This window comes from Ascaphus truei, chromosome 1 (genome assembly GCF_040206685.1).
Source record: "Ascaphus truei isolate aAscTru1 chromosome 1, aAscTru1.hap1, whole genome shotgun sequence".
NCBI classification, from domain to species: domain Eukaryota; kingdom Metazoa; phylum Chordata; class Amphibia; order Anura; family Ascaphidae; genus Ascaphus; species Ascaphus truei.
The window spans coordinates 417,873,682-417,975,982 of NC_134483.1; the positions used below are offsets into that span (position 1 = coordinate 417,873,682).

A 102,301-nucleotide genomic window follows, 5' to 3' on the forward strand; every position below is an offset into this window, starting at 1 on the left:
AGCTTAGGGTCTGTAACACCAGTGCCAGAATCCAAGATGGCGACGGCAGAGTTCAAGGTATGCACTGGGCGGCGGCATGGGTAGCGACGGGGAGCAGGGGCAGCAGCCGCTGCAGTACTGGTAGTGGGTAAGGAGGGGTCACGCTGCAAGGGACGTGGCCCCCGATTCCTTACAGAGAGGGAGGGAGAGGGAGGGAGAGGGAGAGAGAGGGAGAGAGAGGGAGAGAGAGGAAGAGAGAGGAAGAAAGAGAGAGAGAGAGAGAGGAAAAGAGGGAGGGAGAGAGAGGAAGAGAGAGAGAGAGGAAGAGAGAGAGAGAAGAAACAGAGAGAGGAGAGAGAGAGAGAAGAAACAGAGAGAGGAGAGAGAAAAAAGAGACAGAGGAGGGAGAGAGAAAAAGAGACAGAGGAGGGAGGGGAGACCAGAGAGAGGGGAGACCAGAGAGAGGGGAGACGGGGGTGACAAGAGAGAGGGGGGAGACCAGAGAGAGGGGGGAGACCAGAGAGAGGGGGGAGACCGGGGAGAGGGGGGAGACCAGAGAGAGGGGAGACGGGGGGAGACCAGAGAGAGGGGGGCAGGGGTGACTGACTGACCGGGGCAGGGGTGACTGACTGACCAGGGCAGGGGTGACTGACTGGGGGGGGGGGTACCTCTGGTGTCACACACATACTCCCATACACACATACACATTCTCCCATATATACACACACACACACACTCCCACATATATACACACACACTCCCACATATATACACACACACTCCCACATATATATACACACACTCCCACATATATATATACACTGGCGACACACTTTATTCGAGCTCGGCTAGTCCCACGAATTCGGGTATACCCGGGTGTATTGAGGTTTGTGACTGTTTTCTGCCCGAGTGCATTGAGGTATTTTCCAAGCATGGATTGAAGCATTTTATTCCCGCTGGCTGCAATACTGCACAGTATATATATACATACTGCATTACAATTCATGAATTTATGCCATCTGGTAGACACGCGAAGCATTTCAGCCTATTAAATCCTAATCATTATCATTTAACAGATCAGCCGCCCGTCAGCCAGGCATGAACCCAGGCTGGGAAGGCAAACGCAACGGGGCTTGTCAGAGGTGAGGAGTGGCGCATTCCAGGTATCTGCCAGGTACATACTGGGTATTTGCTCGAATAAAGTGTGTCGGTGCAGTATACACACACTCCCACATATATATACACACACTCCCACATATATATATATACACACACTCCCACATATATATACACACACTCCCACATATATATACACACACTCCCACATATATATACACACTCCCACATATATACACACACACTCCCACATATATACACACACTCCCACATATATACACACACTCCCACATATATATACATACACTCCCACATATATACACACACTCCCACATATATACACACACTCCCACATATATACACACACACATGAATACACACACACACACACACACGACAGGGGGAAGAGGAAAGGCAGCGGGACCGAGCACCACCACGGCCCCGCTCGACACCCCCCCCTCCCCCCGTGACCATCTCCAGCCCGGAGATGCCGGGACAGGGTGAGAAGGGGGAAACACACCAACTACAATCTCCTGCCCCGCGCGGGAAGCCGGGACAGGGCGAGAAGGGGGGACACCCCCACTGCAATCTGCAGCCCTGCGCGGGACGCCGGGACAGGCCGAGAAGGGGGGGACACCCCCACTGCAATCTGCAGCCCCGCGCGGGACGCCATGACAGGCCGAGAAGGGGGGGGACACCCCCACTGCAACCTGCACCCCGCGCGGGATGCCGTGACAGGCCGAGAAGGGGGGGGACACCCCCACTGCAATCTGCAGCCCCGCACGGGACGCCGGGACAGGCCGAGAAGGGGGGGACACCCTCACTGCAATCTGCAGCCCCGCGCGGGACGCCGTGACAGGCCGAGAAGGGGGGGACACCCCCACTGCAATCTCCTAGCCAAGTTAAGTGGGGACAGGGAGAGAAGGGGGAGTAAGGGGGCTTGCAGGGAAGGAGTAAGGGGGCTTGCAGGGAAGGGGAGTAAGAGAAGAGGGCTTGCAGGGAAGGAGAGTAAGGGGGCTTGCAGGGAAGGAGTAAGGGGGCTTGCAGGGAAGCAGCAGCGGGGCTGCAAGACGGAGGATTGGAGAATACTTACTTACTCTCCAAGAGCTCCGGCCGGAAAGAATGGCTGCTCGTTGGGGGAGGGCTCATATAGAGCCTGGCCGCGCGCCCACAAAGCTTGGGAGCGCGCGCCAATCAGTTGTCAGGTAGGGAGGTTTTCTTTTCAGCGCGAGCAGGGGAAATTTTCAGCGCGAACGGGGGAAATTTAAAAATAAAACACGTGTGCTGCTTGGGCCAATGTTTACTCGCCTGGGAGTTAAATCCACCCGCCCTGGGCGTGTAAATGTATACAATTGTCGAACACTGTATATATATATATATATATATATAGTGCATGCATCTGGGTGTATATGATTCTGATGTGGGTTTTAGGGATTCTGAAGGTTTAGGGTCTATCACCGTGTATGTATTTGATGTGTGTGTATATGTATATTGCATGCATTTGATATGCTTGAGTGTGTGAATATTGTATATGTATATGTACAGTATATGTATGCATCTGGTGTGTATGTGTGTAGTGCATGTATGTGTATACAAAAAAAAGTGTAAATAGCACACCCAATTTACCACTTTAAGTGCATATAATATAGCTACTATAAATGTGAAATAAAGTGCACAATAGTGCGATATCTATGCAAAAGTTGACAAACAGTGTGAAATAAAAATACTTGGCAGTGTATGTATAGTTAGTGATCACTTTTCATAAACAAAAAAGGTGATATTGCAGGCTTAGCAGTGTAAGTGAAACAATAATAATAAAATATAAGAATAATTACAGCTCTTAAACCCTATCAAGGACTGTTCCAGGTGTTGTTCCAAGTGTGACAATATTCAAAGTTTGGGGGTTCAAAACCGGAAAGAGACAAAAGATACAATATAGTGCAATAATTCTCTAAATAGGTAAGCCGTGTGGAGAGGGATACGTGTACATTCACGTTCCCAAAAGGCAAATAGCTACATCAAATCGTGGCACATCTTTGGTAAAAGCCATGGTATCTGGTTATAAGATGTAGATAATTCTCCTTCCAGGAGTCTTTGTAACACATCTATCCTATCTATCTATCTGACGTTGCTGTTTAGCCGGGACAGTCATGGTTTCTAAGGAACTATCTCGGTGTCCAGACAATTTTTAAAATGTCCCGGTTTTGCTTACAGTATGCGGGGTGGAGTATGCCGGCGGAGGTCGGAGGATGCCGGAGGCAGGGCAGGAAAAGGATGCCAGCGGCAGGTAGGAGGAGGATGCCGGCAGAAGTCAGGGGGAGGTCAGAGGAGGATGCCGGCGGAGGTCGGAGGAGGATGCCGGCAGCAGGGCAGGAATAGGATGCAGGCGGCAGGGTAGGCGGAGGATGCCGGAAGAGGATGCTGGCGGCAGGGTAGAAGGAAGATGCCGGTGGCAAAGTAGGAAGATGCCAGCGGCAGAGTAGAATGAGGATGCAGTAGAGATCAGAGGAGGATGCCAGCGGATGAGTACTTGGCCCATTTCACTGACTCCCCTGCCACTTGCCCCTTTTGTGGCAAGTCAGTGTATCATACCTACTTTACCTGTGCCAGACTGCAGCCCCTCTTATCCACCTTACGGGGCCTTCTCCCACAGTTCTGGCTGAATTTTGCCCCACACCTTTTTATTCTCGGACGCCCAGTGTCGCAGGAGCCTAGAAACCTCCTTGCCAACCTGCTCCTGGCATTGGCAAAGCCTGCCATATAGAAGACCAGAAAGCAGTGTTTGGAAGAATGAACATGGTGGCATTGTGTTCGCCGCCTTCGATGGGACGGTCTCAGAGTTTGACTCCCAGTGGGCGTCCTCTACTCAGTGTCCCCCATCATAGATTATTTTACCTTCACCTGATTTAGGGCACTTTATTTTACAGTCCTGCTTCAAGAACATTTTTAATGGAAATGTTTAAAAGGCTTCGATTTTTCAACAACTCCCAGGCAGTATATATAAACTTAAGCATCTAGGGTTGGACCTGTACTCACAAATAAACATACTGTATGTAAATCAATATAAATGAAAAAACAGCATATATTCAAAAACTGCTTGCGCATTGTCTTGGTTTAATATTATTCACCAGTGGTACAGGAGAAAAAACTCATTTGGTTGAGTTTCCACATTCAGAGGAATATAGAGGCAGACACTTTGCTATACACAGAAAAATGTTTGCTATACACAGAAAATGCTTTGCTATACACAGAAAAATGTTTCAAGGCTCCTGGCCTGTTTGTCGAGCATATTAAACTGAGGCAATTCGTAAGCAGCACATCTGAGTTAGTTCCCCTTACTTTATTTATCACTTTTTTCTGTTTTTGAATATATGGTGTTTTTTTTTTTAAATTATACTAATTTACATGTGTCATTGTGAATGCAGGTCCAACCCTGTTTTTTTTGGGGGGGGGGGGATTACACTATTTTACCAGTGTAATGTTGGTACTGGACCTTTGTACATATGACTTATGAAATACCTGTAGGTGAGTGCAAGTTCTACAACCTTTTTGACAGTATATATAAACTATACATAAATTCTGCATTTGATAGGGACTAGTTAAGTAATTGTACCCAAGTCAGGTATGTTTCCTGTCGAGATTCCATCTTAAATATAAGACATTTCTTAGGAAAGTATTGCAATCTGCTCTAATCAGCCTAAAAAAACCATCTTTCTTTTTTACTACTGCAGTCATATTTCTGCTGTTTTTAGCACATCCACACTTTTAAATTCTGTAGTTGAATTTTGGAGGTTGCTGAAATGTTGCCTCTGTAAAATGGCCGCTGCTACTCACTAATTAAGACAACTGAGGTTGTCATGGCAACAGCTGATAACGGTGAATGAGAAAATATATGAACCCTCAGCTGAACTTTATATTTTTTTAAATTAGAAATAGCTTGACACAATATGAACTATCCTTTTTGTTCGTGTGGGGGGTTGCTGCTTTAAGAGAAAAAAATATATACTGTATATATATATATACAGTATGTAACCCTGCTTCCCCCCCTCCCTATCTCATATAGGGCTCCTTTGGGGATAACTGCTCTGGTTACTACTCTTTGGTTACTACTCTTTGTGTGGTGCTATGTCAGCTCCCATCACTGCACAATATAATCCTCCTGCCCAGTAACCGACACCCAGGCAGAGGTCTGATGAATAAGCAGCTTTGTTGTCACTCTCTCTCCACACTTCTCCTCTTAGTCTCCCGCAGTGCAGAACTTCTGGATGGCACAGGCTCCATCTCTTGGGGCACTCTGTCTGGATATTGTCTAAAAAAATAGATGTTCCAGGGCACTATGGATTTGTCAAAAAAAAAGAGAATTTATTCAATCGTTAAACACAACGTCTCAACCAACTGTGTGGTCTTTTTCAAGTGAATGGAGCCATTAGCAGAATCAATAGGGAATCATCCAGATATTACAGGAGTTAAAATAGGTGCGAAAGAACATAAGATCACATTATACGCAGATGATAGTCTTCTGATAATAACTAACCCACTGGTCTCATTACCAAATACAGGCATACCCCGCTTTAAGGACACTCACTTTAAGTACACTCGTGAGTAAGTACATATCGCCCAATAGGCAAACGGCAGCTCGCGCATGCGCCTGTCAGCACGTCCTGAACAGCAATACCGGCTCCCTACTGGCACCGAAGCTGTGCGCAAGCGGGGAGACTATAGAGCCTGTTACACATGCGTTATTTACATCAGTTATGCACGTATATGATGATTGCAGAACAGTACATTCATCGGTAAATGGAGAAAAGGTAGTGCTTCACTTTAAGTACATTTTCACTTTACATACATGCTCCGGTCCCATTGCGTACGTTAATGCGGGGTATGCCTGTATAATGAGTGTTCTGGGTAGATATAGTTAAGCATCTAATTTTAAAATCAATCTAACAATAACAGAGGCTCTCAATATAAATCTGTCAGCAGAGTTGGCTGCCCAAGTAAAATAACATTTCCCTTTCGAATGGAAGTATAAAATATTTGGGTACAAATATGTCAAGAGTAGAGGACCTGTTCCAGGCCAATTACACCCCATTAGGAAAAGTAATAGAAAATGATTTAAAAAGATGGAATAAGAATATTTTCTCGTGGATAGGTAGAGTTAACTGTATTAAAATGAATATCTTGCCAAGACTTATGTATCTGTTCCAGACTATTCCCGTGAAAGTCCCTAAGCAGTATATTGCTATGCTCCAAAGTAAAATTAATACATTTATTTGGGAATTTAAAAAGCCATGGACTAATATTAAAACACTGCAAAGGCATAAATCGCAAGGTGGACTTGGTCTGCCGTATATCAACAAGTATTATCTTGCTACACAGGTGAATGCTCTTTTTGAATGGTATCATTGTACTAAAAATAAACTTTGGGTGGAAATTGAAAACAATTACTGCAAAAACATAGACACAAATAAGGTTCAATGGCTCAGGAAGATACTATAGATCGACCTAAAGATCTTTATGAACACCCTACTATTGGTGCAGCTCTATGCGCATGGGATGAAATATCCAAAGATGAGAGAGTTTGTACGTTCCCATCCCCTCTCACTCCAATATGTGTGAACTCCGACTTTCCCCCAGGGTTGGACTCTAGAATATTTAAAAAGTGGAGCAGAGTGGGTCTAATTAAACTAGGAGATTTGATGGACATGGGAGAAGTTAGAAGTTTTAAATATTTTCAGGACCAGTTTGATTTTAAAGAAGGAGAAAGATGGTAATATATGCAAATTTTTCAGTATATGAACACCAATTTTTTTTTTTTTAAAAACACGTTGAGGAGGTTGAATTCTTTTGAAACAATGCTGGTATTGTTGGGTGCAAGGGGACACAATATATCGTATATCTACAGAGCAATTTTAGAAATCAAAGCTGAATCTAAGCCAGGGTTTGTATTAGCTTGGGAAAAGGAATTGGGTAAGGAATACTTTGCACTCGAATGGACACAAATGTGGAGTAATGCCAGCTCTTCCTCGATGTCGACGAATATATTGGAAAATGCATATAAGATAATGTACAGGTGGTACTATACACCACAAAAATTGAACGAATGCTATCCATGAACGTCTGATAAGTGCTGGAGAGGGTGTGGGGAGGTGGGTTCAATGCTTCATATCTGGTGGAAGTGTAAGAAAATAAAGTGTTTTTGGGATGGGATAGTGGAGCAGATTTTTAACATTAGCAAGATTAGAATCCCAAATGATCCGAGTATTTTATTGCTAAACAGAGAAGGGGGTCAAAGGACACAGAATTAGGAAATCTCTATTAATACATATGCTGAATGCAGCAAGATGTGCTATCGCTGCCAACTGGAAAAGACTGGACGCTCCCACTATGGGACAGTGGGAATCGAGAGTATGGGAGGTTCTGGGGATGGAACAACTCTCATATATAACCACTGATGCAAGGTTAACATTTGAGCTTCTCTGGCGGCCATGGTCAGAGTTCACTGGTAATAGAATATTAGGAAAAGATGTGAGAGAGGAATCATCTGCCAAAATGGGAATAACAGGGATAAATGGGTTTATTAAACACGGGTTGACTTGTTTTCAGATTTCATTTTAATCGAATTTTGTTTTTTTGTCTCGCGATTGTTTGTCTTTATCATTTAATAATCTATATATGTATAATATAATTGTTATGTTGTATTGTATTGTACTGTAATGCACGGTTGTATAGTGTATTATATTGTGTTATATGTTCACTGTTATAAAAATGTGGATAATAAATGAAGAATTAAAAAAAAAAAAAGAATCATATTTTGAATACGCAAGTGAGACTACTGGCTGCACAGGCTGTGAAAGAACGGGCTGTGAGAGAACGGGCTGTGAGAGAACCTGCAGTCCAACTTCCACAGTGTCCTGGACTTTTTGGGGCCTATGCAGAGAGCAGCGCTAGAATAAATTGGAGAGTTTAAGAAAAAGTAGCTTTAATGGAGAGTTTTTTTCTCCATATGCAGAAATGGGCGAAATCTGCTATTTTTAGCATTACTGCATGTGGAGAATTGTAAATGAGGAGATGCGCGCAGCTGATAGGGAGAAAAAAAAAATCGCGCATTTTTTTTTTGTTTCCCTATAGCCGGCGAGCTCCTGCTTCTTGCCAACTTTAGTTGGCGGAGAAAATTGGAGAAAATCGCGCCAAAAACAGCCGCTAGATGGCGAGCGCGCCTTTCTGAATTCGGATATTTTTCAGACTGGCGAGATGTAGTTTCTCTCCAGCCGCGCGGCGAGATTTTCAAATAGAAAAAAAAAAATGGTGCTTTTTTCCCTAACTCGCCATTTTCAGCTGTTTTTAGCGCGATTTTCTCCGGAAAATGGCGAGATTGCAAATAGCGCTGCTCTCTGCATGAGGCCCTTTGTCTCTGCTAAAGTGTTCATTATACTTTAGAACCAGCAAACCATATGACAATTATTAATGTTTTACTGAGATGCCGGCTATGTGTTTTCTCATACCTTCCTAACATTTCAATGTTATCTAGCTGTAGTATGGATTCTGGCAGTAAACAGTGGTGTTAAAGCAGTAGTCCGCATTCATGGCTATTTTTTTTTTTTAAATATTCAATATTTGATCAATAATATTCTTGCCCTTTCCAACGCAGATTTTATATATCTTTTTTTTAATCTGATGCTTTGTTCAGGAGATAAGCGTTTGAAATATTATGTCTCTGGGAATCCCTCAAAGCCAAGTTGAGTCCAAAAGTTTCCATTCTAACCGCAGAAGCTAGAGATTAAACAAAAATCATGATTTAAAAGCTGCAAAACAAGCGATATCCTACATGTGTTTTTTTCTTTAATAAATCAGTTATGTACTATGAGAAAATACTTGTAGAATTTTTTTTAAACAACTGTGAATGGCATTTTTAATGTATTATAATGTAACAAGCATTTTTTTTTCTATAGCAACCATTTACAAGGTCACATCCTCTTCCTCTTCTGAAACAGGCTCTGTCACACCCCTTTTTGGGCCCTGCCCTCTTTCTAGCAGTGCACCAATTGTATCTAGTGACTGCCTGGTCACACAATCTTCCCATCCGAACTTTGTATCTTTGGTCCTCTTCTACTGCACTGACAGCCATTTAGTGAACCACCGAGCTGAATCTTCGCCGATCGATCACAGGAGAACGGATCGATCAGCAAATTAGCTAGTTAAAAAATAATAATTAAAAAAAAAAAAAACAGCAGCTTGGACTGCTGCTTTAAACACAAAAAAGGTTAAAAATAGAAGAAAGAGCAGAACATGAGGGCAGTATCAGAGGGCAAGATACTAACATTATATGAGTTGGACTTGTATAGATTTCCAGAGGGGGACGGGGGGTTGTTGCTTTAAAAACCTCCCCCAAAAATAACACTTAAATGTGGAGTCATTCCAACAGGGAGAGAGATCTCAGATGCGCTATTAGAGGGTTGGGGTTCATTACTATGCATGCGATCTCAGACGCGCTATTAGACAGGGTTGGGGTTCCTTACAATACATCTGATCACATACTCGCTATTAGAGAGAGTTGGGGTTCCCTATAATGCATCTGATCTCAGACACACTATTAGAGAGGTTTCGGGTTTTGTAGAATTAACATGATGAAATGCACTGACATTATTTCACGGGTGAACGGGCTTATGATGATGAAATTAACAAAAGCCTATCTATCTGTTTGCATCTAAATCCTTCAGCAGCAGAGTGAGAGAGGGCCAGAGAAAAAGAGCGAAAGACAGATACATACATACAGTGTGCGTCTCCTCCTCCTTTACAACCATCCCCCACCCAGAAACCCACTGAGGAGGAGGAGGATGATGAAGAGGATTAGACAAGCAGCAGCTCACACAGCAGCACACAGGAGGAGAGCAGGCTGCATTTCTCTTGCCAAACAGCATCTTGTGATTATTACTGGAAGCTTGAGCATCTCTGCATCCGACCACAGACCCCATCCTCCTGCTTCCTTCCTGCAGTGAGTACACAGACAGCACCTGCCATGACCCTTCCATCCTGCTCCGACCACTTACCCTCCTCCTTCTCTCCAGTTTCTAATCCTTCTTTTCTTCATAAGCTGCTCCTTCCTTCTTTCTCTCCTTACGCTGTTCTTATGCTGCTGCTTTCTTCTCTCCCTGTATTAGACAGTCACACCCATTTCAGAATTTGAAGGGGGTCCTTCACTAAAGAGCGATAGCCATTCACTCAAATGGCTCATGAGAAACGATTATGACAATTGTGCGTCAAGAGCCCCTATATGTGTTCTATAGTCTCCCCACACTACCCATATTTATTTGTCTGTCCTATGCTTCCTTACGTATGTACGTACCATGATCTTTCTATTCTCTAACTTTGCTTTCTCTACCAGTGTTACCTTTCCTTAGTCTCCTGTCTCGTTCCCTTTTATCAGTAATCCCTGCAACTACTGTATACTGTATTCCATTTATCCTTTTGGGCTCCCTCCCCTTAGACTGGTAGCCTAAAGGTGATATTTCAGCCTGTATAAAATATGGTATTATTACCCCAGTACTGTTACTCTGTGCATTGACCCTATTACTACACTTCAGCTCTTTGTATTCAAATATACCCTCTTTGCATGTGTAAAGAGACAGGTAGTCTTTAGGGTATGTGAAGGCCGCAACTTGTATCCCTTTATTTGTTTAACACACCCAACCGCTGCTTTTTTGCTGACAAACCCCCAAGGTGGGATAAGGCTGCTGAGCAACATCGGATACATACCCTGGTGGAGGGTTGCATGGTTATATGTTTCTCTGACTGCCTTGTTCACTAGAACTGCTTCCCTGATACAGAAACAAACATGGCAAATGCTTTACAATATAGCATCACAATATTAACATAACTGCCCGGGGACAGAGAAGCGTCTCCTTACTGCTGTGGCTCTCAACCTTTTATGAACGGTGAAACCCTTTCAAAATGCATTATGACTCCATGGATAAAAGGTTAAAACCGGTATTTCATGTACACAGGGTCTTAAAACAACCTGGGAAATGAGTTTACAGCACCACACGAAGCCTGTGCTGCCAGATTCCTGTGAAGAATTGCAAAGGAAAACTATTTGTTTCATACCCCTCTGGTAGCAAAGGTGATAACGAGGATGTGTACTTCTAACCCCACACAGCTCTTTCTTGCTAAAGAAAATATAAAGTTAACATATTCAGAATAATCCAATGCATTAAATGTTGATTTGTATTAAACCGGCTCCTGCCAGTCCCCAATTCACAGTAATTAGTAACAGATTCGTTGATCAAAGTAGAGGTTTTTCTGTTGCCATTTGGAAGAGATTACTTAGGTACAGGAGTTGGAAGGGGAGGTTGACATCTGTAATATTGAGTGTTTCGGGGGGGTGGGGGGTGTTTTCTAAAACACATACGTTTTTAAACGTCCATGTTTGTAATCTGTTCGCAAAGCAGCATGTTGCAGGTTCCTGTGGCAGAAAAAGATAATAGTATAGCCAGATAGGCTTACCACAGTAAAAATGGTTAATTGGTCCTACTGTCGATATGCAATGGGAGCCAATAACGCCAGCCATGTGCTTGTGCTCTCATAAAAAGCCATGTACAAATAATGTGGATCTGGATTACAGGCCCTGCTAGTGATCCGTGGGGAGAGTTCATAGTGATGCAACGATTCCTGTGTTTATGTGGCTCAGCCTCACTTCCCTTTTGCTTCCATCACAAGTGCTAAAAGCTGCTCTCTTACAGGGCACATACTGCCAGTCATTCTTCCACTGGCCAGCATTGATATAGGACTTATCAGGTGTGCAGCTAGATTCATTTACCTACAAATACATATTGCACAGGATATTGCTCTTTTTTACAGTCCTCTCCCTGCATACACAAGGTTGTGATGTCAGAGCACTGTAACGTGCCAATGAAAAACAGGCATTATTCTATAAACATATGTGCATAAAGCTTACAAGGGATAACTCTTATTTGATAATAAACGTGCCCAAGTAACAATAGAAAGATACAGTGGCTTCCAAACTTTTTCTGGTTAAGGAACCCTAAGTGAAATTCTGCAGAACCCCCAACCCTCTCTAATAGTGTGTCTGAGATCAGATGCATTGTAATGAACCCCAACCCTCTCTAATAGCGCATCTGAGATTAGATGCATTAACCCTCTCTAATAGCGCGTCTGAGATCAGATGCATTGTAAGGAACCCCACCCTCTCTAATAGTGTGTCTGAGAGATGCATTGTGAGGAACCCCAACCCTCTCTAATAGCGCGTCTGAGATCAGATGCATTGTAAATTCTTCTGTATTTGGTACATTTTCAAATGAACAGAATATTGCAGGGAACCCTTTAGGGATGCCCGGGGAACCCAAGGGTTCCGAGAAACCCCGGTTGAAAAACACTGAGATAGAAACATAGAATTTGACGGTAGATAAGAACCACCGTTTCTGCCCATTTTCCTATCTGCTGTGCAACCTCAGTATTTGATCCTTGGCTTTCTTTTTGTATTTAGGATAGTCTTAAATGTATCTTAATACAAACTTGTCTGCCCAGGAACCTGGCTCCAGAACACATACAAAGGTCCAGTCATGCTTTTTTTCCACTGAAATGGAAGATATCATCCACTTCAGGCCTTTAAAAGTCCAGAGATAAAAATCTGGACAAGATGGCCACATTTGGGCAATCTAGTAAGAAAATATTCTAGCGACAGAACGCATTAATCAAATTAATTTATCATAGAAAGGGGGTGTCTCACATTTCACATGTGCTACTGGATTTATTTGCACTGTGCTCTCATACAAAGTGCTCTGTCCACTACATACAGTAAGCACTGCGGATCAAAAGTAGCAGGTACCACTGCTGTGTACACATAGAAAACAATCAGTTGGTAAATAGTTACAAGAATCCAGTGTCTTCTATCTGTATAAAATGATACATCAACCCCTTGGGTGCCAGTAGCCAGCAACACGTTGTTTTTCAGGGCTTTGGGTGGTGGATCATTAAAAAAAAAAAAAACACACACCAAAAATGCAAAAGTGACATTTGAGCGTCATTCTAATGCCCCTTCACTATCTGGGAGGCCTGCATAGGCCATCTGCTAGCAAAGGTGTGAAACTAATGTACAGACCTGATTTTGACTACCATAGACTGTAATGGAATCTCACTGATTTGTTAGGATTTTTCCATGAAAATGCTATTTTGTGGTCCAGAACCCGCAAGTCTCACTTTCAGTCCTTGCAAGTTGACATCTCAAGTTGACAGCAGAAGCAAAAACAGTTACCGTACACTACATTATCTCCTCTGCTAGGCGGATGCTCCCTGCAATCTTAGTCAGGACCAAGTGGAGGTACTGCACCGACACACTTTATTCGAGCAAATACCCGGTATGTACCTGGCAGATACCTGGAATGCACCGCTCCTCACCTCTGACAAGCCCCGTTGCATTTGCCTTCCCAGCCTGGGTTCATGCCTGGCTGATGGGCGGCTGATCTGTTAAATGAGGATGATTAGGATTTAATAGGCTGCAATGCTTCGCGTGTCTACCAGATGGCATAAATTCATGAATTGTAATGCAGTGTATATATATATACTGTGCAGTATTGCAGCCAGCGGGAATAAAATGCTTCAATCCCTGCCTGAAAAATAACTCAATGTACTCGGGCAGAAAACAGTCACAAACCTCAATACACCCGGGTATACCCGAATTCGTGGGACTAGCCAAGCTCGAATAAAGTGTGTCGCCAGTGTAATGCATTGTGCCTCCTCAGGCGCATAATATCTTTCTCTTATTCAAGGCAATTCTTTTAACCTTTACACGCCAGGCCCCAGATGGTAGAGACGGGAGTGGGTTCCACTTCCCTTCAGCCCCATCCCCCCCTGGAAAACAAGCAAGTGCCTAGATGTACCATGTACACCATAAAAAGGCACTGTAAAGGTTAAAGCACCAGAAGCCGGAGTTAAACTCATATAATGTTAGTATCTTGCCCTCTGAGCATGTACTGCGCGTTAGAAATCATGATTTTTCGCTAGCTACTTATGTTACTCAGGTAACATTTAACCCGCACTAGGCTCATAGAGCTCCATTTTAACGTCCCAGGCACTTTTTTCAAATGCTTAAACCTCCTGAACGGAAACTCATATTTTTCAAATAAAACGTTGAAAAGCACAAGAGGAGATCTCTTAATCTATACCAGTGCTTTTTTTCTTAAAGCAAATATAGGTGCCGGTACACGGGGAAAGCACGGGGCCTCTTACCTTCTCCTGTTCATCATCTCTTCCAGCTACCTTGCGTTGTCGTGACATTGCGGCGTCGGATTGCCATGGCAATGTGGCACTGTGTGACATTGCAGGGCCACATTGTCATGACACTGCGACGTTGTAATGGCAACGCGGAATCACAAGGAGAAGATAGCAGAGACGAGGAGCAGGAAGAGAAGGTGAAAGGCACTCAGAAAAAAAAGTACCGGCACATACCGTCACAAAAAAGCCCTGATCTGTACAGTGCATGTACGGCATGGGCTCCTGCTAAATTGTTAGGGGCTGATTGAGCTGGCTCCCTGCACTTCCGTTTCTGGTATCCAGGGCCTGTTCGCACCATCTGATCACCCCAGGAGCGATCACTTGATGCAGAAGTGACAAAGTTCCAGTAACACTCCTACCACTGGTCCCCTGGCATTGTAATTCTTCAAATAATACGATCAGCGCGGACTGGCGCTTCTCTATTTGCAAATGTGTTTCGCTGCACTAATGCAAAGACAAGCTAAGTAAATATTAGCTTTAATTTCTCATTGTGTTTAGAAAATATTTTTACTGCCATTCCGTCACTTGTGTTAATTAATACAGTATTGAAACTAACTTTATATATTGCATTTTAACCATTTTCAAATTACTTTTAATCTTTGATATGCCAACTTCTAATCATCAGATCACAGTGAATTTATGATATTGTATGTTAAACGCAACTGATGCAGATATAACCAAAAAGTCCAAGTGCGTACTTAATTTCCGCCTGTGTACGATTATTACATAGTATAATCAATGTAATCTCTGATTTTTGGATGTTAAACTTCAGCCCTGTGAACTCTTCCGTGGACATCAATTGCCAGGTTATGCCCTGTTCCTCTGGAATTCTCTGGCAGGCACAGGGATTAGGTTCATGTATAAAAGCCCTAATAATTTGGTGTAGACAAAGCAGAAGGTGTCAATGTAAAAGTGACAGATTGTCATCATACTATCCAATATGATATTTGTGTGTAACGCTGTTTCCCCCATCCTCTTGGAGATTCTTCCATTACATGGTGTTTAGTGCTGACTACCTGTTGGCTCACAGGATGCTGAGTGGTCCACTGGTGGTATTGGGGACATCTGGACAGCCTTCTGGGGTACATTACTGGTCTTTATCTCTGTTGGTACAGAGCCTCCATCTGCTTTAGGCTCCAGTAGTATGAAGGCAATCTCCTGCAGAAGAATTACTCCCCGCCCCCCACACCCCCAGACAAATTGCATACTAGGCAGGAGTATGTTAACTGGAACTTCTTTATTCTTCTGTTTCAGCACAGTATAACACAACTGTATCTGCTCAATACAGTTCACACAGGTCTTCAACCTCTGGATGGTCCCTGGACCTCCACCCCAGGCCAAGGGCACCTGAGGTAGTCCTTACTCTTCCCTGACTCTCTAATAGAGCCAGGGAAAAAGGTATCACCCCACTCCCCAAGGGGAATGGACAGTGGGTGCCAATGCCAGATACACCCCTGCGTGAGTACCTGTCTTATTCAGGGGAAGAGACACTGATTAAATTTAGATGTGCAACCTCTTAAGTACAGAGGGGGAAGGTACAAGGTCTGAGCCCAGGACTGGGCAGAACACAGGCCTTGTCCCACCTCCTCCCCGTCACTCAAGGGAGCTGCTTACTGTGGGGAAAACCCTGGATTGGTCCTGACACTTCCTGTACTGTTATCAGGGCTTACATGACTGGTAGCCAAAACCAGGCATGGCTACATGTGTAAGGCTGCGCTTATAGTGCAGGCGCCGGCGCGGCAAAACAAATGCATTGACAAAGCGACGGAGCGACAGTGCTACCAAAAATTTGGTAGTCACTGTTATTTGATTTTTTCGGCGACGGTCTCCCCTTGCGGCCAATCGGGAGCTTCTCCGTGCCTCTGCCCGCCCCTTTTATGACGTCGCTGGCGACTTCGCCCAAAACGAAAGTGCAACTCTAGCGATTGGCGACGGGTGACGTCATCGGTCGCGTCGCTGTCACCAGCACTATAAGCGCGGCCTAAGAAAAATTCAATACAAAACTGCAGATTTGGCTATATTCCATGTAATTGCAGGGGCGGATAGTAAAAATATATATAAATTTTAAACAAATTATAGCGGAGTCTCATGAATATGTTGTTGAGTATGGTTGTGGTTGCAGAATTGAATCAAAGTGGGCACATGCTCTACACACTGGAAAATTGCATGGGATTTTGGACACTTTTGAAAACATTAAATTGATGTGAGGGGGAGAGAGGGAGGAAGAGAGTGTTGAACTACCCCCTAGGCTGCGGCCACGCTAGCGCTGAGCGTGCTGCGCTTGCCGAGTTTAGTTTCGGCAATTCAAATTGTCCCGTCCCCGCTCACACGGTGCACGCACGCTCACCCAAGCTTGGCGCTTGAGTAAACAAAAAAATGTGACTTTCAAGCACGCTCAACTTGCCCGCAACGTCCCCCTGCGCGCGCCTGCAAAATAGCCAGGACACTCGGCGCTCATACTAGAGACAGCTGGTCTCTAGAAAAATCAAATTGAGATGACTTCCATCGATTGCAACCAAGCCGTCGCTCCGTCGCGTCGCGCTTATTATAAGCGCACGCTACGGCGGCAATGCATTTGTTGTGACGCGACGTGGCCGGCACTCTAAGCGCAGCCTTAACTAACAGGCCTTGTAACTCATTGGCAATGTAGGGGTTAAATAATTGGCATGGCACAAAGTTCCCAGCTATGTGATGGGGTGTGATGTAGTCCTCACGCATACATATCCCATCCCTGTGCCATAGAGCTCAGATCTGGAACAATGCTCCTCCCTCCATCAACCCACGAGGGGCGTCCGCGCGCCGTAGCCACGCCCACTCGTAGTTTCTACCCAATCCCCGCATCCCCCTTCTTGCGCGTGCTGCAGTCGCTCCCCCCGCTGGTTGTGTCAGTCATTACTTACCACACCTCACCAGTTTTACTTCCAAACGGCCTGCACCTCGCGCAGGGGAAACACCCGAGCGTTCTAACGACGTCACACACCTAGCCGCGAGCCAGGTAAAAACCGCGCTGCTCCACCTGCCTCATTTCCATTCGATGCGCGCTCCCCTCCTATTCCCGCATTCCTTTCAGCGCACGCGCTGAGGGGGACGCTCGGCGCGAGAGCTTCAGCCTCTCTCCCCCTTCCCATATTAGCTAGATAGTGACGTTATAAATGACAAGTGCGATGTATATGCAGCATCAGCAGCCTCACAGACTGCATAATCTCTTTGCTAACAAAATGTGTAGCTTTCCATTAAAGTGCTTTTTTTTTTAAAAAGAATGAAAAACCTCATATCTGGTTTGGGGTCTGCTCCCCTTTTCCCTACAGAAGCACCTTTGCATATACATAATATATGTATATAATGTGTGTGTTATATAAATGGAGCCACCAAACATCCAAATTAGTGAGATTGTCAGGGTTCTGAACCAAAAAGAAACGTAATTGTAGTGGGAAAGGACAGATTTTCATTGATTAAGTTTAAATCAACACTGATAAAATCATTAAGTTGACATGTTTGTCGGCGTGAGAATATATATCGAGATTTACGTGGCGATGATGATGTCACTCATCGGGTGTCTGTATACACAATCATATAAAGTCGTGCTTTCCACTATGAAACATTTAAGAGACACCGGGTTATTCGTTAAGCTGCGGTAGTGCCGATCGTTCTCTAGAAATAAAGATAGTGCCCCATTGGAGGTTGTCTTGTCTTTTAGGTGTGGTGCTTTCTTGAGGAGGTCATATAAGGGAGGCTGTGAGTCCGGGGCGTACTAGTACAAAGGACTGCATTAAAACTTTGTGCCCCAAGATGTTGCTACCGCGTCATGGGGTTTGGCACTCAAGAGGCCCCATGACGTAAATAAACAATGCCCGTTTTGGTAAGGGAGATCACGTCATGCGCAGGACATGGTCTACACTGATGAGTAACAGAAGGGAGATGACTCCTCTCCTTCCGTCATCAGTGATTAGCTTTACCACCCCTTCGGGTTTTAAGCATGCAATCTCCGGGTTTCATTATGATTTCTCCGGGCAGGGCTGCCGACAGAGGGTATTGAACCGGACTCACCGATATTTGGCCACACCTGGGTTCTCCCCCAATCCCCCTCCGGGTCTGCGCCACAAGCTGGGCCCGCCTTGAAATCGCGGGCCCAGGTAAGGCTGCGCTTATAATGCCTTGCAACGGCGACGCGGCCCCAAAACAAATGCATTGTCGCCGTAGTAAGCGCAACGCGACGGGAGCAACCGCGCAACCAAAAACTTGGTAGCTGGTCAAATTTGATTTTTTTTTTTAGAGGCTGTCGCCACATGTGACAGCCTCTGAACCAATCAATCACCTTGTTGCCAGCGCCGTCGCAGAAAGTTGAATTATAACTTTCGCGGGTGGCGACGGCGACCGGTGACGTCATCCGTCGCCGTCGTGGACACTATACGCGCGGCCTAAGGGTGTGTGGTGTGTGGGGGGATAGCACAAAGAAGCCAAAGCCAAACCAAGTGTAAGCAGCTATCCGAGTTGAAGCACTTATTTGGTTATGAACAGCTCTGTTTTCCCTGTTTGCTTTAGGGGATACCTACTTCGTATTAGTCTTGCTTGGATGAGCTATGCAATGAAGTAATTCTTCTGTGTAGCAGGGGGTTGCCAGTTGCAGGGCAATCATGTATTTAAACAGGGATGTGAAGATGGTAGAGAAACCCCCTGCATAATAGAGGAAAGCAAGCTACCCTGTAGGTAGCCCCCTCATTCTGTATATTTTAACCCTTGGCAATTGGTCAGGGAAAACCAAAATAATGGCAAGTCCACATAGTAACATGAACATATAATTGATTATTAGCTTGGTGTTGTGTTCTTTTGTGCTTGGATAAAATTGAAAATCTTATAGCATTGATGGTTCTGTGATACCCAATTATCCTGGACAAGCTATTTCAATAGCACACCCTCAAACTATATTGCCGTTAAATGATGCAACATATTATTACATTGATAATCCAAACATAAAACACAAATGATTAAAAAGTAAAGAAATAGAAGTGGTGTAAACTGTATATTTGGATTGAGAATATTTGCTTTGACAACACAATCATGGGAAATACAAACACACCTGAACAACTTGAACTTTTAAAAAGTGCATCCTCCAATCAGAAATATTCCTGTAAACAACATTAGTAGTTATGTTAAACTTTTAAAGCTATTTATTCTTAAAAACCTTCCAGTAGTGCAGCTAACCATCTGAAATGTAGTAATTTTTCACCTGACAAATTAGGTCTCACAAATGTATTTTAATCTCAAAATAGCCTTACCATCACGTATTTTGCTTCATTAAAGAAAAATATTTCCCAGGGGAGCAGAGCCCCCTGCCTGCTGGGGCCTGGTGCACACCTAGGGTTGTCCCCCTACCGAGGGAAGTAACATCGGGCCCCGATCTGATCTTCAGATCAAACACTTTTTAAAATAAAGTTCGCAACTCTTACAGTATCAGTGATGGAGCGATTACAATGCAGTCACGTGCTTGCTAGGGTCCTAGAAAATGCTGTGACTGCCGGGACTCAAAGGGTTAAGTAAAAGCAGCAATCCTGCATGCCTATTTTAATGTAATTTTTTTCACTATTGATTCTTGTACAGAATTTGGACACAGGGGCCCTCCAGACTGAATTTTAGCTCAGAGGTACCCCTCCCCCCCGGTAACTGGGTTACCTACCAGTTTAGTTGCCTGTTATTCTTCCCCGATAGGGAAATCAAAATAGCTGGCGTGTTCTGCTAGCCAATAGGAAGTCGCAACATCATCAGGGAGATGACTTTGTGGCTTCCTGTTGGGTGAACGTTCACAGGTCCTGGAAGTAACTATGACAACTAAATCAGTACGCATCTTGGGTATCTGTGGGACCAGGGTCGGATTTCCCATAAGGCTGAGTAGTCTAGAGCGGCAATTTTTTGGGAGGCGTCAATTTTTGGGGGAGGAAATGTGTGTGTGAGTCTTACCTTTTTTCCGGAGCGAGCCCCCTTCTGTACTGTCGCGTCATCATGGTGATCCAACGTTAAATGATGTCACTACGCTAGGGAGGAGGGCCGCCCCGAGCCTACGGGCGGCAAAAACGTAAGCCCGCCACTGTGTGGAGGGTCACTGAAGCTAAAAATAGCTGGTGTTAGCCCCAGAAGGCCCCCCGATTCGAATTATGTAAAATAATCAATATTGATATTCAGCGGGATGGCTGCTTCTAAAGTAACTCAGAACCCGCTGCGGAATATGTTGGCGCTTTACAAAGTAACGATAATAATAATACTCTGGACTACTCATTTTATACTGAGATGTACTCGTATTATTTTGATGGACTTGTTTTTATTATACCTGATTCGCTGATTTTTTGAAGTGAAACTTCTTTAGTGGCACCTCTGATGGGATAAAACTGGATAGATGGGGGGAGAAATGTGAAACGGAAGTGACGTCAAGTAGTGGGCGCCGCTCCGCTCACACCGCCGCTCCTAATCGCCGCCGCACCCCTCACCCTCCCACACACCCCACACCCAGTTGCTCACATATGCGGCGGCAATAGCCGCCGCTCCTAACTGCCGCTGTTCCGCCTCCCGCTGCCATGCCGCGCATGCGCAGTTGTGATGGCACCGCTGACGGACGCCACACATGCGCAGAAGCGGCTGGCAGCGGCGTCGTTCCCCCCACACGCTCCTAACTGACATGGGCGTTCGCGGGCCTCCTGCGCCCGCAGGAAGCGGGGGCACACGGCGCAACCCGCGCGGCACAGGGGCTCGGCGCCGGCTCCTGCTGCTGGAAGAAAGGGTGGGCCGGGCAGCGGACGGGTAATCTCGCCCGCGGCCGGTCACTCATGCCCGTGCCGGGCGCATGTACCCCGCGCGGGGGGGGGTTGCGCAGAATTTGCAGAAGGGGAGGGGGAGAAGTGGTGCGCAATTTTACACCCCGCCCCTGGCTGCAGCAGGACACACACACACTGACCCCCACACAGACCCACACACACATTGACTGACCCAACAGACCTTGACTGACACCCACACACCCCCCCCCACACACACACACCCCCACACACACACTGACTGACCCCCACACTGACTGACCCCCACACAGACCCACACACACACACACACACTGACTGACCCACACACAGACCCCCACACACACACTGACCCCCACACACACTGACTGACCCCCACATAGACCCCCACACACACACTGACTGACTCCCACACAGACCCCACACACACACTGACTGACCCCCCCACACACACACTGACCCCCACACAGACCCCCCACACACACACTGACTGACTCCCACACAGACCCCCACACACACACACTGACCCCCCCACACTGACTGACCCCCACACACACACTGACAGACCCAAACACAGACTCACATACACACACAGACTGACCCCCACACAGACTCACATACACACACAGACTGACCCCCACACACACACTGACTGCCCCCCACACACACACTGACTGCCCCCCACACAGACCCCCACACACACACTGACTGACCAACACACAGACCCCCACACAAACTCACATACACACACTGACTCACATACACACACTGACTCACATACACACACTGACTGACACACATACACACTGACTGACACACATACACACACACACTGACTGACACACATACACACACACACTGACTGACACACATACACACACACTGACTGACACACATACACACACACTGACTGACACACATACACACACACACACACACACACACACACACTGACTGACTGACACAGATACACACACACACACACTGACTGACTGACTGACACACATACACACACACACACTGACTGACACACTTACACAGACTGACACAAACACACACACTGACTGACTGACTTACACATACACTGACTGACAAACATACACACACACACTTACTGACACACATACACACACACACACTGACACACATAGTCACACTTAGTGCAAATAGCTAATACAGGGGATGTGTGCCGAGCACGCGCATTATAAGTCAAATGTATTTGCGTTTTGTCAATGAAATTGTATTTTGATTTTTAATTAAAACATCACCAATACAAATACAATTTCTGTGACAAAAGTCAAAGAAGTTTCACTTACTATGCGTGTGCACAGCACACACAGCTTTTTTTAAGTGGACTAAGTGAGTACACTATTTAACGTAGACTATTTCATATTAATAGGAATCTGTAAAAAAAAAATGAAAAAAAGCTTGATTGTTGCCTAATATAGTAATATAATACTTTTCAGCCTAAAGGAGTAGTGCAGTGTTTAATCTCACAGCATTTGAAGCGGCGGTGGTCCTGGTTCAATGTTAATTTGCCTCTGGCACCAAAATGAGATTGTAAGCTCTACGAGTCAGTTTTCATTAGGTCGCGTCCATGGCGTGTGGCACTGTGCATGTGACTTCACGCGTGCTTGCAGCTGGAGCGATGTGTGCGCGCTAGGTGGACGCGATGAGGAGGCGGGGCGTAAAGTCACGGAGCTGGTTCGCCCTCATCGGGTTGAACTGCTCACGTGACCCGGCCTTCGCGCGACAGAAACAAATGTATTTGTTTCCTCGTGCATCGCGCGCGCTCTAAGGACAGCCTCATAGAGCATTTTGATTGCGCCGCATTTTGATTGCCCCGCGCGTGTGGTTGCTCGCAGAGCTGCAGCGCAATCCGGTGATGTCGCCGGGCGATTTGTGCACAATCGTAGCGGTACTGCAGAGAGACATGGCCAGATGTGATTGGCTAAGAATTTGGGGCCTGTGATTGGTTTGATAGGGATGCGCTGTGATTGGCCTTTCAAATCACATGACACGGCCGTCGCTTGGGAAAAACTATTTCTCATGTCTCCTGAGTAGATTGCACCGTTGCAGTACGTAGCTGTGCAGCTGTCGCAATTGGTATGTGTGTTTACATTTGGCTTGATGTATTTGTTTTTCGGGCTTGCAGCGTCGCGCTACACGTAGCAGCAGGTGATTCTGGCTATAATCACGGCCTACGTCTGAGATTATACCAAGTACTGCAAGGCGACAGCGCTATTCTGTGATGTCACACATCGCTGCCGCCGAGCAGCATCTGGATTATACCGAGGAGTGAGAGCAGAGGAGGCTTGGAGGTGTGGCGGCGGCGTGGCTGTGAGTGGTTTGCCCTCATTGGCTGACCCGCTCACGTGACTCGGCCGTTGCCAGAAACATTTTTTTTCTCAGTCTTTTCCCCAGCCGTCCGCTTTGCAGTACGGTGCGCTGCGACCACCGCTTACGCTATAAGCACCTGCATTAGATTGAAGCTATTTGTTTTGGAGCGGCTACACGCGTTTTGGGATATAATCACATCTTAAGGCTTCACAGAGCTTCTTCACTGATAAAGGCTCAGGAAAGAAGTTGCTAATTTGACTCCTTCGCTGCCAGAGATGTCAGGAATGCAACATGTTGTGATATGTTGACTCACGCACTTGTGGTAGCCGGGGCTGAAGAGGAACTATATTGCACGTGAAGTCCAGAAAATATTATGGGCGCAATTCATTCTGCCCTGGGAACTTTTCCTTTATCAAAATGTTGGTGTTTTGAGCTTTTTGATGCTGCATTCTTGGCAACAAACTATACACATTTCTAGCTGAGCTGTCCTGGTTGTGCATTGGTGCCCTGTGTAATTTAAACAATAATAATAATAATACTTTGTGGAAACGTACTGCTGGAAGTCCTGCGGTGTGTAAATTCTTCTACCTTTTAAGCCTTTGTTCCACGATATGAAACAGTTTATCTCAATATGCAGTTAGATAGGGCAGTCCTTCATGGAAGCGAGAGATAGGAAGTAATGTAGTGCTGTACTCCAACACCAGGCATGATATAATCCCACGAGTCACCCCATGACCCCTAGAGGCAAAGATCATTTAAGATCAACAGCTGGTAGCTGTGTATAAACTGTGATGCTGAGGGTAGCAGTGCTTTGTCATTATAGCAACAGTAATAATAACCACAGGCACCTCATTATGCAGCAGATTTGGAAAGCGTGGCATTGTCCCAATGGGAATAGACACTTTATCATCTATGTGCTTGTAGTTGAGGACACCTCACGTAACATGGCTGGCTTGACAGCTGCAGTTTTTTTTATAATATGAATAGGAGGAAAAGCATGCTTATTTATTTATTTTTGTATTTATAAAATGTTTTACCAGGAAGTAATACATTGAGAGTTACCTCTCGTTTTCAAGTATTTCCTGGGCATAGTTAATATGACAAATAACACATGGTTACAATTACAGTTACATAAGTGAACAGGGTATATACATTATATACAAGACATTGCATGCACAGTTAGAGATAATATATATTATAGGCTTATGTAACAGTTACAGACCAGAATAAAATGTGAGACCGCTTTAGCTTTGAATGAACTTAAATTTAAGCTTAGCACTCTGTGGTGGGTCTGGGCTATTGTGATCTTTAACTCCAAACGGTCCTTGTGCTGGTTCCATCAGGCTGTGAGTTAATAGGGATGCACAAATGTTGCTGCAAAGTGAACAGTGACATAAAGGAACATAGCGCAATACGTCTAAATGATCATGTAATACAATGTCTCTTGCTGGAATCTACTCACACTTTGTGCTGAAGTGTTGGGAAGACCCCTCTATGGGAGACTTGGCTTGTCCTTTAAGAAGTGGTAAGCTTGGCTTGTCTTGAAGTAGTGGCATACCGCTATGTTCACTCAAATGCAGCTCATTGACACCCCATAAATGAAAGAGATATGTACATAGTGTACAATCTTTAACAAATTTAATAAGCACTTCTTACCAAATGCACAATTACAATTTGGCTGAACGGTTGGTGCATTGATAAAATGCCGTCCGCCTCTTGCACAGGATCTGGTCGCCCGCGTCTCCAGCTGAAGATGTGACCAAGAGGTCACTTAACGCGTTAGGTGGAACTAGCTGACGTAGCAGAGCACAGATGGAGGCAGAGGATGAGGCCAACCAGTGACGTCATCAGAGAGAGACACTTTGTCTCCAGCGAGGCTGCGAGAGGAGACAGCATTCTTAGGCTGCGGTCCCAGTAACAGCCTGTGCGCACGGCGTGGCGTGCGCTGTGCGTGTAAGCACCGCCCCTCAATGGGGCTGGGCCCAGTACGCACCGTCACGCTGAAGGTGCAGCCGCGCCGTGCTGCAAGGTTTTTTCCAACTCAATTAAATTTCGTTCAAACCTTGCGACGGAGGCGTGGCCACGCCCCCACCGGCGGTTCACCCAATGAGGGCGAACCAGCCGCGTGACGTAATGGCCACGCCCCGCAAATCCCCGACCACGCCCCCTCCCGTCGCAAACTCCCTCTCCCTGTCAGATCGCGGTTAGCGCTGTGCACGCGCTGCCCCTCCCCCCACGCCGGGCGCGCGTGTCACAGTTATGACTGGGACCGCAGCCTTAGGCTACACTTATAGTGACGGCGAAGCGATGGTGACGTCAGGCTACGGTCGCTGGAAAAATCAAATTGAGATGACTTCCACCAAGCCGTCGCGTCGCGCTTACTATAAGCGCACGCGACTGCGGCAATGCATTTGTTTTGATGCTGTGTCGCCGGCACTATAAGCGCAGCCTAAAACAGGAGGAAAGGTACCTCCCAAAGTAGAGCTCTAGGTTAGTGACACACAATGGCAAATAAATTGATAATCCAAAGTTTTGAAGTCCACAGTAACGATCCAGGTGTTGATCCTAATTAAGCTCCTAAAATGGGCATAAGCCAAAAATATGAAGGGGGTTAGTCAGGGTCGCCCGTGTGGATCAGCCCAGACCCCCAACTTAATGGATTGACAATGTCCTGGAGCTGGATCAAGATATAAATGAAGGTAAGTATAAAAAACTTCTGTACTCACGTGATTGAAGATCTGAATAGGCGTGCACCGGCTCAAAGGAATACATGAGAGGAAACTCCCAGCTGGGAGAAACGCCTTGCACTGCTGCCGTGGAAATCACCAAAGAAGAGCTGATGCTTCTGGGTCAATTAAAAATATATTTATTGTAAACCGGACATATACAAAAAAGCGCAGCCTAACTCCAGCTGGAGATGAGGGCAACCAGAGCCTGTGCAAGCCGCAGACGACATTTTATAAAGGCTCCAACCGATTAGCTAAATTGTGCATTTGGTTGGAAGTGCTTATGAAATTTGTTAACGATTTAACACTATGTGCATATGTCTTTAATTTAAGGTGTTTCAATGAGCTGCATTTGAGTGACCATAGCGTTATGCCACTACTTAAAGACAAACCAAGCTTACCACTTCTTAAAAGACAAGCCAGGCCTCCCATAGAGGGGTGTTCCCAACACTTCAGCATAAAGTGTGAGTAGATTCCAGCATGAGACATTGTATTACATGATCATTTAGACGTATTGCGCTATGTTCCTGTGTTCCTTGCACTATGTAGGTGGACTGGCCAACATCTATTTGCCAGCGTTTGTTTCAATTATTGCACTTTATAATAGGTTTAGCGCTTGGTGTTTGCATTTTGTGGTTCTTTCTTAGATCAGAACATCAGATGAAGCTTTAATTCTAGTTTGATGTCCCTGACATTACTTGAGAGGGAGAGACAATAAACACTGAGGATAAGACAAGCATGGTGTCGTTTGTGAGCTGATACGCAAGCTAAGTTCTACACACAGGATTTTGGGAGAGGAAATAGGAGCCTTAGGGGTTTATTAAAGGAAAGGGTATAGTGCCAATTAGGTGCATTCAACTCAAAAGGACTTTCCGTGGGGTAGTGCCAAATCGGTGCCAACACACTTTGAGTACCATAGAGCTTCCCTGATCCATATTCCTCTGCAAACCTTTTGACGTCTGTTTCAGTCCATCTCTAAGACCCTTTTTTCCAGGGCGTGGTATCTCTGGAATAAATAACGCCTCAGATACTAGTAAGAAAAAAAATGAATCTGTCTACCAAACAAAATCAACCTTTCGGTCCAGTGATGCTGATTGTGGCTTTATTGCACAGTGGGCCAATGTCAGTGACAAACTGCGTGTCATTTCCGCAGAGCACCAGAATGAGGCTTCACTGGGGGTGGCTGTGTCTGGCAGCTCTGCTCATCGGGTTAGCAGCTGCAGACGATGATGAAGATGCTGAAGAGGATTATCTGGACAACACAGAAGAAACTGATACGGAAGAGCACAAAGTTTATTTAGAGGTAACTTTGCCATGGTTTTCTAAACAACGTGCCATATATGCGTCTGCTTCTTCCTACCTCCCTTGCTGGCCAGAGGGCCCCGCAACACGTTAAACATTTACAAAATAATGGAGAAATGCTTGTCCCATGTGTTTTAAAAAGAATATGTCCTTCAGTTAAATGTACCCCTAAGCATGCTATTGTCACTTTTGTCCCAGATGGGAGGGACTTCCCCCAACTGTCCTAGTACCTTTTTAGGCCATGTGCATGCCAGAACATCACGGATATATATGGGGGTGAAATAGTTTTTCATTACATGTATTGTTTTCCCCACAGGGAATCCCCATTTCTGTTATCCAATTTCTAATGGCATCAGCTTGTCAGTAGTTAAGTTCGTTGAAGTTCGGCCAAAAACGGGTTGGAAACTGAATACCTGATTATTAGTAATCAATTGTGACTGTCATTTTTATTTATTTATTTGACATTTTATTTAATACATTTTTTTAAAATTGTTTTTAAAAAAGGTGCACTGCTTTGTAACAAAGATTTAAAAGATTTCTCCAGGAAAAAAAAATACATTGAGAATTATCTCTCGCTTTCAATGATGTCCTGGGGCAGGAAGTAAAGTGACAACATTACAAGTTACAGTTACAAACATGTTTAAAGTAGGAAACAGCCAAAGTCCTAAAGGAACTTAGACAGGAAGTGGATTTGGAGGACTCGGGTAAGTTGTTCAAGCAGTGGGGTGATCGGTACGAAAAGGAAAAGCGCCCAGATTTTTTATTGAACCGTGGGACTACAAGCAGGTTTCTTATATGTTTCTATAAGGTGATAAGTGCTGTTTACAGTGGGGTTGAGAAGCCTGCTCAGATAATTGGGGAACCTGTACAGAAAGTATTTGAAGGTGTACATTGCACCTGGACCCACGGGATAGCCAACCTAGTTCAGCTAACAAATCACAATGGTGGGTGTTGAATAAGACAACATGGCATGTTGAGTTGTAAAGAATGTCTGAAGTTTGCTGATGTGAATTTGGGGTGCTGAAATGTACAATACATGAAAAATTAAATACATTTTATAAATTGCGTGTGTATACCTGAATAAATGTAATCCGTTAAACTTTTTATTGATAAATGTCATTAATAATATTCAAACTATAATGCACTAAAATCATATTATTATGTGTTCTGTAATCTAGAAAGCAGAAAAAGAAGGATATTCAGCGCTCGTGCTGTAGCTGTTAAATGTGGAAAATCCCTTTGCTGCACGTGCATGGAGCGTCTCCCCAAAGGCTCCCACTTCAAGGTGGTCCCCCCTATAAAAGGGGGGAGGGCACCCTGAAAAATAAAGTAAGAAAAATGCACAAATGCGCACCAGGGATTAGATAATGGTAATTTATTTAAAATACACAAACACTGAGGGGATCCAACCCCACCTCAGCTAAAAATGTGATACAGCTCAGACACAGTGACCATATGATATGACCTCTGAGATATATAAACCCTAAACAGTACAACATAAAAGACACAATAAAAATGAATATAATCAGTAAAACAAAAAATAGAAATCCATCTAACGATTCAAAGTGAAACCGCCATAGATTATAAAAAAACTGGCAAGGGGAGACGGACACTTACACTGAGGCAGAAATGCGGGTTCACGGTGTCCGCATAGAGATCCGGATCTCGGCACCGTGAAGCAGGAACACACCGCTTGTGCCTCTCGCAGGCTCCGTCTCAGCTTGTCAGGTGCCGAGATCCGGATCTCTATGCGGACACCGTGAACCCGCATTTCTGCCTCAGTGTAAGTGTCCGTCTCCCCTTGCCAGTTTTTTTATAATCTATGGCGGTTTCACTTTGAATCGTTAGATGGATTTCTATTTTTTGTTTTACTGATTATATTCATTTTTATTGTGTCTTTTATGTTGTACTGTTTAGGGTTTATATATCTCAGAGGTCATATCATATGGTCACTGTGTCTGAGCTGTATCACATTATTAGCTGAGGTGGGGTTGGATCCCCTCAGTGTTTGTGTATTTTAAATAAATTACCATTATCTAATCCCTGGTGCGCATTTGTGCATTTTTCTTACTTTGTTCTGTAATCTATATTCTGTTTTCCTATGGGGAGTCTTGTAGGTTAGTCTGAGGCATCCTTAGATAATCTGGAACCTGGTTGACAAACACAGATGTCATTTTTTTTTAACATATTACAAAAGGGTTGCCTTTGTTTTTGAAGCTGTTTTAAAATGTGTTATTGTTTAATCGGTAGGTTGCATACAAGACTCCAGCGCCTAGTGGAGAAGTGTTCTTCACAGCTACATTTGATGATGGAACATTGGATGGGTAAGAGACCTTTATTCTGTAAGATGTTCATTCACTAAGAAATCTGTGCCTAGGAGTCTCCTGATAAAGCACTTCATCAGTCATATCTCCGCAAACCCACACACTGGAGAAACTGCGGGCTACATTTACTAAACAATGCTATTCCGCAAACCACCTTCCAGTGCCAGAAGACAATGAGTGTGCTGGATGGCTTCTTCTGGCGACAGAGGTTGTTTTTGTGGAATAGCACAACGTAGTAAATTTGTTTCTGTATGCATTAAGATACTCTTCTAAAATACATATCCGTTTCCAGGGCTCAGGAAAATGCATAAAGCGGACAGAATTTATACGAACAAATATTCTGAACAGGCATAAAATCTGCTTTTATATCTCTGCATTTTCTCTTTCTTCGCTGAACACAATTTTCTCTCTCTCTATCTCTCTCTCTCACCTCGCCTCTCTCCTTTTCTGCCCTTCATTGCCTTACCCTCCACCTCCTTTCCTTCTCTTTTCCCCCTGCACCTAATCTTTCTCTCGCCCCACCTCCATCTCATTGCCTCCTTCCCCTACATCCGACTCACTCTTCCTCCCCTTAACCCTGCTGAAGACGTCAGAGGTAAAGAAGATTTGGCAGCCAACATCTCAGTGTGAGACCGAATCCTCCTCTTCTTTCCACCCCTGTAAAGCCGCGTCCATAACGTGTGTGGTTGTGCACACGACGGCGCGCGCAGCGCGAGCAATAGGCCGCACCTCAATGAGGGAGGCCAAAAACGCGCGATGAAGCGCCACGGCGCGGCACATTTTCCAGGAGACAAAAGATTTTTGTTTTTGTCGCGCGATGGTCGGGTCACGTGAGCGGTTCAGCCAGTGAGGGCGAACCAGCCTCGTGATGTCACCGCCACGCCTCCCCATCGCTGTGGATCTCAGGCCACAGATCGCTCGGCCGACAGGCGCGCGTGACGCCATATGTTCGTCGCGCGTGCGCCCACTATATCCGAGGCCTAAGATCTGAACCCCAAGCGCAGCTGGAAGGGAGGAAGAATGTGATCTTGGCTCGTTGACCTGTAAAGGAGCTGAGGATTTAATTAATGACGTGGGAACGGTCATCGTTAGGAAAGTCACACTGACGGACGATGAAGGGGCGAGTACAATTTTTAGCCCTAGCGCATTTTATAGACATTTGAATTTCTAGTTTTAGTTCATTGTAGTTTATTATTTTTTTTACAGCTAAGAGGTAACATGGCAGCAAGAGGCTTCAACAGTATCAGACAAAATAGTGTTGCTTTGTCACTTTTCCTTTATTTTGAGGAAATTCTGCTTGAAGAAAGGCTTTGATTCCTCGAAAAGCCCCAAATTATCACATCTGTTCCCTATCATTTAGAAATGTTTTGTTCATTGTAAGAAACATGATAGAAGAAGATTGTTTGTTTTCAGCCGGGAGCATCATTGTGTGATACCTTCCCAACTAGAGGATCAACAGAAGAGTCCTTCATATGTTACATATCCCAACTAGAGGATCAACAGAAGAGTCCTTCATATGTTACATATCCCAACTAGAGGATCAACAGAAGAGTCCTTCATATGTTACATATCCCAACTAGAGGATCAACAGAAGAGTCCTTCATATGTTACATATCCCAACTAGAGGATCAACAGAAGAGTTCTTCATATGTTACATATCCCAACTAGAGGATCAACAGAAGAGTCCTTCATATGTTACATATCCCAACTAGAGGATCAACAGAAGAGTTCTTCATATGTTACATATCCCAACTAGAGGATCAACAGAAGAGTCCTTCATATGTTACATATCCCAACTAGAGGATCAACAGAAGAGTCCTTCATATGTTACATATCCCAACTAGAGGATCAACAGAAGAGTCCTTCATATGTTACATATCCCAACTAGAGGATCAACAGAAGAGTCTTTCATATGTTACATATCCCAACTAGAGGATCAACAGAAGAGTCTTTCATATGTTACATATCCCAACTAGAGGATCAACAGAAGAGTCCTTCATATGTTACATATCCCAACTAGAGGATCAACAGAAGAGTCCTTCATATGTTACATATCCCAACTAGAGGATCAACAGAAGAGTCCTTCATATGTTACATATCCCAACTAGAGGATCAACAGAAGAGTCCTTCATATGTTACATATCCCAACTAGAGGATCAACAGAAGAGTCCTTCATATGTTACATATCCCAACTAGAGGATCAACAGAAGAGTTCTTCATATGTTACATATCCCAACTAGAGGATCAACAGAAGAGTCCTTCATATGTTACATATCCCAACTAGAGGATCAACAGAAGAGTTCTTCATATGTTACATTGTACTACTATACAGAGCTTTGCTATGTTTTAGTGCAGGGGGGCGCAAACTTTCCTTTCAGCGCCCCCCAGTCTGTACTGCCCCCCTCCTTACCATGTCTCCGGCGTCAAATGATGCTGCGTTGCCATGGTGACGCGTCACCAGAGACAAGGTACATGAAGTTACAGAGGACTCGCACGATCCCCCGGCATTTAATTTAAATACATTGGGGAAGAGCACGAGGCCTCTGTAACAGCTGCACCCCCCCCCCCACTGAAAAACCTTGCGCCCCCCAGTTTGCGAACCCCTGTTTTAGTGTACACTGGAAAGAAGAGAGGTTGAAAGATCTGCACACTCATTTCATCTATGAAGAACTCCAGTGTTGATCCAATCAAAACCTACAAGACATCTTTTCTCCAGGACCACTATGGCTACTAGAACTGAAAACACAGACTTCAATCTTATATCCCTACTCGATTTGAGAAAACACAAGCCTACAACAAGTCTTTATGCTACTGCTAGATATCCTTTCCTCCCATTGTGATGCTTTTACATAATATTCCCTTGTAGAGTACGTAAAGCAGCGGCTGTTTTCCATGACAGGAAGTCATGCGTTTTGCTTTTTCAAAATACAATCCTCACATCTTCAGGGGCCAGGTCTCATGTGTCAGATTGGCTTTAATGACATGCATGTCATTTCTTTTCAGTTGGGTGATCTCCAAAACAAAGAAGGAAGATGCAGATGAAGAACTTGCTAAATATGACGGTAATGAATGCGTGTTCGTTTATTTTAATGTGAAGTTGTGATAGCCATGTCCTTTTGCAGACTGATGGATCAACATGACATTTCTTTGTTTGATGCAGTTTTGTATAAGATTTCAAAACAATGGCCCATATTCACCAACAGGGACTATTTTATAAAACACCTTCCAGCACCAGAAGTCCCCTAACAGCCCATTCACTTGAATGCAGCATCTCTTCCTGTAGGCTAAATACCTCCCTTTCTCCTTTTCCCCCCCTGGATATTGCTCTAACAGAAATTCAATAATTATATAGTGCTAGATTTAAACAGACTGAGCGAACAATCGACCCCCAACCTCCTTTGTCCCCGGTTCCTTCCAACTTTCGACTCGCTGCAAGAGCATACAAGGGCGGGACTAAGAGATAGGGCAGTTCTACAAACAGGCAGGACTTCAGGCTGATCGGAGAAGAGAGGTTAGAAGGGAAGAACAATGAGGGGGGGGAAGAACAGTGAGGGGGAGAGGACAGTGAGAGAGAAAGTGGGAACAGTGAGGGGGAGGACAGTGAGAGAGAAAGGGGGGAATAGTGAGAGAGGGAGGCAGTGAGAGAGAGGGAACCAGTGAGAGGAGAACAGTGAGAGAGAGGGAGACAGTGACAGCGAAATGGGGGGCAGTGAGAGAGAAGGGGGGAACAGCAAAAGGGAGAGGGAGGAACAGTGTGAGAGAAGGGGGAGTGGTATTGGTGAGAGAGAGGACGGGAATAGAGAGAGAGGGGGGAACAGTGTGAGAAAGGGGAAACAGTGAGAGAAAAAGGGGGCAGTGTGAGAAAGTGGGGGAACATTGAGGGAGGGAGCGGACAGCGAGAGAGAAAAAGAGTGTCTCACACTGTTTCACCCTCTCTGTGTCAGAGAGAGAGAGTGGGGGAGGCAGTGAGAGAAATCAGCATACACACATGAAAAGAGCACAGAGAGACTGGGAGCGATCAGCACAGAGAGGGGGATAGAGATCAGCACAGAGATAGGGGGGTGAGAGATCAGCACAGAGAGAAAGGGGGTAGAGATCAGCACAGAGAGATGGGGAGAGAGATCAGCACAGAGAAAGGGGGAAGAGAGATCAGCACAGAGACGGGGAGAGATCAGCACAGAGAGAAAGGGGGATAGAGATCAGCACAGAGATAGGGGGTGAGAGATCAGCACAGAGAGAAAGGGGGGAGAGATCAGCACAGAGAGATGGGGAGAGAGATCAGCACCGAGAAAGGGGGAAGAGAGATCAGCACAGAGACGGGGAGAGATCAGCACAGAGAGAAAGGGGGGATAGAGATCAGCACAGAGAAAGGGGGAAGAGAGATCAGCACAGAGATAAAGGGGGAGAGATCAACACAGAAAGGGGGAGAGAGATCAGCACAGAGATAAAGGGGGAGAGATCAGCACAGAGAGAAAGGGGGGAGAGATCAGCACAGAGACGAGGAGAGATCAGCACAGAGAAAGGGGGGGAGAGGTGAGCACAGAGAGAAAGGGAGAGAGAGATGAGCACAGAGAGAAAGGGGGAGAGATCAGCACAGAGAGAAAGGGGGGAGAGATCAGCACAGAGAAAGGTGGGAGAGAGATCAGCACAGAGAAAGGTGGGAGAGAGATCAGCACAGAGAGAAAGGTGGGAGAGAGAGATCAGCACAGAGAGAAAGGTGGGAGAGAGATCAGCACAGAGAGAAAGGGGGGAGAGATCAGCACAGAGAAAGGGGGAAGAGAGATCAGCACAGAGATAAAGGGGGAGAGATCAGCACAGAGAGATGGGTAGAGATCAGCACAGAGAGAAAGGGGGGAGAGATCAGCACAGAGATAAAGGGGGAGAGAGATCAGCACCGAGAGAAAGGGGGAGAGAGATCAGCACAGAGATGGGGAGAGATCAGCACAGAGAGAAAGGGGGGAGAGATCAGCACAGAGAGAAAGGGGGGAGAGAGATCAGCAGAGAGAGAAAGGTGGGAGAGAGAGATCAGCACAGAGAGAAAGGTGGGAGAGAGATCAGCACAGAGAGAAAGGGGGGAGAGATCAGCACAGAGAGAAAGGGGGGAGAGAGATCAGCACAGAGAGAAAGGTGGGAGAGAGATCAGCACAGAGAGAAAGGGGGGAGAGATCAGCACAGAGAAAGGGGGAAGAGAGATCAGCACAGAGATAAAGGGGGAGAGATCAGCACAGAGAGAAAGGGGGGAGAGATCAGCACAGAGATAAAGGGGGAGAGAGATCAGCACAGAGATGGGGAGAGATCAGCACAGAGAGAAAGGGGGGAGAGATCAGCACAGAGAGAAAGGGGGAGAGAGATCAGCACAGAGAAAGGGGGGAGAGAGATCAGCAGAGAGAGAAAGGGGGAGAGAGATCAGCACAGAGATGGAGAGAGATCAGCACAGAGAGAAAGGGGGAGAGAGATCAGCACAGAGATGGAGAGAGATCAGCACAGAGATAGGGGGAAGAGAGATCAGCACAGAGAGAAAGGGGGAGAGATCAACACAGAGAGATGGGGAGAGATCAGCACAGAGATAGGGGGAAGAGAGATCAGCACAGAGAGAAAGGGGGGAGAGATCAGCACAGAGACGAGGAGAGATCAGCACAGAGAGATGGGGAGAGATCAGCACAGAGATAGGGGGAAGAGAGATCAGCACAGAGAGAAAGGGGGGAGAGATCAGCACAGAGACGAGGAGAGATCAGCACAGAGAAAGGGGGGGAGAGGTGAGCACAGAGAGAAAGGGAGAGATAGATGAGCACAGGGAGAAAGGGGGGAGAGATCAGCACAGAGAGAAAGGGGGGAGAGATCAGCACAGAGAGAAAGGGGGGAGAGATCAGCACAGAGAGAAAGGGGGGAGAGATCAGCACAGAGAGAAAGGGGGGAGAGAGATCAGCACAGAGAGAAAGGTGGGAGAGAGATCAGCACAGAGAGAAAGGGGGATAGAGATCAGCACAGAGAAAGGGGGATAGAGATGAGCACAGAGATAAAGGGGGAGAGATCAGCACAGAGAGAAAGGGGGAGAGATCAGCACAGAGAGAAAGGGGGAGAGAGATCAGCACAGAGAGAAAGGTGGGAGAGAGATCACAAAGAGAGAAAGGGGGAGAGAGATCAGCACAGAGAGAAAGGTGGGAGAGAGATCAGCAGAGAGAGAAAGGTGGGAGAGAGATCACAAAGAGAGAAAGGGGGAGAGAGATCAGCACAGAGAGAAAGGGGGAGAGAGATCAACACAGAGATGGGGAGAGATCAGCACAGAGAGAAAGGGGGATAGAGATGAGCACAGAGAGAAAGGGGGCGAGAGATGAGCACAGAGAGAAAGGGGGAGAGATCAGCACAGAGAGAAAGGGGGAGAGAGATCAGCACAGAGATGGAGAGAGATCAGCACAGAGAGAAAGGGGGAGAGAGATCAGCACAGAGAGAAAGGGGGAGAGAGATCAGCACAGAGAGATGGGGAGAGAGATCAGCAGAGAGAGAAAGGGGGAGAGAGATCAGCAGAGAGAGACAGGTGGAAGAGAGATTGGCACAGAGAGAAAGGGGGAGAGAGATCAGCAGAGAGAGAAAGGGGAGAGAGATCAGCACAGAGAGAAAGAGGGGAGAGATCAGCACAGAGAGAAAGGGGAGAGAGATCAACACAGAGAGAAAGGGGGGAGAGATCAGCAGAGAGATGGAGAGAGATCAACACAGAGAGAAAGAGGGAGAGAGATCAGCACAGAGAGAAAGGGGGGAGAGAGATCAGCAGAGAGAGAAAGGGGGAGAGAGAGATCAGCAGAGAGATGGAGAGAGATCAGCACAGAGAGAAAGTGGGGAGAGATCAGCACAGAGAGAAAGGGGGGAGAGAGATCAGCACAGAGATGGAGAGAGATCAGCACAGAGAGAAAGGGGGAGAGATCAGCTCAGAGAGAAAGGGGGAGAGAGATGGGGAGATAGCAGGAGGTATAGGGAGCGGTTATATGGGGAGATAGCAGGAGGTATAGGGAGCGGTTATATGGGGAGATAGGAGGTATAGGGAGCGGTTATATGGGGAGATAGCAGGAGGTATAGGGAGCGGTTATATGGGGAGATAGCAGGAGGTATATGGAGCGGTTATATGGGGAGATAGCAGGAGATATAGGGAGCGGTTATATGGGGAGATAGCAGGAGGTATATGCAGCGGTTATATGGGGAGATAGGAGGTATAGGGAGCGGTTATATGGGGAGATAGCAGGAGGTATAGGGAGCGGTTATATGGGGAGATAGCAGGAGGTATATGCAGCGGTTATATGGGGAGATAGCAGGAGGTATATGGAGCGGTTATATGGGGAGATAGCAGGAGGTATAGGGAGCGGTTATATGGGGAGATAGCAGGAGGTATAGGCAGCGGTTATATGGGGAGATAGCAGGAGGTATAGGGAGCGGTTATATGGGGAGAAAGCAGGAGGTATAGGGAGCGGTTATATGGGGAGATAGCAGGAGGTATAGGGAGCGGTTATATGGGGAGATAGCAGGAGGTATAGGGAGCGGTTATATGGGGAGATAACAGGAGTTATAGGGAGCGGTTATATGGGGAGATAGCAGGAGGTATAGGGAGCGGTTATATGGGGAGATAGCAGGAGGTATATGGAGCGGTTATATGGGGAGATAGCAGGAGGTATATGGAGCGGTTATATGGGGAGATACAGGAGGTATAGGCAGCGGTTATATGGGGAGATAGCAGGAGGTATAGGGAGCGGTTATATGGGGAGATAGCAGGAGTTATATGGAGCGGTTATATGGGGAGATAGCAGGAGGTATAGGGAGCGGTTATATGGGGAGATAGCAGGAGGTATATGGAGCGGTTATATGGGGAGATAGCAGGAGGTATATGGAGCGGTTATATGGGGAGATAGCAGGAGGTATAGGCAGCGGTTATATGGGGAGATAGCAGGAGGTATAGGGAGCGGTTATATGGGGAGATAGCAGGAGGTATATGGAGCGGTTATATGGGGAGATAGCAGGAGGTATAGGGAGCGGTTATATGGGGAGATAGCAGGAGGTATATGGAGCGGTTATATGGGGAGATAGCAGGAGGTATAGGGAGCGGTTATATGGGGAGATAGCAGGAGGTATATGGAGCGGTTATATGGGGAGATAGCAGGAGGTATAGGGAGCGGTTATATGGGGAGATAGCAGGAGGTATAGGGAGCGGTTATATGGGGAGATAGCAGGAGGTATAGGGAGCGGTTATATGGGGAGATAGCAGGAGTTATATGGAGCGGTTATATGGGGAGATAAACAGGAGTTATATGGAGCGGTTATATGGGGAGATAACAGGAGTTATAGGGAGCGGTTATATGGGGAGATAGCAGGAGTTATATGGAGCGGTTATATGGGGAGATAGCAGGAGGTATATGCAGCGGTTATATGGGGAGATAGCAGGAGGTATATGGAGCGGTTATATGGGGAGATAGCAGGAGGTATAGGGAGCGGTTATATGGGGAGATAGCAGGAGATATATGGAGCGGTTATATGGGGAGATAGCAGGAGGTATATGGAGCGGTTATATGGGGAGATAGCAGGAGGTATATGGAGCGGTTATATGGGGAGATAGCAGGAGGTATAGGGAGCGGTTATATGGGGAGATAGCAGGAGGTATATGGAGCGGTTATATGGGGAGATAGCAGGAGGTATAGGGAGCAGTTATATGGGGAGATAGCAGGAGGTATAGGGAGCGATTATATGGGGAGATAGCAGGAGGTATAGGGAGCGGTTATATGGGGAGATAGCAGGAGGTATATGGAGCGGTTATATGGGGAGATAGCAGGAGGTATATGGAGCGGTTATATGGGGAGATAGCAGGAGGTATATGGAGCAGTTATATGGGGAGATAGCAGGAGGTATATGGAGCGTTTATATGGGGAGATAGCAGGAGGTATAGGGAGCGATTATATGGGGAGATAGCAGGAGGTATATGGAGCGGTTATATGGGGAGATAGCAGGAGGTATAGGGAGCGGTTATATGGGGAGATAGCAGGAGGTATAGGGAGCGGTTATATGGGGAGATAGCAGGAGGTATAGGGAGCGGTTATATGGGGAGATAGCAGGAGGTATATGGAGCGGTTATATGGGGAGATAGCAGGAGGTATAGGGAGCGGTTATATGGGGAGATAGCAGGAGGTATAGGGAGCGGTTATATGGGGAGATAGCAGGAGGTATAGGGAGCGGTTATATGGGGAGATAGCAGGAGGTATAGGGAGCGGTTATATGGGGAGATAGCAGGAGGTATATGGAGCGGTTATATGGGGAGATAGCAGGAGGTATAGGGAGCGGTTATATGGGGAGATAGCAGGAGGTATATGGAGCGGTTATATAGGGAGATAGCAGGAGGTATATGGAGCGGTTATATGGGGAGATAGCAGGAGGTATATGGAGCGGTTATATGGGGAGATAGCAGGAGGTATATGCAGCGGTTATATGGGGAGATAGCAGGAGGTATAGGGAGCGGTTATATGGGGAGATAGCAGGAGGTATAGGGAGCGGTTATATGGGGAGATAGCAGGAGATATAGGGAGCGGTTATATGGGGAGATAGCAGGAGGTATAGGGAGCGGTTATATGGGGAGATAGCAGGAGGTATAGGGAGCGGTTATATGGGGAGATAGCAGGAGGTATAGGGAGCGGTTATATGGGGAGATAGCAGGAGGTATATGCAGCGGTTATATGGGGAGATAGCAGGAGTTATATGGAGCGTTTATATGGGGAGATAGCAGGAGGTATATGGAGCGGTTATATGGGGAGATAGCAGGAGGTATAGGGAGCGGTTATATGGGGAGATAGCAGGAGATATAGGGAGCGGTTATATGGGGAGATAGCAGGAGGTATAGGGAGCGGTTATATGGGGAGATAGCAGGAGGTATAGGGAGCGGTTATATGGGGAGATAGCAGGAGGTATATGGAGCGGTTATATGGGGAGATAGCAGGAGGTATATGGAGCGGTTATATGGGGAGATAGCAGGAGGTATAGGCAGCGGTTATATGGGGAGATAGCAGGAGGTATAGGGAGCGGTTATATGGGGAGATAGCAGGAGGTATATGGAGCGGTTATATGGGGAGATAGCAGGAGGTATAGGGAGCGGTTATATGGGGAGATAGCAGGAGGTATATGGAGCGGTTATATGGGGAGATAGCAGGAGGTATAGGGAGCGGTTATATGGGGAGATAGCAGGAGGTATATGGAGCGGTTATATGGGGAGATAGCAGGAGGTATAGGGAGCGGTTATATGGGGAGATAGCAGGAGGTATAGGGAGCGGTTATATGGGGAGATAGCAGGAGGTATAGGGAGCGGTTATATGGGGAGATAGCAGGAGTTATATGGAGCGGTTATATGGGGAGATAAACAGGAGTTATATGGAGCGGTTATATGGGGAGATAACAGGAGTTATAGGGAGCGGTTATATGGGGAGATAGCAGGAGTTATATGGAGCGGTTATATGGGGAGATAGCAGGAGGTATATGCAGCGGTTATATGGGGAGATAGCAGGAGGTATATGGAGCGGTTATATGGGGAGATAGCAGGAGGTATAGGGAGCGGTTATATGGGGAGATAGCAGGAGATATATGGAGCGGTTATATGGGGAGATAGCAGGAGGTATATGGAGCGGTTATATGGGGAGATAGCAGGAGGTATATGGAGCGGTTATATGGGGAGATAGCAGGAGGTATAGGGAGCGGTTATATGGGGAGATAGCAGGAGGTATATGGAGCGGTTATATGGGGAGATAGCAGGAGGTATAGGGAGCAGTTATATGGGGAGATAGCAGGAGGTATAGGGAGCGATTATATGGGGAGATAGCAGGAGGTATAGGGAGCGGTTATATGGGGAGATAGCAGGAGGTATATGGAGCGGTTATATGGGGAGATAGCAGGAGGTATATGGAGCGGTTATATGGGGAGATAGCAGGAGGTATATGGAGCAGTTATATGGGGAGATAGCAGGAGGTATATGGAGCGTTTATATGGGGAGATAGCAGGAGGTATAGGGAGCGATTATATGGGGAGATAGCAGGAGGTATATGGAGCGGTTATATGGGGAGATAGCAGGAGGTATAGGGAGCGGTTATATGGGGAGATAGCAGGAGGTATAGGGAGCGGTTATATGGGGAGATAGCAGGAGGTATAGGGAGCGGTTATATGGGGAGATAGCAGGAGGTATATGGAGCGGTTATATGGGGAGATAGCAGGAGGTATAGGGAGCGGTTATATGGGGAGATAGCAGGAGGTATAGGGAGCGGTTATATGGGGAGATAGCAGGAGGTATAGGGAGCGGTTATATGGGGAGATAGCAGGAGGTATAGGGAGCGGTTATATGGGGAGATAGCAGGAGGTATATGGAGCGGTTATATGGGGAGATAGCAGGAGGTATAGGGAGCGGTTATATGGGGAGATAGCAGGAGGTATATGGAGCGGTTATATAGGGAGATAGCAGGAGGTATATGGAGCGGTTATATGGGGAGATAGCAGGAGGTATATGGAGCGGTTATATGGGGAGATAGCAGGAGGTATATGCAGCGGTTATATGGGGAGATAGCAGGAGGTATAGGGAGCGGTTATATGGGGAGATAGCAGGAGGTATAGGGAGCGGTTATATGGGGAGATAGCAGGAGATATAGGGAGCGGTTATATGGGGAGATAGCAGGAGGTATAGGGAGCGGTTATATGGGGAGATAGCAGGAGGTATAGGGAGCGGTTATATGGGGAGATAGCAGGAGGTATAGGGAGCGGTTATATGGGGAGATAGCAGGAGGTATATGCAGCGGTTATATGGGGAGATAGCAGGAGTTATATGGAGCGTTTATATGGGGAGATAGCAGGAGGTATATGGAGCGGTTATATGGGGAGATAGCAGGAGGTATAGGGAGCGGTTATATGGGGAGATAGCAGGAGATATAGGGAGCGGTTATATGGGGAGATAGCAGGAGGTATAGGGAGCGGTTATATGGGGAGATAGCAGGAGGTATAGGGAGCGGTTATATGGGGAGATAGCAGGAGATATAGGGAGCGGTTATATGGGGAGATAGCAGGAGGTATAGGGAGCGGTTATATGGGGAGATAGCAGGAGGTATAGGGAGCGGTTATATGGGGAGATAGCAGGAGGTATATGGAGCGGTTATATGGGGAGATAGCAGGAGGTATAGGGAGCGGTTATATGGGGAGATAGCAGGAGGTATATGGAGCGGTTATATGGGGAGATAGCAGGAGGTATATGGAGCGGTTATATGGGGAGATAGCAGGAGGTATATGGAGCGGTTATATGGGGAGATAGCAGGAGGTATAGGAAGCGGTTATATGGGGAGATAGCAGGAGGTATATGGAGCGGTTATATGGGGAGATAGCAGGAGGTATAGGGAGCGGTTATATGGGGAGATAGCAGGAGTTATATGGAGCGTTTATATGGGGAGATAGCAGGAGGTATATGGAGCGGTTATATGGGGAGATAGCAGGAGATATAGGGAGTGGTTATATGGGGAGATAGCAGGAGATATAGGGAGTGGTTATATGGGGAGATAGCAGGAGGTATAGGGAGCGGTTATATGGAGAGATAGCAGGAGGTATAGGGAGCGGTTATATGGGGAGATAGCAGGAGATATAGGGAGCGGTTATATGGGGAGATAGCAGGAGGTATAGGGAGCGGTTATATGGGGAGATAGCAGGAGGTATAGGGAGCGGTTATATGGGGAGATAGCAGGAGGTATATGGAGCGGTTATATGGGGAGATAGCAGGAGGTATATGGAGCGGTTATATGGGGAGATAGCAGGAGGTATAGGAAGCGGTTATATGGGGAGATAGCAGGAGGTATATGGAGCGGTTATATGGGGAGATAGCAGGAGGTATATGGAGCGGTTATATGGGGAGATAGCAGGAGGTATAGGGAGCGGTTATATGGGGAGATAGCAGGAGGTATAGGGAGCGGTTATATGGGGAGATAGCAGGAGGTATATGGAGCGGTTATATGGGGAGTTAGCAGGAGATATATGGAGCGGTTATATGGGGAGATAGCAGGAGGTATATGAAGCGGTTATATGGGGAGATAGCAGGAGGTATAGGGAGCGGTTATATGGGGAGATAGCAGGAGTTATATGGAGCAGTTATATGGGGAGATAGCAGGAGGTATATGGAGCGGTTATATGGGGAGATAGCAGGAGGTATATGGAGCGGTTATATGGGGAGATAGCAGGAGTTATATGGAGCAGTTACAGTATATGGGGAGATAGCAGGAGGTATAGGGAGCGGTTATATGGGGAGATAGCAGGAGGTATATGGAGCGGTTATATGGGGAGATAGCAGGAGTTTTAGGGAGCGGTTATATGGGGAGATAGCAGGAGGTATATGGAGCGGTTATATGGGGAGATAGCAGGAGGTATAGGGAGCGGTTATATGGGGAGATAGCATGAGGTATATGGAGCGGTTATATGGGGAGTTAGCAGGAGGTATATGGAGCGGTTATATGGGGAGATAGCAGGAGTTATAGGGAGCGGTTATATGTGGAGATAGCAGGAGGTATAGGGAGCGGTTATATGGGGAAATAGCAGGAGGTATATGGAGCGGTTATATGGGGAGATAGGAGGTATAGGGAGCGGTTATATGGGGAGATAGCAGGAGGTATAGGGAGCGGTTATATGTGGAGATAGCAGGAGGTATAGGGAGCGGTTATATGGGGAAATAGCAGGAGGTATATGGAGCGGTTATATGGGGAGATAGCAGGAGGTATAGGGAGCGGTTATATGGGGAGATAGCAGGAGGTATAGGGAGCGGTTATATGGGGAGATAGCAGGAGGTATATGGAGCGGATATATGGGGAGATAGCAGGAGGTATAGGGAGCGGTTATATGGGGAGATAGCAGGAGGTATATGGAGCAGTTATATGGGGAGATAGCAGGAGGTATATGGAGCGGTTATATGGGGAGATAGCAGGAGGTATAGGGAGCGGTTATATGGGGAGATAGCAGGAGGTATATGGAGCGGTTATAAGGGGAGATAGCAGGAGGTATAGGGAGCGGTTATATGGGGAGATAGCAGGAGGTATAGGGAGCGGTTATATGGGGAGATAGCAGGAGGTATATGGGGCGGTTATATGGGGAGATAGCAGGAGGTATATGGAGCGGTTATATGGGGAGATAGCAGGAGGTATAGGGAGCGGTTATATGGGGAGATAGCAGGAGGTATATGCAGCGGTTATATGGGGAGATAGCAGGAGGTATAGGGAGCGGTTATATGGGGAGATAGCAGGAGGTATAGGGAGCGGTTATATGGGGAGATAGCAGGAGATATAGGGAGCGGTTATATGGGGAGATAGCAGGAGGTATAGGGAGCGGTTATATGGGGAGATAGCAGGAGGTATAGGGAGCGGTTATATGGGGAGATAGCAGGAGGTATAGGGAGCGGTTATATGGGGAGATAGCAGGAGGTATATGCAGCGGTTATATGGGGAGATAGCAGGAGTTATATGGAGCGTTTATATGGGGAGATAGCAGGAGGTATATGGAGCGGTTATATGGGGAGATAGCAGGAGGTATAGGGAGCGGTTATATGGGGAGATAGCAGGAGATATAGGGAGCGGTTATATGGGGAGATAGCAGGAGGTATAGGGAGCGGTTATATGGGGAGATAGCAGGAGGTATAGGGAGCGGTTATATGGGGAGATAGCAGGAGGTATATGGAGCGGTTATATGGGGAGATAGCAGGAGGTATATGGAGCGGTTATATGGGGAGATAGCAGGAGGTATAGGCAGCGGTTATATGGGGAGATAGCAGGAGGTATAGGGAGCGGTTATATGGGGAGATAGCAGGAGGTATATGGAGCGGTTATATGGGGAGATAGCAGGAGGTATAGGGAGCGGTTATATGGGGAGATAGCAGGAGGTATATGGAGCGGTTATATGGGGAGATAGCAGGAGGTATAGGGAGCGGTTATATGGGGAGATAGCAGGAGGTATATGGAGCGGTTATATGGGGAGATAGCAGGAGGTATAGGGAGCGGTTATATGGGGAGATAGCAGGAGGTATAGGGAGCGGTTATATGGGGAGATAGCAGGAGGTATAGGGAGCGGTTATATGGGGAGATAGCAGGAGTTATATGGAGCGGTTATATGGGGAGATAAACAGGAGTTATATGGAGCGGTTATATGGGGAGATAACAGGAGTTATAGGGAGCGGTTATATGGGGAGATAGCAGGAGTTATATGGAGCGGTTATATGGGGAGATAGCAGGAGGTATATGCAGCGGTTATATGGGGAGATAGCAGGAGGTATATGGAGCGGTTATATGGGGAGATAGCAGGAGGTATAGGGAGCGGTTATATGGGGAGATAGCAGGAGATATATGGAGCGGTTATATGGGGAGATAGCAGGAGGTATATGGAGCGGTTATATGGGGAGATAGCAGGAGGTATATGGAGCGGTTATATGGGGAGATAGCAGGAGGTATAGGGAGCGGTTATATGGGGAGATAGCAGGAGGTATATGGAGCGGTTATATGGGGTGATAGCAGGAGGTATAGGGAGCAGTTATATGGGGAGATAGCAGGAGGTATAGGGAGCGATTATATGGGGAGATAGCAGGAGGTATAGGGAGCGGTTATATGGGGAGATAGCAGGAGGTATATGGAGCGGTTATATGGGGAGATAGCAGGAGGTATATGGAGCGGTTATATGGGGAGATAGCAGGAGGTATATGGAGCAGTTATATGGGGAGATAGCAGGAGGTATATGGAGCGTTTATATGGGGAGATAGCAGGAGGTATAGGGAGCGATTATATGGGGAGATAGCAGGAGGTATATGGAGCGGTTATATGGGGAGATAGCAGGAGGTATAGGGAGCGGTTATATGGGGAGATAGCAGGAGGTATAGGGAGCGGTTATATGGGGAGATAGCAGGAGGTATAGGGAGCGGTTATATGGGGAGATAGCAGGAGGTATATGGAGCGGTTATATGGGGAGATAGCAGGAGGTATAGGGAGCGGTTATATGGGGAGATAGCAGGAGGTATAGGGAGCGGTTATATGGGGAGATAGCAGGAGGTATAGGGAGCGGTTATATGGGGAGATAGCAGGAGGTATAGGGAGCGGTTATATGGGGAGATAGCAGGAGGTATATGGAGCGGTTATATGGGGAGATAGCAGGAGGTATAGGGAGCGGTTATATGGGGAGATAGCAGGAGGTATATGGAGCGGTTATATAGGGAGATAGCAGGAGGTATATGGAGCGGTTATATGGGGAGATAGCAGGAGGTATATGGAGCGGTTATATGGGGAGATAGCAGGAGGTATATGCAGCGGTTATATGGGGAGATAGCAGGAGGTATAGGGAGCGGTTATATGGGGAGATAGCAGGAGGTATAGGGAGCGGTTATATGGGGAGATAGCAGGAGATATAGGGAGCGGTTATATGGGGAGATAGCAGGAGGTATAGGGAGCGGTTATATGGGGAGATAGCAGGAGGTATAGGGAGCGGTTATATGGGGAGATAGCAGGAGGTATAGGGAGCGGTTATATGGGGAGATAGCAGGAGGTATATGCAGCGGTTATATGGGGAGATAGCAGGAGTTATATGGAGCGTTTATATGGGGAGATAGCAGGAGGTATATGGAGCGGTTATATGGGGAGATAGCAGGAGGTATAGGGAGCGGTTATATGGGGAGATAGCAGGAGATATAGGGAGCGGTTATATGGGGAGATAGCAGGAGGTATAGGGAGCGGTTATATGGGGAGATAGCAGGAGGTATAGGGAGCGGTTATATGGGGAGATAGCAGGAGATATAGGGAGCGGTTATATGGGGAGATAGCAGGAGGTATAGGGAGCGGTTATATGGGGAGATAGCAGGAGGTATAGGGAGCGGTTATATGGGGAGATAGCAGGAGGTATATGGAGCGGTTATATGGGGAGATAGCAGGAGGTATAGGGAGCGGTTATATGGGGAGATAGCAGGAGGTATATGGAGCGGTTATATGGGGAGATAGCAGGAGGTATATGGAGCGGTTATATGGGGAGATAGCAGGAGGTATATGGAGCGGTTATATGGGGAGATAGCAGGAGGTATAGGAAGCGGTTATATGGGGAGATAGCAGGAGGTATATGGAGCGGTTATATGGGGAGATAGCAGGAGGTATAGGGAGCGGTTATATGGGGAGATAGCAGGAGTTATATGGAGCGTTTATATGGGGAGATAGCAGGAGGTATATGGAGCGGTTATATGGGGAGATAGCAGGAGATATAGGGAGTGGTTATATGGGGAGATAGCAGGAGATATAGGGAGTGGTTATATGGGGAGATAGCAGGAGGTATAGGGAGCGGTTATATGGAGAGATAGCAGGAGGTATAGGGAGCGGTTATATGGGGAGATAGCAGGAGATATAGGGAGCGGTTATATGGGGAGATAGCAGGAGGTATAGGGAGCGGTTATATGGGGAGATAGCAGGAGGTATAGGGAGCGGTTATATGGGGAGATAGCAGGAGGTATATGGAGCGGTTATATGGGGAGATAGCAGGAGGTATATGGAGCGGTTATATGGGGAGATAGCAGGAGGTATAGGAAGCGGTTATATGGGGAGATAGCAGGAGGTATATGGAGCGGTTATATGGGGAGATAGCAGGAGGTATATGGAGCGGTTATATGGGGAGATAGCAGGAGGTATAGGGAGCGGTTATATGGGGAGATAGCAGGAGGTATAGGGAGCGGTTATATGGGGAGATAGCAGGAGGTATATGGAGCGGTTATATGGGGAGTTAGCAGGAGATATATGGAGCGGTTATATGGGGAGATAGCAGGAGGTATATGAAGCGGTTATATGGGGAGATAGCAGGAGGTATAGGGAGCGGTTATATGGGGAGATAGCAGGAGTTATATGGAGCAGTTATATGGGGAGATAGCAGGAGGTATATGGAGCGGTTATATGGGGAGATAGCAGGAGGTATATGGAGCGGTTATATGGGGAGATAGCAGGAGTTATATGGAGCAGTTACAGTATATGGGGAGATAGCAGGAGGTATAGGGAGCGGTTATATGGGGAGATAGCAGGAGGTATATGGAGCGGTTATATGGGGAGATAGCAGGAGTTTTAGGGAGCGGTTATATGGGGAGATAGCAGGAGGTATATGGAGCGGTTATATGGGGAGATAGCAGGAGGTATAGGGAGCGGTTATATGGGGAGATAGCATGAGGTATATGGAGCGGTTATATGGGGAGTTAGCAGGAGGTATATGGAGCGGTTATATGGGGAGATAGCAGGAGTTATAGGGAGCGGTTATATGTGGAGATAGCAGGAGGTATAGGGAGCGGTTATATGGGGAAATAGCAGGAGGTATATGGAGCGGTTATATGGGGAGATAGGAGGTATAGGGAGCGGTTATATGGGGAGATAGCAGGAGGTATAGGGAGCGGTTATATGTGGAGATAGCAGGAGGTATAGGGAGCGGTTATATGGGGAAATAGCAGGAGGTATATGGAGCGGTTATATGGGGAGATAGCAGGAGGTATAGGGAGCGGTTATATGGGGAGATAGCAGGAGGTATAGGGAGCGGTTATATGGGGAGATAGCAGGAGGTATATGGAGCGGATATATGGGGAGATAGCAGGAGGTATAGGGAGCGGTTATATGGGGAGATAGCAGGAGGTATATGGAGCAGTTATATGGGGAGATAGCAGGAGGTATATGGAGCGGTTATATGGGGAGATAGCAGGAGGTATAGGGAGCGGTTATATGGGGAGATAGCAGGAGGTATATGGAGCGGTTATAAGGGGAGATAGCAGGAGGTATAGGGAGCGGTTATATGGGGAGATAGCAGGAGGTATAGGGAGCGGTTATATGGGGAGATAGCAGGAGGTATATGGGGCGGTTATATGGGGAGATAGCAGGAGGTATATGGAGCGGTTATATGGGGAGATAGCAGGAGGTATAGGGAGCGGTTATATGGGGAGATAGCAGGAGGTATAGGGAGCGGTTATATGGGGAGATAGCAGGAGGTATATGGAGCGGTTATATGGGGAGATAGCAGGAGGTATAGGGAGCGGTTATATGGGGAGATAGCAGGAGGTATATGGAGCGGTTATATGGGGAGATAGCAGGAGGTATAGGGAGCGGTTATATGGGGAGATAGCAGGAGGTATATGGAGCGGTTATATGGGGAGATAGCAGGAGGTATATGGAGCGGTTATATGGGGAGATAGCAGGAGATATAGGAAGCGGTTATATGGGGAGATAGCAGGAGGTATAGGGAGCGGTTATATGGGGAGATATAAGGAAGTATAGGAGCGGTTATATGGGGAGATAGCAGGAGGTATATGGAGATGTTATATGGGGAGATAGCAGGAGTTATAAGGAGCGGTTATATGGGGAGATAGCAGGAGGTATAGGGAGCGGTTATATGGGGAGATAGCAGGAGGTATATGCAGCGTTTATATGGGGAGATAGCAGGAGGTATAGGAAGCGGTTATATGGGGAGATAGCAGGAGTTATAGGGAGCAGTTATATGTGGAGATTGCAGGAGGTATATGGAGCGTTTATATGGGGAGATAGCAGGAGTTATAGGGAGCGGTTATATGTGGAGATAGCAGGAGGTATATGCAGCGGTTATATGGGGAGATAGCAGGAGGTATATGGAGCGGTTATATGGGGAGATAGCAGGAGGTATATGCAGCGGTTATATGGGGAGATAGCAGGAGGTATAGGGAGCGGTTATATGTGGAGATAGCAGGAGGTATATGCAGTGGTTATATGGGGAGATAGCAGGAGGTATATGGAGCGGTTATATGGGGAGATAGCAGGAGGTATAGGGAGCGGTTATATGTGGAGATAGCAGGAGGTATATGGAGCGTTTATATGGGGAGATAGCAGGAGGTATAGGGAGCGGTTATATGGGGAGATAGCAGGAGGTATATGGAGCGGTTATATGGGGAGATAGGAGGTATAGGGAGCGGTTATATGGGGAGATAGCAGGAGGTATATGGAGCGGTTATATGGGGAGATAGCAGGAGGTATATGGAGCGGTTATATGGGGAGATAGCAGGAGGTATATGCAGCGGTTATATGGGGAGATAGCAGGAGGTATAGGGAGCGGTTATATGGGGAGATAGCAGGAGATATAGGGAGCGGTTATATGTGGAGATAGCAGGAGGTATATGCAGCGGTTATATGGGGAGATAGCAGGAGGTATATGGAGCGGTTATATGGGGAGATAGCAGGAGGTATATGCAGCGGTTATATGGGGAGATAGCAGGAGGTATAGGGAGCGGTTATATGTGGAGATAGCAGGAGGTATATGCAGTGGTTATATGGGGAGATAGCAGGAGGTATATGGAGCGGTTATATGGGGAGATAGCAGGAGGTATAGGGAGCGGTTATATGTGGAGATAGCAGGAGGTATATGGAGCGTTTATATGGGGAGATAGCAGGAGGTATAGGGAGCGTTTATATGGGGAGATAGCAGGAGGTACACTGGCGACACACTTTATTCGAGCTCGGCTAGTCCCACGAATTCGGGTATACCCGGGTGTATTGAGGTTTGTGACTGTTTTCTGCCCGAGTGCATTGAGGTATTTTCCAAGCAGGGATTGAAGCATTTTATTCCCGCTGGCTGCAATACTGCACAGTATATATTTATATACTGCATTACAATTCATGAATTTATGCCATCTGGTAGACACGCGAAGCATTGCAGCCTATTAAATCCTAATCATTATCATTTAATAGATTAGCCGCCCGTCAGCCAGGCATGAACCCAGGCTGGGAAGGCAAACACAACGGGGCTTGTCAGAGGTGAGGAGCGGCGCATTCCAGGTATCTGCCAGGTACATACTGGGTATTTGCTCGAATAAAGTGTGTCGGTGCAGTATATGGAGCGGTTATATGGGGAGATAGGAGGTATAGGGAGCGGTTATATGGGGAGATAGCAGGAGGTATATGGAGCGGTTATATGGGGAGATAGCAGGAGGTATATGGAGCGGTTATATGGGGAGATAGCAGGAGGTATATGCAGCGGTTATATGGGGAGATAGCAGGAGGTATAGGGAGCGGTTATATGGGGAGATAGCAGGAGATATATGGAGCGGTTATATGGGGAGATAGCAGGAGGTATATGCAGCGGTTATATGGGGAGATAGCAGGAGGTATAGGGAGCGGTTATATGGGGAGATAGCAGGAGGTATATGCAGTGGTTATATGGGGAGATAGCAGGAGGTATATGGAGCGGTTATATGGGGAGATAGCAGGAGGTATATGGAGCGGTTATATGGGGAGATAGCAGGAGGTATAGGGAGCGGTTATATGGGGAGATAGCAGGAGGTATATGGAGCGGTTATATGGGGAGATAGCAGGAGGTATAGGGAGCGGTTATATGGGGAGATAGCAGGAGGTATAGGGAGCGGTTATATGGGGAGATAGCAGGAGGTATAAGGAGCGGTTATATGGGGAGATATCAGGAGGTATAGGGAGCGGTTATATGGGGAGATAGCAGGAGGTATATGGAGCGGTTATATGGGGAGATAGCAGGAGGTATATGGAGCGGTTATATGGGGAGATAGCAGGAGTTATAGGGAGCGGTTATATGGGGAGATAGCAGGAGTTATAGGGAGCGGTTATATGGGGAGATAGCAGGAGTTATAGGGAGCGGTTATATGGGGAGATAGCAGGAGTTATAGGGAGCGGTTATATGGGGAGATAGCAGGAGGTATAGGGAGCGGTTATATGGGGAGATAGCAGGAGTTATAGGGAGCGGTTATATGGGGAGATAGCAGGAGTTATAGGGAGCGGTTATATGGGGAGATAGCAGGAGTTATAGGGAGCGGTTATATGGTAATAAATTATGTGCGGCCCTTGTTCCCACCACTGCATTAGACTGACAGCAGATCTTATTTGAACTTCTTTTATATACTATATGTTAGTTGTTCAAAGCACAGACGAGTCTTCATTTAAGGATAACTGCATTTATGTGCAAGGTGCAGTATCTTTGCAATATTCAAGTGTGACTTTTTTTTTCTTGCTGTTATCTAGACGTCATAATGTGAGTAGAAAAGAGCAGAGGCCAAACGCGCTGTAATACATGTTCAAAGTGTATACATAAATATAAAGCGGTTACAAGAGAAGGATTACAGCAGAGGGATTAGAGAAAGCGTGGGAGGAGACGAGCAGATGCTGCTCCAGATGCAGCACTATACTAATAATCCTGCATTGTGTCACCTTAGGCCGCCATTATAGTGGCTGCACGTGCGAAGGAGCGCATGACGTCACGCGCGCCTGTTGCTTGCGTGAAACCTGCACTGAGGTCCGGGGAGGCGTGGTGGAGACGTGGCCGTGATGTCATATGAACGGTTCGCTCTCATTGGCTGAACCACGCACGTGACCCGGCCGTCACACGGCAAACACAGAATTGTTTGTCTTCTCGAGAATCGCGCGCGCTCTATGGTCGGCCTCATAGAGAAGAGGTCTGTTTGCGCCACGTGTGCCGTTGCTGGCACTATAATCTAGGCCTTAGGCTGCGGTTATAGTGCCGGTGACACACGGTCGCGGCAAAACATGCATTTCCGCCGTCGCGTGTGCTTATACTATGCGCGACGTGACGGATTGTTTGCGATCACTGGAAGTCATCTCAATTTGAGTTTCCAGCAACCGTCGCGTCGCTGGCACTATAAGCGTAGCCTAAGCTTGCATCGGATTCCACAAACTTGTGACATTTAGATGCCCTCGCGCATCTCTCCTGTTCATGCCTCGGTGTTTTCAGAGATATGAAAGACGTCTTGTTTGCTAATGAGTGTGTTTTCATGTATGCACAGATATGGGAGAGAAGGGGCAAAAATACAATCTTTATATAACATCAAAAATGTAACCGTATGTATGAGGGAGGCTGCACTGTGTAAGGATTCCTCCGAGTTCCCTCACATTATCACAGACTCTCTCTTATTTACCTGGAGTATTGCACAGCTGCACTGAGGCAGGGATTAAAGCTTAACGCAACGCACCCACAAGCACAGGGGTGCTCACTCCAGTCCTCAAGCCCCGCAAACAGGTCAGGTTTTCAGGATATCCCAACTCACTGACTAAGCCTCTGATTGAGCAACCTGTGCTGACGCAGGGTCTGATTGAGCCACCTGGGCGGAAGCTGGAACTGATTGAGCCACCTGTGCTGAAGCGGGGACTGATTGAGCCACCTGTGCTGAAGCGGGGATATCCTTAAAACCTGACCTGTTGGGGGGAGGGCTTGAGGACTGGAGTTGAGCACCCCGTGGCATACGTCCTGTATCACACATCCAAGGGGGCTCTCCCTGGCACCCGAAGAGAAATGTATAATATTAGAATAATGGTATCGGTCCGTGTGCCGCGCTCGTTAAGCATACACCTGCATTTACACCCGGCTTTATTACTCTGAGGCAATATATATATAAAAATATATCTAAGCTGTTTTTTTTAAATTATCTTATCAATTTAATTGGCTTCGTTAGAATGATTGTGCCACTTATTTGCCAGTCTAGGATATTTGGTCGCGGCCGTTCCAACATATATCCCTTACCCTAATACCCCATACATATATCCCTTACCCTAATACCCCATACATATATCCCTTACCCTAATACCCCATACATATATCCCTTACCCTAATACCCCATACATATATCCCTTACCCTAATACCCCATACATATATCCCTTACCCTAATACCCCATACATATATCCCTTACCCTAATACCCCATACATATATCCCTTACCCTAATACCCCATACATATATCCCTTACCCTAATACCCCATACATATATCCCTTACCCTAATACCCCATACATATATCCCTTACCCTAATACCCCATACATATATCCCTTACTCTAATACCCCATACATATATCCCTTACCCTAATACCCCCTACATATATCCCTTACCCTAATACCCCATACATATATCCCTTACCCTAATACCCCATACATATATCCCTTACTCTAATACCCCATACATATATCCCTTACCCTAATACCCCATACATATATCCCTTACCCTAATACCCCATACATATATCCCTTACCCTAATACCCCATACATATATCCCTTACCCTAATACCCCCTACATATATCCCTTACCCTAATACCCCATACATATATCCCTTACCCTAATACCCCATACATATATCCCTTACCCTAATACCCCATACATATATCCCTTACCCTAATACCCCATACATATATCCCTTACCCTAATACCCCATACATATATCCCTTACCCTAATACCCCATACATATATCCCTTACCCTAATACCCCATATACATATATCCCTTACCCTAATACCCCCTACATATATCCCTCACCCTAATACCCCATACATATATCCCTTACCCTAATACCCCATATATATATCCCTTACTCTAATACCCCATACATATATCCCTTACCCTAATACCCCATACATATATCCCTTACCCTAATACCCCATACATATATCCCTTACCCTAATACCCCCTACATATATCCCTTACCCTAATACCCCATACATATATCCCTTACTCTAATACCCCATACATATATCCCTTACCCTAATACCCCCTACATATATCCCTTACCCTAATACCCCCTACATATATCCCTTACCCTAATACCCCATACATATATCCCTTACTCTAATACCCCATACATATATCCCTTACCCTAATACCCCATACATATATCCCTTACCCTAATACCCCATACATATATCCCTTACTCTAATACCCCATACATATATCCCTTACCCTAATACCCCCTACATATATCCCTTACCCTAATACCCCATACATATATCCCTTACTCTAATACCCCATACATATATCCCTTACCCTAATACCCCATACATATATCCCTTACCCTAATACCCCATACATATATCCCTTACCCTAATACCCCATACATATATCCCTTACCCTAATACCCCATACATATATCCCTTACCCTAATACCCCCTACATATATCCCTTACCCTAATACCCCATACATATATCCCTTACCCTAATACCCCATACATATATCCCTTACCCTAATACCCCATACATATATCCCTTACCCTAATACCCCCTACATATATCCCTTACCCTAATACCCCATACATATATCCCTTACTCTAATACCCCATACATATATCCCTTACCCTAATACCCCATACATATATCCCTTACCCTAATACCCCATACATATATCCCTTTCCCTAATACCCCCTACATATATCCCTTACCCTAATACCCCATACATATATCCCTTACCCTAATACCCCATACATATATCCCTTACCCTAATACCCCATACATATATCCCTTACCCTAATACCCCATACATATATCCCTTACTCTAATACCCCATACATATATCCCTTACCCTAATACCCCCTACATATATCCCTTACCCTAATACCCCATACATATATCCCTTACCCTAATACCCCATACATATATCTCTTACCCTAATACCCCATACATATATCCCTTACCCTAATACCCCATACATATATCCCTTACCCTAATACCCCATACATATATCCCTTACCCTAATACCCCATACATATATCCCTTACTCTAATACCCCATACATATATCTCTTACCCTAATACCCCATACATATATCCCTTACCCTAATACCCCATACATATATCCCTTACCCTAATACCCCATACATATATCCCTTACCCTAATACCCCATACATATATCCCTTACCCTAATACCCCATACATATATCCCTTACCCTAATACCCCATACATATATCCCTTACCCTAATATCCCATACATATATCCCTTACCCTAATACCCCATACATATATCCCTTACCCTAATACCCCATACATATATCCCTTACCCTAATACCCCATACATATATCCCTTACCCTAATACCCCATACATATATCCCTTACCCTAATACCCCATACATATATCCCTTACCCTAATACCCCATACATATATCCCTTACCCTAATACCCCATACATATATCCCTTACCCTAATACCCCATACATATATCCCTTACCCTAATACCCCATACATATATCCCTTACCCTAATACCCCATACATATATCCCTTACCCTAATACCCCATACATATATCCCTTACCCTAATACCCCCTACATAAATCCCTTACCCTAATACCCCATACATATATCCCTTACCCTAATACCCCATACATATATCCCTTACCCTAATACCCCATACATATATCCCTTACCCTAATACCCCCTACATATATCCCTTACCCTAATACCCCATACATATATCCCTTACCCTAATACCCCATACATATATCCCTTACCCTAATACCCCCTACATATATCCCTTACCCTAATACCCCCTACATATATCCCTTACCCTAATACCCCATACATATATCCCTTACCCTAATACCCCATACATATATCCCTTACCCTAATACCCCATACATATATCCCTTACCCTAATACCCCATACATATATCCCTTACCCTAATACCCCCTACATATATCCCTTGCCCTAATACCCCCTACATATATCCCTTACCCTAATACCCCATACATATATCCCTTACCCTAATACCCCATACATATATCCCTTACCCTAATACCCCATACATATATCCCTTACCCTAATACCCCATACATATATCCCTTACCCTAATACCCCATACATATATCCCTTACCCTAATACCCCATACATATATCCCTTACCCTAATACCCCATACATATATCCCTTACCCTAATACCCCATACATATATCCCTTACCCTAATACCCCCTACATATATCCCTTACCCTAATACCCCCTACATATATCCCTTACCCTAATACCCCATACATATATCCCTTACCCTAATACCCCATACATATATCACTTACCCTAATACCCCATACATATATCCCTTACCCTAATACCCCCTACATATATCCCTTACCCTAATACCCCCTACATAAATCCCTTACCCTAATACCCCATACATAAATCCCTTACCCTAATACCCCATACATATATCCCTTACCCTAATACCCCATACATATATCCCTTACCCTAATACCCCATACATATATCCCTTACCCTAATACCCCATACATATATCCCCTACCCTAATACCCCATACATATATCTCTTACCCTAATACCCCATACATATATCCCTTACCCTAATACCCCATACATATATCCCTTACCCAAATACCCCATACATATATCCCTTACCCTAATACCCCATACATATATCCCTTACCCTAATACCCCATACATATATCCCTTACCCTAATACCCCATACATATATCCCTTACCCTAATACCCCATACATATATCCCTTACCCTAATACCCCATACATATATCCCTTACCCTAATACCCCATACATATATCCCTTACCCTAATACCCCATACATATATCCCTTACCCTAATACCCCATACATATATCCCTTACCCTAATACCCCATACATATATCCCTTACCCTAATACCACATACATATATCCCTTACCCTAATACCCCATACATATATCCCTTACCCTAATACCCCATACATATATCCCTTACCCTAATACCCCATACATATATCCCTTACCCTAATACCCCATACATATATCCCTTACCCTAATACCCCATACATATATCCCTTACCCTAATACCCCATACATATATCCCTTACCCTAATACCCCATACATATATCCCTTACCCTAATACCCCATACATATATCCCTTACCCTAATACCCCATACATATATCCCTTACCTAATACCCCATACATATATCCCTTACCCTAATACCCCATACATATATCCCTTACCCTAATACCCCATACATATATCCCTTACCCTAATACCCCATAAAATATCCCTTACCCTAATACCCCATACATATATCCCTTACCCTAATACCCCATACATATATCCCTTACCCTAATACCCCATACATATATCCCTTACCTAATACCCCATACATATATCCCTTACCCTAATACCCCATACATATATCCCTTACCCTAATACCCCATACATATATCCCTTACCCTAATACCCCATACATATATCCCTTACCCTAATACCCCATACATATATCCCTTACCCTAATACCCCATACATATATCCCTTACCCTAATACCCCATACATATATCCCTTACCCTAATACCCCATACATATATCCCTTACCCTAATACCCCATACATATATCCCTTACCCTAATACCCCATACATATATCCCTTACCCTAATACCCCATACATATATCCCTTACCCTAATACCCCATACATATATCCCTTACCCTAATACCCCATACATATATCCCTTACTCTAATACCCCATACATATATCCCTTACCCTAATACCCCATACATATATCCCTTACCCTAATACCCCATACATATATCCCTTACTCTAATACCCCATACATATATCTCTTACCCTAATACCCCATATATATATCCCTTACCCTAATACCCCATACATATATCCCTTACCCCAATACCCCATACATATATCCCTTACCCTAATACCCCATACATATATCCCTTACCCTAATACCCCATACATATATCCCTTACCCTAATACCCCATACATATATCCCTTACCCTAATACCCCATACATATATCCCACCCTAATACCCCATACATATATCCCACCCTAAAACCCCTACCTACAGCCCTTACCCTAATGCCCCTACCTATAGCCCTTACCCTAATACCCCTACCTACAGCCCTTACCCTAAAAAACCTACCTACAGCCCTTACCCTAATACCCCCCTACCTACAGCCCTTACCCTAAAACCCCCTACCTACAGCCCTTACCCTATTACCCCTACCTACAGCCCTTACCCTAATACCCCTACCTACAGCCCTTACCCTAAAAAACCTACCTACAGCCCTTACCCTAATACCCCCCTACCTACAGCCCTTACCCTAAAACCCCCTACCTACAGCCCTTACCCTATTACCCCTACCTACAGCCCTTACCCTAATACCCCTACCTACAGCCCTTACCCTAATACCCCTACCTACAGCCCTTACCCTAATACCCCCCTACCTACAGCCCTTGCCCTAAAACCCCCTACCTACAGCCCGTACCCTAATACCCCTACATACAGCCCTTACCCTAATACCCCTACCTACAGCCCTTACCCTAATACCCCTACCTACAGCCCTTACCCTAATATCCCCCTACCTATAGCCCTTACCCTAAACACCCCTACCTATAGCCCTTACCCTAAAACCCTCTACATATAGCCCTTACCCTAAACACCCCTACCTATAGCCCTTACCCTAAAACCCCCTACATATAGCCCTTACCCTAAACACCCCTAAGGGCCCTTACCCTAAACACCCCTAAGGGCCCTTACCCTAAAACCCTACCTATAGCCCTTATCCTAAAAACCCCTACCTTTAGCCCTTACCCTAAAACCCCTACTCTAAGCCGTTACCCTAAAAAAAACCTACCCTAACCACTAAACCCCCTTAAATGAACCCCCTGACCTAACTGCTAAAACCCCTTAAATTAACCCCCTAACCAGTAAAACTTGCCTTAGAGGTGGCAGAGGTTCCTGCAGAGGACCAGCTGCAGGGGATGGTCCGTCTGCGGGTCGACCGTCGGCAGTCATTTGGTCCTGGTGAAATAACCGGCACCAAATGTCCCGTTCCACGTATTTGCTTCCTGTTTAAAAATGCAGAAGTTTCTATTTGATTCTGGCTTGTTTCATTTAAATTGTTTCTAGTTATTATTGTTCTTTCCTTTTTATCTCTTCGGTGCTGATGTAATGGGGGGAGATCTATCAACGTAAAGAAAGTGCAATTAGAAGTTTGTTTTGATGCATTGCTCCATTTTCTGTTTGCGGCAAATGTAAACGTGTTTTTGTAACATTTGGCCACTGACTCAAGATAGAAAAGTTCCACACGTGGGTGCAGAATTTGGTACGTCATTGTAATCTGTGCAAAGACAAAAGGTACCTGGGCGCTCTCTGAGATTAGAACTATTGCTAATGGTAGAAAATTAGGAAAAATATTACCACACTCAGGGAACCCCGGTGTCCCCTTCTCCATAAGGTGTAAGCGTCCAGGGGTCCCCCGTCCACAGCTCAAACACCCTGTAGGGGAGATTACCTTTTCTCCCCGATATGTGAAAGACATAGAGAAAACAAGGGGAGCGCGAATCAGACACACAGCTATAAGATATATGTATATATACTGTAGGTATAATAAGATCAGCAGAGATTGCTGGAATATAATCCTCTATAAATGGTGGCCTAAAAGAGACAAAAAGTCTCCAAGTCGTGGAAATAAAAGTGAACTACTGTCAATACTCACACGGACCAGTGTGAGTAAAAACCCATAGGGGTTTAACGCTGTAGAGGGGTTTCTTCTAAAACCGTACGCCTCTCGTCTGGCAGTTGCCCAAAACACAGATCCCCACTTAATAAGTGCCGGGGAAGCGGCAAAGGCCTCTGTAAACCTTACTTACCTTGACTCCAGCGGCTTCTTAGACGCGTCGCCATGGCAACGCGGTGTCAAATGACGCGGCGAGGTCATGTGACATCACGTTGCCAATGCAAAGGAACATCATGACGCTGGACCAAGGAAAGGGGGGGGGGTGTCGCGGAGAGAGGGGAACTGCCCTCAGGGGGCGCAGGAAAAAAAATTGCGCTCCCCTGCATTACACTATGATTTGTGTATTTATTTTGGTCTTGTTGTAGTCCAGAATACATATTTGTTTTAATTCGTATTTCTTGCCTTCCAGAGGAAAAAAAAAAGCTTGCTATTTTCTTGCATAATACTAGTAGGAATTACTCCAATTGGGTTAAAGCAGCAGAGCAGTCTGCATTGCATTTTAACATTTCCGGGGACCCCCTGCTTCCAGTGATACCTCCTCTGTAGGGTATTCCGGTATCTCTGTAGCCAGGGAACTTGTGTGCCTAACATAATGGCGGCTATAAATGCCCCGCGTCACGCCGGCCAGTAGGAAACCGTGATGTCATCCCTTGCAGCTCCCTATTGGCCACCATGACCGGGATATTTCAACTTCACAGAGATACCGGCACCTCCTACAGAGGTAAGTATTTAGCAAAGGTAATCACATGCGCTATGTGAATGATGAAAGGTATAAAGAACGGCTCCACGGAATTTTCAATACTAATTTATTGCCAACAAATGACGTTTCAGCCACACTTGGCCTTTCTCAGGAGCAGAATGGCATGTATTAGCTATGTAAATGATGAGCCATGCAAACGTGCTGTGAATACGTATAGTGGTAATAGCAGGGACGGCGGTGTACCACTACATTTTATTTGCACACTCACGCTTTTCTGATTTTTGGCATTTATACGCTAGCAGTGCCACCTTCTGGTTAAAAAACAACCTGATTTTTTATTTATATTTTACTAATCTTTCTTGAATGCAGTCCAGAGATCGTTGCTGCAGTGTTTACTAAATGTATCATTTAAAAATATATATTATAGATGGTATAACTACTTACTAATACTTTTATAAGCAATTTCAACCACTGAGAAGACGGACATGGTTATGGCATGATATAGTGCAACATATCATGCCGTAATGATATCGTAGTGCAAAGTGCATTTAGTAGGGAAGGGGTTAAGGATGTTTTTATGTTCTTCAATTCACGATGTGATTATTATTACTCCTTGTAGTGTGTTTCTGGCCCTCCTCTACCAATAAAAAAAGAGTGATTATTATAAATGGTAAAAATAAAGCCTTTTTTTTAACTTAATCTTGTCTGCTACATGTGTCCTGTTTTATTGTGTGTTATATATTTTTTTTATCTGTGGTCTCTTCCTCAGGGGTCTGGGAAGTGGAAGAGTTATTGGAGAATAAAATATCAGGAGACAAAGGACTGGTTCTGAAGTCCATTGCAAAGCACCATGCCATAGCAGCACAGCTACAGAAGCCTTTTATTTTTGACAGCAAACCTCTGATTGTCCAGTAAGTGTCCTTTTTCCTCTTCCCACGTGATGTGATTGTTTAAAAATGTTTGCTTTACTTTGTAATGTAAAAGGTAAAAAAACACCAAATCACAATTACCCTGAGGGTGTCCTCCAGGGCAACGCTGCGGTATTTGCTAGCTTACCGGCGTAGTTACGCGTGTCCTCCCTGGAAATGTAACTGGCCAGCCAATAGGAAGGCTTTCTTTTGGCCTGTGGGACCGATTTTGATGGACGAAGTTAAAGCTGCAGACCAAACAATATCTGACGTGTTTTTAAAAAAAAAAAAAGTTTTAAATCAGTTCTGTACTTTGAGAAAATACTTGTAGCATTTTTTTAAATATAAATAAACAACTCTGAATGACATATTTAATGTATTATAATGTAACAAGCATTTTTTGTTTCTATTGCAACCATTTATAAAGTAACATCCCCTTCCTCTTCTGAAGCAGGCTCTGGCACACCCGTTTTTGAGCCCTGCCCTCTCTCTAGCAGTGCACCAATTGTATCTAGTGACTGCTTGGTCACATGATCTTCCCCACAGAATTTTGCATCTTTGGTCCTCTTCGGCTGCACTGACAGCCATTTTGTGAACCCCCGAGCCAAATCTTCGCCGATCGATCACAGGAGAACGGATCGATCTGCAACTTAGCTAATTACTTATCATTGTGTGGATTGTATTGATGCACATATTAAAGGGAAAGTAGAAGACCAGTAATTACACCCAGTGTCTTGGGAACTGGGGGTCGCTAGAGGTAAAAAATAGTGCAGTTTAGATTCCGAAACCCCCTGTTCAAATCCTGATAATAAAAAATAAAAAAACACAAATACAAGTAACATATGCTGCTCTCAAATTGTATGGAAATATAGGGTTGAAATATGGATTAGTCCACAAATGCCTAGATTGGCATCGGGTGCATACCATGAGCTGAATATGATAGATTTATCAAAAATTAGAGGGAGAGGTGTATTTAACACCTGTGACCTCTAGCTAGAAGCTCATTTGATGTAGCACTCCTGGGACAGTTAAAATATAACTTTTATTAAATCTAATATAAAATAAAGTCTACATTTATTGAAAATAAAGAATACAATATTCATATAAAATGGGAGGTAGTAGCAGTGATGGGGTGAGGTTGAAGTGTAATACCCAATATGCGTTATCTTTAATTAAATGAATAAGTATACGCTAGGGACAACCAAAAAACCCCAAACTCAAGAAAGGTAAGGCATCTCTATGCTGACTCACTCAGTATATTTTACAAAAAAATAGCCAGGATTGCTGCTTTAGATTTAGGAATAATGTAATACATCATCTGTGCCACTAAAAAATAAAACCGCACTTTTTAATGTTCCACTTTGACAAATCTTTTCTAGGTTTTATGTCTACAGTGATTCTTTACTTTCTTTAAATGTCCGGTGCACGCAATATCTGCCTCCATTCAAATGGCGGATGGCTTGTCCTCTTAGGTATTAATATACAGGCTGTCCTCGGTTATCCAACAGAACCCGTTCTGGAAGTATCGTTGGATAGTGAAACCATTGTAAAGTGAGTCCCATGTTAATCAGTGGCGGTGAGCGTTGGATAACGCATTCCGGCGTCAGATAACGCATTCCGGCGTCGAAAAACGGCCCTTAGGGTTGCATTGTAAAGCGTTGGATATGCCATTCGTTGTAAAGTGAAACATTTTATAGCGAGGACTACCTGTATATGTTGCCTGCTCACTAAACATAGTGTATGTTGTGTGAATTATTGGGAAATCTTTAAAAAAACATAAAATAGTTGCTAATAATTAATGGGAGGGCTTGGGCCAAGCAACAAAGCCATCCTATATTAGAGTGGAATATAAAGCTTGTTAGAATTCATAATAATAATGCTGACATTGTATGTAGCAGGAGAAATTCTCTAAGTGTAGCACCAGCTCAGGAAATGTGTCAGAAAGAATGGTAGTGATCACAGGAAAAAAGAAGCCTACTTGGAAAATGATGTTAGTCTCCGACCTAAAACCTTTTCTCATTCACTGCACCACACCCCTCGAATGTCCTTCCCCTCAATATCTGACTGGCACCCTCTCTCTCCACCTTTAGCACCTTTCTTAAAACACTCCTCTTTAATGAAGCCTATGGGTAGCTCTGCTGGCTGATACGATACATCTCGGGGCTGTTATATACAGCGTGCGGCCGCGCGTTCCTATGCGAACGCGCGTGCACGTGCCGCATGCTTTTCCTGTATATAGTGCCGGGAGCAGCAGTTAATGTGTGTGTGTGTGTGTGTGTGTGAGTATATGTGTGTGCATGGGTTGTGTGAGTGAAAGGAAGTCCTAAATTAGATTTTTTTAAAGAAAAAAAAAGTTTAATAAATATTTTTTTTTGTTTTGCAATCCTTGACACGCACACACACACACACACACACACACACACCCATACATACATACACGCATACACACATACATACATACATTTGAGCGCAGGCAGCGGCGCAGCACGCACCCAGCACTATAGAATGTGCCTAAGGCTAAGGCCCCGCTCCTTCAGTCAGCGCGCCCGCACTGCATACAGGCGGTGCGCTGACATACACAGTCTGTAGGGAGCGGGAGGTGGGTGGGAGGGGGGGCGTGGCTTGAGCAGAGGGACCCGCTACTCTCCCCCCCCCCCCTTCCTCCCTTCACGGGCTCGGGCTGGAGATAAGGTAAGTAATGAGCAACACACACACACGCAGGCACTCATACACACACACAGGCACACACAGACACACACGCAGGCACTCATACACACACACGCGCACACACACAGGCACACACAGACAGACAGAGGCAGGCACTCACGCACTCAGGCACACTCATACACTTCTCCCCGCTCCCCGAAGCCTCTCCTCCTCCCGCAGCCTCCCCTCCCCATTGGCTCACAGCCACACCACGTGACGCGTCAACGCTAGGAAACACCATTCTCTTGTGTCTCCTAGTGGCTGACGCGCCACAGCGTGTAGTGCGTTGTGCCGCCAGGGGGGACCGGGACCGGCTCGCGAGGATTCCCCTGCTGGTGGGGAACTCGCGACATGGCCGCCCGCGCCAACGAGCGCAGCGGGACCGAGGCCTAAGATGCACTGACCGCCCCTTGCAGATGCACTTACCAGATCCCCCTCTTACTGTCTCTGTAAGTTCTCCCCACTTTACCACTTAGATTGTAAGCTCTTCGGGGCAGGGACTAATTTTTCCTATTGTTACTTTTATGTCTGAAGCGCTTATTCCCATTATGTGTTATATAATTATGTTACGTGTATTACTGCCGTAACATAAAGCTATACATACATACATTTGTTTTCTTTTTATAGTATTTGTGACGGATGTTTACAAGACCCAGTGATCTAATTTCTTTCCCTTCTAGGTATGAAGTGAATTTTCAAGGTGGCATTGACTGTGGAGGCGCATACCTTAAACTTCTGTCTCATTCAAGCAGTTTGGATCTGGTATGCAAGTTACTCTTTACTTCAGTTTATCTGCACCAGTAAAGAAGTGTTCAAGGAGTGGTGCTTCTTAAAAAGGGACTTTAAAACAACTGGTGTCTGTCAATCATATTGCAAGATTATGCCATGGCCACAACTGCATAGGAACTGCAATTCTCGCTCCCAGTCACAGGAATGATAAAGGAGACCACATTAATATTACTATTAATTAATGAGACACCATTTGATGCATTCTCTAGAGCGGTGTGAGAGTTTGTCATACGGTATATGTATAAACCTAGCTAGCATAAACATCATCTAGAACAAGGCAGCCCTCTAATCCAAGAGGTTATGATATAGCGATAACCACAAAATGGTTCTTACGTTTGTGTTTGAGACATGTTTTACATGAATAAATTGCTAGTTTTCTATACTTCCTACATATGTTCCCCTATGTTCGCTCCATTAGACCTAGACTTTATTTACAAAATCATGATTATTGGATTTACATTTTGTGTTATAGTGCAGGAAGATTTTTTATTTTCTTTCAATCTCACAATATATAATACTTTTATAGTGATTGCTATACACAGACGCCTGTGTATTGTGTTTGACACCTTCCTGCCGTGAATATATATATATATATATATTATTGGTACACGTTTCTTTTTTGCAGGATGAATTCCATGACAGGACACCGTATACTATTATGTTTGGACCAGACAAATGTGGGGAAGATTATAAATTGCATTTGATCTTCAGGCATAAGAATCCTCTAATTGGAGACTTTGACGAAAAACATGCGAAGCGTCCTGAGGTTGACTTAAAAAAATACTTTAAAGACAAAAAGACTCATCTTTACACTCTGGGTATGTTTTACACATCTACATGTCAAATCCTACAGTGCAAATCACTATTTTGAAGAGTGGCAGAGAATTTAGCACTAACAGGGGATACCCCAAAACGGGTTTCACTGCTTCCACCCAGCCAATGTTAGTGCAGACGTCCTGCCTCCTCCGCCCAGCCAATGTTAGTGCTGACGTCCTGCCTACACCCTGCCAATGTTAGTGCTGACGTCCTGCCTCCTCCGCCCAGCCAATGTTAGTGCTGACGTCCTGCCTACACCCTGCCAATGTTAGTGCAGACGTCCTGCCTCCACCCTGCCAATGTTAGTGCTGACGTCCTGCCTCCACCCTGCCAATGTTAGTGCTGACGTCCTGCCTCCACCCTGCCAATGTTAGTGCTGACGTCCTGCCTCCTCCGCCCAGCCAATGTTAGTGCAGACGTCCTGCCTCCACCCTGCCAATGTTAGTGCTGACGTCCTGCCTCCACCCTGCCAATGTTAGTGCAGACGTCCTGCCTCCACCCTGCCAATGTTAGTGCTGACGTCCTGCCTCCACCCAGCCAATGTTAGTGGAGACGTCCTGCCTCCACCCAGCCAATGTTAGTGCTGACGTCCTGCCTCCACCCTGCCAATGTTAGTGCTGACGTCCTGCCTCCACCCTGCCAATGTTAGTGCTGACGTCCTGCTTCCACCCAGCCAATGTTAGTGCTGACGTCCTGCCTCCACCCTGCCAATGTTAGTGCAGACGTCCTGCCTCCACCCAGCCAATATTAGTGCAGACGTCCTGCCTCCGCCCAGCCAATGTTAGTGGAGACGTCCTGCCTCCGCCCAGCCAATGTTAGTGCAGGCATCCTGCCTCCACCCAGCCAATGTTAGGGCAGACGCCCTGCCTCCACCCAGTCAATGTTAGTGCAGACGTCCTGCCTCCACCCAGCCAATGTTAGTGCAGACGTCCTGCCTCCACCCAGCCAATGTTATTGCAGACGTCCTGCCTCCACCCAGCCAATGTTAGCGCAGACGTCCTGCCTCCACCCAGCCAATGTTAGTGCAGAAGTCCTGCCTCCACCCAGCCAATGTTAGTGCAGACGTCCTGCCTCCACCCAGCCAATATTATTGCATGCAGGTGTCCTGCCTCCACCCAGCCAATATTATTACAGGCGTCCTGCCTCCACCCATGAAACTCATGACTGGGCAGTTAATTTAGAGAGTTATTTTCTTTTTCGGGAGGATCGAGCAAATAGAAGAGGAGGTGGAGTATGTTTATATGTTAAACCCGATCTAAAACCTATTATAAGTGTAACCCCCTGTGTCTGCTATCAGCACAGGACATGGCCCCTTTGAGAATTATATTCCACTGGACCATGTGACTGCTTAGCCAGTGGAATGACAGTTGGTGACAGTTGGTAAGGGAGCTGAGGGAGTTATGGTGCGCAGGCCCATCCTGCACAGAGAGTCCGTGCATCACTCCTAAGGCTAAGGCCCCGCTCCCTCAGTCAGCGCGCCCCCACTGCAGACAGGCGGCGCGCTGACAGGCACAGACCGCGATATGCGGTCTGTAGGGAGCGGGAGGGGGGCGGGAGGGGAGTGGGAGGGGGGGGCGTGCTTTGGGCTCGGTCTCCCGGGCTGCAGGAGGGAGCTGCTGTGGGCTGCTGGAAGGTAAGCAGCTCCCGCTCCCTCCCTCTTCCCCCACAAATGCCCTCCTCACACACGCTGATACACACACACCACCCCCTATCTTGTGGAGGAAGCTGTCTGACAGCTCCCGCCCCCGTCGCTAATAGGCTCATCAGCGCACCACGTGACGCGTCACCGCTCGGGATCACAGTTTTCTTGCATCCCCTGGCGGCTGACGCGTCACAGCACGTTGTGAGCCGTGCAGCGAGGGGGGACTGGGACCGGCTAGGAAAGGATACCCCTGCTGGTGAGGAATGCGCACGCGGCCGAGCGCGCCGCCAGACGCAGCGGGACCAAAGCCTAAGAGAGAGGGAACTGCAGAGAGAGTGTTGCCCCGCTGGACCAGTGCATGCAGCAGCGCCCAGCAGAGACCAGGACCTGCCAGTGCAGAGGGAAGCAGGCAGGGAAAGGCTACTACAGGGAGAGATTAGGTAGCCCAGCTGTGCAGGAATTACACCAGGTTGGAGTGGGTGAGCTAATCCTCACTTTTAAAGCTTTACACTCTTCTGCCCCTCCTTACAACTCAGCCCTAATTTCTTGCTATGTACCACCCCGACTTTTGCGTTCTGCTCAAGGATGTCTTCTCTCTACCCCCTTTGTATCTAAAGCCCTCTCCCGCCTTAAACCTTTTTCACTGACTGCCCCACACCTCTGGAATGCCCTTCCCCTCAGTACCCGACTAGCACCCTCTCTATCCACCTTTAAGACCCACCTTAAGACACACTTGCTTAAAGAAGCATATGAATAGCACTGTTGATTATACTGGACACATGATACATAAAGCTTGGCCCCCTGCAGACGCACTTACCAGAACTCCCTCCTACTGGCAGATACGTTTTTAATACAGATAAATGTAAGGTTATGTATTTGGGAAACAAGAATAAACAGCCAACTTACAAATTAACTGGAGATATATTGGGGGAATCCTTGATGGAGAAGGATTTAGGAGTGCTTGTAGTCTGCAGGCTTAGCAATAGTGCCCAAAGTCATGCAGTAGCTGCAAAGGCAAACAAGATCTTATCTTGCATTAAACGGGCAATGGATGGAAGGGAAGTAAACATAATTATGCCCCTTTACAAAGCACTAGTAAGACCACACCTTGGATATGGAGTACAATTTTGGACACCAATCCTAAGAAAAGACATTATGGAACTAGAGAGAGTGCAGAGAAGAGCCACCAAATTAATAAAGGCAAAAACGGTCCAAAGACCAAGTCTGCGGCTTCAAAAAGCAATCCCAACAGTATATTTAAGGCACTATACTGTTTGAATCCAGAAACACTACAGTAATATCCAATTCCTTAAATCTTGAATAGAAAAAGTATCCTTAGCAGCTCTACTTTTGATTGATGTGATTGATAAGTCTCAGTGTTTACAGCATATACATGTGTAACGGGTATTCCACCCCACCCAATCGCATATATAGTGTGGGTGAGTAGAACATGTAGTGTTACCGGTGTGGTGCGTATACCTGCAGGCTCACAGGAGGTCTGAGCCTCCGCTAATGAGAGCCTGGGGTGAATCCTCTGGAACGTATCTTCTTTCAGCGCCTCCACCTATGTAGGATTCTATGGAAATGTAGAATGACCCTAACATAGGAACCCACTCAGAAACCACACACACAGTGATTATATAACTAATGACTTTACTAACAAATAATAATAACCTGTGTCCCTCTCACTAGGAGACACTAACAGTGACGTCTCGCAGGACGATTCCCCAACACTAGGTGATCCCACCCAGTGTCCCAAGAACCCCACCCAATGTCCCGTACTCCTACAGAGATAGTCAATGGGTGACTGCGCAGTCACTAAGAACTTCTAGGCCTGTTGGTGCACATATGATGGTATAATACCTGCCGAGCACTCCGGTGCTCGGGTCAGCAACAATCCTCTCAAAGGGTCAGACGTGTGATGAATCCGTCTAATCCTCCAACCGAACTCCTTGCACGTGAGGACCGCCAGGGGCGATCCTATTCGTACGAAAGTCTCTGTGGACCCCAACGTGGGTCCAACCGCTCCACAGGAACAGCAGCAGCCGCTGTGTCCCTATCTATATAAGTGGTACTAACGTGACAGGAACCCTAACCTAGGGCCTGTCCCTGTAGTACAGCAACCTGTAGTGGCTTGGGGAACTCCTATGGCCGGTAGGGGGTAATGACCTGTCCCACTCCCCTAACTACCCAAGTCCCTTCAGCCTCACTACTTTCTAACTAGTCCCAGCGCCTACAGCAGCAAGCTGTAGCTCACTGGAGGCTGCAGCCAACGTGCTGCGCAACAAGGCGCCTGCCTGTCAGACCTAACAGCCGTGACTCTGACAAGGCAGCACTCTATGCTAAGGGCAGCGTCCCTATCTTGGGCCTCCCTCAGCACTTACCCACTAATCTAGTGGGGAGTTGGGGCCTACCTGGGGTGTGGGTACCTATATGGGTGCAGGAGCTGCACTCGCTCCCCTAACTCCAACTCTCTGTAACCTTTCTTTCCCAGCTCCCACTAATGTAAGTGGCAGGGTCCCTAACCTGAGGGCTGCCCCTGGCAACACTCACCTTACTGGGGAGCTGAGCTATCTCGGGCCCTGGGGGTACTGGCCTAGTACAGGGAGTCCCTGACTCCTGTACCCTACCTCCTTCCCTGGGCTGCTCCGGTCTCTGACTGAACACGCAGCTCTCTGCCCGCGAAACTGTATCCAATTCCTCTCAGACTCTTGGCCCTCATTGGCCACACTGTACCACCTGGTGTGCCTGGCCCTAAGCCTCATGGGAATTGTAGTCCCGGGGCACTTCCCTCTGCCTACACTAACCCCTAATGGCCGCCACAACCTCTCACTAGCTATCCCTACTCTCGCGCGACTCTCCTGCGCCTTCCCTGCCCTCACGCAACTGTTCCCTGCCTCTCGCAGCCTCCCTGCGCATGCGCGAGCTATCGGGGCCGCCTGGGACCTACTGCGCATGCGCGAACCGGCGCAACATGGCGGCGCCCTTACAACCCGGCTCCGAGAGCGCCGGGAGCCCTGTAACGCGCGTGCGGCCCTGGCAACCCCCGAGCCGGGGCCTGACCGCCCGCACCCCTGAGATCGCCGCGCGGTGCCGCCATTTGACTCGGCTGCACCCGCGATCGTCAGTAAGGTGAGGGGGGTGCTGACAGGCTGGGGAGACCTGGCTACACATGTAAAAGAAGATGGTGCCGGGATAAAGTGCACACGCACGAAACATGTCGTCTCCATTTTTTTTGCCGGTCTGCTGATCAGATGAATTATTAAAAGCTAATTTTGGAGTTACCCTCTCCCCAGTTCATTTATTTTTCGTTCCTGTGGTGCGTCGCGCATTCTTCACTTTTCAAATAAATAAAGGGGATGGACATTCTAACTTATGAGGAGAGGCTAGCTAAATTATATTTATTTACATTAGAAAAGAGGCGTCTAGGAGGGGATATGATAACTATATACAAATATATTCAGGGACAGTACAAGGAGCTTTCAAAAGAACTATTCATCCCACGGGCAGTACAAAGGACTCGGGACCATCCCTTAAGGTTGGAGGAAAGGAAATTTCACCAGCAACAAAGGGAAGGGATCTTTACAGTAAGGGCAGTTAAAATGTGGAATTCATTAACCCATGGAGACTGATGGCAGATTCAATAGATTTGTTCAAAAAAAGGTTGGACATCTTTTTAGATGGGAAAGGTATACAGGGATATACCAAATAAGTATACATGGGAAGGATGTTGATCCAGGGAATAATCCGATTGCCAATTCTTGGAGTCAGGAAGGAATTAATTTTTGCCCTTATGGGATATCATTAGATAATATTTCACTGGGGTTTTTTGTTTGCCTTCCTCTAGATCAATATACTGTAAGTATAGTATAGTATACTGTAAGGAGAGTATACTGTATACTGTATAGTATAGTATACTGTAAGGAGAGTATCCGTCATATAAATTTAGCATAGGTTGAACTTGATGGATGTATGTCTTTTTTCAACCTCATCTACTATGTTACTATGTAACTATGTATGCCCGGCCTCCGCCCAGCCAATGTTAGTGCAGGCGTCCTGCCTACAGTCTTAATACTGTATCATTTTGTTTTATTATCCTTTGATGAGTGCTATCATTGGGGTGTCTCTATTTTTTGTTAGCTAAGCCCATCCATTCAGCTGGTTGCTTTTGTTTATGTCACTTAGCCAAGAGAAGATTTTTTTTACCGAAACTAATTGGTGCTATGTTTCTCTGATCCAATCAGTCCTAAAGCCAGACAACACGTTTGAAATGCTAATTGACCAAACTGTCGTCAGCCAAGGAAGTCTTCTGGAAGATGTGATCCCTCCGCTGAATCCACCAAAAGAAATAGACGATCCCAACGACAAAATGCCAAATGAGTGGGATGAAAGGGCCAAAATCTCTGACCCCAACGCCATCAAACCAGAAGATTGGTAAGAAAGCAAATGTCTTAATTGACTTTTACCTAAACAGAGTGCCTGATTCTATTCCATGGGGGGAAGTTACTAAGCCCTGTTCAGTTGCATGCAGGATGTTGGTGCGACAGAAATTGTAAGACAGGTTGGTGGATAGGGGGAGGTAGGTGTATATAAATGTACATTAGATAAGGCAGCATGATTCTCTTTACATGCCTGTTTCCCCTGGTTATTGCAGTAATCTGTTCCCTACCTGGCCTTTGCTCGATCTCCTTTGCCCTGTCACTCAGGGTTAATCTTTGGTCATATCATGCAGTCAACATTACTGCATTTGGCCCTGCAGTCTGTGCCTAAGCCTCAAGTAACCAGTATCTTGTCAGTGAATAAGTCCTTTCTCACCCCTGTGTCTATGCCTTACCTTTGGGGACATATGATGCATAGGGGAAAAGATAAGAAATTGACAATTGAGAATTGACACATACACCTGGACCCTTTTTGTTCTGCGTTTTAGTTGTCTTGAAGCTGTAAATCGAAGGGGAGCGTGTAAATCCCAATATTCCCTTTCAGACCCAGAACAGTTATCCTTCATCTGTCAATACACATCTTGTTTCTCCTTAGTCCACCTCACTGTTTCCAATGCCTCAGATCTGTATCATCACCACATCTCTGCTTTGTCAACTCAGTATAACTAATTTGTAGGCCAGTAATGATTATGTCTTAAAATACATTCTGTGGGTCCAGGGAGGGACATGCTAGCTACTGTAAAATAATGTCCCTAACGTAGACATCTTACAGAGACATTGAGAAGCAGAAATGTCATGTTCTGACTTTCAAACAAGTGTCCATAGAAATAAATGGCAATATGGGGTTTGTAATAGTAACCACACCAGTTCATACAGGCATCAGGTTATTAACAATGTCCCGGTGGAATGGTTCCCTGCTTGTATGCTGGAGAGGGGTTTTACTCTCTCTGCAGTGAGAATATTCCACTCATTTCCAAATGAATTCCTTTTCTGCAGCCAAGGTTTATAGCACCAGGAACGTGGCAGCTCCCTCCCTCCAGTCCAGCTCCCTGAACGTGGCAGGCACCCTCTCTCTAGTCCAGCTCTCTGCGTGGCAGGGCCCCTCCCTCCAGCCCAACTCTCTGCACGTGGCAGGCCCACTCCAGTCCAGCTGTCTGCACGTGGCAGGCCCCCTTCCTCCAGTTCAGCTCCCTTCATGTGGCTGGTCCCTCTCCCCCTCCAGTCCAGCTCCCTGCCCGTGGCAGGCCCCTCTCTCCCTCCAGTCCAGCTCCCTGCCCGTGGCAGGCCCCTCTCTCCCTCCAGTCCAGCTCCCTGCCCGTGACAGGCCCCACTGCACAAAAGATGAGAGGTGGAGGGGCTGCACCCCAAGCTTTCTTTCTGATCCAAGCAGAGTGGATTTGAGGCTGCATACACATGTCATCCGGCAAACCCTGCCAGTCGTGGACACAGCCAGTTCAGTACATTGCTAGTTTGGTGTGCTATGCGCAGATTGTCGTCACATTGGTATTATTAGTGTAGCCAATCTACCCCTACCCCTAAGTGAGATTCGGGGGGGGGGGGGGTTATGCTCTTTTCTGCTACTCTGGTGCTGGTACAGACCTGTAGGTAACAGGAGGGCTGAGCGCTCCGCGGTGGTGTGGGGAGAAACAGGACAGGAGGAACAGGTTACCTGGGTCTCAGTTGGTGCGGTGCCTCAAGCCAGCAGGGATCCTCTGGATGTTCAGGGGATGGGTCCCCACTGACACTCCTCCATACACAGAGACAGGAATATACAGCATGGTCTTTTCTGGGTGGTTTTTTTGCAGTCAACTCACAGTACAGAGAACAGGCATTTCTTATCTCTTGATCATCTCATGTTTCTCTTTCTCTCTCTCTCTTTTTTAAATCAGAGCCCTGACTTAGGCCTAATTCTCTTCCCTCCCAACCCCTCATGGGTGGGAGGGAGAGGCTCCCTTTTCTTCTCCTTCTTACTCCAATCCTGGGAGTCTCAGACTGAACAGAACAACTAAATTTGGGAGGATGTCAGAATTTATCATCTTTGGGGAGTGTCTCTAACTCTGACTCATAGCAAGCCAGAGCTGGATACAGATTGGCCCACACATTACAGGGGGCGTTCCAACCAATATCCACCCCTCAGATTGACATCCACAGAAGTTGCTAGGCCTGCCCTTGAATACTGATACATCATTCAAGGCTGTAATACCCACACAGGCCTAAGGAAGGAATTAACCTTTCCACTGCCTGTGCTAACAGGACTAACAGAGGAAAGGCCCAGGGAAAAGAAGTAACTGCCGGAAGGCTATGTTATATTAGTATGATTATTTATTAATTACAGGGTTTCGGTTGGGGTTTCTCTGTGTTAGTAATGAGGTGAAAGGCACTGTAAGCTCGCACATTTACCCCTGTATATATTTGTTTGTATTTTTGAATTATTGTATAGATCTTTTTTTGTATCTAAATTCCCTATTGGCATTTATTTTATCCATTTAAAACAAAATAAGGATGCGCTAACATAAATGTGGTCTAATCTAAATAAACCAATATACAATTCAGTGCTGCATGAAAGGGAACTGTTCCCAGTCCCAAGTGATGTGTCCAGGAAAATCAGCGCACCTAACATGAAAAAAGAGAGAAAAAAGAAAAAAATAGTGAAGCACGTTCCCTGGGACCAGCATTAGCACAACACTCACAATACCGGAAATGACGTACGACGCCGGCTGCGAGAGTCGCGGTCACCGGAGGAGAGGAAAAGTGCAACAGCTGCTCCCATTTTTTTCGTGTATACTCAGTTTTTATGTGAGTGATACCTTGATTTTTATATAAAGTTGGATTTTGGAGAAGAGGCTTTGATTCCCTTTGTCCATTTGCTGTGGGAGCGGAGGAATAAAAGAAACCTCTTAGGCCGAGCTCAGACTGGCTGCTACGTCCACGCGCTTGCGTGCACGCCTCCGGCACGCGCTCCTGCAGTCCAGTGATCTGTGCTCAAACTACAGGAATTGGGTCGCGGCGTTTGGGGGCGTGGCGGGGAGCGTGACGAACACGTCACGGAGCTCGTTTGCCTTTATTGGCTGAACCAGCTCACGTGACGCGACTGCAGCCCCAAATTTCAATTTGGGTTGTTGCGGCAAAATGTCGCAGTAGTAGTTTGCACGCTGTAGTTTGCCGCCTCAAGCAGTTTCTAATGTGACAACTATCGTCCACTAACCTCAAAGAGCGATGAACGTGCGCGCACACGTCGCGTACCATCCTGTCTGATCTGGGCCTAAGTGCGTGGGCTCAGGCACTCTCATGTAAGTGCATATCTTACCATATGCTGCGCTGAAGATATTTGTGAACATGCTTCACTATTTTTTCTTTTTTCTCTCTTTTTCATTCTTCATCTGAGGCGCGCTGATTTTCCTGGACACATTTATTTCATCCAACCTAATAAAAGTTACTTTTTATCCAACCTTCACTATACTATTAGTAGACTGAGTGCAGATGCGTACAGTGCCTTTCTCTTTAGTTGCCCTATTTTTCCACTCCTGATTTTGCACCGTCAACTATCACCCAACACTACTCCTTTGTACTATTGCCTAGCTGAGCGAGGAGTGTTTCTCTCACGTTGTACATTATTAATGAACTTACAGTTACTTTAAGTGAAAAATACTCCAACAAACTTGCCATAAATGTTCTGGCTCTAGCTTTCTACAAACCTCTACACATCACAACCCCAGAGTCCTTGATGCCACACAAACAAGATAATCCATTTGTGATGGCCAGTTTAACCTCCAGATAGTTTACCTAACTGGTCAACCCCAGTTACCAATGTGTGTAGACTTCAGCAAGACTTGTGTGTTTCTGTCCTATATGTTTCATGCATCTTGTGCAATGAATGACCCCACATGTAAGTTAGGTAAGAAATGTACACCCATTTTTCAGCAATTGACTGTTGGAAATCGATTACAATAAAATACTAATAGTTCAGCGGTGCATATGATTTCTGTTAAAGGGATGAAGGTGGACCTGTCGAAATAGAGGATGTCAACGCTGTTAAACCTGAGGGATGGCTGGATGATGAACCACATTTGATATCAGATATAAATGCACAGAGACCAAGTGACTGGTGAGAATTACTTTTGCTCTGTCCTGTCCTGTTTCTTAGCCCTGAACTGCTAACTCACCCACTGAAGATTGCAGGCAATTATTTAGGGCTACACAGCTAATAAGGGTGCAATTCCTTAAACAAATGTAACCATGCCTAAAGCTAAGTGTTTTCTTTATCCTAGTCCAAGGGTCGACAACCTGCGGGTCCCGAGTCGCATGCAGTTCTTTCCGCACTTACATGCGGCTCTCCTCCGTCCGCAGGTTGCCTCTCCCCAGTTGCTGCCTCTCTCCCTCACTGTGCTGCTGGTCGGGCCTCTTGTTGCCGCCGTGCATCTTCCAACCTGCTGGCATGCCTCCTGCACTGTCCCACACCGGGCCCCTCTGATGCCGGCACAATATTTTATTTTGGGTTTCTCGAAGTTGTATTTCCAGAAGTGGCTCAAACTTGCTCCTTCAAGAAAACATTTTGATGTTTATTTGGACAATAAGTGAAACAGATTACTGATAATGCGCCTGTAGAGCTGGTAATTCATATGCGTTGCAGTAGATAGCCCCTTGTGTAGTGATTAATTAATATATATATCAATCAATCTCAGTCTCAATCAATGTGTATATATGTATGTATTTGGGGGGGGGTGGTGTGTGTGTGTGTGTGTGTGTGTGTGTGTGTGTGTGTGTGTGTGTGTGTATTTGGGGGGTAGTGTATGTGAATATATGTATTGTGTATTTCTAAATTACAAACTGTTTTGCATAGGAAAACAATGGAAAAAAAAGGGACTTATTATTGTGAGATGCATTTTATTCCCCCACATATTTTTTCCTTTCCCTAATTCTGATTTAAGTAAGTTTGTCGTATACAGTATATACCTTATACAGTATATACCTATTAGTGTGTGTACAGTATATGTATATGTTTGTGGGTGTGTAATCTTCATGCATGTGTTTCGGCTCTCGGAATATTTTGGACAAAGATTTTTTTAATAAAATGGCTCTTGCAGACCCCTGGTCTATTCCCAGCCCGTCCTTATCTGCGAGCCAATAAAGGGAAGGGGGAGATAGAAGGCTCTGGCGGTGCAAACTTTTGTTGAACATAATTATATCAGACATAAGGGAGCAGCCAGAGAATATAACCAGAGGAAATTAAAGCTCAGCATGTTTATAAATTAACTTTTAAAAATGCTTGTAGTGGTCAGGTATTAATGGAATAAAAAGGGCATCCGTCACCAAGATGTAACCCTGTAAGCATGTCACTGCCATTAGTACACTTTGGTCCTGAAGTGACGGCAGTACTTCAGATTCTTATAACATATCAAAAGACGGCAGCCCACATTTACAAAGCAAGTCTCCTGCAACAAGACACCTTCTGATGCTCCAAAACGCCGTACAGCCTAATGACACCATTGATTAGCATTTAAAACAATGAATAGTTGGGTTTTAATTATGTTTGGTATAACTGCAGTACAGTTTCCAGAGACCATTAACAATTCACTAATCCAATAACTATTTCATTAATTTGAATGATTTTTTTTCTATAGTCTGTATTTTGTTGTTGTTGATCATTTTAATGCAATGATTATTATGCTTTCTTTGTTAAAAAAAAACATTGATGTTTGCTAATGTAAGCAGCATTTAGCGCTGTGCCTGCAATATGACTGCATTACGTAACATTAAAAAAATAGAAAAATTCAACAAAAATTATTAATAGTAGGCAAGGGATCTCTGTTCAGATACTGTATAGAGTTAACATTTGACAACAACCACACAATAAATCATAATCATATTAATAATAAGCACAGATTAACAGTTTTGTAAATCCAATTTAGGGGTGAATTCTATATACGTAGTCCTAAGCGGCCCAAAAATCCTCTGACTTCAGCCACTTTGGACTATATTGAATTTACCCCATAGTTGGATCTAGAATGAAAGTAACATGTAAGCTCTTCCGGGCAGGGACACCTTTTCCTTTGTTTCTTTCATGTCTGAAGCGTTTATTCCCATCATGTGTTATTGTATTATGTGTTCTGTCACACGTATTGCTGCTGTGAAGCGCTAGGTACCTGGAGGGTGTTATATAAATAAAGATATACACACATTATGACTTAAAAACTGTCTTGCTGCTGGCAGGAATGATGAAATGGACGGAGAATGGGAAGCCCCTCTGGTTCCCAACCCTAAGTGTGAGTCCGAACCAGGATGTGGCGAGTGGAAGCGCCCCATGATAAGCAACCCCAATTATAAAGACAAATGGATCCCTCCTTTGATTGAAAATCCGAGTTACCAGGTACTTCGTAAATCGTGTTTAACTGCTTTTGCCGGCACAAAAAAAAATGATCACTCGCCACCAGAAAGCCCCACACTTTTTTTATTGTTTTAGGGAGCCATGTCTTGGATGCTGTACCTGCTTTTTGGGCATCTACACAGCCCTGTATATAGAACCTCAGCAATCCAGCTGCATCTGTGGTTTTAGAAGCTGTATTCATGCCCAGACATGCCTATAAGGACAAGTAGCATTACTATTCACAAAGGCATGTTTTTTGTTTTTCTGTAGGGGATCTGGAAGCCACGTAAAATCCCGAATCCACATTATTTCGAAGATTTAAATCCTTTTAAAATGACGCCTTTCAGCGCCGTTGGCTTGGAGCTGTGGTCCATGACCTCCGAAATCTACTTCGACAACTTCATCATCTGCTCAGAAAAGGAAGTGGCCGACCGCTGGGCCTCCGACAGCTGGGGTCTGAAGAAACTGGTAGCCAGCGCAAACGAGGTATGGTGGTTATCTAGCAGTGTCCTAATGATGCTGCAGCTGTAGGGTTGGCAAAGCTCTGTCTAATCCGTTTGCAGAATAGGTACAATCATAGTGTGACGTTTCAGGCACAAACGCCCTTTCCTCAGACCCTACACCTGTAATTTAATGCCACATTTTACAATGCTGCTTGAAATCGTCTTCTTGTGGATGATGCAAAGTTCTGTCAGTTCATTAAATAATAACAGGGTGGAACCAAGCACATCTCCGTTTTTTTAAAATATATATTTAATACAAGTCTTTTTTACATGTTTTGTCTATTTGTTTTCAAGTAACATTGGGCTCCCAGTAGTTCTAAATCACGTCTCAAGATGGCATTAGATGTCCAAGACTAGTAGATAAGATGCTTAGAGGGAAGTTAAAGGAGGGCTGATTCCTTGTTGAGGCCCGGTCCGCTCATGTAGTAGATCCATGGTTCCCATGTGTTTAGGAATTTTGTGCACGAGTCTTTTAAGTAACTTGTGATTTTTTTATATGGAAAATGTATGTTATATTCTTTCCTCTATGTGCTGCATTGTGGCGAGATCTTGTTTAAACCATAGGGATTCCAAAGTGGATTTTGCTGCTGTTATGTGGGAGATTAATCGTTGGGTACTTATATTTGTGTCTATTAGAGGTTTGTTTAGTGAGAATAACCATGGATCCATGGGAATTGAAATGTCTAACATTCTTTGGATTAGTTTGTGTATTTTTTTCCTAAGTGGCTCTATGTATGGACACGTTCAACACGTGAAGGTATGACGCTCTTAATCCGCATCCCTTTGGGCAAATGGGTGTCGTCCCTGGGAATATATGGGCCAGTTTTTCTATTCTGTTTTCTAGTGCTTGTGTTTCTATAAGAACAAAAGCTTTATATAGGATTGATATAAGGTCTTTTTGGTAATTGAGATTTATACATAGTTCTTTGAAATATGTGAGGGGGGTAGATTTTATTGACCGATCTTCTACAGACATACCCCGGTTTAAGGACACTCACTTTAAGTACACTCGCGAGTAAGGACATGTCGCCCAATAGGCAAATGGCAGCTCACGCGTGCGCCTGTCAGCACGTCCTGCACAGCAATACCGGCTCCCTACCTGTACCGAAGCTGTGCGCAAGCGGGGAGACTATAGCGCCTGTTACAAATGCGTTATTTACATCAGTCATGAACGTATAGGATGATTGCCGTGCAGTACATGCATCGATAAGTGGAGAAAAGGTACTGCTTCACTTTAAGTACATTTTCGCTTTACATACATGCTCCGGTCCCATTGCGTACGTTAATGCGGGGTATGCCTGTATCATGTCCTTGATTTCTGGTTATATTTTTAGTTTGACAAATTTTGAAGGTGTTCTTGATTGTCCCGGGAGAGAGTCTGGGTTATCAAATAGTGGTGCAATTTGGGAATTTTCGTTGGTTCCATTACATTGCTGTTTGGATTGTCTCCATATCTTTAGAGAATGTTGTGTTGTGGGGAGGAAGGTATTATGTGGTAGCTGTTTTGGCTTTTGGGAACCGAAAGAGCATGTATATGGGTGTAGGAGCTGTCGCAGAGGATTCAATTTCGACCCACCTTTTCATCTTCATGGTGCCATGAGATAGTTTGCTGATCTATAGTAGTTGAAGAGACAGGGTAGGGCCAGTCCTCCATTATTTATTGGTAGGCACAATGTTTTTTTTTTTTTTTTTTTTACTAATCCTTGTTTTTTTATTTTTATCTGCCCAAATAAATGTTGATACAGTATGTGTCTCTGGAGCCCCTTTAGGTCTTCGGCAGGCACCTGGGATATAGAGCGTCTTATAGAGTTATAGGATTCTTGGTAACATGTTCATTATAATTGAATGGATCCTACCTATCCAAAATAAATAATGTTTGTTCCAATTACATAAATTATTTTTTTAGCGTTTCTAGTATAGGTGTGAAGTTGTATTTATATAAAGATTCATAAACATTAGTCAAATATATTCCTAAATATTTGATTGCATGGTGTTGCCATCTAAAGTCAAAATGTAAGGACATTTCTTTGATAGCTTCATTAGGGATGTTTATGTTTAGTTCTTCTGATTTGTTTTTATTAAGTTTGAAGCCTGATGGGTTTAATAAACTATCTAATTCATTATATAGATTAGGCAAAGATGTCACTGGTCCGCAAACAACTACATTTTATATTCTTGATTTGTACTCTGAACTCCTTTGATAAGTAAAGATATAGGATAAAGTATCTGTTGTCTACATTTAGCACAGATTGAACTTGATGGACGTACGTCTTTTTTCAACCTCATCTATTATGTAACTATATCAGGGTTGTTTCTTATGTGAGCAGCTAACGGTTCCAGTGATAGGACGAAGAGCAGGGGTGACAGCCGGCATCTCTGGCGAGTTCCACCTTTTATTATTAAGATGGGTTTGGAAGGGAACCCTAAACACCAGATTTTAGCTGTGGGATTAGAATAGAGAGCCTCAATTGCTCTGAAAAACTCTCCATTAAAACCCAAACTCCCGGAGGGTTGACAACATATAATTCCAGTTTAGGCGATCAAAAGCCTTCTCTGCGTCAAGCGCTAAGAGCATGGCGGGTGTTGGGATTTTTTTTTGGCTATTGCTATGAGGTTGATCGCCCATCTAGTATTGTCAGCGGCCTGCCTTCCCAGGACAAAACCGAGCTCATCCGGAAAGATCAGCCGAGGAAGATATTCGTTTAGTCTGGATGTCAGGATTTTGGTAAATATTTTTTAGGTCTACAGTACGTTAAAGGAAGGATATTGGGCGATAGTCTATGCAATTCGTTGGATCTTTGCATTCATTGTGAATTAAAGAGATATTAGCTTGGAGCATGTTTGGAGGTATAATCAAATCCTGACATGTAAGAGTTGAATACTTGTTGAAGATATAGGGGACAAGAAGTGGGCACATTTTTTGTAATCTAAATGAGAAAACCCATCTAGGCCGGGAGCCTTGGAGGGTTTCCCATTTTTTATAATAGATAGTATTTCTTCTAACAGTATGGGGCAATTAAGGTTTTTTTTATTTTGTTTTGCGTACTTTCGGAAGCTTTGATGCTTTGAGGTATTGATTTAGATAACCGTCTGAATTTTTGTGGAGTTGTTTTTTTCCCCATCATATAGTTTGTTGTAATAATGAAAAAATTATTTTGATATTAATTTAGGATTATAAGTGTTTAAGACGGATTTTAGTATGAAGGAATGTATTCTCTGATCAGAGCTTTTGGGTCTGAGTCTCTCAGCTAGAAGAGAGTTAGGTTTATTTGCCCCCTCAAAGAATTTTCTCTTCGTCCAAGTCACGTATTTTTCTGCCTCTTCTGTGAGGTATACATTTAGTTCCTCTCCTGCTTTTATAGATCTTTAAATACTGTTTGCGTTACATTTATTTTATGCAGATTCTCTAACCTATCTACCTCGGATCTCAACTTTTGGATTTTCTCTAGATTTTTTCTGTAATTTGACTCCGATAGGGGGATGGTGTGACCATGAAATTTCATGTATTTCCGCTTGAACGGTTTTGTGTACGAGGGATGTAGATATGAGAATGTAATCTATTCTGGTATAAAGTTGGTGTGGTGCGGAGTAGAAGGTGTCGTCTCTTTTTGTTGGGTTTACTTCTCTCCAAACATCAGCCAGGTTTGTTTCTTTCACATATGCCCTTAGTGTGTTGAGATCTTTTTTGTTATGGGTTATGGATGAGGTGGAGGGTGTGCCTGATAGATCTAGGTTGTTGGAGAGTAAGTTTAAAATCGCCTCCTAAAATGAGTCTGCCTTTTTTTTACATTATTCAGGGCAGCGAAGAATTTATTAAGGAATTGGGATGTGTTGTCATTAGGTGAGTGTATATATATATGCAATCGTAAAATCCAACCCTTATACAGTATTGTACCAACTATGATCGGGACCCTTCCTTCCTTGTCGGTCTTTATTGTCTCTACGACAAATAGTATGGATGTGTGGATTAATTTTGCTCTCCTTTTTTTTTATATATATATTATTTTTTTACAAAGGCTGAGGCTAGGAAAATGTATGGGTAATTATTGGCATACAATTTTGGGGGGTTAGATCGTTTAAAGTGTGTTTCTTGAAGGAGTAATACGTATCCTTTGAGTCTCTTGTAATCTGTCATAGATTTTCTCCGTTTTGTTCGGGCTGTTTCGGCCCTTAGTGTTACATAATTTTTAAAGACATGGAGGTCCCGGGAGGACAGATCGCCCATCGGACATCCAGATCCTGATGACTCTGGTGTGAGTCGCTGGAAACCTGGGAGAGTATTCAGCGGCCCCGAGGAGACAAAACAAAGCGTCTCTGTAGGTTTCTTTTGTGTGTCGACATTTGTGTCATGATGTACCTGTGAAATTCATCTTCTGTACAATAGTCTGAATGCAAGGTTTGGGGGTAGGGAGGGAAGGGAATGGTCATGGGGTTTTGAAGCGCCCCATTATTGTAAGCACCCTTCAAGGAGGTGGGTTACAAAGAAAAGGGCTTTTGGTGGAGGAGGGCACACAAGGACTTAGCTTGCCAGGAACAACAGGTCCATGCTCCGAAAGTGGAAAAAGATAAAACGTGATTGACCCCCCCCCCCCTGCAAAAAGTTTTTATTTTTCATTATTATTATTATTTCCCCTTTATAACTATTTTGTGTGAGTGGAGATCCCTCAGATTCTCTTTGTGTGTGTGAGTCAGGTCTGACCCGTCCAGTCTCTGGTACATTTATAGTGTCCAGTGTTCTCAATTGTGACCCTTATGTGTGGGTTTCCAGCGTTTGTTTTGCTTTGTTAAATAACTCTTATTTATTTAGATTTTGTTTTCAAATTTTATATATATATATATATATATATATATATATATATATATATATATATATACGGTATACCCATATATCTCTTTTTTATAATAGATATCTAGATATATATATATCTCAACAAACTATCCTTACATTGTGTTGTGCAGACCCGGTATCCACCATTCCTGGCGGAACGCCACCGAAACCCAGGGAAATTCAGTAGGGCTAATAAAGTGAACAGCCAGTCAACCAAAACATAACAACTTCTAACTGTTGGCATTATCATGTTATAACTATTCTCTCTCCCTCTGGATAGTTTGTGTTATGAGGGCTCCCATAGTTTTTAACTTAAATTCTGGGGAACTGAAAACGTTCTCAGATCTTTGGCTCAGCTGGATATTGGTTTTGCCCGCTTGCCTTTTGTCTGCGATGGCCGGTCACAACCTGAGTCTGGACTGGAGCTTTTCACCTTTTTTTCAGTCTTTGCTGATTCTTCTAGGCTGATTTCCTTTTTTTTTTTTTTGCCCGTGTCCAGTCTGACTTCTGAGTTGGTCCTGCTCTTCTCCTCATGGTAGCATGGACTCCCCTGTGAGTTGCTTGTAGTTTAAAAGGAAAGCACCATTTAAACCAGATTGATTTTTCTCGGAGGAGATCAGTTACTGACTTGAGAGAGCGCCTTTTAAACAATGTGGAGGGGGCGATGTCATTGCAAGCCATAATGTGGATCTCTTCAAAGATCAAGTTCTGTTTCGATATCATTGTTGTGATTAGTTCTTCTTTTATTTTGAAGAAAGGAAGTCTTACTATCACGTCCCATGGATTCTCTTTATTTGAAGGCTTTGCTCTTTTGGTCTCTATGGCAGCAATCAAAGATTCATTTTTCCCCTGGTATTTCTGGCAATAAGAATCGGGGCCACCATTGTACAGTAAGAGTGTCTCAAGGTCTACACGTAAAGAAAACCAGCACAGCTAGTGTTAACCACGGTGAGGTGCTGACTGGATGGAGACGTAATTATATCATATGGGAGAAAAAAGAACCCAGTCTTCCAGCACTCAATCACAACAAATGTATAATTGTAAAATTTACAATTATACATTTGTTGTGATTGAGTGCTGGAAGACTGGGTTCTTTTTTCTCCCATATGATATAATTATGTCTCAAGGTCTATTATGAGCTGAGGAATACCTCTTATTCAGATGTTCTTTCGTCTATCTCGATTTTCAGCGTCTTGTCTCTGATATTAAATCCATCTAGTTTTTGACCTGTGAGATTTTTTTAGTGCTCTCATTTAGAGCCTTTATTGTAAGGTTCAGTTTGGATTCTGTAGATCTACTCTCCTGCCCAGTGAGGTAATGTATTGATTGGCTTTTACCAGGGCTGCTTGTAGTTCTGCACGGAACAGGTTTTTAATATTCCTAAAAAGATTTATTATATTCTTTTTTTGTTGAAGTTTGGGAGAAGGGTTCATGCTCTGACTCAGAGTTTTGAGCACATGGCAATGGCACCTCGGATTTGGTCGGCTGCATCAGCTCGATCTTCTTAAAGTAATCCGGAACCCCCTCGTTTTGGTTTTTATTTAGAAGAAGGCATCTCCATTCCAGTATGAGTCTTTCACTATTTGGGGGGGATTTTTGAGTTTTTTGGCTCTGAGAAATCGTTATTTGGGTGCTCAACGCAGGAGCGCGACTTCTATGCGACCATCTGCACCAGTGTCACGCATGCACCCCCAACACATTCTACTTTAATAGCTTTCTGTGATGCAGATGAGCCAAAATGGACTATATGTTCCCTTAAGCAGCTTTTCACGTCCCAGAGTCGTTAAAATAATAATTCAGCGTGTAAGTGCCAGAGACGATTTCAGAAACAACAAGGCATACTGTAGTGAGTTTTGGCTTATGGTTGTATTTTAATGTATAGTAAGTCACATCACAAGACTAGGCAGAGGCTGTAGCAAAGTTCGGCTTATGCACCTACCTACCAAGTTTATCAGTAAAACGAATTACCCAAAACATTGCTAAAGTTTATTCAAGGATGCAATGTTAGGATAATTCATGTGACAAGTACACTATGTTGTAGGAATGTTGTGACATCGCAGTTTTACAGCTTTTATTTACAGCCTACTCAGAAGTTGGTGTATCAAGTTATGCAGTGTGATGTGGTCCATATTTGTTTTAGCCACATGCTTACATTTGGTAGTGCATAAGTTCTATTTGGATCACCTAGTCCACTAACCCAAACCAAACTTCAAAAACATTTCAGGGCTATTTGTGAAAAGGGTGTTTCACACTTTAGCTCCTAACACAAAGGAATAGACCAGTCAAGAGTAGCAAAACCTTTACATGGAATGTTTTTGTTTGCTATTTATCTGCTTCAGGAGTACGTGGCTGATCTATTTTCATAGAGTGTACACAACTGTATACAATGTAGAAGGACAAAGATGCATTGAGTGTTCTTCAGCGAGGAGCTTAGAATCCAACCGTGGGAAATAAATCTGGGTCCTTGCACTCCCCCGGCCAGAAGCAGTATAGCTCTCCTATTCTGGCACCATTATGTGACAAGGTTTCTCTTACTGCGAAGCAGAAATTGCCTTAATGTTTATGGGTTGTTATCTTTTTTCCTCAGCCGGGCATGTTGAGCCAGCTCCTGAATGCTGCTGATGAGAGGCCTTGGCTCTGGGTCCTTTACATCTTAACAGCAGCTCTGCCTGTGGGCTTGTTGGTCCTGTTCTGTTGGCCCAGAAAGGTAAGAGATTCTACAAACTCATACAGCTTTGTGTTTTCTGGTTTCAACATTACAATCCTACTTAGCTGCACAGATTGGAGGTGGACAGGATATGGCAAGGGATATTAGAATAGCAAACAAAAGTGTTATCTTAAAAAGGTGCTTATATATCAGATAGGTGAATACTTAATTAAGATAGTGATTTTTCAGTAATTCAAATTGAATACATGTGCAGTATATACAGAAGTAGGGTAGTGGTGAAAAATAAATAAACGATAACCGTTGATTGCAGCTCAGACTCTTTGTGGATTGCTTTTTCAACCCCGTTTTGCAGAATTTCTGAGTTGTTGGGGAGCGCAGATATGTATATGAAAAAATTGAAAAACACACAATAGTGCCAATATGTCTGTGACAATTGAAGTGACTCAGATGGAGAAGCTGCAGGGGATATACTCACATAGTCCCCATTCTTTTAGGCATGTCCTAAATCTGTGGCAATGGTGTATGTCTCTGTAACTTGTGTTGTCTTTAGGATGGGGTGACCTTCGTAGATAAGGTAAAAATAACCCAAAAGTGCAGACTGATACAAATGTTTATCAATAAAATGCTTAAAAGTAAACTCACATTGTAACGGACGTGCTCGCCACAAACCGGGACCGCACCACAGGGCTGAGGTGGGGATGTGAATACACCAACCTTAGACCACGAAGCAAGTTCTGGATTGCGCAGTTCGTAGTCAATCGTCGCCGGTTCAGGATTTAAGAAGGCAGGGTAATCCATGGACAAGCCGGGGTCAGAGTTGGAGACGTCAGAGTAGTCGATATCCAGGCTGGGGTTCGGCAACTGGTAGGCTGGTGCGAAGCGCTTCAGCGTAGCAGCTGAAGCGCAGGAATGGCCTCTGCGCGAGGAGCGGAAGTGGCCCATGATTAAGGTCTCTGCAAGGGATGAATGCAGCAGGTCACAGGAACAAGGCAAGGCTAGCACTGGGGATCCAGCGCTTCAGTACAGGAACCAGGAAGCAGACCTCTGCCTGGGGTGAATGCAGCAGGTCACAGGAACAAGGCAAGACAAGCACTGGGAATCCAGCGTTTCAGTACAGCAACCAGGAAGCAGACCTCTGCCTGGGGTGAATGCAGCAGGTCTCAGGAACAAGGCAAGACTAGCACAGGGGATCCAGCGCTTCACTACAGGAAGCAAACCTCTGCCTGGGGTGAATGCAGCAGGTCTCAGGAACAAGGCAAGGCTGAGGCAGGAGAGTTTGTGGCAAACACAGTTACATCCAAGTAAATCTTGGTTTATGCTCAGCAATGAGGGAAAGGGAGAGCCCAGTATAAGATGGGCAGATAGCCAATCCCAAGATAGGGGTGTGTGGGAATTCCTCCAATGCCAGAGCAGAGAGACAGAGCTACAGTGATTGCAAGCACAGGTGATAGTGCTTGCAGATCCACATTTTATCAATAAAAGGCATAAAAGTAATACACTCACATGTTGTCAGAAAGTTAAAAGCAATGAATATATCAGAGTACAGCAGCCTGGGATCGATAGCGCTCTATCACCGCTCCTCTCCTCAGCCTCTCTGTCTCATGAGCCGGCTCCAGCACTTCCAGGTTGAGTCCAAGGACGATCAGCAGCAGTTTAATCATGTTGTAGCCAATCACCAAAGCTTAGAGAGTATTTAATGGTAGTATCTCCGTCTGACATCACTGCTGATGAAACATGTTGAGTGAGAGAGATAGAGCTGTGGAGGAAGCTGATACAGTGCTGCCTCCGTTGCTGCTGATGATCATCCGGGGACTCAACCCAGAAGTGCGGGAGCCGGCACTGGAGACACAGAGAGGCTGAGGAGCAGAGCGGTGAGAGCGCTATTGATCCCAGGCTGCTGTACTCTGATATATTCATTGCTTTTAACTTTCTGACACCATGTGAGTGTATTACTTTTATGCCTTTTATTGATAAAATGTTGTATCAGTCTGCACTATTGGGTTCTTTTTACCTTATCTACGAAGGTCACCCCATCCTAAAGACTACACAAGTTACAAGAAAATATACCATTGCCACAGACTTAGGACATGCCTAAAAGAATGGGGACTATGCGAGTATATCCCCTGCAGCTTCTCCATTGAGTCCTCCAATTGTCACAGACATATTTGCACTATTGTGTGTTTTTCTATTTTTTCTTATACATATCTGTGCTCCCCAACAACTCGGAAATAAGGGATATTAGAGAATGCTTTCTTTTATTCCTATTTAAAACAGCAGAACAAGGTGACAATTAAAAAAAATAAAAAAATAGGATCAAAACAGAGGGGCTGAATTAATTTCAGTTCCGGGGACCCCCTGCTTCCAGGGATACTTGCCGGTATCTCTCTCTGCTTTTTAAAGCTGCCTCATCACGTGAGCCAATAGGAAACCTCACCAGATGACGTCACGGCTTCCCTCCTAGCGGAGCGGCTACCGGCACCCCCTATGGAGGTTAGTGTCTCTGGAAGCATGGGGTCCCCTGGGCTAAAAGTAATGGGGTTCAACTCTGGAGACCCCCTGCTTCAACCCTATTTTATTTTTAAAATTGTCTGATTGGATTGCCTCTTGAAAGTAACAAATGAGAGCAGGGTGCCACTGCCAAGTGTTTTAAGAGTTCTTTCTTCTCTCAAGATTGGAAGGAATTGCACCTTTCAGACTGCAGTGTATGTTATGCATCTTGCAGAGTCTGCCTCAAATGTAAGACACTTGTGGTGCTAGGTTTATCCCTGCTCAAAACTGGATGTGTTTATTGTGCATACAAGTTGTTTCTTTGTTACATACCGATATATCCCATTGTATCTTGTGTGACAAGGATAAGCAATGCTCCTTGTAACCATTACACTAGGGGTGACAAACGCCAGTCCTCAAGGGCCACCAACAGGTCAGGTTTTCAGGATATCCCTGCTTTAGCACAGGTCTTTGACTGAGCCACCTGTGCTGAAGCAGGGATATCCTGAAAACCTGACTTGTTGTGGCCCTTGAGGACTGGAGTTGGCCTCCCCTGCACTACACAAATTGTACAATGATGTAAGTAGATCCAAATCGGAGCAGGATATCCTGATACGTGGACACTAAGGGGCTTAGTCTATATCAGCTCAAGCAGCCGATTGGGCTGTTTTCGGATAGAAATTCCCCATTGAATCCCACGAGAAGCTTCTCACTAATCACTGTCTTGGTGGCATTTTAATGCTAAAACAGAAATATTGTGGCGTTTGCTGAATGTATTAAAATGTTTGCTACTTGACAAAGATCTAGAGAGATTAACACAAGCCATATTTGTAGAGAGTTGAAGAAGAAGAAGACATTGATTTCAAACTGTGTGATTTATCTTCGTCGGATGAAAAAGACATTCAGCTAGAGAAAGATACGACAGAGAACTTGGAAGGTTTTGAAGAGGACAAGGGTAAAGCAGCAGCAGCAACAGCATCTTGTGAGAATGGTGAGGTGGCAACGGTCTCTGCACTCAGTCTAACAAGTAACCGTGAGGTCCCTCACATGCAAGGGGAACCGGTTGATAGAATTTACAAAGAAACTATAACTGACAGCTCTGAAAAATAACAGGCTGCCCACAAACCCCCTATTCAGCATGGTAAGGGGTGGGTGGGACAGGTTGGAGTGCATTGGTCACTGTGCTGTATGCCACTTCTTATCATGTGAAGTTGGAATCCCAGTTCCAGACACTGAATGGAGGACATATTTACTATGCACTGCTACTACATAAGAAGCCTCCCAACACTGCGTAGTAAATATAGCCCTTTATGGACCATTTTCACGTGAATTCCGGCATGAAATGGGAGTTATGGAGTAACACCACTTAATAAATATGGCCCTTTAATGCCCATTCACTTGAATGGGCCCCTAAGATACCGGACAATCACAGAAGTTGATCCCAACTTCTGGAATCGACTGGCCAGACCCCCCTCCACTGTTGGGTCCAGGTTAGTGTTCCCGCCTCTCGCCCGCTATCAGCGGCCCTGGCTGAAAAATACACATCCAAATCGTGAAGAAAAAAGCTAGGCTTTGGTAGCAGTGCTATTTGAAGCCACTTGTGCTCCTATTAAATTGAACGTTTATGTAATGCAGACACCTGCGGGATTTTCAGTAGATCCTTATTTAAGCAAGTGGCATAAAATGGTGTGGTTTTCTTCTTGAAAGTCAAATCTTTTGCAAATCTCCATTGCCTGCATCATCTAGAACAGGGGGCTGCAATCTTTTTTCCCTGTGCCCCCCCCTGCCGGCTGTTCCCCTCTCTCCGCGCCACCCTTCGCCCTCTTAACTCGGCTCCTGCGTCATGGCGGCATGTTGCAGCGTCATGTGACGCCACGTTGCCATGGCGACACGTCTCCAGCAGCTGCCGGAGCCAAGGTAAATGCAATTTACAGAGGCCTTTGCCGCTTCCCCGGCACTTAATTTAAGTGCCTTCAGGAAGCGCGCGGGGCCACTGTAAACCCTGCGCCCCCCTGCAGACAATCTCGTGCCCCCCCCCTCCAGTTTGCACACCGCTGGTCTAGAACTCACTTTAATTACATAGCTGAATTCAGACACCTTTAGCGGATTATTAAACAGCAGCCCAGTTATGTGAGACTGATTGTTGGAGTTATTATTGTTATTAGGAATGCCACCCTTTCTGGGTGACAAAGATGCTCATGTTTGTGCATAATGATAGTGAGAGAAAAAAGGTCTCATCGTAAGAAAACTGTAATTGCCGTCCAACCTCTTAAACATAACACGAGCTTCGCTAAATCTATAAATGATTGTTTTGTAGTGGGGAGCGGAGAAGCAGAAAAGAGTGATGAAGAAGAAGAGGAGGAGGTAGAGGAAGGGAAAGGAGGTCAAGAGGACGAGGTAGAGGGGGCTGCCGCAAGTAAATCTTGTTCTGATGATGAGGTGAGTTTTGGAGCAAAGTGATGCTTTGCAGCAGTTTATTGTCACATGGCGCATATTCTCTCCCAAGTTCACTTACACTAACCTTTGAAGTTTTATGCCAGGGGTAGCCCACTCCAGTCCTCGAGTCAACGACTGGGCCACTGATTGTGCCACCTGTGCTGAAGTGGATTATCCTTAAAACCTGACCTGTGGGTGACCCTTGAGGACTGGAGTTGGCCTCCCCTGTCTTATGCTATTTACAGTCGTCCGTCTCTGATTAAAGGGTCACGGCACAGTCATTCTGTATGGCATCTGTAGTATGCAGCAATAGTATGGAATAGTTGGCTTCAGGACAGAGTAGAAAGTGTGACCTTTTCTTGCAAGATGCTTAGAGCTGTAAGTATGAAGTAGTCTCGCTAGAACCATGGTTTTGCTTTTAGTAAGCCAGCTTCAGCACTGCCCCCCCCCCCCCTCCCCGAAGCCAATACCCACACTGCTTGATTACATTCTTGGGCCTAGGTTCACAATGCGCTGATAAATCAGGGTTCATATCATGACGTTACCTATAACAGGAATAGAAATAATGTTCCCTCATGTTAAAATGGTAACCTCAAAGCTAATTATATGCATAACCAACATCCAAACTACATTCTGACTGAGCCACCGGTGCTGAAGCAGGGATATCCTGAAAACCTGACCTGTTGGTGGCCCTTGACGACTGAAGTTTGCCACTCTTGGAATAGGCCTAACGTTGCATTATTTGTAGCATAACGTTGCGTTCTCTTCAAATAACGTGACGTTAACTATGTTTTAGCTTTACTCTTATCCAGACTCAGAAGTAGTTTTTTTTTTTAACTCAAGTTGGGAAAGAGAGGAGAGGGGAAAAGGCGCCTATTGACACTGTTATTTAAATTATACCTAACTGTGGCGTTAAAGATATTGAGGCACTGCAAAAGCCAATTTTCAGTGTCTGGTTTAGGTGTAACTTAAACAATGTAATGTTAAGTCCCCGCGTTAAACTTAATGGGCTTTAGTGGATATGATAACGTCTTAGCAATAATGACATGCAAGTGATAGGCACACAGTGGTTGTAATAGTTAACACAATGCTGTTTACGTGACATGTCCTTTGAAGAAACACGGTTAGTCTTAACATGGCGTTAACCTAACTTAATGTGATGTTAAATGACTTAATGTAGCTTGGTGGATCAGGGCCTCGGTTTGTAACCCACTATTTACGACGAAGAGAGAACATTGTGTGACTTCACTTGCTGCCGCAGGATAACCAGTGCTCTCCTCTAAACTCTCAGATGAAAGAAGCTGACGAAGGCAACGGCTCAGGAGACGGCCCCAAGAAATCGCTCCGCAAACGACGTGTACGAAAAGATTAGACGTTCCTCTCCCACTCCCCCCAATCCCTCTAGGATTTTTATAGGTAACCAACACACGGGCGCGTCTCTCAGCAGCTCAGTGACATACGATCAATTGAACTCAAACCACTTCTTACCTCTCGCGCCAATATCTAGCTGCTAGCATCTTACGTATGTGTAGCCTCAAAAAGATTTCCTCCGTCATGTCTCTCATCGGAGTACTTCTGATGTGAAACTAGAACAGAAAACGTCTCCACGTCAGTCTCACGTATGCATTTTTGGCCATCATTTTATATCTGTGTCATGTTTCTTGTTAGCTCAGTCTTCCTCCGCAGCTTTACAGACCTGCAGCTTTTGTGAGGGATCTTAAAAAAAAAAAAGATCTTTTGCACACTGTAGAAGCGATGTAGCAATTGCATCCGTTTGCACATGGAATCTGTAAAGCTCCTTTCCTTCTCAGGCAAGCGCATTCATTTGATTGGCTCTCAGAGCTTCCCTGGGATGGCGAATCGGCGTCACTGGATATTGAACAAGAACCATAGCGCTCTTGCATTTACGGTGAACTTAATCCAACGAGTAGATAGATGACAGTGGTTTGTGTGAGAAACTCATTTTTTTTAAACATCAACAGGGATTTTTTTGGTGTTTACCTCAAGTTCTGTTGATATTGTCAGATGTTCTTATGAGAAATCTATTTGTCATTTTTAAGGGCATGCCTATTACCCCACCCGTTAACAGTTTTCATTGCATTGTTTGTTTTCTGGAGGCAGGGTGAAATATTAACCCTTTTGCCGCTGGTGACCTTTGCAGCTTGTAATTCGGCCAGCCAACGAGGGGTTCATAAAGTCGGCTTACATGGCGACCTTGTATTGTGTTTGATGCAGGATGAAATTGTTATTGGGGTAGCGTTTTACATATAAGTGCAAAGGTCTTACATGATCTGAAAATGAAATGGTGTACAGCTTTTGCAGACTTTTATAGTTTCATGTTAAACCCAAGTTGTCAGGCACCTGTTTATAAAAAAAAATAAACACAAATATTGGCAAAAATGTACATTGCTTTTGAAAATAAATATTTAATGCAAATTTATGTTTGCAATGTGTTTGTTATGATGCCCAGAGATGGTCAATAAAACAGGGGAGGTGAGGATTCATTTTGTTTACATATTGACCCTTTTGTGTCTCTTTTGATTGTCCAGTGTTAGTTCTGATACCTGCAACATTTATCTTTTCTGCCCAGTGACCACTGGGGAACTTAGTCATTGTTACTATAAATGGGAACCTGCACAAAATGTAAGCAAATGCTGCAATGATTCCATGCTGAAGCACATAGGGAATAGGTGGTAAGCGATCGAGTAAAGTTTTGGTGACGTTCATCTTTTTATGAGCCCTGAAAATTTTTTGAACAAGTAATTATGGATTTAACAAAAAGGCAAAAAAAAAAAAAAAAAAATTCTATAATCTGGGTAACCTACAAAAAATTTTAGCAAATGATTTTGTTTTGTTAACTTTAAAAGCCATATTAGAATAAATAAAGAATTTAATATAAAAAGTGAAAGCACAATAATTAACAGTAACGAGACAGTGTCCATGCTTTGCAGCGGCTGAAAACAATAAATATATACACTGGGTTATGCCTGGCAGCAGACGTGAAGAGTGATCAGGGGCTTGGGTCCAGAACCTTGGAGAATGATACTGGTTGTCAAGAGATCTCCATGAGGTAATAATCTTGTTAAGTACATGACCATGACTAGTGGACAGTGGCAACGTATATTTACACACCACAGTTAAGCACTTCTTTAAAATATGCCAGAACTGCCCTGTATAGCAAGCACATCACTATGTGCTACACATCTGGTGACTTGATTGCGTGCCTGTGCTTTTACTGGACAGGCAGATAATTATATATTTAAAATAAAATTTGGGTAATTAAACATATTTAGTATATTTTACGTTTATGTGTAAAATCCATGAACACATACAATCTGATGCTAGTTGTGCACCATCCGTCGTGTCTTTTGAAACTCATACACTGGATGACCTGGGCCTGGCTGTTTTTCAACATTTAGCATGGTCAAACTCAAAGTTCCTGGAAAATTCCAGAGTACTGTGGGTTGTAAATGTTTTCAGTCTATTTTAAAAGGTGCAATCCCATATAGTCGGCCAGTTGACTTTCTTGGGGGCCATCAATTTACTTGTGGTAAAAAAAAAAACAATATTTAGCAGAGCACTCAAGTTATGCCCCGACTAAAACAAAAAGTATGGAAAAGTGAGATGGAACAGAATAGCAGTTCAGTATTGCATGTCTTTATTTATATAGCGCCATTAATGTACATAGCGCTTCACAGTAGTAATACACGACAATCATATAAATAACAAATATAAATAACAGGTCATGGGAATAAGTGCTTCAGACATAAAAGTAACATTTAGGAAGAGCAGTCCCTGCTCCGAAGAGCTTACAATCTAATTGGTAGATAGGGAGAACGTACAGAGACAGTAGGAGGGCATTCTGGTAAGTGCGTCTGCAGGGCGCCAAGCTTGATGTATCATGCGTATAGTATTAGCCATGGTGCTACTCATATGCATCTTTAAGCAAATATGTCTTAAGGTGGGTCTTAAAGGTGGATAGAGAGGGTGCTAGTCAGGTATTGAGGGGAAGGGCGTTGCAGAGGTGCAGGGCAGTCAGCGAGAAAGGTTTAAGGCGGGAGAGGGCTTTAGATACAAAGGGGGTAGAGAAAAAACATCCTTGAGCAGAACGCAAGAGTCGGGATGGTGCATAACGAGAAATTAGGGCTGAGATCTGTAAAGCTTTAAAAAAGTGAGGAGGAGAATCGAGTGTGAGATGCGGGATTTGATCTGAAGCCAGGAGAGGGATTTCAGTAGGGGAGACGCCGAGACAGATTTAGGAAAGAGTAGAGTGATTCTGGCAGCAGCGTTTAGGATAGATTGTAGGGGACACAGGTGAGAGGCAGGAAGGCCGGACAGCAGTAGGTTACAGTAATCAAGACAGGAGAGAATGAGGGCCTGAGTCAGAGTTTTAGCAGTCGAGCACCAGAGGAAAGGGCGTATCTTTGTAATATTGCGGAGGAAAAAGCAACAGGTTTTAGAAACGTTTTGAATGAGAGGAAAATGCGAGAGGAGTCGAGGGTGACCCCTAGGCAGCGTGCTTGGGCTACTGGGTGAATGATGGTAGTTCCAACAGTAATGTGGAAGGAGGTAGTAGGGCCAGGTATGGAAGGAAGTATGAGGAGCTGTGTTTTTGTCATGTTAAGTTTAAGGCGGTGGAGGGCCACCCAGGATGATATCCCAGAGAGACATTCTGATACTTTGGTTTGTACAGCAGGTGTAAGGGCCCAGATAATGATAGAATATTTATCCGTTACGTTATAGCAGATTTTAAAATATTGCGAACTTGTTCGTACACATTCTCTTCTTGGCAGGTGGAAAGATCAGATGCTATGAATGGTCTTCACTCTTTGGCAAGATTGAAAAACAAGACCATCATTGCGCCAGCAATGGATGGGTAAAATAGCACGACCGCCCCCTGCTCGCATTTCCATTGTATAATTCGTAGTGTGGAAACATTCCAGTATGTTATTAATATTGCTATAAAAAGCCTCAATTGACACTAATTGAAGTGTTAGCTCTTAGGAGATTGCGCGGATTCACGGTACGTTGTGATGCATTGATTTACCATAACAAGAGTTCAGTGTATTATATTGCATTTGTATTTATATAGCACCAGCAGGTGTACGTAACACTTTTTAGAGTTTTATACAAGATGTACAACAGGAAAGAATAATACAAATAAGTACATAATACACAAGGCATCTCTGCCCCAAAGAGCTTACATGTTAACTGTTGCATTGGGAGACATACAGAGACGAAAGGTGTACATGGAAGTGCATATACAGTATTTAATAGTGTGTGCTGTGTTTTCTAAACCACCCATTACGTTTTGAAAGCTGAACTATTTGACCAATAAAGATGAATAGAGGAGTTCAGACCTCATTATAGGCTGTGAAAATTGTTTGAACCTGCAACAAATATACACATTTTTTTGGACCAAGAAAGGAGAGCAGAGAATACAGGACGTCAGAGAAATAGTACACATTTATTAACTTAAAAACGTACAATTAAGTTCCGCCACTTGATCGATCAAATCCCCTCACACTGTCGATGCCAACCCAGCGAGATCGAGAAAAGGAGAGATGGAGACCGCACAGTCTAATCTGATGCCAAACCACACATATGAGGGGAGGGGTGCTAGGGACTAAGGGGAAATGAACACATAAAGAGAAAGAATCCCTGTGAACAAGCACTCTTCCTCCAATGAAATAAAATGATAAATTGTTTAATGTGGAAAGGAAAAACAAGAAAGTTAAAACCTATTAGATGCGAGAGATACAGTACTACCCATCCTGTGCCAAGTGTAAATGGTACAGAGATACAAATGCCACGTGTAAATGGCACTGATTAGTGTTCCTGTCTACTATAGACCAGTGGCAGACATTGGTAACTACCACAGGTCAGAATGTTGTACACTCTTAAATACCTAATCCTGAGGAGGGAATGTGAATCACTGTATATGGTATATGTATATATGTCACTGCATATAGTGACGTGGTAGTGATCTACAGATCTAATTCTGATCCCTTACAGTGGTAAACCACCCACTTGGGCAAACAACCTCATAGACCACTGGGTTGACCCATTACCAATGTCTGCCCCTGGTCTATAGTAGACAGGAACAGTAATCAGTGCCATTTACACGTGGCATTTGTATCTCTGTACCATTTACATTTGGCACAGGATGGGTAGTATCTCTCGCATCTAATAGGTTTTAACTTTTTTGTTTTTCCTTTCTACATTACACAACTTATTATTTTAACCCAGCGAGATCCGCAGAGTCCCCCCATCTCCAACTAACTTGGATCACCATGCGGTTGTCAAACCAGAAGTGAACCAGAAGCTGGTTACCAAGAAGGAACTGATCCTCTCGCCAGACCTGCTGCCTAGCTATAGCAGCGCTCACAGTTGGTTATCTTAGGGGAGGTTCAAATGCCTAACTTATCCCACAAACAAATTGAATGTATAATTTTGTTGTAGGGACTGTATAATAACCCTCTACACATTTCGAATGATCAAGTGGCGGAACTTAATTGTAAGTTAAGTTACTACTGTATGTGTGTTAATAAATGTGAACTATTTGTCTTGCGTCCTGTCTTCTCTGCGCTCCTTTCTTTGTTCTACGTTTGCTGTGTCCCGGTTGATCACCAAAAAGTTTCGTAGTAGCGGGAAGAGGAGGATCAGGCAGCTGAGGATATCTGACAAGTACGGTCTCAACTCTTTGGTTTAAATCTTTAGGACCAATTGAAGCAGAATACAGGCCTTTTATATTTTACTCAGACAAGAGATGTGCAACTCTGGGTTTTCAATATTAAAGTGCAGTAGTGCTGACTGGGCACTACCACGTGGAAACACGCACTGTAATGATTAACCCCCTTAGAAACCATGGTGATATTTATTAAAGAAATAGGTAAATGTGCTGATGAAATTTAGACTGGGAAGTGGCTCTGTCACCTTGAATTGTGCATGTCCCTACATATCTGAGTAAAGGGGTGATTCATTATGTTCCAAAAGTGCTGATCGGGGCATTAGCGCTGGGAAACTCCCATGGAAGTTGTGTGGAGAATACATGCAATAGTACCCCAATGAGCACTATTACAGTTTATTGAAGAACACCCTTAATCTCCAATATATGGCCAATGACCAACCTCGGCACATTTGGTGTTATGTTACATCATTCAAGTCCAGAATAACAAATAAATTCACATTAGTTTTAAGGAGAATGATTTAAATTGGGTCTGCTCAGTAAGTGTTCACAAAACACAACTGATTTTATTTGAGGGGGTCAAAGATGCTGAGTTTGAGAAGGAAATACATCTTCAAATTGTGAAGTAATTAATTTGCAAATTGTCATTATTTTTCATCAATATATTAAGACAATGTAAATCTGTAAGTCCAGGTCTGTGCAATAAAGCAGTGTTTTATTCAAGCCCTTTGGGAGGAGGCACACATACAGTATATGTGAACATGCCTTCTTTCTTATACTCCTAATCACATCAATACACTGCTAAAGACCAAGAAATCCTCCATTAATACTGCATGTTACCACTATGCAATTTCATTTCAACCAGGTATACAAGTAGGAGATTTTGTAGGAGAGCGACCCTAGTGATCTTATCACTGCTACAAACATCTTGACTAGGGGGGGGGGGGGGGGGGGAGCAAGACATTAACCAATGTATGTTAAATATTTTATTTGATGCTACTTTCTATTCTTGGTAGGATCACTATATTGCCTAATACAGTGGTGACCAACGCCAGTCCTGAAAGGGCCACCAACAGGTCAGGTTTTAAGGATATTTCTGCTTCAGCACAGGTGGCTTAGTCTTCTACTGCACCACCAGTGCTGAAGCAGGGATATCTTTAACACCAGGCCTGTTGGAGGCCACTCCTGGATTAGAGCATTTGTGGTTGAATATGTGCTTAAATTAAATACAAACAGCTGTATAAAAAAAAAAGTTGTAAAAGCCCTTTAAGAAAAGGATTCATGTTTTTGTTGGGAGTATGTTTGTAACATAAAGGAACTCGTGGTCTGGATATCTATAGGACAGCCACACATTTGCTCATTAAATCTTAACTGGGATTTATCATATGAATTGGCGCAAGGCTCTTTGCTGTAATTACAATTTTCCCCATCTGGCCCCCACTCGTAATTTTTAATCTCTTCCCTACTCCTCGACACTCCCACTAAAGTAGTAGTCCAAGCTGCCGTCCATCCCCCCCTCCCCCTCCCTTTTAATATGTGCATCAATACAATCCACACAATGATAATTAGCTAAATTGATGATTGATCCGTTCTGTGATTGATCGACGAAGATTCAGCTCGGGGGTTCACTAAATGGCTGTCAGTGCAGCAGAAGTGGACCAAAGTTCTGTGGGAAAGATCATGTGACCAGGCAGTCACTAGATACAATTGGTGCACTGCTAGAAAGAGGGCAGGGTTCAAAAAGGGGTGTGCCAGAGCCTGCTTCAGAAGTGGAAGGGGATGTGACTTTGGAAATGGTTGCTATAAAAACAAAATGCCTGATTAAAAATAAATAAATAAAGTATTTTCTCATAATACAGAACTGATTTATTTTTTAAAAAGCACACATGTAGGATATTACTTGGTCGCGGCTTTAATATTTGACATATGCTGTAATGTCGAAAGTAAAAGAAAAAAAAGCAATTAAAAAAAAAAAAAAAAAAAGAGCAAGATCAGTTCCACTATGTATCATACAACATCTCTATTATTATTTTTGCTGTTTTAATGTAACAATCCATCCAAGGACCAAAGGGTACGAAGGGCACACATGTTTAGGGAGTTATGTCTGGGTGATTGAGGCCTTTTCTTTTACGGAAATCTGACACGCACAGATATTTGTAAATTATTTTTTACACTTAGTTAGTATACATACCAGTGGATTCATTAAGCGGTTACGGGTTAACATACTAGAACGGGTGTTAACATCTGTTGATTTTCATTGGAGTGAAGACATTTTAGAGAGATTTTATTTCACCTGGCTAATGCCTTTTGTGTGATATCGCTATGTATTCAACAACAGAGTTTGCACAACCAGAGCCCCTCCTCCCCTTTATATTTACTGGCTCTCAGAAGAGGAATTTCCCAGAAGCCTATGTAGCACCCTTGCTAAAGTTGGCCCTAATGAGTAGTGATCCCTACAGGGAGGTGTGGGGTTCCTTCCTTACAGGCCCTAGTTTGTTACATCTGTATTTAATATTCAAATGTAAAGGTTAGATGTCTGGCACCGCCTTGTTTCTGGAAGTTGCCAGAAGAATCAGTAGGGGATGGTTCTATGCAAGTAGACCCATCCTTAATTTGCCCAGGAGCAGACGTGGGGTTGTATATCCATCCCAAGGTTATCTAAAGGCAGGGTTCAGCCATTTTGCCTCAGAACCCAGAAGAGGGTGGGGTCTCCAGAAAAATACAGTGAGCGCTGTCCTTTAGCTCCTCTCGTCACAGTCAATGTGATCCTCCCTGCAGCTCCCAGTCTCCCGTGATCAACGGGGCAATTCCAAGCACACAAAAACAAAACAAAAAAGGGGCGCAAGGGAGAAACAACAAAGACACAACTAGTAAGGCAAAATACAATTTATATGTACGAATGGAACATATAACACAAAATAAAGGTGGATCACAGTGATCCTCTGTGGCATTGCAGATCAGGATCTGGCCTCAATTCACTGAAGCCCCACGATTTCAAAGTCCTAGTTGTTGAAAGGAAAGAGAAGAATTCCGGCCCTAATGATGGAATTAAGATGCCGGATCAGTCCTTCAGTCGGCGTCCTCATGGGTATGCACAGATGGCAGCTTCCGCAGTTCGTCACGGATCTTACGTCGCTGCGTATGACCTCACCGCAACGCGTTTCGTGTCAGAGCGTCACTTCATCAGGGGCTTGGTCTTAGGATGCCCAGGCACTGTTTAATTACCGGAGCCGAGTAATGTTTGAGCCCATGAAAATCTCACCAGATGTTTTTACTCAGCCGTCCAATTAGTGTTTAACCAAAATGAATATCCTAATACATAAACTTACTTAGAAACATAAAACATTGACAGTACATAGCACAAACTAACACTAAACAAAATATGGTAAAATGTACAGACCAAACATATAATAATGAAATAGATAAGAATAATAACTAAATAATTTACTAATCAATTTTAATAAAATGTCTAATTAGACTAAAATATCTAAAAGACTGTGGTAAACTTGGAACCCGAGGATGAACTAATCACATCCTAGACTCAGTTAAAACCAACAGATGGTTAAAAAAAGGATATAGGGCCTTATGCAGAGAGCATCGTTATTTCGAAATTCGCCATTTTTTGTACAATTTCGCGCAGAAACCGGCAGAAAATGGCGAGTTCCGAAAAACGCGCCATTTTGTTTTTTCAATTGCTAAAACTCGCCTCGCGGCTGGCGAGAACCTCCATCTCGCCATTTTTAAAACTCTCCGAATGCAGAGAGGTGCGAACGGCATAAAGCGGCTGTTCGCGCCAAAAAATGCCGCGATTCTCGCATTTTTGCCGCGCCAGGAAAAGATGGCAAGATGGCGCTCGCCGCCTATAGTAAAGGGGAAAAAAAGGCGCGAATTTGTTTTTACACGTTTCTGAAGCGCGCATCTCGCCAATTTAAACTCGCCACACGCATCCATGTTAAACATAGCAGAATTCGCACTTTTCTGCATATGGAGAATAAAACTCTCCAAAAAAGCTACTTTTTATGAAATTCGCCAATTTTAAAATTCTATGCTCTCTGCATAAGGCCCATGTGTAGTTCAACACCTTAATATCAACTGTTGCAAAACGACTAACAATTGAATTGACAATTGAGTGTCAACAATGTTAACTAGAGCAATGTAGGTTTATAAATAGAAAA

The 102,301-nt window shown here is 44.9% G+C and overlaps 1 protein-coding gene and 1 long non-coding RNA gene across 4 annotated transcripts; one reads left to right on the forward strand and one right to left on the reverse strand.

Moving 5' to 3' along the window:
• Window positions 1–3,980: 3,980 nt before the first annotated feature.
• Window positions 3,981–10,913, reverse strand: LOC142503049 (uncharacterized). The gene is made up of 3 exons (XR_012803933.1): window positions 10,849–10,913; window positions 10,143–10,244; window positions 3,981–5,429 (listed from the first exon to the last, which is right to left on the reverse strand). It is a non-coding gene; the product is annotated as an uncharacterized LOC142503049 (long non-coding RNA).
• Window positions 9,849–93,959, forward strand: CLGN (calmegin). Of its 3 annotated transcripts, XM_075614917.1 has the most exons (16): window positions 9,849–10,087; window positions 26,561–26,691; window positions 27,381–27,530; window positions 29,780–29,853; window positions 32,857–32,915; window positions 61,622–61,763; window positions 65,147–65,228; window positions 65,881–66,073; window positions 71,958–72,147; window positions 76,144–76,257; window positions 78,363–78,519; window positions 78,787–79,002; window positions 86,435–86,554; window positions 89,837–89,993; window positions 91,320–91,441; window positions 92,730–93,959. In XM_075614917.1, the coding sequence occupies exons 3-16, from the start codon at window positions 27,390–27,392 to the stop codon at window positions 92,808–92,810; spliced, it is 1,848 nt and encodes a 615-aa protein (XP_075471032.1). In that variant the 5' UTR covers window positions 9,849–10,087; window positions 26,561–26,691; window positions 27,381–27,389; the 3' UTR covers window positions 92,811–93,959. The 3 variants fall into 3 exon arrangements, with proteins under 3 accessions (XP_075471032.1, XP_075471015.1, XP_075471022.1); XM_075614900.1 differs by lacking the exon at window positions 26,561–26,691 and having other exon boundaries at window positions 9,850–10,087; XM_075614907.1 differs by lacking the exons at window positions 9,849–10,087; window positions 26,561–26,691 and adding an exon at window positions 17,232–17,377.
• Window positions 93,960–102,301: the final 8,342 nt, after the last annotated feature.

What these genes read in the sequence shown, in the direction of transcription:
- CLGN (XM_075614917.1), top strand. Translation starts at nt 27,390, where the DNA reads ATGAGGCTTCACTGGGGGTGGCTGTGTCTGGCAGCTCTGCTCATCGGG. An exon ending in GATGATGGAACATTGGATGG is followed by an intron (nt 29,854 to 32,856) that starts GTAAGAGACCTT and finishes ATTTCTTTTCAG; the next exon opens with TTGGGTGATCTCCAAAACAA. An exon ending in GCCATCAAACCAGAAGATTG is followed by an intron (nt 72,148 to 76,143) that starts GTAAGAAAGCAA and finishes TTTCTGTTAAAG; the next exon opens with GGATGAAGGTGGACCTGTCG.